The sequence below is a fragment of the Corylus avellana genome, chromosome 4 (assembly GCF_965113065.1).
Source record: "Corylus avellana chromosome 4, dhCorAvel1.hap1.2, whole genome shotgun sequence".
Classification (NCBI taxonomy): domain Eukaryota; kingdom Viridiplantae; phylum Streptophyta; class Magnoliopsida; order Fagales; family Betulaceae; genus Corylus; species Corylus avellana.
Window position 1 is genome coordinate 17,804,097 of NC_142493.1, and position 144,179 is coordinate 17,948,275.

General features: G+C 35.6%; 7 protein-coding genes and 4 pseudogenes across 8 annotated transcripts; 4 read left to right on the plus strand and 7 right to left on the minus strand.

Moving 5' to 3' along the window:
* Positions 1-952: 952 nt before the first annotated feature.
* Positions 953-12,315, minus strand: LOC132177692 (Sec14p-like phosphatidylinositol transfer family protein). 2 transcript variants are annotated; one of them, XM_059590120.2, is made up of 7 exons: positions 12,018-12,315; positions 11,678-11,933; positions 8,221-8,257; positions 5,055-5,172; positions 4,017-4,127; positions 3,129-3,282; positions 953-2,332 (listed from the first exon to the last, which is right to left on the minus strand). In XM_059590120.2, the coding sequence occupies exons 1-6, from the start codon at positions 12,087-12,089 to the stop codon at positions 3,145-3,147; spliced, it is 732 nt and encodes a 243-aa protein (XP_059446103.1). In that variant the 5' UTR covers positions 12,090-12,315; the 3' UTR covers positions 953-2,332; positions 3,129-3,144. The 2 variants fall into 2 exon arrangements, with proteins under 2 accessions (XP_059446103.1, XP_059446104.1); XM_059590121.2 differs by lacking the exon at positions 953-2,332 and having other exon boundaries at positions 2,951-3,282.
* Positions 12,316-18,110: 5,795 nt separating this feature from the next.
* Positions 18,111-24,536, plus strand: LOC148586391 (protein FAR1-RELATED SEQUENCE 4-like; annotated as a pseudogene).
* Positions 24,537-27,685: 3,149 nt separating this feature from the next.
* LOC132177487 (two-component response regulator ORR21) lies at positions 27,686-33,994 on the minus strand. Its single transcript, XM_059589831.2, has 6 exons — positions 33,517-33,994; positions 31,989-32,141; positions 31,474-31,872; positions 31,217-31,293; positions 28,962-30,137; positions 27,686-28,328 (listed from the first exon to the last, which is right to left on the minus strand). Exons 1-5 carry the CDS (start codon positions 33,737-33,739, stop codon positions 28,962-28,964), a joined length of 2,028 nt encoding a protein of 675 aa, XP_059445814.2. The 5' UTR covers positions 33,740-33,994; the 3' UTR covers positions 27,686-28,328.
* Positions 33,995-41,431: 7,437 nt separating this feature from the next.
* On the plus strand, positions 41,432-45,798 carry LOC132179224 (uncharacterized). Its single transcript, XM_059591893.2, has 2 exons — positions 41,432-41,893; positions 45,439-45,798. The coding sequence occupies exons 1-2, from the start codon at positions 41,477-41,479 to the stop codon at positions 45,616-45,618; spliced, it is 597 nt and encodes a 198-aa protein (XP_059447876.2). The 5' UTR covers positions 41,432-41,476; the 3' UTR covers positions 45,619-45,798.
* Positions 45,799-52,410: 6,612 nt separating this feature from the next.
* LOC132178152 (uncharacterized) lies at positions 52,411-56,151 on the minus strand. Its single transcript, XM_088515607.1, has 3 exons — positions 55,922-56,151; positions 53,071-53,467; positions 52,411-52,833 (listed from the first exon to the last, which is right to left on the minus strand). Exons 1-3 carry the CDS (start codon positions 56,149-56,151, stop codon positions 52,411-52,413), a joined length of 1,050 nt encoding a protein of 349 aa, XP_088371733.1.
* Positions 56,152-75,295: 19,144 nt separating this feature from the next.
* On the minus strand, positions 75,296-86,243 carry LOC148586392 (uncharacterized; annotated as a pseudogene).
* Positions 86,244-93,295: 7,052 nt separating this feature from the next.
* Positions 93,296-96,899, plus strand: FKF1 (flavin-binding, kelch repeat, f box 1). Its single transcript, XM_059590930.2, has 2 exons — positions 93,296-93,652; positions 94,825-96,899. Exons 1-2 carry the CDS (start codon positions 93,348-93,350, stop codon positions 96,428-96,430), a joined length of 1,911 nt encoding a protein of 636 aa, XP_059446913.2. The 5' UTR covers positions 93,296-93,347; the 3' UTR covers positions 96,431-96,899.
* An 8,086-nt stretch (positions 96,900-104,985) lies between these two features.
* Positions 104,986-105,926, plus strand: LOC148586393 (uncharacterized; annotated as a pseudogene).
* Positions 105,927-107,073: 1,147 nt separating this feature from the next.
* Positions 107,074-110,298, minus strand: LOC148586394 (uncharacterized; annotated as a pseudogene).
* Positions 110,299-114,695: 4,397 nt separating this feature from the next.
* DL1C (DYNAMIN-like 1C) lies at positions 114,696-130,912 on the minus strand. The gene is made up of 16 exons (XM_059589759.2): positions 130,458-130,912; positions 130,258-130,321; positions 129,664-129,771; positions 126,420-126,521; positions 124,258-124,308; positions 124,068-124,129; positions 121,530-121,620; positions 121,355-121,419; positions 120,929-121,123; positions 120,668-120,787; positions 120,518-120,588; positions 118,608-118,833; positions 117,262-117,312; positions 115,539-115,767; positions 115,300-115,439; positions 114,696-115,050 (listed from the first exon to the last, which is right to left on the minus strand). The coding sequence occupies exons 1-16, from the start codon at positions 130,587-130,589 to the stop codon at positions 114,925-114,927; spliced, it is 1,833 nt and encodes a 610-aa protein (XP_059445742.2). The 5' UTR covers positions 130,590-130,912; the 3' UTR covers positions 114,696-114,924.
* A 970-nt stretch (positions 130,913-131,882) lies between these two features.
* Positions 131,883-138,706, minus strand: LOC132177502 (microtubule-associated protein 70-2). Its single transcript, XM_059589854.2, has 11 exons — positions 138,060-138,706; positions 137,878-137,963; positions 136,439-136,504; positions 136,180-136,350; positions 135,830-136,000; positions 135,572-135,727; positions 135,309-135,455; positions 135,112-135,183; positions 134,484-135,017; positions 134,215-134,402; positions 131,883-132,037 (listed from the first exon to the last, which is right to left on the minus strand). Exons 1-11 carry the CDS (start codon positions 138,304-138,306, stop codon positions 131,998-132,000), a joined length of 1,878 nt encoding a protein of 625 aa, XP_059445837.1. The 5' UTR covers positions 138,307-138,706; the 3' UTR covers positions 131,883-131,997.
* Between the last annotated feature and the right edge of the window lie 5,473 nt (positions 138,707-144,179).

Here is a 144,179-nt window from a genome sequence, read left to right on the forward strand (position 1 = left end):
AGCTCGGACTGAGGTGATCTTGGTGTCATTGGAAAGTTAACTCAAAAATCTACAAAGTCATGTTTCACAAGAGTGGGCTAATTATGAATGGAATTGCGCTCGAGCACACGTTTAGTGTGATCGAGCACACTCGCGCCCTGCGCAGCAACATACATGTTGCACGAGTGTGATCGAGCGCACTCGGCCGACCTGGTAGCGTTAAAACCCTAAAATTAGCTTATAAATATCATTTTTTTTCATTGTAAACGTACAAAGACGCGCCGGGGGCGCTGTTCTTGGTCGTTTTTTGTGTTTTCTGGGTTTTTGTAGCTTGGAACTTGAATTCTTTTATAAGTTTTAAATTTTAATGAAGTAATTTAGTTTCCTTATGATTTCTTTTGTCGTGATAGGCTAAATCTTCAACTAAGGTTGAAGATGAAGTCTCACCATTGATTAGTTTTATGTTTTCATGTTTTGTTCGTACAAATCCATCGTTTAATATAATGCATGTTCGCTTCAATTCAATTGTGTGACAAAATTGTGATTGATTGTTGTTTATAAATCGTGAAAACGTTAGATATTCGTTGTGTTTCATCCAACGGATACATCGAATGATTTTATTGAGACTTATATCCATTGTGATTTACGGATACAGTGGATGATTTGATCTCAATTGGATATTCGTTGTGATTTATAATAGAGATTGATGGATTCATCGAATGATTCAATTGGTTTATAAAAAAACAATAGAACATATAGGGTTTAATTGTTTATCGGATGCATGAATGAAAACATGAGAATGTATGTTTTGATTTGGTGAGGTGAATTCTAAAACCTTAGTCGTTTATCTTTTGATTATTTTTATTTTATTTAGTTTATGTTTGTTTATTTTCAAAATCAAAATCATTTGGAACTAGGTTAAGATATAATTGATTTAGATAAAAATTAAATTTCACAAACACAATTCCTTATGAATCGACCTTGCACTCGCACACACACTATATTGCACACAACTCGTGCGCTTGCGAGTACAATCAAATTTGTACATCAGTTTCCGTAACGGGTTGCTCATTACCCTTCTCTACCATCACTGACATATCAAGTGCCCTGTATGCATCTGTTATATTTTCTTCCGTTGACATATTGCCTTGATACGTACTCTCCACTGAACTCACTCTTCCCATATCTGTTTCCATATCCTCGGCAAAAATCACGCCAGGAAATTTTCCATGCAGACTAGGATTCATAACTCTCTTTTTTCCTCCCATAACGTCCACTTCCAAATCTCTCCAAATAGGGAACTCTGAAATTTTCGAGCTTTCCCCCTTCGACCCCGATCTCGTGCTTGACAGATCGTTGGTAGTATCTTTGTCTCCCGTCTCCGGTCACTGTTGGGTGTCTGTCCTATTAGCCACATTGTGAGTGTGTCTATTGGGCTTAGTCAGCGCAGTTTCTACATCGACATGTTCGTACAATGGTGTGGGTCATCCCTGTCCACCTATGCATCGTCGATTTGGTAAGGGAACTCGTAGCCATGGTCCAAACTGGGGTTCAGACCCCTAGGTACCAAGTCCCTGTCGTTTCACGCACCCCATGACCCCATGACATATCACTCCACATAGGAAACAAAACCTTAGAAGCCGTTCATATTGGAGCGACACCCAAGCAGATTCTCCCTGATGTTTCAGCATTCTACCCCTTGGAATCAACCGTGACAAGTCCAGTTTGATCTTGACTCGAAGAAACTCTCCCCATCCAACTCCCTCCTCATCAGTATCAACCTCCTCCACCAAACCCACATAAGCTTCTATTTGGAAGCCCACTTTTTGGCACATGCAAGCCAAAGGTAGGTTGAACATTCGAATCCAAAAAGACACCTTCTCAAACTCAATTTTTGATGGTGGTGTTATTCCATCAAACAACTCCACCGAGAACAAATTACCCTCAAAGAGCGAGGGTCGTCCCTCCATTACTCTTGACTTGTCCCAAAAATATTCAAAATCGATCAGAAATATGTTTGCCCCCAATACGTTGAACAAGATTGTCCCCGACAACTTTCAAATTCGTAACAAGGTGGATTTTATGATCTCCTTACTGACATATCTATCTGCTATTAGTTTACCCACAAAGCAGGATTGTCTCCTGGTCACCATTTCTTCAAGATCATGCTTCTGGATCTCTACCTCCGCACCCTCTTCTTCCGACAAAGAGAATTTCCTCCACAGTTTTGTAATGTCTTCTGCCATGCATCGTCACAAGAGTTTACACCTGGTTCCACCGCCAAAACACCCGAAGCCTTCACCGCACACTTCAAAGTTGAAGAACCTTTTCTTCTCCTCTAGGGCTTTGAGACCTAGAGAGCAAACAGAGATGTTTAGTAGGATTTTGTTAAGTGATAAGTCTTTCTACATCTAATAATAAGTAATAAGAAAAAGGTTTAAACCGAAAGTTTACAAATAGAAGTGTTCTGCCTGACATACTAAATTATATAAAAGTATTTGATTCTTTTCTAAATACATGTATCGTTTATAAAATTTTATTGACAATACATACCGTAAGCTTTTGGAGAAATAATTTTTTTTCAAAATTAAATTTGATCAAGTTCTATGGGTGGTTACATTTTTTTTAGAAAATTAAACAAAAGCTAGAGCGTGGACTTCATTACCTCCGGTCCTACGCACTTGTAGAAACCATTTAGTATCTTTCTGACCACGTGAACTTTCTGACGATGTGACACTTGTTCCATTTAAAATATTAACTAAACTCAACACCAAATGGCTAGAAATTCATGTCATAGTCAATAGAATCTCACAATATGCATAAAGGGTATGAGGGGATTAAATGTAATTCCTCTTTTCTTTTCTTTTTTTAAAAAAAAAAGATTCAAAATAGAAAATATTTACAGGGTCTAGCCAAACATATTTTATGCAGCAAATCAACCCTTCTGATAGAAAGAAAGAATCACAACATCAGGCTAAAATCATTTTCCTTGAATAGAATATAAACAAAAGTTTATTAGGAAAATGTAATAGATGTGATCATATATATAATTGCCAAAGCGGCTTATATAACCAAGAGAGAATAGGTTGATAATAGTATCACATAAAATGATATCTCTTGGAATTGGGATTGCAATGGCAGCAACCTACATCCATATCTGTGGAATCAACCCTCCAATGGGGCAAGTACAACATCCTGAAGTGCTACAAGCTTTGCTTGCCCTCCATATTCTTCTGGCAAGACTTCCTCGCCAACTTTCTTTATGAAATCTTGTCTTTCGTCCTCATCGGTCACAATCACAATCTGCATCATCATCCCAAACTCAACCAATCTGTAAATCTGAAAACTAACTAAACCTAATTTTCTTGCTTTCAGAAACCAAAAAACTCAGATCATATACCAACTTCAGTATGATGTGATGTAAGTACCTAAATTGAATTGGAAAATTATTTATAAAAGGAGTTTAGCAACTTCTGTCAAATGTCTTTTCAAAAATATATGCATGGATCTGTCACCAGCCTTGTAGTGAAGCCTCATTGTGCAGTATTGGAGGGGTATATGCTCTATCTTCAAAGGCGAAAACATCTATCCTGATTTTGACAAAATTGGCTAAATGCTTTGCGAAGAGTTAATATAGTTTGGTTCTGTATAGGATCCAAAACAGTATGTACATATTAGAAACAGAAATATAAATAGAACTAGGTAAAAAAATATCCCATGCAGTTTAGAAAAATTTGGAATGTGCAACAGATTCCAGCAATTTAAACAAAACTTTCACATAACAGGATTGAGTAAAAAAAATCAGATAATCTTTTCTGTATCCATAACTTTATGTGAGAAAATGTATGTACAAAAGAAAAATCAACCCTTATATACATAGAGTTGGAATATCGGTGTCTTTTTTCCGCATTGCAAAGTCACTGACTTGCAATTTTTAAAAAGGCATACCATCTGAAAGTACCCATTTTGAACCTTATATATGGTTGAGTTAATCTGACCTAAAGAGGTTTCTTATATTTATATCGTATATCAGATACCTTTTCCAGAGTAGCCTTCTCAAGGAATCTAGAAACCATTCTCCAAACACTCACAAAGAATCGTGGCATGTGTAGAATGAAGCACTTTGCTAAACGTTCAGGGTAGTAAGCCTACACAAAGGAAGTGAGGAAGAACGAGATTATCAACAAAATAATGCATTGAAGTTGAATCAAGCGACATCTAAGAGCTTGTTTGAAATTGCGTTTAAAAAATGGAGTTTTTAAGCAAAAAAGAACTTTTGGGCAAAAGTTTCATTTTTAAGTTTTTGTCAAAATTGTTTTTTTGGCTATTTTTAGGCTTTTTGGACCCTTAAAAGCTCTTTTTTTTTTTTTTTACCAAACGAATACTTTTTTCTTCAAACGAACTTTTTGAATGTTAAAAGTACTTTTAGACTTTTCAAACGCAATCTCAAACAAGCTCTAAATAAGGTTTTAACTCTGTCATGTAATTCCCTTAACATATCAGAGGCATTTAAGGCATGCTTTTCCATTATGCATGGACACCTTTACCAGATGGTATAAAAAAAATTAAAATTTTAAAATTAAAAAAATTAAAAAAATTAAAATTAAAATTTAAAAAAAAAAATGGTAATTCCCTTAACGGACCCAAGACTTTTAAAAGCTGCAAGAATTTGTCTATTCCAGCGTGTCTTACAACCTAAATCGTACATGACCAAGCCCAAGGTGGCTGTTAAAACTTTTGGCCTAGATATAGTCTACTTCTTGGAGGGAGTAGATGGGATATGGGAAAAGTTATAAATAATTTTTTTTTAAAAAATATATATATTGCGAAAAGGACAAATCTGGTGAAAAGAAACAGGATATGACAGCATGCTGGTGCAGAAAAGAGAAAACAGTGAACAACTACACTTTTCAAAGCAAGGAGAAGGTAAATGATAAAGAAACAGCCAAGAACTAAAACAACGAAAGCCAGAAGAGCCCCCCACCCCCTTTCCTTTCTGTTTTTTGCACTTTCTTTGTTCTCTGCCTCTTATCTGTTACCACATAGAAAACTCATAAAAAGAAAACTACAATCACCTGTAAAAATTGAAACCCAGTAATTAATCCTCTTGCATCAATGTTCCTATAAGTAATATGTTGTAGGTCAAGAATGCCAATCAACTTTTCATTTCCAATTTCTCTTCCTTTGAAAGAACTGAAACAGAAAAAAAAAAAAATACCACATGAAATGCTATTCTCTATCTCTGGAAATAGAAAGAGAATATTAAAAAGTGCACTATGTGAAAAATTACGCCCATTTAAACACAATAAAGCTCAATGAATTACTTACCTCTTTGGAAGCAACAATAAAATTAAAAAATAATAAAAATTAAAAAAAAAAAAAAAAAAAAAAAAAAAAACCCAGTTTTAGACAAACCAACGCTAGTCTCAAATTCTATAGGATTTTAGGAGCTTCTCTGAATGGAATTTCAGTATTTTAATTAGCTGATGGAAGAGGGGGGGAGATTAAAGTTACATTCAGAACAAGAAAGATATACCTATTGTATCTGAAAAATAGGACACAGCACCAAACTTACATTAAAAAATTAACCACAAGCTCCCTTAAACCTTTACTAGTTATTTTACATTCCAAGAAAAAGATTTTGAACATAATAGTTTTTATTTTTTATTTTTTATAAGCAATATCGTATAAATCAAAAAAAGCACAATGCGCCTCTAAGTACACAAATAGTATACAAAGTAAAACCTGCAAAACCCCACAAAAAGAAGATCCTCTACCAACCCTAAAAACCAAAGAGTCCTAAAGAATCCGATACCCCAAAACCCTCAAAAACCCTAAGCTCAATAGGCAAACCTACATCACCCTGCCAATGACCATATTCGAGAGGCCTCTAGCCTCAAAATTAATTGAGCATTCCAAATTTTTGAGCTCCCTCTTCCTCTTAGCCTTTGGAGCAGAAACGTCATTTTTGGGCTCCCGCAATGGGAGCGAACTTCACCGCATCAAGCGCCACCTTAGAATAGCCCTCCACCCCCTCCACCAACGTTTCCGCCACAAACTCGGTCAACAGCTCCTTGTTCTTATGCAACTGCTTAGCTATCTTATCCTTCACTCTCCGCAAATACCCCATTTGAGACTTGGAGACAGAAGAATAAATGGATGCAGCCCTCTCCATCATACAAGGATAAGGATGGCGAAGTCTCATAATTAACAATAAGTAAATGTCATTTTATAATTAACATCAAAATTGATTATATAAATTTCAAATCTCCTCCCCACCCTCTCCCCGGCATGGACTCTCTCTCTCTCTCAAGCACAGAAGTTGATTTTAGGTCTTTCAAAATTTTGCGTTTAGTTACATTCAGGTCGGTGGTGTTTCTATCCTTGGATTTTGACATCATCCAACTACTTTTTTTTCTGGGATAATTTCTAACAAGGAATGGAATGTAAGAAACATTTAAGTATCCCATCCAACAATTTCTTCTAAAGAAAACACTCAAGTTGCCAGGAAAGAAATACTAATATGAACTTGGCAGTCCTTGGACATGCCAATACTGCATATTTGGATAACAAGAATGTTAGGTCAAAGCCCAACTTTAAGAATTATAATTATATCCTCATTCTAGATATACAAACTCATATTTTTCCTACTAAAAAAGGGCCCAATATGTGTAATGAACACAGAATTTTTTTTCTGAAATTGGATGGTGATGAATTGTAATTGACAAATTTGTAGTGATGAATGATGAAATTGGACCTTTTATATATATATATATATATATATATATATATATATATATATGACGAGGAACCCCTTCAAGGTAGGGCCCCTAGAACCCATCCCGGTCAGGTAAACTCCGGATACACGATCCCCCCCCCCCCCCCCCCCCCCCGCACAGGTAAAAAACGTGTATCAAGTAATTGAGAAGAATCAATTAGCTAACCTCATGGCATTACACCAAACGATCAACCATTTTAGCTAACCCTTGCGGGCTAAATAGTTGATGGGTTGTTTCAAGGACAACCTAATCTCCAAGAAAGAAAACTCAATTGCTTCTAATGAGTCTGGACAAAGCTTACAATTCCACATTTGGCCCTTTTATACTAAAAAGTTAACAACCATTCCAACAAACTAACATAGGCATCAGCCCATTATTACATCTTACAAACGCCCACGCCAATTGCAACACACCCATCCACAACATAAAATGTGTAAGTCTTTGGAATTGGATGAATGCCAAATAACCCATAGTCTTCTTATGATCATTCCACCTCACCCTCAACCTTAAAAGCACCATCTTATTCACAAGTCTTCCAAAGCCTTCTAGAACACTCTTACGCATACTCCTTCGCCACTTAACCCTTTGACACCCTTGTTTTGAGCTTGCTTGCAATTCCACCATACGTCTGTCACACCACCACCCTGTACAACAGCTACAACTTGTACTTGACCTCTAACACAGCACTACTCCTGGATCTTAGGCAGAATCCACAGGATTTTGTGCAAGGCCATGACAATATTTCCCACCATGGTCCAATGTGTTGTACTTTCCAATGAGTGAACTAAAATTTCCTTGTCCTGCCCTTTCTGGAGTTGTTCTGGCATATTCAACATGTCTTGCACAGTTACAACACCAGTTAAGCGGGCATGTGCAACTTAGCAAAACATGGATCTTTCCCTCTCTTATATACGCATATACATCATGTTTTAAGTAACATTTACACCAAGCATGGACTCTTATCTCTTTTTTAGCTACAATCACTTTCAATTTAATCTCTATGTTGATACCCCAAGCGATACTTCAATCGGATGAAGATCACACCTCATGAAAGCGAATGTCACTAATTCGAATCTCTTTTTTCCCTCTCCTTGGGGCCAATTACATATCAAAAACAAAAATTAATCTCTATAATGAAAATAAAATCTATGAAAAATTTATAAAAAGTTTTGGCCTTAGAATCATGATTAGGCTCATAAGAACTATCCCTGTTATCGCCAATCAACTCTAGCTCAAATAGCACCTCCTAACCCCATAAGAATGTTGTGTGGTGAAGTTAAGTGTTCGAGACCCACAAGGTGCATGTGGAATTTACCAATAAAAAAAAATACAAAGAAAGAAAGTGAAAAGAAAAGAAAAAATTATTGCTACATGTTATCCTGCCTCAATGACCCAACTTTCAAAATTTACCCTTTCACCTGATTTCTAAACACGTATCAATATTAGAGAAATGAATGGGTACCTTGCAATCGTTTTGTCTAGCAGATGAACAACAAATTCTGCACAATGAAACAAAACAAAGTGAATCAGGGATTTATTAGCAAACTGTTGTAAGAAAACAGAAGAGGGGAAATCCAGTTGTTTTATTGATTTTCGTAGCCATCTGCTTATTAGTACAATGAAATGTATTTTAAAGTTATCCCATCAATATTCGAACTATGATTGGTTTATCAAGGCTGTACTCTAGAGATTCTACCCATCAGTCCCCAACATCGAGTCGATAATAATCCTAAATTATATGTTATTTAGAGATGGGGTTTTGGGGAGCTGAAAAGTCTTCAAAATAATTTAATGCCAAAGCAAAGAAATTGTTTGCCATGTTCACGAAGTCGTTATATGTGGCTTGATTTTGGAATTTGATCAACCATTGAGAAACTGGCCACCTCTATATCTATCCATATATATGTACAAGACCAAGGTTATCCTAATTCATGATTTCTAGTCTCTAGAGCTGATTTAAGGATAAATTTTTTTTTTTTTTTTTTGCCAGGGGGGGGTGTTCATCTTTGTAATCGCCATAGATACGAAGCAACTTCAAAAACTAATCCAAGTGAGAGACATGATACATCTGACCTCACATCATGTGCAGGAGTAATTTGACCGACATCAGGGAAATTATATAAAATGAATACTGGTTGAAAGGAATTTGCCAACTATGATCACTTCCTTGAACAATAATAAGTGGTTGATCCATGGCATAGAAGCAACATTGGCAGGAACAAAACAGAGAAGAACTTATCATATTGGAATTGCTTACCCTCATTCACTATGAAAATCAAGATTCTTTTTCCTATTTATATTACTATATTAATGGCGTAATCACTAATAAACCACATGCATTTTCATCTTTAGTTGATTTTACTGCCTTTTAAGATTTAATATTTTGTAATGTTTTCCCTTTTAGATGATTTACTTACTCTTTAGGTTTTAGTTTCTATCCTTAGGTGCTTTAGGTTGATGTTATAAGAAGACTGATGGATGTATTGCAAATCAGCTTTTGAGAATGAATTTTGAATATTAGTGAAATTTTCGGTTTCCTTTGCTTTTTTCTAAGCTATTTGTTAGCTTGTTAAGTGATGCAGGAGGAATTTGAGAAAATTGTTATTTTAATTATGCATGTGTGTTTTAGTTTTCCTTTTTCAATAAAGATTGAGTTTTTCCTTTCCTATTAGGATTTATTTTCCTTTTCCTATTAGGATTTGTTTTCCTTTTCCAATTAGGTTTGCTTTTCCTTTTCCTTGTTAATTTAGGAGATGGCTAGCCTATATAAAAGCATTTAGTCTTTGTTATTTTTTAATTCAGTTTATACTACCAATTAAATTTAAGTCTTTCAGAGTTATTTCTCTGTTTGCTTATTTAGGGCACTTAGAGACTTTCTCTTCCCTATTTGTTATTTTCTCTCTTCCTGAGTTCCCTTTCTATCTTCAATTCTTAGTTTTTGCTGCTATCATACACTGTCAAAACAATCTTAGTTCTACCCGGCGTCATTAAGTTTATAGAATTGAACTCGTCGAACTTATTTCTTTTTCCATTCACTTCCGCTATGTCAAGTGCTACTAGAGTAGGTTTTATCTTGATCGATGACCAATCAGCGCAATGATAACAATATCTCTTATAACATCGCTTGTAAGGGAGAGGCACTTTCGAGAGCCAAATTCTTGGTGTACTGTACGTGCTAGCAAGCATAGCGCGAACCACAAGTGTTGCACAAACTCCAGGACACTATTGTTAGACTGACATAGAAACCCATTTCAGTCTCGCAGTGTTCACTAGTTTTTGATCAACAATGAAATTCGCGCTTGACCCGTCCATAATTGTAATCCTAAACATCTATATCAGCAACCAACCTACAAAGAGAAATTCAATCACAACAAGGATGATGTAGAGGCTAAACTACCAAAAGAAAAACAACCTCTGCAGCCACAAACTTTTGATCCGTCAACCGAGCCAATTGAAGATCACTCGCCACCTCCTCAACCCCAATTGCAACTTGTCAATTCAGTCAATGCGACAGAGGAGAATCTAGACCCTTTCAAAAAAGTGTGGTCGATACAGGGATAGTTGAACATCACCCTCCACTTCCTCAACAACAAGTGCAGCTTGTCCATGTAATGGTCGAAAATGGCTACTTACGGTTCAAGTATCAAACCCTGAGGAGACACCATATCCAAACGAAAACTAGAGGACGAGTTTTTTTTTGAATGGGGATGTCTGATGTTAGATAGATTCAAGGTTGTGAACAAGTTTTTTCCGAGTGGGTGTGCCTAATGTAAGACAGATTTCAGGTTGAGGTAAAATGGCCCAATCGGACCAGTTCGTCGGTACTTTCAAAAATAAGGACCGAATGGCCTGATCACATGACGTTTGAATGAGTGCAAACGGGGGCTTTCAAGAGGCCAAGTTGACTCAACCAGCTGCATCTTGTTCAAAAGGGGGTTGCGACCAGTCGACGCTAGAATCTTGGTAGAAACCAAGCAATCAACCAAAAATAAATGTGCAAAATTCCTGATACACAATATCATTTGATTTCCTGTAGATTTGGGTGGCAATGCACATATGGGACCTTTTGATCACAATTGATCACAATCCCAACCAATTTTCTTTCTTATTTAGCATTAATCTTAGCATCAATAATCTCCATAAAGATTAGGACTTGTCAGTTTTATTTAGTCTTTCCATCTTTAGTTGATTTTGTTTAGAATTGATAAACAAGGCCACTCTGTTCACATAAATAGTAATTCAAACAAAAAAAAAAAAACAAAGACAATTTAATAATTCAAAAGAGAAAGCAACACATGCATACTACAAGAAGTCGCATATGCCTATCCAATGGGCAACACCATCAGGCCCACCACGCCTTCAAATAATTGATCCAATCTTCTGATTAATCTTTCATATCAAACCCCTAACCATCTGATAGGAACTTTTCCTTGTCAGTGGCGACTGCCACATTTTTATATTGATGGATTCAGTGTTCCTAACCTTTTCAAAACGAAGCAATGTTTGAGAAGAGACTTAAATGACTGACTGCAACAACATAATTCCCTTTTGGGGACATATACCTAAAGCCCATGAGAGCATAACTACCCCAGTCAGAAATTATCTAATAATGAGAGGCCAACACACCTCAATAAAAAAAACGTTCATATGGCGCCAATGCCATGAGTCTAGAACGCCAAACCAAGTGATAAAGTCCAACCTGTCCAACTCACATCAAGCTTTTATGCTGGAACTTTTCTCTAATGGCACATAATGTCCCACAGATGGGACAACTTAAGACCAAAAGGCATCAAGGCACCGACTAAAGAAGAATCAAGGCAATCAAAATTGACAAAAGATATTAAATATAACTCTGTCAAAATAAAATAAAAACCAACTCAATTATAACAATAATAAAAAAGTAAGCTTTAGCTAATTACTTTTGAATTGGACAGGATCCTTAGAAGGGAAATGCTTGCTTGCTTTGACAACCATCACCGGGTATCCATCCTTTGTTAAACCCTGAAGATAAATCTTTCTGGGTTCCAGTTCATCTGGAATTTCGGATTCGGATATGAACCCATTGGGCACCATTGCAGCCCTCCACTTCAGCCACTGGACAAACATCTTTGCTGCTTTGTCTGGGTCCATCGACCTTGCAATCAAGAACCTCATGAGCGTCGGGTCGCCATGCCCCTGCAAAGACAAACCCATGAAATAAAAACTTAACCCAATCAAATACACTGGTGCGTTGTTTGAAAAAGGTACAGATCGGTTTACCTCCGTGGAAGACCCGAGCTTCTCAACTGATATCCTCATCTGGGTCAGTGCAATTTCTTGGTTTTTCTCCATGTGAAGTTCTCAGAAGATTGTTAGCCTTGTTTTCAGATTAAAAAAAGATGGGCTTGAACAGGGAATGAAAAGAAAAACAAAATAAGCTACTTTGACTCAATTTCAAAAGATTAATAGAAAGCGAGAGGTGTGGATTTGAAGGGGGTGGAGCATACGGAAGAGACGTGAGAGTTCCGTTGACAGAACGCAACATTTGGTAAAAGGAGTGAAACACGAGGACTTTAAAAAAAGAGGGAACAACGTACAAAAAAATAAAAAAGAGAGGGAACGAAGTCACGAACTCCGAAAATTCCAGCAATTTCCAGCCATAGAAATTTTACAAAGTGAACACCAAAAATACAATAGATATTTAACTCCGTATTTTAAATTTAAATTAATTTTATAGACTTTTTTTCATATATTTTAACTCAACATAGTTCCCACCATTCACTATCAAACCCTCCATCCACCTTTGAGCTCCCGACATCAAAGTTTTTCAAACCAACCAAGACAATGGTGTTATTTGTTAAATAACATCACATTTTTCCACACTATTCATCTGATTTTTCAAAAAAATTAATATTAAAATATTCTTACTTTATATATTATATCATTTATTTTTTACTATTATTTAAATAAAAAAATTACTACAAAACAAAATTTTTTTCATTTTTCAATACAACATTTTCACTATTCTATACTAATTATTACACTCATTTTTTTCCTCACTAATCATGAATAATGCATTGTAAAGGGCTTGTTGTTTACCAAACAAGGCCAATGACTCCAATCAAAGGCAGAACTAGCGTTTTTGAGTTCAAGAAGGCAAAATTTAAAAAATTAGGAGTAAATTGAGTTTGAGGAGGAAAAATTTAAAAATTTTGGGATAGAATTCTTATTTTGGGAACTACATGGCCCCTTGGGGGGCCCTCCAAGGGGCATGTAGTTCCGCCCTGGACTCCAATGGTTTTGTTGATAAGTATTTTATTTATGAGGTATTTTGTCAAGAGAAGTAAAATTATTTGATGTGAAATGTTATATTATTTTTTAGATTTGGTCAATATTTTTTTCCTATTTGGCTCATCTTATCTTAGAAATCAACCATTAGATTTATAAAATTATATGGAGCTCAAGTAAGTCAATGTTGGATCCCATAAATCTAATAATTGATTTATTAAATTTGTAAAAGAATATAAATCAAATATAAAAAAACTTATTAACCCTTAACATTTATCATTATTTTTTTTAATGTTGCTTATATTTGAGGATGCAAAACACCCAATTTTATACCACAGTTCACTGAAGTTATTCTCATTGTAATTTACTTTGTTTTTTAAATCACATTTTTCATTTCTCCTTCTTTCCAAAACTAGCTAGATGGTTAAAAAAGTAATAAAAAATAAAATTTAAAATTTCTAGTTCGATGGCATTAATGGATTAATACCTGCTTTTGTCACGACACAATCAACGGGTTCAAATTTTGACTTTTTATTATATTTATAATAAAATACTAAAAACATTAAAAAAATAATAATAATAATTAGAGAAGTGAAGAAGTCACCCATCCACCTCATAAGTCATAAGGGAGACGACCACCACATATAATTTTGATCTCGAATCTCTTTAGATAAAAATAGATTTGAGACTATTCACTAAGAAATCTTAGGGCTAAAAATAAGACAAATGTCCTATTAATAAAAATATTATTTAGGATAAAAATAATAATGAAACAAAATAAAATAATAGTGTGGCTGACCACCCCCCCCCCCATCTTGGCCATAGGGGTGGTGGCCGGCCACCCCCAATCCCCCAAGGGCAAATCGGCCCAACCCTTTATATATATATATATATATATCATTTTGCCCTTAGGGTGAGCCACCCTAAGGCCTAGCAGGGATGTCCAAGCTACTCTTAAGCTTTTGGGGGTGGTTCGGCCACTCCCTTTTGCAAGTTGGTGGTGGCCAAACCACCCCCATAGGTCATGAAAGTGGTTTGGCCACCCCTAGTTAAAATGGGGGTGTTCGGCCACCCTATATGACCAAAATGGGATGGCCAACCATCTCTTATTTTTTTTATTAATTTATTATTTATTAAATTTTAAATAATATTTTATTAATAAGGCACATGTATCATTTATGACTCTAAGATTTTTTCGTAGAAATCTTAGCCATAAACTGAATACTCTCTAATTATTTTGAACTAGATAGGATCTAATTCCATCACAAGGGTAGCCGAGATTGCTTTAGTAACCACCTATGATAGAACATGGTTTATGCCACTTCATTATTTTAAAATGAAATGAGTAAAATTTGTGAAAAAATTAAGAAGTTAAAATGTAATTTTAAAAATTAAAGGAATTAAATTTAAAAAGCTAAAAAATTAAGGGAGTTACACGAATTGTTTTTCAATATTTAAAATAGGAGTGACATGGACAGTAGACCATATAATTCCACAACCTATTTGTCTCACTCCTCATGAGAGAAAATAGGACAAGGGAATCTCCTCACAGCCAGGGATTGCTGTGCAGTGTAGTCTACAACTTGCACGTTGACCATGTATAGAAACATGGACGAGTGTCAAAAAGGTAATTCTCTGAACAATAATATATTGCCACTTAATAAATAAATAAAAGCACCTTTCATAAATTCTCTTTGCTTTTTTTAAATTTAAATAAAATTTCTCAAATCCTTCACTGATTTTTTTATATATATTCTTTAAAATATCATCTAGTTTTTTTAATTTTTTCCTAAATTTGGATTGATGATATAGGTATCTCATATTTTTTCTATTCACAAATTCTCTTTCTCTGTTTGGAAAGAGAAAGAGAAAGAGAATAGAAAACAAAATTAAAATAGATGTTTGGAAAGGTGAATTAAATTGAATAAAATTAACATTTCATGTTTGGGTGATAATTCTTTTTGGTGGGTTTTCTTTGCAGAAATCTATAAAAGCTAATGATTAGATTTTCACAAATGATTGAAAATGTTTTTTTTTTTCTTAGAAAAAAAAAAGAAGAAGCCATCTCCATGTTTGAAAACCACAATCTACGCCCCACTTTTCACGTTTAAAGCACGTGAGACCTAACTAGTTGTATTCAAAGGATCTGGATCCCTCTAATTCGGAAAATATTGGAGATTTTCTAATTGTTAATTGTGGTCTTTTATTTTAAATTTAATGGTCTATAAAATTATTTAAATCTCGATAAAACAAAAGTCAAAGTCAGCATTTAATGCCTCAGTTATACAAAAATAGCTTGCATTTTATGGAACAGAATCCTCTCCAGTTTATTTTGTATTGGAGAATATCCAATTTATAGTTAGAATTTTTTCTTAGAAATCCTAAAGCTACAAATGAGACACATATCCATTAACAAAAAATACTAATAAAATATTATTTTTATATTAAAAAAATATATAAAATAAAATAATAAAAAAAAATGAGGAGTGGTTGGCCTGGACCACCCCAGTTGGGGGCTGGGGTGGCCAAAGCCACCCCCCCATGGCCCTTGGGGGATGGCCGGGCCACCCCCAAGTGCCAAATCTAAAAGATAATAATAATAATAATAATAATAATAATTTGTTTGGCCCTTGGGGGTGGCCGGACCACCCCAAGGGCCTAGGACTGCTTCGGCCACCCGGTCCCGTCGCCCCCATTGGCCAAATCTTGAAAAAAAAAATAATAATAAAATAAAATAAAATTTGTTTGACCCTTGGGGATGGCTGGACCAACCCCATTGGGATTGGGAGTGGCTTCGGCCACCCCAGACTGGCCGGTCTAGGGTGGTCGAAGCCACCCTAGCCCCCAACTGGGGTGGTTCGGCCACCCCCAATGGGGTGGCCAACCATCCCTTATTATTTTATTATTTTATTTTATATATTTTTTTAAGATAAAATAATATTTTTTTATTATTTTTTGTTAGTAGACAGGTGTCTCATTTGTGGTTCTATGATTTTTAAGAAAAAATTATAGCCATAAATTGGATATTCTCCAGTCCGAAATGGATTGGAGAGGATCCTACTTCGCATTTTCTAGACCATGGAATTTAAAAAGAATTGCCATGATTAACAATTGGAGAATCTCCAATTTTTCCCCAATTTAAAGGGATCTCAATTCGTATTCACAAAACATGCTTGTGTATCATTTGCATCACATCCCATAAACCTAACCATGCAACATTTTGACAACATTTCATCAAAACAATTTGTAAAGTATGACTTAACACAATTGAAATCGTTGAAAATATACATAAAACGTCTATCATCATAAAATATTTGGGTCGACCTAAAACATTTATATTATGCTTTAAAAACAATTAAAATTCTATTCTTTTGCTTAGTAAGAAATATACTTACAATTATCTTGAAAATGACTCTCAACTCAAGCTTGACACTAATATACCGCATCGCATGTCACAATTAAACACAACTCATAACTCAACTTTAGCTCGATCTAGACAAGCCATGATGCTTAATTTTACTTAGGCACTCAACTCTCATAACAAACCATGATGTTCAAGGGTCCAATATACTACCCATAAACTAATAAAGCTAACCCATAGAGGGACTTTAGGGTTAATACTTAAAAATCTCAATTAATGATACTTAGAGACATTTAGGGTTCAAGTCTTACCTTGAACTAAGTGGTGAGATTGAAGTCTCGGCACTCATGAACTCTCTCCAATAGGCAAAAGCCCTAAAGAAATTGTCAAGATTAAGCACTACATTTTAAAAATGTAGCTTAACTAACATAAAACTAGGGTTTACAGAACCAATCGGTGAAAATGAAGTTCTAACATTAAGAATCCTTAGACAGTCATGCAATGGATACGTGCAGATTTGATTTGTTACCACTTGTCTTATTTGAATTTGATTTGTATTAGAATATAATAAGCCTAAAGGATTTTCCTTGTATATTAATGTATATTTCCAATTCAGTTATTCACGTATATATGATTATAAATAGAATGCCGTTGCTGTGTTCTGGTCAAGTAACCAAAACCATTTCACTATTATTGTGTTTATGGTACGTATTAGAGCTTTCATATGCAAACGCCTACTCTCTATCATTGTTTTTTTCAATGGCTTCCTCTTCAAACACCTCCTCTAAAACCTCATTCACTCAACTCCCTGCTCTCAAACTTGATGAGCATAATTATTTTCTATGGCTATCACAAGTTGTTCCTACATTGAAAAGCCATGAGTTAATGGACATAGTGGATGGTTCTGACCCATGCCCACCTCAAGTTATACCTGATGCATAATGCAAGGATCGATGTTCCTAATCCTAACTATGCCATTTGGGTCAAGAAGGATCAATTCCTTCTCAATTGGATAAATGTAAATCCTGTTGAATCTGGTTTAGCCATTGTTTAAGTCCTCATCATCAGCTGTGGGTCTCCCAAGGCAGGGACGAAGCCAACTTTGACATGGGTAGAGGCTAAGGGCCAAAAATTTTAGTGGGTATGGGTCAATAGGCAAATAATAATAATAATAATAATAATAATAATAATAATAAAATAAATTCCAAATTTTTTTTCCCTTAATTTTCTTTTTTTTCCTTAGGTTGGGGGGCATGGCTTACACCGGCCACCCCCAGTTCCGTCCCTGGCCAATGCTCCCAATGGCAACAAGTTAATCAGCCCAATACTTGGCATTACCTCAAATACTCATAGCAGAATTTGATTCCCTGGAAGTTGCGTTTCAAATGAGAAACATGTGACCGAGATTGAGATTGAGAGGCAAACCTACTTGCCAAAGATTTCCACACCAGCCAAGAGGTGTGAAGACCATAAACAAATGATTATAAGGGGGAGAATGATATATATATATATATATATATATATATAGATTCGGTCTAAGTATATATGTATATATATGTAGGTAGATAAAGATTCTTGGTCACACGTAAAAGATGTAGAAATGTCCTCACATTACCGTCTTCTGCTGCAAAATGACAACATCAACAAGCGAGCGTATGTATTTTTTTTTTTTTTTCATAAAGTACTCTTCTTTCTGTTGGTTCCTATCATACTCTCCTAACAAGATGGCCTTTCTCAAAATTTCCCAGGAATTGGCCTCCCTTATGCCCTCTTTGCCTCTTAGACTTAAGGTCCGTTTGAAATTGCAGTTTTAATAAATGAAATTTTAAATTTTGTATTTTTGAAATCGCTGCTTTTTAAAATCATAAAGACGTTTGGTAAAATATGTTAAAAAATATTCTTTTTATTAAATATTTATTATGCAAAATCATGATTTTGGATTAAATTCATGTCTTTTCAAATAAGCAACCCCTAGATTCAGTGCTTTTTAAATCGTAATGTCAAACGCCTTACGTTTTGTTATATATTTTAAAAACACAAATTATTCTTACAAAATCGTAATCTCAAACGTATCCTTAAGAAAGAAAAACCATTGGTTTGCTCGAATTATCTGACAGAAATCGAACCTTCTCATTATGAAATTTGCAAACAAGCTCATTGCTCATTAGATTAGGATTATTCTCAATCCATCCTCTACCATTGACATTGGCATAAATCAAAAAAAGGATCAACATTTCTATTAGACTTTTATTGTTGTCACTAATGGACCTAATTTGGCTCCATCGCATTCGTGCGGTCCATGAGCAACGCTCTTGAATGCTCTCAAGCTCTAGACTTGTCTCTCTCTCCTCTTGCACTTCATGTTGCTTGCTCTCCCGCTCTCCCGAGGTCTCTCAATTATAAAGTAGGCTATAGTTCAAGTTTGGATTAGCATATGTTCAGTAATTTTTTCAATGGTCCAAATTTAATTCTAAATTTATAAGAAGAAAAGAGTGAAGTTAAATTTGGACTGTTGAAAAAATTACAACACATATATTGTATTTTTCTTTTTTACAGCACCCAAGCCAATTCTAACGGTGTACAGGTGGTGCATCATTTAAAAAATTTTAAATGACGTGAAACTTAAGCAACATATACATCATTAAGTGTTGGGTAATCAAATTTGGGCCAAGAAAATGGTTAATCTTCATTTCAAGTAAAATGGAGAGTTGTATCTTTAGTTGGACAACCCCAAATATCCTCCTTTGTAATATCATTGAGTTTGCAATACCCTCATGGCCTTATTTCAAGACCCAGAATGACAAAAATACTGTGCATAAAATAAAAAATTTCGAAAAACAATAATTAGAAAACAAAATTATAAAAAAAAATGTGAGAAAATTCAGATAAAAAAGCAAAAGGAAAAATTTGAAAAAAAAAAAAGAAGAAAGGAATTATATATATATATATATATATATATATATATATGAAAAAGAAAATCTCTAAATTAGAAAAAGTGAAAGGAACATTACAAATATTGAAATATTGAAAAAGACAATACAAATAAGGTAATTACATAGAAGAAATATAATTTCCCTAAAAATTAAAAAAATTAAAAAAAAAAAAAACAAAACAAAAAAGAGAGAGACATCCCAAAATATTTTTCCCCGGTGAAAAACAAATTCCAACTCTAACGTGAGCTTCTTTCTCCACCCCCCAAAACACTTGAGCCTTTTTTCTCACCTAAATAATTTTAAGGGTAATTACCTTTTACTATCATGAACTACCATGCTTTGTCAATATGCTCCCATAAACTACCACGCTCACCACCCGGCCACATCAAACTATCATTTACTTACCAAAATCCTCCTTCCGACAGTCAACCTTGTTTTAAAAAAAAAAAAAAAAAACTTATAAATTAATTTAAAAAAATATTAATAATAATAGAGGGGTGGCTGCTGGTTGGGGGAGGCCGTGGCCAACTTGCCACCCCCAAAGGTGGCTAGGGGTGACTCGCCACCACCCCCAACCAGATTTGAGGGTGGCACGCGAGCCATCCTAGAGGTGACTGGTGGTGGCCGCGTGTCACCCCCATGGGTCGAGGGTGGCTATGAGCAGCCACTAGCTATTTCTGGGGTGGTTCGCTGATCGCCCTCTCCCCCAAGAGTGGTGGTTGTTGTCCCTCTATTTTTTTTAAAAAAAAAAAAAAAAATAATAATAATAATTAATTTATAAGTTTTTTTTTTTACTTTTATATATTTATATTTTTAATATGTTTATTTATTTTTTATTAAGAGTAACACGTATCATCATTCTATTGATGATGATGCAGCACGCTAATTGATTCGTTAAGTGTTTTGATGGAATTTGACTGCATGGACTAAATTGTTATTTTGGCCTACCCAATGACTTTTGAATTATTTTTTTGGGAAAAGTCCACATAACCCCCTCAAACTACTACTCAATTGACAATGTCTCTTCTATACTTTCAATTGGTACAATATCTCCCCAAATTAACAAAAAATTGTCAATGCTCCCCACAAGGCTAGCAAAAAGACAAAAATACCCTTATAAATTCAAAAAAAAAAATAATAATAATAATTTTTTTTAATAAGAAAACGAAAATTTTTAATTTTTTTTTAAATAAACGATAATTGTTTTTAAAAAACTAAAATTTATATTTTTTAAACGAAATTTTTTTAAAACGGAAATTTTTATTTGAAAAATGATTTTTTTTTCTATATATATATATATAAAACAAAAATTAAAAAAAAAAAGAAAATTTTTAATTTTTTTTTATTATAAAAAGGAATTACTTTAAAAAAAAATAAAAAAATTATTTGGTGACCCCTTGGATTTTATGCATTTTTTTTTTTTTTTTTAGTTTTAGGTTTTTTCTAGAATTTTAATATTTTGTTTTTTATTTTATTAAGGGTAGTTTCATGATTGGGGGAATATCTACAATTTTTGGTAGTTTTTTTTTTTTTTTTTTTTTTGGGGGGGGGGGGGGGGGGGTAGGGACATTATCACAATTAAAAGTTTGAAGAGACATTGTTAATTGAATGATAGTTTGAGGGAGACATTCTCAATTGAATAATAATTTGAGAGTAATGCTACGGAGCAACACTCCATCCACATTTTCCTTGATTAACCCAACCTGGGTTAACTACATTTTAAAAAAAAAAAATAAAAAAAATAAATAATAAACCCACGCGTAAATGAAATTTCATTTTCCCTCCCTCTCTGCACATCTCCCACCCCTCCCACCCTCTCCCACCTCTCCCCTCTCCCGCCCACTACCGCCGCCACCCACCATAAAGGATGAGTCCCAACACGAAGTAGCAGCGCCACTACCCACCATGACCTTTTCCCTTGTAAGAAACTCTTCTAGAACTTAAAAATACTTTTTTATTTTCTTATACAATAAAATTTTTGTGCGTTTGGATAGAAGAAATTGCAAAAAATGTGGTGGAAAACCTTTGGAATTGGAACTTTTGAACTTATGTACATACCCAAATCTGACACCCATACCTTAGTGCAGAAACAACAATAATTTTCTAACTTAAGCACCAACAATAATTTTCTGAAAAATCTCTGTACCATTAGAAATCGTTAAGAATTTGCACCATCACCAATAATCTCTACAAGGGCTGAAGTGCCCTTTCTTTTCAGAGTAACAAATACACTGCCTCCTTTAGCAGCCCTAACCAAAAGCATGGATTTTTAACAAAATATATAAAAAAAAAAAAAAAAAAAAAAAAAAAAAGGGCGCAGAGCTCTGTTCTAGCGAGGTCAAATCCAGGCCATTAAAATGAGATTTTTTTAACATAGATCAAAACATTTGGTTTGTCTGGTTCTTCAGCAGTAATGAAAATTTCAAATATATGCACAAATCCAATACTGTTCCAAGCATTAGGGAAACACCACCTAATTTTGTAGTTGTTATATTAACTTTGGGTTAATGTTTCTAAGTTGATTTTTATTTTATTATTTTTTTTTTATTGTAATAATTCATAGATTGACGCAGAAAATGAATGCGAATAGGAAAATTTACGTACACATATTCCCGCTGGTGATGATCTGCCCCCTCAAATTGTCATTGAAAATGGTTTGTTCGGCTCTTCTTCTCTTATTTGTACATTTTTTTGCATCATTTATTGTTTGTTTATTTTTTATTTTTTATTTTTTGTGTTGTAGATGAAAATGAAACTATAAGTAATGAGGACGATAATAATGGCAAGGGTAAGGGCAAGTTTGAGTGGAAGCTCATAAATGAAGACGAAAATGTTGATTAACCTCAGCAAGGTATGGCATTTAGCTCTATGGAAGATCTTCGCTCATATTATAGGCGGTTTGGTCGGAAAAGAGGTTTTGGAGTGGTAATCAAAAAAGTCACTAGAGACAAAATCACTAGGGAAAGCACACGTGTCACCCTTGCCTGTGGGCGTCAAGGCAAGCCATAACCCAAGACAAGCCAGCCAAATCCCACAGTAAAAATGGATTGTAAGGCAAAGTTGAATGCAAAGTTTGAAGGATAGTGGTCTGTGACTAGTATAGTTATTGACCACAATCATGATTTAAGCCCAAAAATGGGAAGATATTTTAAATGCAATAGGAATTTGAATTCTAATGTGAGAAGAAAAATTATAATAAATGATATGTCTAGTATTAAACTGAGTCAGAGTTATAATGCTCTTGCTGTTGAAGCTGGGGGGTATGAGAATCTTCATTTTGTAGAAAAAGACTGCAGAAACTTTATTAACAAGGAAATGCGCATTCGGCTTAGCCAAGGAGGTGGTAAAGCACTTATAAACTATTTGAATAGGATGCAAGCAACCGATAGTGGTTTCTACTTTAGAGTTGATTTTGATGATGATTCTAGATTGAAAAATGTGTTTTGGGTTGACGCAAAAAGTAGGGCATCATATGAAAGTTTTGGGGATGTCGTGACATTTGACACGACATACTTAACTAACAAATATGGTATGCCATTTGCTCCATTTGTGGGAGTGAACCACCATGGTCAGTAAATCCTTTTTGGGGCAGCATTAAGATCTAGTGAGGATATAGAAAATTTTGTATGGTTGTTTGAGAATTGGTTGAATTGCATGAATGGCCAAGCGCTCATTGCAATTATAACAGATCAAGGTCAAGCTATGAAAAATGCAATTGCAAGAGTTTTCCCAAGAACCCGACACCGATATTGTCTATGACACATTTTGAAAAAAATTCCAAACAAACTTAAATCATATTCAAATTATGTTGCCATTAAGAGTGCCATACATAAATGTGTTTATGAGTCTTAAACATGTGGTGACTTTGAGGTAGGATGGCAAAGTCTACTAGATAGTTATGACCTTAATGATCATGATTGGTTGCGCCAATTATATAATGACCGGACTTTTTGGGTACCGGCATATCTAAAAGGTGTGTTTTGGGCTGGTATGAGGACTACATAGCGGAGTGAAAGTATGAATGCCTTTTTTGATGGCTATTATCCGTCTACCACTTTGAAGCAATTTGTTGATTAATATGATCTTGCTTTACGGAAGGTTGAGAATGAGACTCATGCAGATTTTTAAGTCTTTTACTACTAAGGTTCGATGTATAACCTTCTATCTTTTTGAGGAACAATTTAAAAACTTTACACCAATACCAAATTCAAAGAAGTTCAGGTTGAGATAGTGCACAAAATTTATTGTACTGTTTCCCTTTTGACTAAAGAGGGTTCAATTTGCACTTACCAAGTGATTGAATAGGTAAAAGTTCAAAATGCAGTAGTTAAAGATGCTTATGTGAAATTAGTAACATATGTTGTCTACTTCAATGTAGATGAAGATGAATTTGAAGTAAAATGCACATGTGACTCATTTGAATCAAAAGGCATTGTGTGCAGACATGTCTTTTCTGTATTGTGTGCACTTAACATTGTATCTTTGCCACCCAAATATTATCTTGATCGTTAGAGGAAGGATGTGAAGCAAAGAAATACTTTAATTAAAAGTAGTTTTGATGCATTGAGTGCCAACCCCGGAGTAGAAAGATATGACAACTTGTGTAGACGTATGCTTACATTAGCAGAGGTCGCTGTAAGAAACGTGGATCACTACACAAAAGTCAATAAGCATATTAATATGTTAACGAAGGAATTAAGTGGTTCAAGTCCACCTTCTTTTGCACTTCCAGTCGTATCTTTAACATGTAATGAATCCATTGATGATGTTGAGTTGGCGGTAGATGGTGATGAAGTTCATAGTCCCAATGTAGCTAAAAAAAGAGGAAGGTTACCGCATAAAAGGAAGATGTCTGCGGTGGAAAAATTGACAGTGAATAACTCACGAAGAAAAAGCAATGAGCCGTGTAACAGTAATCCCAGTCAAATGAAACGAAAAAAGAAGGTTACTTACTTTCCTTCTCATATTGCTTGATTATTATTATTATTATTAAAAAAATTTGTGCATTTCTTAACATTTTTCCCGTTTTTTACTTAAAGACTTCCCATGGAGATGATGTTCCACACAGTGATGTTTTTGAAACTCAAGAGAGTGCAACTACTCAGGTATTAAATGAAAATAAATAAATATTTTATGAGATTTGGTTTATATTGTTCTCTGAAATCTTGAAATTGAACTTTGTAGGATATGTGGCCACTTGCTCTATTGGAACGGTGATTGGAATGGAAGGCCTGCAAGTTAGAATACATCTTTTTTTTTTTTTTTTTTTTTTTTTTTTTTTTTTTTATGTTTTGGCACTTTTTTGTTGTTGTATAGACTAGTGAATGTGGATTTAATTTCATTGTAAATGATACTCGGCATTTACAATATTGTAGATATTTGTAGAAGATGCCTCACTTTTTGTGTAAAGGTGAACTATGATTGGATTTGTTTAAATGTTTGGGGAATTACGTGGCAAGGAGAAGTTATATAAATGTGATATCCAATAAGTTAAGAAGCAAAATTCTGCATTTTTTCTCTACTGGCTGAGGAGTGCTTGTAATTGGATGCCCTGAGTGTGCTGGTTGATTATGATTATTAAGTACAAATTTTGTGCAGACTTCATTTCTTCTTTGATTATGTTCATATTAGCTTATTTGACACTTGATAATATTTCAAAAGATGTTGAGGATTAGACCGGTAAGTTTGGGTTAACTCATGTGCCTGGTTTTTTTGAGATTTTATGTAGATTTCATATTAATGTAATCCATTAGTTTACCAACTAGTCGGAGGAATCTAATGAAATTGTATACAAAATGTATTGTCTATCTGGGGTTTATGAGGTTGCTAACTTGCTGTAGCATTTCCAATTTCCTCCATTTATTCTCACCTTTTTACATCCAATTACAATTGCTGTATCATTAATTCCAATTTCTTCCATTGCACATATTTTGGCCACCTCACAATGCTAATGCATATATGCTGAAGTTATATGCAAAATTTTGCTTCTCAATCAATCAAGGCAACATACATGAACTTTAATTAAAGTACATTTACTCTCCAAATTGTTGATCAATGTGATTGTAAGTTAATTTACAACACGATGAATAAGTTCATCTTAACATCAGCTTACTACCACTATATTGATTGTAATCACTAACATAAAATAGTATAATAATGATAAAAATAAAAAAAATAAAAATAAAATAAAAAAAAAATAAAAAACTAAAGCTGCTTGATACATCTTCTCCCTAAATTGGTACAACTTTACTTTAGTTTGATACAACTCTTAACTTCAACTGAAATTGGACAGATTGATTCTCCATTTCACTACGCATTCTATCTCCTGTGTCATGTAGACGTTTCATTTCAGCACGCATTCTTTTTTCGTAAGTGTCCATTCCACCGAAGTTTTTTTTTCTATCCAGAAGGTCCTTACATAAGCAAGAATTCCACAATAACATAGCAAACATCCATTTGACGCATTGCTATTTGTAGATATTATTTTTCTGTTTGTACCTACACAAAAGATACAAGCTAAGGTGAAAATGATGTAGAACAAGATACTTTCGTCCAAAAACTACATCCAATATTTGAAGAACAGTTATCATCCAAAGAATTACCAAAAGGTATGCTCTACCCTGCAGTTTTTCAGCCAAATAATTACCAATAGTTATCAGCCAAAGAATTACCAAAAGTATGCTCTACCCATTAGTGGAATATTGGGTAGATGTATCTACCTTGAAATATATATGGATCAGCAAACGTTAAGTCTCAAACCTACAGACAAAATGCAAGTTCATAAAATTTCCTTGTATGACAGAAACTGAAAGAAAACTGAATTGTATAACAAACTATCTCCATTTGAAGAAAGCCATTTTCTGAAACAGACCTAAAAGAAAAATAATCCTATAGAAACAAAGGTGTATATAGATGTACCAAAGGAATTTGTGAACCGATCATTGAAAAAGCCAGATCAACGCGATCAAAATGAACCAAGCAAGCCAATTCCAACACCCATCCTTCCAAACTCAAAACAGGGGTCACAATCACTATCCCTTTTTTTTCAATAACATTTACCTCATCGTACATATATTTTAATTCACTCAACCATCACCCTAAACCTCCATAGACCCAAAGAAATTCTTTGTGAAAGTAAAACCCCCATCAAACATACCCAATTTTTTTTTTTTTTTTGGGCATTTTCATAGTTTATTTATTTATTCTGAGTTCGATCTTTTAAACATCATAATGTACAGAAGGAAAATTTGTTATCAGAAATAAAGAAAAACTACAAATTGAAGCCCTAAAATTCTTACCCATTTTCCAAATCAAACACAACAACCACCAATTGAAGCCCTAAACAAATAAATCAACCACCAATTATGATATTTGCCTCATTTAGGCAATTAAATCAGAAATAAAGGAATAATCTTCATACGTGTATACATACCTTCTTCAACTGGGTGGGAATTGCCAGCGGTGTGACGTGGGTGGCATTCAGTTGATGTGGTGGATGGAAGTGGCCGGTGGTGATGTCGTTTAGTGGGCGTCGCCGAGAGAGAGGAGCGTCAGAAATTTTAGGGACTCGTCCAATCTAGTGCCGTGCCGTGGTGTGTGGGCGTCTCCGGTGAAGTGCTCGTGGAGGGACTCGTCCCTCGTGGTGGGCGGTGGCGGTGGTGGGAGGCGGCGCGTCTGATTTGTACCCGCGAATGTTGGTGGTCGGCGGTGATGGATGGTGGTGGTGGTGGTGGTCGGTAGGAGAGGGTGGGAGGGGCAGGAGAATTTGGGGGAGGGGGGAAAATGAAAAAAACCTGATGGGTTCAAACCTAAAGCACGCGTGGGATTTGTTTTTTTAAAGGTTGGGTTAACCGAGGCAAATGCGGATGGAGTGCTGCTCCGTAGCAATACTCATAATTTTAGGAGGGTATGTAAATTTTTTTCTAATTTTTATTTATTTATTTATTTTATATTATAGGGAGAGGTTTGTAATTTAGAACACCAACCACATAGACCAATCTAGAATTTATCCTTTTTTTTGTTTAAATTTTTTAATTGTGTTTTAGGTTTTTTTTTGGTTTTTTTTTAGTATTGAAATTTTTTTTCTGTCATTTAATAAAATCTAACGCCTAAAAAGAAAATATTCCATCAAATTTAACAAGATTTCCTAACATTGACGAGTTTTGGTAAGTAAATAGTAGTTTGATGTGTTCAAATAGTGAGCGTGGTAGTGCATGAATCATGTTGATGTAGCATGATAGTTTATAAGGGTAAAAAGTAATTACCCCATAATTTTATCTCAAATCACCATCTTTTCAGTTACTCATAACACTTGCGTTAACGAAAGCAATTATTGGAACAACACAATTCAGAACAACTTGATCAAGTAGTAGCAACAATGCAAGCTTTGAGCCCTCAATTTGAGGTTTCCAACCAAACCCAGGTTATATTAGTTTAAGTTTGGTTGGTCAGCTTACATGCAGTAGCTCAGAATAGAAATAAATAATATATTTACAACCAGCTTAGCAGATCCAACGAGTAATAAATAAATGAGAAATTTCTCAATAACGTTAAAAAAAGAAAAAAAAAAAAGAAAAAAGAAAAAAGCCCTAATTAACTACACAATTATGCAGGCAAGATGCCACCATGCTGGAAACCAATTCAAGCTGTTGTCTGACACAACTTATTATTCCTACCCTAATTAAAAAGCTAATCCTACTCTCCTACACACGTGAACCTGTTCACAACAAGAATTCCTTCTAAAAGAAGCTTCCACAGTGCACCGAGTTTGGTACAGCCACTGCCAATCCGATCTACCCTAAAAATATTAAGAATTACCTACACTTCCCAAAATTTTTCTCTAAAATTTACTTTCCAAATAATGTCACAATCTATTATTTTTTAAAAATGTGTGACCATATTCGGTGAGCAAATTTTGAAAAGAAAAAATTGAGAAGTGTTGCATTCCTCTGACAACAATCCCTTCTCAGCATTTGACAATAAGTTGCAATCTCACCACACAGTGCAAGCCTGTTGAAACAAAAATTGGAATTAGACCTCCAGGAAAATAAAATAGAATGAGACATTCGAGCAATGTAATTAATAATCATTCGTGTTAATAAAGATCAGATCTACAAGCTGAATTGCATTTTCTATCATATGCAATAACCAAAATATAAAATAGTGTGAGCAAGTAAAAAGCACAACTTATCCAAAAGCCATATTATGGTCCTCCACAGATGAAACTAAAAGAAAATCACCTATAAGCATGACTACCAAAGAAAGGCTATAAAATAAAAGGATGCCTTATAGTAGAGAGATTGTTAAGAGCATGTTTGAGATTGCATTAAAAAATAGAGATTGTCTCTAGAAACAGCCAAAAAGAGTTTATTTAAAAAAAAAAAAAAAAAAAAAAAACCTCATTTTCAAGCTTCTCCCAAAACACAGTTTTGAGCTTTTTTAGAGCAAAAAAGTAAAAAAAAGGTTTTCCAAGTTTTTACAAAACGAAATAATTTTTTTTGGGCACATCCACTAAAAGCACTTTTTAAGTTTCATAACGCAATTCCAAATAAGCTCTAAATGCACAAAACCGAGTGAAATTTAGCACGCACATGCATATATGGCATAAAGAAATATACACAATAACCATGTAAACCAAGTTACCTATTCTGTAAAAACACTCGTGACATCATTCGACGAAAATTGTTGTAATATAGAGATGCCCGGTCTTGCATTATCCATAAAATCAACACTTGGCTCTTGCTTAACTCTGTTGTTCTCCGCATATAGTTTTCCATGGCTCAAGTTATTCATTTGTGATTCAAAATCATCTACTGCAAATCGACTTGGAATGCAAGTACCTTTACCAACAAATCCGAGATTCCGAAGAGGTCCTTGATCAAGCACTTCTCCTCTTTTCGCAACATAAGAAGCCTGAATATCATGCATACTAGGAACAATTCCTGGCAACTGTCTGGCAGCACTAAATGTAATGGTGGCTTGACCTTGCAGACCCATGTTAGTAACATTTACAGGGCAAGACGACACAGAAGGAGAAATAGAACCTGGGGCTGAGTAGCCATTAAGAACTCCTGTACTTTTCATAACCCCATTAGAGAATTGTCCTATATTCAATGGGGAATTATTTGATTGAGGCGAGAGAAGACTGTAATCAATAACAGAACTCCTGTTAAAGCTACAATTCTGACCGACTGAAGCAGGACTGTTTCCTGCCTGAAAATTGGCAGATGGCTGAGAGGGAGCTACAAGGCAAGATGGCTGCACATTGATTGAACGGCTAGGCTCAGAAAGCAAAGACTGCTGCTGCGATTCTTGCTGCTGTTGTCGCTGCTGCTGCTGTAATATATCCATCAACATGTTGCTATTCTGAGCACTCATCCCCCCAAGATTGTTATTAGGTGCAACTGGACCAAGGTTATTGGATGGCCACGCTCCTAACCCAGACGAAACATCTTCCACAGGAGGAATGATTGATTGCTGATAGTGTTTCGAAACATTTGATTGGCAATTTACTAAGGGCTGACCAAATGCCACACCATGTTCAACAGGGATACGCTTGGGTCCCTGTAAAGATGCTTGTAGAAGAGCAGGCTGCTCCATTGCTGCCACTAGGTTACCTGCTGGTCGACCTAAAAGCTCCGCATGCAGGGCTGCCAGTGTTTGTGGTGCGATTTGACCAGAAGCAGCCAATGCTGGGATGTCAAATCGTCCAAGTGAACCCAGTTTCACATTTGGGTCCACAGACCCACAAATGGTATTAGAAACTCCACTCTGCTGTTGAGCTACTCCACTTAACCTCTTCAAATATAGCCTAAATTTCTGCAAATTGAAATAGGATTACGAATCTTAAAATATAAGAAGTGGGATTATTCATTTGAGAAGTAATATAAAAAGATCACGTGCAAATCATATTCAGGTTAAAACAGAATTTAGTATCTCCAATATAAATATACAATGTTTCCCCATCATGTAAAATCAAGGTTCATCGCTATTGACATAAAGAAAAAGGCAGTAAAGCTACGCACTAGACAGTTCATATGACTTACTCCAATCTGATTTCAAATTCATCAAGATAGCTAAAAATCAACATAAATCCACAAGTGGCTCATCATTATTTAAAGGCTTACACTGCAAAGGGAGTTTGAAATAGTGGAAGCAATAAACCCTGAATCCACAGGGTTTGGAACCCATCACAGAATAAAGAAACTCTTGACAATTTTTTTTTTAAATGGTAAGTTACACACACCTGATGGGGACTTGAACCTACAACCTTCACCCTCCACTTTGCTACAAAGGGAGGAAGTCCCATTTGAGATAAAGCTCATTGATAACAAATTGTATTGATAGAAAAACCGAAGCATTCACCATTTACAAAATACCATCATAATGGACGATCCAAAATCCTGATGCTACCAAAAAGAAAATTTACAAAAATTACGAAATAAAGTAGAATTACATAACACTTCCCAAGCTATTTTAAATAGCCTAAAAAGGGACAACAGCAAAGGAATAAGCTGAAATAAACTGAATATCAAACCTAAAGGGATACCTCACTAAAAAAAGGGCCTGGAAACTGATGAAAAAAGTAGATTAAAAGCAGGCTCCACAGGCTGTTTTTTTAGGCTTTTGCTTGTCAATCAGCTCCACAAAGTCCATGGCAACCAGTTCTACATCGGAGTAGGGCACAAAGCGTAATACTGTCGTATTTTAAAAGCAGACATAGTTTGTTCTGACACGCATTTGACTTCTATTCATAGAGAGTATACACATACTCCCTTCTACTTTTAATTTATGCTTTAGAGTTCCCTACTTCCTATTCCTCTAGTGATAAATTCCAAGTGCGTATAAAAATTATCACATGCAAGCATAGAAGATTGATAAGTAGGGATGAAATAAACCTGCAAATGGCTAGCAACATTTTCTCTAGTTAAACCAGGTACATTCATCAATTCCAAAATTCGCTTTGGCACAGCCTCTGAAATGGAAGGCACAAACTTCTAATCAGAGATGATCAAAAGAAGTAATAACCATTCACAAAATGAAATATACCAGCAGACTCTACTGTACTGTCCCCCTATCCCCAGCCCACAATATACAACATTAAAAGAATTCTTAAAAAAAAATCTAAAAAGAAAAAAGTAGATGCAGATCATACTATCAAGCCCCAGTTGGTTCACAGCACTGACAAATTGCTGATGGAGCTCCACAGACCAGACTACACGTGGTTTCTTGGATGCAGAAGGATCATCACTTTCCAATCCAAGTTCATCTTCATCTTTAGCATTGCCCCTTTTTTTCTGAGCTTTCAGCATTCCTTCAGATCCATCATTACCAGAGGAAACATATTCAGTATCATCATTCCCCCGCTTATGCCGGTCATTCTCTTCCAAGCTGCCTGAGTGTTCATGTTCTTTATTTTCATTCCATTTTTTCCTAACAACATGCTGCCATATATTTTTGAGCTCTTCCTCACGAATAGGCTTAATCAAATAATCACAAGCCCCATGTCTAATTCCTCTCATCACAGCACTTGTTCTCCCATCAGCAGACATCACTGTAGAATATATTGACATGTTAATGTATGTAAGCAAAATTTTCAAACATTTTTGTGGGAAGAAAATATGATACTCACTATTTTTTTTTGATAAGGAAAAAAAATATGATACTCACTAATAACAGGAAGATCCATTTCTAGCCCAACAAGCTCCAGAAGTTTAAAACCATCCATATCAGGCATATGTACATCACTCAGTACCACATCAAAACACCCCTTCTTCTCCCGTAGGAGATTCAAAGCAACAGTAGCCTCAGAGCAAGTGGTAACTGTAACCAATGAAAAGAAAGTGTTAAAAACTAAACAAAATTCCAACACATAACATCCCTGATTGAGATTGATTTATATCATATCTAGATCCTTACTACTTGCTTCGTCATGTATGCAATTTCATAATAATATTCTCACAAGCCTGCCCTATTCAAAAATTGTGGAACATATTACACAAATATTTTCTCGACCATTCTGAACATGTGTAAATAAAGCACCAAAAAGTCTCATATCACAATCCCAGAAACTCTAAAAGACAAAACTTCTGTTTTTGAAGCAGTCAAGATTCATAAATTATTAGCTTCCAGATAGCATAATAAAGTCAAATGAGCTACACTACTGGGTAAACAAGAGAAAGTGAGTATATACTGTCTGCAGATGTCATGGACAGGACTGCTTATATTATTAACTTTACTATAATTCACGAAACTGCTGCATAAGAAGTTTCTTCCAAAGACATGTAACTTGCCAGTACAAAGAATTAAAGTTATTTTAGAAAAAGTAGGGGAGAAGATTGAAGGGAGAGGGGGAAGAGATGAGACAACCCCCCAAGAAGGGGTTAGGAGAGAGAATGATGGAGTAAGGGAAGAGAAGAGAGGCTGGAAAACAATGCAAGCAGCTCTATAAAAATTTTCTTTTAACATCAAATTTAGCACCCCCTACCTTCTTTTCTAGCCCTTACCACCTAAAAAGACCCATAAACAACCCTAGAAAACGTAAAATAAGTCCTAAAAAATTCATGGAAGTTTTTATAAGAATTTCCACTACAAACTAGCAAAAAATTACAAATATAAATCAATAAAATTTAAAGATCTCCTAAAATCAAACATATATGAAAATATAAGCAAATAAAATTCAAATACATAGTATATTCAAGATAAAACCGCATCTCAAACATAATATTCACAAACACATTTGCAAAAATATTAAGATTAAATATGTCACAGGACCTGAACAATCCTAGAGCGATGATTACTATTACATCCTAATCTTCTAATTGAGAAAATAAGCTTGCCTATATATCCTATCTCACTCTGAAACAAGCACAAACCAAAAGCAAAGGAATTCACCACACACACCCAAGCAGGCACCAAAATCACATATAAAGCAACCAAAATTGAATCTTTATGCACTAAAACGACGAACCGCATACTGCGTGGCACAAACGAAGTGAATCAAAGATTCAAAGTAAAAACTCCCAACAAAAGAAATTAATTACAACTACACCCAAGTTCCAAGCAGCGGCACGATAAAATTTCTGACCAACCAAACTTGTGAAATTGACCGAATTGACAAGTTTTTACAAGAAAACAGCAAGCAAAGCCTAATTAACCGGTGGTGAAGTGAAAACAAAGAGATTGGACGGCCACGGACCGTAATAGCGGCAGCGGTTGAGCATCTGCTCAAGAATCTTCAGGCAAGTAAAGTCGTCGTCGACCACGAGAACCCTAAGGCCCGCCGGGAACTGATCGTGAACCCCAACTTCAGCAGTAGAAGCAGAAGCACCCCCGCCCTTGCACGAGGACGTCGAGGAGGCAAAGCCGCTCGCCCCGCTTGTGGTCACGTTCGAATGCGACACTCTCTGCATAGCCGCCATCGCAACTCAAGAATCTAAAGCCCAACTGAGCCCACTACTCCGCGCCTCTAAAAGTGCGGGAATTGACCATTTTTATCGCGTTTTGGAGCCAGATCTGTTATAGTAAGCCCTATCATCCGAGAGAAAACGTGGGAGAAAACGAAACAAATTAACAGATCCGGGCGAGAAAGGAGTGGGAGTTACAGGGGTTTGATTTTGTTGGGATTTTTGTGTCTGAGAAAAAGCGGAATTGAACAAAAAGAGACACAGACAGACAGAAAGGTGAGAGAGAAAGGTTATTATATATAATAATATTTTGTTAAAGCTCATTAATTATGTCCTTGTTTTCTTTTTTTTTTTCTTTTTTTTTTATTGTTAATCTGAGGAAACTTACTAGGGTAAAAAGGTCATTATATACGTCAGTATTGCCGTTGTCATTGTTTGTAATTTGCCAGTTTTTGTATTTCTTTTTCCTTTTATTGCTGGTATTTATTTATAGGGTAATTGAGAGAGAGAAAAGGAGAAACAGAAAAGCTGGAAATAATTGGGGTTGGAGTTAATGAGAGGAATGACGAATGAGAGGGGTGGACTGGTGGTAGTGGTCCCTCGCTGCGCATGCAAAGTTTCCTGTCATTGCTTTTAACCAGCCTCGCCTCGCCGCTCCTCAATCAGATTAGAGCATTTTCTAGTGAACTTTTATTGAAGAGAAAAATTTATTTTTTCAATATACTTTAAAAAAGGAATTAAATAGCAAATCTTTTATATATTTTTCTACCTTAGTTAACTATTACTTTTTTAGAAAAAAAAATCACATATTGCTTCAAACTATTACCTAACTGACAATATTCTTTTCAAAGTTTTAATTGCGATAATATTTCTCCTAAACTACTAATACATTAACAATATATTTCATCGAGGTCAGAAAAAAGATAAAAATAACTCTAAATTTTTTTTAATAAAACAAAAATGCTCCAATAAATTTGAACAAATTTAATTAATTCTTTGTAAGAAAAAAAAAACAATTTTTTTTTTCTTAAAAAAAAAAATTTACATCCCCTTTCTTTTTAAAATAAAAAAAAAATTAGTAAAGCTATTTTCGTCATTGAGAGGAGTTTTTGGTAGTTTGGGGCATTGTCACAATGGAATATTTGAATAGGAATGTTACCAAAAGTGGTAGTTTGAGGTGAGTAATGAGTATATGATTTTTCTCCTATTTTTTATTAGTTTTAGAATGGGTTGTAGGAAGATCTAGAGTTAGAAGAAAGAAGTGTGTTGCATTCAAGTGGAGGAGTGAGAGGAAATAACATTTAAAAAAAAAAAAGTAGGGAGTGGATTTTGGCTCTTCAAATGTGGGGACGTTTGTTTTTTTCGACAAAACTAAAAATATGGAGGGAAGTAGGGGGTTTATTGGAGCATGTGTTTTATTTTTATTTTTATTTTTTTTTGTAAATTAGCCCAAATTTGACTTAAAGTGATATTTAGTATGAGTGTGTATCGATTTGGTCGGTGTCGGTAGAAGTATTTTTGCCTATCAATTCATGAAACTCGATTAATTAACCAACTTCATAGTGATAAGGAATTGTTTCAATTTTTTCGGTTAATCGGTAATAGTGGGTCGGTTATAAGTTTTTAAACTAAGATTTATTAATTTCTTTGTAACTACAAAATCAGTAAAGCATATGCTTTATAAATGAAAATAAAAAATAAATTCATGAAATATGAACCAAAAGGACAATCACAAACCAGATGGACGAACACTACAAGGAAACTTACCAGATAAAATTCAAAATTTACTTAAAAAATAATTAAGTTGGTTAATTGTCAGTTAACTGACAAAATAAAAATTCTACATCCTACCGAACTGAATCGATGTCGAAATAATATTTATATTTCACCTACTGACCATCAGAAGTTAGTTGTCGATCGGTGATTGTTCGGTAGCGATTGGTAGACGGTAAACGGTTAATCTGTTCGCCCCTAATATTTAAGGAGCTCATTGTGAATGCTCTTAGCCTCCATTGTCTCTCTCTTGTTTTCTTTTTTATTTGAAGAAAGTCCACATACCCTCAAACGATTGGTTTACCATCTAATTGATAATGTATCCGGCCTACTAACTTTCAATTGAGATAATATTATTTTTCAAATTATAAAACATTATCAATATCATTCCCAATGATGAAAATAACTTTAATAAAATTAAAATTAAAAATTAAAACAATTTGAAAAATAATATTAAAAATTAATCCAAAAACTAATAGGCACTTCGACATTCGCCCAATGATCTAAGAGTAGAATAAGAAATAACTATATAGCATTACTCAGAAAATTAATGAGAGAAAGGTGGTGTTTGATAACTTACATATCATATATATAAAAGAATAACTACAATCCGGTCTTGGTATAAAGTGTGTATTTTACAGTGTCTAATAAAAAGAGATACCTCAGCTTTTCTAACAAATAATAAAGAGAACGTCGACACATAAACAAAGCACTCATTCAAGAGAAACCATCTCTTTCTCCATGAATGTGCCGAACACCGCTTCCCGTATTTCCTTAAGGCCACCGTCCCGGGCCACCAATCAGTTTGTTTGTTTCGTCTAATTGTTCATTTTATATGTTTCGTCTGATTGTGTCATGAGCAATTTATTCTTCATTTGTTCTTTTACAATCATCTGTTTCGTCACTTTGGGCTTTCTAATATCAATTGATACAATATTTCAATAGGTTTACAATGCAACCTTGATCTTATGGTTTCTAGCTCGACCAGGTTCAACCAATTTTTATTTTATTTTTTCTAATTAAATGCAGGAAATGGTTACAAGAGATCGATGTTCAACCAACTAACATAGATAATAAAGGGCAAAGAGAAGAAGAAGAAGAAAAAAAAATCTACCACACAAGTGACCATGCCTAACTTTTTTAAAGTCATAAATTAATAATAACATGTATCACATTTTTATTAGATATGATGTGACAAAGTAACGGATTCTGTTAAGTTAACGAAAATTAATTTTAAGAAGTAAACTGTTATTTTGGCCTGCTCTGAGGATCTATAAATTATTTTTTATACTATAGAGAATGATTTGTAATTTAGGTTAACTACAGGAACCTATAAATTATTTTTTATACCACAGTGAGTAATTTGTAATTTAAGCTAACCATATGAACCAATTTTAGATTTATCCCATGATTTTATGTTGATTGTAAATAATAAAACCCCACATAAATCTTGTCGTTAAAAATTCTTCAACATGAATCTTAGGTAGTATTTTGGCATTGAAAAACATTGTAAAACAACTTATTCATGCATAAAACAATTGCAACAAATATAAACAGTGTATGGAAAAGGCCAGCATTTTGTGAGCTTCTTACATTATGGGTTTATTTGGATTTACAGTTTCAAAAAGTGAGGTTTAAAAAATAGCAATTTCAAAATTTATAATTTGAAAATGTGATTTTTATAAACGCACTTATATGTTTGAAAAAATAGTGATTTAGCCTTTTAAAATCGCAGTTTAATTTTTAAAATCGTTTTTTTTTTTTTTTTTTTTTTTTTTTTTTTTTTTTTAAAAAATGCATCCATTGTCTGCCTACGATTTGAAAACATAAAATTATTCACATTTTCAAACCATCATTTTTTAAAAATACACTTCGAAATGAGACTCTTTTTAAGATTTTATTTGAAAATGTGCTTTGGGCTTGTAGAATTGTGGAGCCAAACGGACTCTTAAAGTTCTTTAGCATTTAGATAGGAGTAATATTACAAGTCTCTTTTGTGTCTCTCTTGAGTTCCTCCTAGGATAATGTGCTTATTAAATGCACAATTGGGCTTATGATTGATCATTATTGGATTTTGATCAAATTGTGATTTTAATAGCCATATCATTCTTGATAATTATTGGATTTTGATCAAATTGTGATTTTAATAGCCATATCATTCTTGGAGGGACTCAAGAGATATACAAGAGTGACTTTTAAAATTACTCTTTAGATAGGTCTCAACTCTCAAGTGCAACTTATGTCGAGTTTTGTTAGTTTTAGCTAAAAGTCACTAAGAGTCCGGCTTGTGGTGATTTTATAACTATATGGTATATATTTATGCTATTAAAATTTCAAAATTTAATTTAGAATCAATATTAAACTATAAGGTTTATTATATAGTAGTTTTTTTTTTAATTCTCTGATTTGATATTTTATTATTAGGCAACAAGTTTATGAAGATATTATTTTTGGTCCTTGGGAATTGACCTTGTACTAAAATGGACCCCATGGTTTCAAAAGTACCCTTAAGGACCTTAACATTTTCAAATTGTCCAAACTGGCCTCTACTGTAGCACTCCTCTTCAAAAACATGAAATTGAAAATGTAAAATTTAGTAAGATAATGATAAATGTGGGAGAACGTGAGTGTCACAAATTGATAATTAGCATGGGTACTTAAGCAAGTGGCTACTAGAGCAAAGAAAGTGTTTTAAGTTTAAAAATAATGCATACTATGAAATCTTGTTCAAACCAAATTTGGTCTCGTATGAATGACATAAAATTTAGAGCACATGCAAGATGGGTGGCATGTTAAATAAAGACTCATTTGACTAAGTCACATCATTTAAAAAAATAGCCATGTCAGCACCACGAATGATGGAGTATGGAGGAGATTGCAGCCATGGCATTGGAGGGCGAGCAAAAGGCCTTGATGCCCTCCAAAGCCGCCAATCTAATGGTTGAGATTGAGCACGTTGGGGTTGGGGTTTAAGTGATGACTGTACATGAAGAAGTCTTGGACTGGGCGGAGCTCGTCGGATAACATGAGGCTCAAAGCCTTGGACTCCATCACCATGAAGGCGGCCCTAGGCCTCGATAAAACATGTTCATTCCTCCGTGCTCGCGGAACTTGTGGCATGCCGCCAAGTCCTTCCATGGCGTTGATGAAGTTCTTGCCATCCAAGGCATTGGAGCTAGCTCCTTTGTACGAGAAGACAAAGCTTTGGGTTCTCTCCCTCTCTTTCTATTCACTAAGGGAGAATCTTTGACTTCTGCTATGTTTATATAATTTTTTTCGGATTTTTTTTTCTTTCTATTTTTTGGTGAATGGTATGATTGAAAAATCTTGGTCAAATGAAAACATTTTCATTTGACCAAAAAAACCTTATTTAAGCGGCGTAAAATGGTTTCCCTATTTTATTTTTGTAAACTATTTTCCGAGTTTGAATTGCTCCTTCTGGACTCACAGTACCCAATTTTCTTCTCGTACGCACTCTCTATTTCTCATTGCCGGAGTCACTACTAAAGTATTTGTCAGAGCCATCGTCGGATCTGTCATTGGAGTAGTCTCCGAAACCGTTACTAGAGGTGTTGTTGGGGTCACAGCCATAGTTGCCGTTGCCTTCGCAAATTTCTATATGAGCCAAAAGTTGAAAAATATTTTCAACGAAAAATAATTTCATTTTTAAATGATTTGGAAAAAGGTTAAAAATAACTTTCTTTTTTTTTTAAAAAAAAAAATCTAAATAATTCTTTCTGATTTTAAAAATTTTATTTCCCAACCCAATTTCAAACAAACTGTTAATTAAACACCACCATTTTTTTCTATGGATAAGTGCATTAGTCCTTTTTGTTTTTTTTTGAAGTGGTGGGGGATGGTTTCATGGCATGAAATAGACAGGACTACAGGAGCATGGGATGGCTTTGGATCTAGACGCAGTCCATATTTGAGCTGGGACCCAATGAATTCAATTCTTTCAATTTTTTTTTTTTTTAAATGAATGATACATTTTCTAATCATAATTTTTTTGGTTACTACACATGAGATTACTAATTCAGCCTCCTAATGTTGTCTTGAACGACGTTTATAACACTACAAAAATGTTACATTAATCTTTAAGTATCGTTTAAATTATAAGCTTTTCAATACTTTCTCTTTACAAGCTAATTTTTAAGAGTGAGCTCAATTTTAAATTTGTATGACATTATCAAAATATAAGAAAGATTTAGAGCATTCCTAATAGTTACTAGGATTGCTACCGTCTATCTTGGATTCAACAGTAGCAATTCACATAATTTATTATTAATCATAAATGGTTAGTTTTTCTTCATTCACACCTCTCTATGCAAAATAAATAAATATAAATGTAAATTTTTTTTTTAATATTATAAGAAAATATAAATGAAAACTATTGTGAATAATTTTGTTCTTTAAATGTGAATAATTTCTTATACATTAGGAATGCTCCCTAGTAAGTTTATATAACCCTTTCCCCTCATTAGTTAAGAAAAAAAAAAACAGAAAAAAGACAAAAAAGAAAAAGAGAAAGGGTAGATGCATGTCTTCTTGATTGTCACGCCGATTACAGCTAAGATCCATAAAAGAAGCTCTTATGTCTACATCAAATATTTGGTTCATGAAACCTTACTGGAGGAGGAGTTCATTTACAACTACAAGATTGTTAGCTGGGTGCGGTTATCGAGGTCTATGTTGGGTGCTTTTCATTTTAAATTTTTGCGAGCTTCCATTTGGTTTTGCTCTATTCCTCACCATCAATTCATATGTCCAAAACAATAATTGCAAACAGTCTCGGCTTCAGCTTGACTGACTTGCTAAGATATCTGAGAGTTATAAATACTAAATATAATGAACTATAACCTCCCTTCACCTACATTCGAGCCTTTAATATCGAAGTCTTGAAAATCAATAAAGACAATAGTTCAGTCGGTTGTATTAATGGATATTTTGTTAAGAGAGAGAAAATTATTTAATATAAAAGATTACATTATTTTTTGGTATTTTAAACTAAGGTGTTTACTTCATAGGTGCAAAACACACTCCGTTTATATCAAGACTTAGTTGAAGTTATTCTCTATATCTAATTATTTGTTTGTTACAATATTAATACAAATTTTGAGTGGGATTTGTCTTAAAAAATTGGCTTATAAGTGAGAGAGTGCTTAAAAGCACTTATATATGTATGATTAAGAGTGTACTCAAGTCATGTGTGATATTTAGATGGTAACATTCCACCCTGCTCCGCATCCAACATTCACCGCAGCCCACACTATTTGCACTGGTTCGTTGGTAGCATGCAATTTTTTATTTGGCTACTCCATTCACCCATTAGTCGACCTCTCCTTGACTCGGCAACAAATAATTTAAGAAATCTTAAGCCTCCAATTAATTATTGACAATTTTATTTAACAACTCAATCGAGCTATATAACATTACAAAGTAATGTAATAAAAACAAATGATATAAATTTTGAGTAGAACGCAACCTACCCATATGAGAAAATTGATATTGTAACAAATATCCCAAATCAAATAGATCTTTTACTCGAATAATGCTATAAGTTTTTTTAGAGTCATTCCAAATATAATGTGACTTTTAAAATTACTAATAGATTAAAGTTTAATACATCACATTTCAAATTTAATGATAATTTTAAAAAGTATATCATATTTAGATGGAAGACTTATAACATTATTCCGTATACTCATTTTGTTTTCGTTATGTTATCTTTCCCATCACTTTTTACTGTCTCTTTGGTTTTGGCGTACGTAAGGAGACATTCATCCCAGTCTCATTCTTAAATTGAGATTGCAGAATGATAAGAACCACGCATGCAATTACCGACATGCCACAATTTTACTGAGAGGTAATCACTGATACGGCAGACATGTAAGCTGTTGTTTGCGACAGTCAAAAAGTGAGAGAAAAATAATCTACCACTACTGACCACATAGATTTTGATTCTCTTCTGTTACATAAATGCACACGTGTGACTGTGAGAGACACCTTATCTTCAAAAAGGCAACTGAGACGGCCTCTGCAGGAGCACTTATGATGCGTCCAGAGTCAATGTCGTTGGAGAAGCTAGGAGCCGAGTGGGCAGTGATATCCTCACCCCCCCAGCTGCTGCCGTTTTCTCTCAAGGCAAACACCTTTTCCGGCGGAGTTTGCTTACGGAATGTTAAGGGTGTGCAGAGATTGAGGAGGCGAGGAGGAGTTTTGTGCGGCGCGAGGAGGAGAGCAGTGAGATATGGTGGTGAAGAGGACGGTGAGGAAGAATATGGGCACAACGAGGAAATTGCGATGCTGGAATTCTATAGCCAGTCTGCCAAGGGAGAAGCGCTTATTGTGCATGCCGTGGTGGACGACGAGGAAGTACAAGTGCTTATCTTCAAGGTGAGTTTTCTTTTTGCTGTAAATAAATGGAGGGCTCAGATTGTTTTCGCTATTCTTTTATTATCATCTTTCGTTTCTTTTGGTTGTTGCATTTTTACTTATTATTTTCTTTTAGCATGGATTCTTATTAGATTAGAAGCATTTTTTATTTATTTATTTTGTCTTTTGACTAATGCTAATTTAAGATGGGAAAATGTGTTATTTTGTGCACCTTTCTACAATATTGAACTTTTCGTGTTGAATTATTATTTGCCAAAAGAGAAAAGTAGGACTATATATATATATATATATATATATTGACTTTAACAGAAGTGCCAACAAATACAAGCCACACAAAAACTAAAAAGGAAAAGACCAAAGCATCCTAGGCTGAGCAACTTTGAGAATCGCCTCAGTCAAGTTATTTCCTTCCTTAAAACCAAAGTATCTGTTCTTTTTGCCCATTAAGCCTATTCATGATTAGAACCATTTACCTCGTACCAAAATAACAATAGGTTAGTAACTGTAAAAGGGAAAGAGATCAACAAAAGGGCTTGTTCAAACCGGCTAACATGAGATAGCCTGGTGAGAATTGAAGTTAAGAAAAGAGAATAATGGAAGAGAATACTCGAAGGGTGTAGAAGCAGTTGAGGTTAATAGTTATTGGCTAAAATCGCTAACCACGACCGCCTAAGGTAGTTATTGGACTTTAATAACCGCAATTGCTTAGCTTAGACGGTTAGCCGTACTTATTTTATAATTGACAGTTAGTGGTTATTAAAACCAATAATTGCGGGTTGATAACCACTTTTTATGTACGAGCTTTTGGTAGTATTTTAAGCCTTTTAATGAATAATTTTGAGTCTTTTTTTAAATAAAGTCATACCATCTTTCATTTGTTATAGCTTTTTTTTTTTTTTTTTTTTTTTTTTTTTTAAATTTTTTTATAAACTTTGGCGAAGTCATCAACTAGCTAGGAAGATGTGAAGTGTTATAAGGGACAAGTATTAGAAGGTAAAGAAAGCTTGAAAGAAAAATGCTCTAGGAAATTAAATAGCAATATGCAGTAAGTGTGAGGGGTGATTTGCTTTAAACACCAACATTTCAAATCTAAATACAAATCCAAAACATTACAAATTTAAAATCAATCCAAAAAACACCAAAACATTATTAAATATATAATATAAATATTGCAAAAATTGTGGACAACATATTCAACCACTTTTACTATGAAGTAGATGGTACTTACACATTTTGTGGAGGAGCTTATCGACATATGTTTCTAAGTATTTCATTCAAATACTTGATAAAATACATTTTCTTCAAACACACGTATTTTAATCACTTTATAAAATAAAGCACAATTCAATATCATGTACTTACCAAATGCATTGGCTTGGAATTTCACAACATAAGGCTTCACAATCATGTCAAATAATATAAACAATTTATCTCTATGAGATATTTTCAACTATTTATTGATTAATATTAAAATGCACTATTATTCCCCACTCATTTTAATATTAATAAATAGGAATTTTCTATACAAAAATATACAATGGTGCAAAATAAAAATAAAAATGATGCACATTACAAAATTAAAATTTTCCATATAAATTCATTTAGAATAAATAGGAGAATATCTAAATTGTTTTTTTATTGATAAGATTACAATAAAATAATTTACTTTATCAAATTTATGAAACCAATTCACAAAAGGTTTTTTCAATCCATATAAAATTTCTCATGTATATATAACAAACAATTTGATATTTCATCAATCATTATTATCCAAAAAATTAGAAATTTACACAACTTTTTCATGGCCCTTATAAATGGTAATCATTATCAATGGTTCATAATGACACAAACACCAATTTACATTAGTTCTTAACATGTCCTCAAGAGGTAGCTCAATCGGGTAGGACTACGCCTAATGAAGCGAATGTCACTAATTCGAATTTCCCTCCCCCCTCTTCTGCGGACACGTCAAAAAAAAAAAAAAAAAAAAGAAGTGAAAGCCAAAACACATCTTGGACTAATTTATAACAATCAATAAATTATACATTAATTTCTCATGCATATGCACATAGGAGTTAGTTTTAGCAATAATTGAGTACTTTTATGACGCCATTTATTCCAATATTGCATGCCAACATAAAAGCAAATGATGTGATTAATCAAATCATATGTGCACTTAATAACATCACATATACAAATGAATATCATAAATGTACCAAAATGAAAGGAAAATAACATCATGATATTTATGATGTACAGTGAACCATCAATATTCAAGCACATGATAATAAAATTGATATGGTCTTAAATTAAGGTTCATCATTACCGCGTGAAACTCTTCACCAAGTTCTTTTGCCATTTGTCACTGCCTTGTGCAGCTCTTAAAAAGGTCCGGCTTATTTATGGTTCCTTTGGGATCATGAATAAAATCATTGCTCACTGTCTGATTCTGTATCTATTTTTGTACTGCATGTTTCGTTTGGGCTTTGTTGTTGGGGTGCCTACCCCCTTATTGTTGTTTAATTTCTTATAACCCGCTTCTCTTATTTGAATAAAAAAAAAAAAAAAAGGTGAAGGAATATTCTCCTTTATTTTTTTCTTAGCTGACCACATATGGAAACTAGTATCATGGATTATCTCATTATTGAAAAGATCACATATATTGCAATATTTCACATTTATAAAATTTTCCACCATGGTAAAAGCATAAACTCATTTAGACAGTATCAGTCTCTCTTCTCTTGATAGAAGTAAATTTATTTAAGCAAGAAAAACTGTTAGAAAAAAAAAATGACATACATATGGGTTAGGCAGATTTTATAAAATCATTTAATATTATGAAAAAATACTATTTAGTAGATTGTTTTATGACAACCATACAACTGGGATGACATGATAGTAAAAATTAGCATTTTGATCAACAATGAATTGTTAAAAAAAAAAAACCAATGATTAATTTTTACTGTTACGTCATTTCAATTGTATGATAGTCATATAACAGTTTATTAAATAACATTTCTCAATATTATATCCACTAAGCTAGAGAGAAAATTCCCTGCAAACATATTTAGGCAATCACACTGACACACTCAAATTATTCCCACTTATAAATATGTTACAAGCTTTTTGCGAAACACCTTAAAATTGTTGGTTATGCTATTTATAAAATAGTAAGAGAATTCAATTCCTAATATTCCAGTGGGGTGTAAATAACTTGGGACAACTATTTGATTAACTTGGTTATCAATTTATCATAATAAATTTTATAACAAATAAACTTATGAAAATAATTGATTTTTATTTATAATACACCAACAAAATTCATAGCTGACAAATGTGACGTTTGGGCTTAAATGTCGCATTATAGCGACATTTTTACTGTTCAAATATCTTTAATTTTAAATCCAGTCACTATGTTTAATAGCATTTGCTGTCGCTATACAAATGGGAGGTCTTTTTCATCATCGAAAGATGAACTAAAATTACAGTTGACATGATTTACTTATAGTTTGCTCAAAACTATGTTTGTGATATGCATGTTTCAGGGATTTTCTTCAAGCTTGAGCTACAGAACTTCACCGGATCCATCAAGAAGCATTCTTCCTGCTAGGGCAGTGATTAAGTCCATAGACAGAATTAAAGGACCTTTCGACCCTTCTAATACCGAGTACATTCAGAAAGGTCTAACGTGGGAAGCATTTAAGACCAGCGTCCTAGCCAATTAAGAAATGCTAGCCAAGTTTTGTTGTTGGTTTATGTTGTGAGTTTCACATGTACTCGCAAGCGCACAAGTCGTTTGCAATATAGTGTGTGTAAGTGTGAGGTCGAATCCACATGAAATTGTGTTCGTGCAAATAAACTTCTATCTAAACTAATCCTATTTTAACCTAGTTCCGAAATTTTGAGATTTTTTTGTAAATTGAAAACATAAACTGAAACAAAATGAAATAATTAAAAAATAAAATATTAAGGTTTTTGGAATCAGCCATCACAACTCATAGCAACAATCTTCATGTTCATCGACATTTTCCAAAGTGTCGAATGGCGCATTTTATATATGTTCTATTTTTGCAAAACAAATGTATCAAAACATCCAAAGTATCCGTTCTTTGTACAAATCACAAAGGATATATGATTTAGTTTAAATCATCCAATGTATCCGTGCTTTGCACAAATCACAAGGGATATCCAAATTAAACTAAAAGATCCGATGTATCCGTTGAACGAAAGACAATGGATATCCAATATTTAAGTAAATAAACCAAGCAATCAATTAAAAGTGAACCCCCCCCTTTCTTCTAACAAAACATTTTCTTTTTATATCCCTAATCCTAGGGTAAAAACCATAAAATCAGCATTTAAGTGAGATTCTGCTAGGTCATTGCGCTCGATCGCACATTAGGTGCGCTCGAGCGTACTCGAGCATGAGTTTTCTCCTGCAACGCATGTGTGCTCGCGCGCTGGTGCATATCTTGGGCGTGTGTGTGCTCGATCGCATGGCCAGTGCGCTTGAGCGCACTAACACTTGTAGAACCCTCTGTTGCACAATTGTGTTCGCGCGATGCTGCTCCTTGGTGGTTTTCTTCCAAACTTCGCATTGTACATCTTTAAATCCCCAGTTTTTCTTCAGCAACCTACAAAACACAAAACTACCACAGAACATCAAATTATAATAAAACTAAAGGCTTAACAAGTGCAAATTAAGGAGCCAAAATATTGCATATTTGGGACTCATCAAATACCCCCAAACTTACATTTTGCTAGTCCCTTAATAAAACAAAATGAAAAACAAAATCAAAGCATGAAACATAGGTCTGTTGTCGTGGGAGAGACGGTTGCATTTAGCATATGCAATAAGCCTTTTAAACCCCTAGGCATCCCTAGAGGACGAATGAAGTCTTGTGAGGGTTTAACATCAATGATACCCACAAACATTTTCAGTACTATGTAATTGACAAACATGGATTTCCACACAAACACATGGTTCATACATCATGAGCATGTTTAACAAAGTGAATACCACAATCACATCATTAGGACATCCAAAAATCATACAACTCATAGATGGAAAATTGAGACAACACATGGTCCAATAAGTGTAGCGTGAGACTAACATTACAATCACGAGGATTCAATTTTTCTCAAAGTTTTGTGTACCACAAAATTCATAGGAATTCACTCAGATGAAAACAATAAAGGCTTAAAGTCAAGATGTGCATTTTTTGTGTAGGCTATGTAATGTTCGGCTCTTTTAAGCTTTCTAATTAACTTATGTAACGAGTGTTGGGCCAGTGACTCCCAAACCAGATGGTTTTAAGGCATTAGATGTAAAAACATCTCTAAGGGCTTAATTACTCAAGTCAAAAAGGCTACGAAGCCAAACCAGCCAAACAATCAACCAAATTGAATTTCTCATCTTTTTACGCGAACACTCAATGCTTAGTGAGGCAAGAGGTTCGGTTACTCAATGAGAAACTCAAACTGATATATATATATATATATATATATATATATATATATATATATATATATATATATATATATATATATTTATTTATTTATTTATCTATCTATTTTCAAGCCAAGGTTTCATCCACAATTCATCTTGCAAATCTCAAGAAACACCCTAATCAATTCAAATCTCATACATCACAGTTTCTATGCTAATGTGCTTGTGATGATCAACTCAAACATGTATAATCTCTCTAATCCAAAAATGAGTCGAAAAAAACTCAGATTCCTAATGATGACGATGTGTTCAAGATGTTAAACAAATCAATGACATGCAAACCACAGTTACAGTGTAACTCATGCTTAACAACAACATAGCATTTTTTTTTTTTTTTTTTTTTTAACAAAACAAGTAGACAAATTAAAACAAACAAAAAGACACAAACAAACAAGCAGACATTGTGTTTTTCCTTACCCCCAAACTTAAATGACACATTGTCCCCAATGTGGCAAGAGATACAATACCATGAGGTGAAGAAGATGGAGGTCAAGGCGTCCTCCAAACTTGAACACCAACACACCTGTCAAAAACTTACAGCAATTTTGTCTCACAGAACAAGCATCGTCAGATCAATTGTTGTTAAAAGAAAAAACAAAATGATGAGAAATAAAATAAAGGAAAGAAAAAAAATTTACCGTACTTTCCCCGATCATTCGAATGGCCAACCAATCCCTTCCACCCTCTCTTCTTCAAGAGAATGTAGTCTTCCTCAAGTTTCAGTACTTCACTTGTACCTTTAAGTCTCCATTTTTTCACTTGAAATGTTTTGGGGATAGATTTACAAAATTTTGGCCTCACATGACGTTCAAAAATGTTTTCCCAGCCATGCGCTATGTCTATCTCCCAAAAAGGATCAATGATCTCCTCTCTTATAACTATTAACTTCTCATCCGCAGGGAAATCACGTGCAATTAGAAATATAGAGTCTATCGGAATTTTCCACTGTGAAACATTTATACTCGCAGTAGTATTGAGCAAGGAACTGACCTTGTCAATGTAATGCTCGGTAGCAAACTTATCAAACTCGAATTGAGTCATACAAGCCTTTAGAGGATCAGAAGGTTCTTTGAGGCACTGAGGAAATGATATCTTAAGCTCATCGTGTGTCTCAAGAGGGGGAATGATGAAAGAAGGAGCTTTAGTACTCACTTCCTTGTCATTGGACACATTTGGATTATCTGGGGGCTCAATTTGCTCTGTGTGTTCAACCTATTCCTCTTTTCCTTCATCCTCATAGCTATTAACAATGAGAGGCTTAGCTACTGATGAAGATGGTTTACAGAATGATATCCCAGTGGTTTCTCCATTCTTAGTTCACATCTTAGGTGTGGCGTCCAATAAGGCATTAGCTTGCTCAAGTAACTTGTCAAGGTCTAGGTCACATCCAAATTGAGCAATGCACTTTCCCAACGGGTCCTCTAGACTTGGCTCATCAACAATTTCCTCTCTCCCAATTGTGGTGGTGGCTTGGACATGCTCATGATAAGGATTGCTGGTGTCATCCTCATCAATCATGTATTGCCCTCTCGCCATCTCTGGACTTTGAAGCGGACTTCCTCGATTCTGTTGAGCTCAGTAACCAGATGATCAATCTGACCTTCCAACCTTGCAATTGATTGAGTGTTGTCCATGGCGGCATCCTTGAGTTCTTGAACGGATTGGTTATTGACCATGGTTGAGTTCTTAAGCTCTTGTATGCACTAGTTGGCTGTTTGCTTGAATGCATTGAGTGCATCTTCCAATGATGAATCTTGTGGAGGATAATTGGCAGATGAAGGATGGAAAGCTTGGTTATCGAACTGCGGATATTCAGGATGGTGCAGTTCATGAGATTGAGGAGCATAATTTCCAGTAGCATGAGCTTGCCACGAGAAATCAGAATGGTTACTTCAGTCCAAGGTGTAAAAATTTAAGTTTGATTCTAACCTTGGGCTGGAGAAATTGGTGTTCAACAGATCATATGAAAGTTTGAAAAAGTGTCCCCAGGATGGACAATTACCAAAACTATGATAAGATGAACATGGTCCATGTGTGTGGAAATTCTGAGGGTAGTTGGTAGGAGTTGGTGTCCTACCACTATGAGAAGCATAAAAATGACCAAACAGAAAATTCATGCTTCACCCTCACTCTTTAAACAAAGACACTTCCACATGAAGCATTAACCAATATATATATATATATTTTTTTATGAAAAAAAATACCAAAAATTTAAAACTCAAAAAACGGTTCAAACATAAGTTTGGAAGAATTTTAGGTGCTGGACCATTTTGGTGCAGTATGTGGAGGTGCGCTCAAGCGCTGGCGCTGATCCGTTAGTGGTCTTGCCTACTGCGTGCGCGCGTTCGAGCTTGCGTAGGAGTTGGTTGAGTGCAGGTGCGCTGCATGCTAGGATGGTGTTGTCTGCTGCGCGAGTGCGCTCGAGCGTATGTATGCTGTGCGCTTGAGCGCAAATGGGAATGGTTGAGCGTAGGTGCGGCTTCTCCTTGCTGCCTTGTGCTCGAGTGCGCTTGATCGTGCTTAGGTGCGATCGAGCATTGATGCGAAGCTGATCCGTCCGAGACTGCAAAACAACAAAATAAAACAAACAAAAACAAATAAAAATAAAATAAAATTGCAAAAAGAAAAATAAAACAAAAGTGCTAATTATAACTAGTAGAAAAATGAAATCAATTTAAACAAAAAATTATTTTCACAAATACAAACAATTCCCCGGCAACGGCGCTAAAAACTTGTTATGAGTTTTAAATGTACTCGCAAGTGCACGAGTCGTTTGCAATATAGTATGTGCAAGTGAGAGGTCAAATCCACAGGGAATTGTGTTCGTGTAAATAAACTTCTATCTAAACTAATCCTATTTTAACCTAGTTCCGAAATTTTGGGATTTTTTTGTAAATTGAAAACATAAACAAAATGAAATAATTAAAAGATAAAATACTAAGGATTTTGGAATCAGCAATCACAACATCAAAAGTATCCATTCTTTGTACAAATCATAAAGGATATCCGATTTAGTTTAAATCATCCAATGTATCTGTACTTTGCACAAATCACAAGGATATTGGCGTTGTCCCGAGGGACCTGTAATACAACACCGATGCCCCGGATATTGTACGCTACCGTATATACCATTAGTGGCACAACCGAATCCGACCTCGGTTGGCCTACATCACTAATGATGTCCGTCTTATAGTGACCATCCATTAGGGAATGACTTTGCCTTGGTTACGAAACCATTGGATCCAAAGCCCATACACACACACACACACACATTTGATCATAAAGTTAACTTGTATAGTAAGCCCATGGCTGTTATCCCACACGTACCGGTGTACCATGTCATACGATACAATTAGTCTTATCAGTTTTTTACATGCATAGTTTTACAAGCCTCATTGTTATCTTATTAATCAACACACGTTTTTACGAAAGAGAGTTTACAGTAGTTCTAAAATGTATTTCATGAGAGTTGCAAAATATGCATGTTTGATATATATAAAATAGACGTGCAATGTGGGAAAAGTAACAACAAGCATCCATGTAAGTTTGTACTCACTTGGGTTGTAAGGCTCCTCCATAAAATTCTCTTGAGGCTCCATAACCTCAAATATTGAGAAAAGACCTATCATTAGTTCTAAATCCAACTAAAACGAACCTAGAACATGAAAACAGAGGTTATCGGACGACTGGCCAGAGTGTCATTCCTTGGAATGCTTCTGACCGTACGTCCGGGTCCGTGGCTGAACGTCCTCCCAGAAGGCTCGTACGTTCGATCCCGTGGCCGTACGTCCGCCCAGAAGGTTCAGGTAGAACCTTATTTGGTTCAACCGTCCTCCTATCCTCCCAAACTGGTTCTAAAGCTACCAAAAGGATTCCTAGGACCTCCTATCTCAAAACAAGGTCTCCATGCAAAAGGAAATATGCTTAACAAGAATTAAACGCTAACCCATGCTTAAACCAAGATTAAGGGCAACAACATAACTAGAAGCTACAAACCACCAACCAAGCTAACTATGAAAAGCACTTAAACAACATAACAACTAAGGAACAAGCTAAGCTTAGAAAATTACCTCCTTAACGCCAAAAACCTCCAAGAATCACCTCTCATTCTCCAAGAACTCACAAAACTCATAAGAACACACTCACAAGAGGATTTTCGCAGAGCCTGGGGCGTAAATTGGCGTGTGAAACATTGAGGGTAGAGGGTATTTATAGTAAAGGGCGCTACCAACTACTCTGAAAAGTAGCAGACGTCCGGGTACTATTGGGGCATACGTTCAGATACTATTTACACAGTATTCCAAAGGCTGTAGTGTACGTCCAAGTATTACCCAAGGGGTATTCCAAAAGTAGCGTATGTCCATGTGGTCTCCAGCGTACGTTCGTGTACTATTGGCAGAGTACGACGTACTATTGTCAGCGTACGTCTGGTGGTCCCCATGCGTACGTCCTCTACTATAGACAAGAGTGTACGTCCGGCAACCCTAGCGTACATCCGGTCCGAAAGTCCAAATCCCAAAATGCCCCTCTAGCTATTCCTAGTGATCCAAAACCCAAATTAAACTTCTAACTAAGCTACCTAACTTAGTTAATTATTTGGGTCACTACAATTTTCCAAACTCTCTTCCATTGCAAAGTACCTGCAGTAATATTGGAACACCTTCCATGAACCCCCTTCTGAATTTCTTTTGCCATATGGTATGCGCTCTTCACCGTAAATTCTCCATTTCTTGTGCCCACCTAAACTCTTTTATTGATTTGCCTTTGTGGACAAATTACCATACTACATATTACTGCCACCTTCTACATTGAGAAAATACTTTGAATCAATGGTATATTCCACCATTGTGTAGAGCCATCGATAAAAGCACACACATTTTCCTCCCTATCCAAAATTCAGGGAGGGGATTGAATAGAGTACGTTGATGGAGAAGGAATCCACATGTCACCCTAAATTTTGCTAGATTGTCCGTTCGCAACCCTCCACACCAAACCCTCCTCTAAGAGCTTATTTGCATTCCAAATACTCCTCCATGCATATGAAGACCTCTTCCCCACATTTGAGTTGAGAAAGGTTCCCTCTCTTATAGTATTTTTCCTCAAACACTTTAGCCACTAGAGAATTCTGATTTTGTAGGATCCTCCACCCTTGTTTTGCAAGTAATGCCATATTGAAGTATTCTAAGTCTCTGTAACCCATTCCACCCTTTTCCTTAGCCTTCTCCATCCGCTCCCAACTCATCCAAGCTGTGCGCTTTTCTTTCTCCATATTTTCCCACCAAAACCTTGACATCATTGAGTTAATCTCTTTACACAAAGTCTTAGGAAGCTGAAACACACTCATTGTGTAGGTTGGTATAGCTTCTACAACAGCTTTTAACAACACTTCTTTCCCGACCTGTGACAAAAATATCTCCTTCCATCCATTTATCTGATCCCAAATCCTTCTCTTAATACCGAAAAAGCACCCACTCTAGATCTACCAACTAAAGCTGGAAGCCCCAGATAATTCTCATATCTCCTTGTGGTACTCACCCTAGCAACTGAAAGAATATGGTCTTTAGCTTCCCTCTTTGTATTTCAGCTAAAAAAAAATTGACGTCTTCGCCCTATTCAGTTTCTGCCCATAAGCTTTCTCATACATCTCCAGTATGTGTTGAATTCTCACCCATTTAATAGTATTTGCTTTGCAAAAAAGCAAACTAGCATCTATGAAAAATAAGTAATTCAACCTTGTCCCCCCACGAGTAATTGGAAGGCCAGTAATCCAGTTTTCTCTATCTTCCATTTGCAAAATACAGTTCAACCCTTCAGCATATAAAATGAAGAAATATGGAGATAGAGGATCTCCCTGCCTAATTCCCCTTGACGGTGAAATATTACCATACGACTTCCCATGAACCAACACCAAATATTTAACCATACGAACACAAGTCATAGTAAGCTTTACCCATCGTGCAGCAAATCCCAACTTACACATTATGGCTTCCAAGAAGTCCCACTTGACTCTATCATACGCCTTACTCATATCGAGCTTAAGCGCCATAAATCCTTCTTGACCCTGACTGAGGACACATATGTTATGAGCATAATTACTTTTCATGCAACTGGGTAAATGCTTTAATAATTGAATAATAAGATGTATCGTATGACATGGTACACCGATATGTGCGGTACAATGGCCATGGGCTTACTATATAGACTTGATTCTATGGTCAAATGTATGTGTTTATATGAGTCTTGGATCCAATGGTTGTTTGTAACCAACGCAACCATGTTTGATTGGCAGGTCACTGCAAGACGTACATCATTATTAGCGCGGACCATCCGAGTTCAGACTCGGTCGGGCTGCTAGTGTTATGGAGGATAGCGTACAATATCCGTTTCACCAATATTATATTATAAGTCTCTTGGGACAACGCCAACCTTGCTGAGAAGGGGTAATATCTCGGGTAGACCATGTATGATAATTATGACCTATCATGACATTAGTGTTTTGCATTAAAACTTATAGGCGATTGTCCTTGGGATTACACTTACACTTCTCAAAAACAAAAATTATACATTTATGGGGTAATAATAGAGGAAACACCTAATTTGCTTATGAAAATACATGTTGACTTTGCTTATAATTCGATTGTGAGATTTACTTACTAAGTCTTAGGCTTATTCAGCATTTGCGGCTTGTCATGTTATCTATTTTAAGAGAACTTTTAAAAAGGAGAAGCCAGATGTCTATTTTGCAATACCAGGTTTGATTGGAATGATAGTTTTTGGTTAGAAGCTCCAAGTCTATGATTGATGGTAATACATGCATACCTTGTGATTTTTAGATATCTCAGATATGTCATTTTCAACTTCCGTTTACATTTACTCTGAGTATGTTAAATAGACGATCCCTTCAGTTAGTTACAAGTTAACTAAACTAAAGGAATTGCCAGTAACCCTACAAAAATGGTCAAGACCAGTTTTAAAGGTGTTACAATTAGAAATATCAGTTTCTTGGTCACCAATGTTAGCTGCCGAAGATGTACTTATGACAGCATTGGAAGTATCCAACTTGAGCTCAACATGAATATTGTAGGTGTTGGGAATACGTATGCAAATTAAAATTTGCACAGCGGAAAGAATCATATTCTAATGCCCAAGAAAACTGTATGAAGAACGGTTGCTATTTCAACAAATAGCAAGAACAAAGATAACTTACTTCTTCTTCAAGAACACAATTGATCTCAAGAATATTTATACCTTTAGATCTTCTCACCAATTATTGATTGTAACAAGAGTACTCTAGGGACCATCTTTTTATCCTCCTAAAGCTGATGTGGCTTTCAAAATCACCATTAGATCAAAATTTAAATATGATTCATCTAAAATTTAATGGTGATTTTAAAAGCCACATCAGCTTTAGGAGGATAAAAAGAAGATAAAAAGATGGTCCATAGTATTACTCTTATAACAAAGAGAGTGTGGGCTCTTGCTTGGCTCTTCAAATTTTAAAGTTTTGTTCTTCGTGAGTCAACACAATGAACTAATAATTTTCAAAGTGTTTATGAAAACTATATATAAAGAGAACTTGATGGGATGATTTGAGAGCCTCATGCTCTTCTCTATTTATAGGCTTAGTAGGGGGGAGAATTTTCAAATCTTAGCAATCTGGGACAAAGAGTAGAAAACATTTTAGTAGGACTTGCATGGACGGCTAGGGTTTCACCCAGCCTCTTTGCTTCGCCGCATGGGCAAGGGACAAAATATCCTTGGAACATGCGGCTCCCTACCTTGGCAGCTAAATCCCAGGCCCCTTCTCTCCTGTCCAACGCATAGGGTCAGGGAATTTTTCCCTGGCCTTATGCGCCCCTTGCTCTGATTAGGCCTTTGGTTTTATCCCAAGCCCAATTTCATATATACTCTCTAGCCCATGTTTTAAATAAATAAAATACTTAGCCCAATAAATAGGAAAGCCTTAATATGGTAATTATATTAGCTTGGTGAGACACCTAAAGGAAAAAATAATTATTGGCTTAAATATTTTAGTAATCATGCCTCCCTCACATTCGTTATGTGATAGTATTTTAATCACAATTAATTCCACTAAATAATTGTGACTACACTCCAATAAATATTTTGATGAGATGATTAAGAATTGCCCACGATTCGTGTCTTTTGGTCCAATCCGAATGACCATAGAGCCCAGTTAACCTCCAACTTATGTCTTGGCTAGGGAGCTTCACAATGGAATTAATATGCCGACGAGTATAATTCTAAATTTCTATCTCACCCACATCCTTCCAAAGGAAAGCTAAACCTCCACTACGCCCCACCGGATCCAACAAAAATAGTCCTTCAAACCCTAACTTCACCCTAATCCCTTCCAGCTTATTTTTACGACTCTTTGTTTTCATAGGAAACAAACAGTTGTGTCTCTTCTCCATCACTAGTTGGCAAAGGTCTCGAACTGATTGAGGGTTCTCAAGCCCCCAGCAGTTCCAACTTATTAGAAGCATTGTTGTTGGCGGTACTGTGACCCAGCCACCACCAACTCTGCCTCCGGTGCCATCCCTTCTGAGACTCCCATCCTACTCTTTTTGTTAGGAGAAGACCTCCCATCACTCTCCTCCCCAATCTGATTTTTCCCCTTATCTTGTAGGTGGTCCATAGGAATAGGAACTTCATTCCTCCATGCCTGGGCTCTTGCTCTTCTCTTCCAAGATCGTACATTGGAACCACACTTCTTCCCTACAGACCGCATGATCTCGAATATTAAGAGATAGAAAGAAATATATGAATTATTATTTTACACCCTTTTTGAATAAGTTGATTAAAAAAAAAAAAAAAAGGGTATTGAGGATACTAGCATGTGGAAAGATTTAGTTATGCCGCTAGGAATTACACAAGAAATTATAGTAGGACTTGTAAGAGATAGACAAAATTTATATGAAGGCATGGAAGTCGCCTTTTATATGTATAAAGTACAGTCGAATGCCATTGAGGTTATGTAAATATTAGATTTACTGGCTAAAATTTTGAGATAGAATTCTGCTACAACTAAGGATTTGATTGCTAGGAGATAATGTTTAGCTCAAAGATCAATATGGAAGGATATATGAGAATTTAAGGCATAAAGATAGTATGAAAGGTCCTCATTAAATTGGAAGTTAGAATAATGAGTTTCATATTAAGGAGGGGAGTTCTACGACAACGTCGTTTCTAATAAACTAGTTCCATATGGATTATGAAGCAATTTGACAGTTTGATGAACACATTAGAGTTAAACGATCAATGTAGCAGATTGTTTTCTTGGGATTGAGAGATAGAAAATAGAGTGTCTGATATAGAAACAAATAGATATTGAAAGATGTTAACGCCACTAGATTTAATAAGCCTATACATTCTACATATGCATATGAGCATTGTAATTGAGGTGTGTAAGACTGGTCCTAGTGTTAGCATATGTGTATGTCAGAACCATGGGTGAGGAAAACAATGCGTAGAATAACTATCCCAAATGAAATGACTTGATGACCTTGTGGTAGTCAATTTAACAAGAGAAATTAGAAAGTATTATTGATAATAGGTAGATGTCATAAGGTGAAATAAAGTAGTAAGACTATCATTTAAACCTCGGATGAGGGTGATACTATGACACTTAGGGTACTTTGGAGATGAATCTCTTAAAGAGTGACGATGGAAAAAGATTTTATCAAGTGTCTTGGTAGATGATGGATACACAAAAGAGGGTATAATAGCATATAAGCATAAGCATATCAATTGAGACAAGTTTAAAGGATTATAGCTAGCATTGATATATAATACAAGGTACTTTATGATGATAGAGCTTGAGGAATTTTAGTTGACAAATGCATGTCAAATAAAAGCTGATAAATTGGAGACCTTAGAATAGGTTGTGATACAATAGGGTGATCTCAGATAGGATGGCACGATGACAAAAGTCAGAAGAAAAAATTATATGATATTGTGATATGCAGTATACCAGTTAAGGGACTGATTTGACACGAGACTAGTAGTTTGAGTGTTCTCAAGTTATAAGTATGTATAGATAAATGTTATAGTTTGACATGGTATGGTAGCATATATGTTACATTTAAATTTCGAGGATGAAATTCCAACAAGGAGGGGAGAATGTAACAACCAAGGAATTTATTAGGATAACTAATGATAAGTGCTAGAATATTCATATTTTCAGTCCTTAACTTGCATGTTTTAATCCTTTAGTTTTGGTTAATTAGGCCATTTTACTTCATTTTTGTATTTTCTTTGTTTTATAGGCTTTTGGAAGAAAATAAAGCGTTTCTAGAAAAATTCAAAGCTTAAAGGGCAAATTGGGAAGATCTAGAAGATATGGTTAAGCTTAACCAATCATCGTTAAAGTTTAATCAAATAAAGGAAAGGATTAATTCGGAATTTCTCAATTTGAAGTCAAATCGGATTGGATGCAAAATTGGATTCTGAATACCTCTCGATATTTTGGCCATAACTTTCAGCTCAGATATCCGATTGAGGTGATTCAAGGAGCATTGGAAATATAACTCAAACTTATACAATTAATTGTGAAATAGCATTTTCCCAATTCGGAGCGCCGCAAGATAGGACCGCAATTCTGGGCGAATCCTATTCCGATTTGGGCTTAGGTTTTCTTTAACCTAATTGGGCTTGGACTTAAATCTCCGAAATTCCTAGGATTACTAGGGCTTCTAGGACTCTCCTAAGCCCTATAAATAGACCTCTAAGCCTCACAATTGAGGGGGATCAGACGAAGACGCGCCGGGGGCGCCGTTCTTGGTCGCTTTCCGTGTTTTATGGGTTTTTGTAGCTTCGAACTAGAATTCTTTTGTAAGTTTTTAATTTTAATGAAGTAATTTAGTTTCTTTATGATTTCTTTTGTCATGAGAGGCTAATTCTTCAGCTAAAGTTGAAGATGAAGCCTCACCATTGATTAGTTTTATATTTTTATGTTTCGTTCGTACAAATCCGTCGTTTAATGTAATGTATGTTCGTTTCAGTTCAATTGTGTGACAAAATTGTGATTGATTGTTGTTTATAAATCGTGAAAATGTTGGATATTCGTTGTGTTTCATCCAACGGATACATCGAATGATTTGATTGAGACTTATATCCATTGTGATTTACGGATACAATGGATGATTTGATCTCAATTGGATATTCGTTGTGATTTGTAATAGAGATGGATTCATCGAATGATTCAATTGGTTTATAAAAAAACAATAGAACATATATATAGGGTTTAATTGTTCGTCGGATGCATGAATGAAAACATAAGAATGTATGCTTTGATTTGGTGAGGTGAATTCTAAAACCTTAGTTGTTTATCTTTTGATTATTTTTATTTTATTTAGTTTATGTTAGTTTATTTTCAAAATCAAAATCATTCGAAACTAGGTTAAGATATGATTGATTTAGATAGAAATTAAATTTCACAAACACAATTCCCTGTGGATCGACCTCACACTTGCACACACACTATATTGCACACGACTCGTTCGCTTGCGAGTACAATTAAATTTGTACATCAAATTTTGGCGCCGTTGCCGGGGATTTGTTTGTTTGTGAAAATTGATTTTTGTTTAGAGACTGATTAGAAGGATAAGTTCACTAGTGGACGAAAATGTCATGAATGTGGGGGTCGGGGTCATATTCGAATTGAATGTGCTAATCTGAAAAAGTCCAAAGGTAAAGCTTTCAATGTCACTCAGAGTGATGAGTCGGATGATGAAAAATCCGAAGAAGAAGTTGAAGGAGGAGTGAATTATTTAGCTTTTACTACTTCTTATGATAATTATTATAAGACTGTTAACTCACCTCATATGATAAACGAATCTGAAATTGAATCTGATGATGAGGTGGATTTACAAACTGCTTATAATAACTTGTTTGTGGAATGTGATAAATTGAACAAGCTGAATAGGAGAAATCTGAAAAATCTGAAAGAAGCTGAACTTGAGAAAGAAAGATTAATGAAATCTATGGATGAATGTTTAGCTATTCGAAACACTTTGACTTCTGAAAACCTCATACTGATTGCTAAAGTGAAATCTCTAGAAAAGGACTTGAATGATTCGAATGATCATTTAAGGAAATTTTCTAGTGATAAATTGAATCAAATGTTAGGAAATCAGAAACATTCACATGATAGGACTGGATTGGGTTTTAATAAACATGTTAATTCATCTTCTTCAAATGTTGCAACCACTTCTAAGATCATGTTTGTGAAACCTAAAATGAAAGATGTGGCAATTGAGAATTCTTGCTTACCTCAAGAAAGTTCAGAAGATGTGGCAAAGAAAAATAAGTTGAAATTCAAAGTTCCGGTAAGGACTAACTTCATCCCTACTTGTTTTCACTGTGGTGTCAAAGGTCATAGTTGACCAAACTATTTTCAAATTAGGGCTAAACAACCATGGTCTCAGAAGAATATCCCTAGACTAGATGAACCTGGAATTGGGAATCAACTAAAAGTTTTAACTGCTCAAGTGAAACTTATTAGTGAGAAGTTAGCTGTTTTGTCAAATTCTGTTGATATAAAAGATATGTCTAATTTGATTGACAAGAATGTGCAAATTCGTCCTCAAAAGGAATAGGCCTGGGTTAAAAAGAAAGATCATCTATGCCTTGTTGCTCATACTACCTTAAGTGTGCTTAACTCTTGTTTGTGGTTTCTGGATAGTGGTTGTTCAAAACATATGACAGGTGATAAGTCTCTATTCAAAGAGCTTAAAGAAGGCAAAGGAGGTGGAAGCATCACTTATGGAGATGGCAGCAAATCGAAGGTGATCGGTCAAGGAATTGTGGAAATTTCTAGTGCTCCTACTCCACAAGAAGTGCTGTATGTTGAAGGACTCCGGGCAAATTTATTGAGCATCAGTCAATTTTGTGATTATGATCTAGTGGTCCAGTTTTCTAAGAAAGAATGTAGCATATTTGATTCTCAAGGAAAATGGTTGATGGGAGGAGAGCGCACGGTTGACAACTGCTATTGTCTCTCCTCAACTTCTCAAATAAAATGCAATAATGCAACCCTGGACGATGGAGAATTGTGTCATCAACGGTTGGGGCATCTAAATTTTCATGATCTGGTCAGAATTTCAATGACAGAAGCCATAGCTGATTTACCCAAGATTCATCAGGCTGATAAAGGAAAGTGTGGCCCATGTCAACTGGGGAAACAAACTAGAACTCCTCACAAAAAGATCTCAGGTATTGTTACCTCTCGAAACTTAGAGCTTCTTCACATGGATCTCATGGGCCCTACACGGACAGCCAGTTTGGGAGGCAAGAAATACATTATGGTGATCGTAGATGACTTCTCTCGATACACATGGGTAATTTTGTTAAGAGAAAAATCTGAAGCCTTTGAACATGCTCAGATCTTGTTTCATAAGATACAAAATGAACAAGACTGTTTCATCAAGCGAATCCGGAGCGATCATGGCAGAGAATTCGAGAACTCAAGTTTTGAAGATTATTGTGCTCAGCAAGGTATCAAACAAGAATTCTCATCCCCCATAACTCCTCAACAAAATGGAGTAGTTGAACGAAAAAATCGAGTCATACAAGAAATGGCTAGAGTTATGATACATGCGAAGGATTTGGCACAACATTTTTGGGGAGAATCAGTCCATACGGCATGTCATATTGTTAATCGAGTTTTTCTCAGACCAACAACTACCAAGACACCATATGAGCTATGGCGAGGCAAGAAACGCACTGTCAAATATTTTCGGGTGTTCAGAAGTACATGTTACATTCTTCATGATAGGGAGAACTTGGGGAAGTTTGATGCAAAGAGTGACGAAGGAATTTTTCTTGGATATTCAAATACAAGTCGAGCTAGTCGTGTGTATAACAAAAGGACCAAGTCAGTAATGGAATCAGTAAATGTTGTCATCGATGATGAAACTACCAAGGAGCATTTTGCAGAAGAAGAACCTCAGGTTGAGGGGGAGCAAGTTGATATGTCTGATAAAACTCATGAACATCCTAGTCCGAATGTTTCAGCAGTCCGTACATCAATACTTTCAGATACAGAAGGCATGACTCCTTCACCAGTTCCACACTTGGTCTCTCATGCACCATCCTCTAGAGTCTAACTTAATCATCCTAGCGAAAATTTGCTGGGAAATGTTAATGAAGGGTTACGACTGCGAAACAGGGTGGTAAATCAAGTCACTTATTCTTGTTATCTCTCTGAGATTGAGCCAAAGAAGGTTAATGTGGCATTAGAAGATGAGAGTTGGGTTGCGGCTATGCATGATGAACTCAATCAGTTTGTTCGGAATGATGTTTGGAATTTGGTTCCAAAACCAAAAGATCAGAATATCATTGGCACTAAATGGATCTTCAAGAATAAATCTGACGAGCATGGTATAGTGGTAAGAAACAAAGCTCGATTGGTTGCTCAAGGATACACTCAAGTTGAAGGAGTGGATTTTGATGAGTTGTTCGCACCGGTAGCTAGATTGGAATATATCAGAATTTTGTTGAGCATCTCATGTCATCTCCAGATCAAATTGTATCAGATGGACGTCAAGACTGCTTTTCTCAATGGCATTCTTCAAGAAGAAGTATATGTAGCTCAGCCACAAGGGTTTCAAGATCCAATTTATCCAGATCATGTTTACAAGCTGAAAAAAGGCACTTTATGGATTGAAACAAGCTCCGAGAGCTTGGTATGAATGTCTGACAACATATCTTCTTGAACATGGGTTCATCCGAGGACAGGCTGACCGTACATTGTTCATTCGTAGGAAAGGCAGTGAACTACTCATTGTCCAAATTTATGTAGATGACATTATCTTTGGCTCTACGGTCGACTCACAGGCTTATCAATTTTCTATAGAAATGAAGCAAGAGTTCGAAATGAGTATGATTGGTGAATTGACCTATTTTCTAGGTTTTCAAGTTCAACAATCCAACAAAGGTATCTTTGTGTCTCAACCAAAGTATGCAAAAGATCTTGTGAAGAAATTCGGGTTGGATGGAAAAAGTCATGCTCGCACACCCATGAGTACGAGTATTAAGCTGTGTGCAGATGTGGCTGGGAAATCCGTTGACCAAACCTTATACAGAAGCATGATAGGCTGTCTACTTTACCTTACAGCTAGTCGACCAGATATATCTTTCAGTGTAGGTGTATGTGCTCGATTCCAAGCTAATCCAAAGGAATCTCATCTAACAGCAGTTAAACGAATCCTCAGGTATGTCAATGGCACTATCAATTTTGGGATTTATTTTTCTACTAACACAAATCTTGAACTTGCAGGATATTCTGATGCTAACTGGGCTGGTAATGCTGATGATCGAAAAAGTACATCAGGCGAATGTTTTTATGTGGGAACAAATTTGGTCGCCTGGATGAGTAAGAAACAAAACTCCATCTCTCTTTCTACTGCTGAGGCCGAATATATAGCTGCTGGGAGCTGCTGCACACAGCTCATCTAGATGAAGCAACTTCTTGCGGACTATGGATTTGCTAAAGGAAAAATGATTGTCCACTGTGACAATACTAGTGCCATCAACATCTCAAAGAATCCGGTTCAACATTCACGCACGAAACACATGGACATTCATCATCATTTCATCCGTGACTTGGTAGAGACCCAAGTGGTATCTCTTGAATTTATGCTTACTGAACACCAATTAGCTGACCTGTTTACAAAACCCCTAGATGGATCTAGGTTTGAGTATCTCAGGAATGCAATTGGTGTATGCGATCTCTCATGATTGTATACATAGAACATGCTTAGAAATTGAACATATTGATATTTGTCTATAGCAGTTCTAGGGCATTTTTGTTTGTTTTGGTTTGCTTTGTCTTTATTTTCTTTGATTCTTTTATTTTTGGGATTGTTTTTATTTGTTGGATAGTCAGTTTCTCATGTCTTGTGCTCAAATGAATATTTTACATATAAGTGGGGTCAATATTTCTCCAATTTACATCTCAAGCTCCATATGTTTATGATATACCTTGTTCTTCTGAAAACTGTTAAAGGACTAAAAAGTCAGTTTTTCTCATGTTCGAAGTTGTGCACTATTTGCCATCATTAGGTTTAGATTTTTTTTGTGTGTTTTGGGAATTTGGATCAAACATTTTTTTTGGAAGATAGGTAGTGTCAGTTCTATCCACTTGACCAACTCGTTAGTTGAACCTAGCTTCTAAAAATTCCAACATTTTCTTCCATAAAAAAAAAAAAAAAGGAGGGCATAAAATAAGCTCAGATGACTTAGTTTTGCTTCTATATGTCCCTAAAGAAAGAATCAGTGATCAAATCATTGCGGAAATAGATGATTACTAAAGGACATGGTAAAAGCGAATGATTAGTCTCTGGGGGAGTGTATCGGATGAGTGAATCTAGGTCCTAACATTATAAGGTTTTACTGTGGCTTGAATGAGACTGTTTGGCTTTCATTTACAAAATGTCTGCCTAGATTTACCTTTCACTAATGAAATCTTATTTAATGGGAGTTTTCACACACTACACCCTCACATGAGATTTCTGATTATTGCCTACTTGACTGAATTCCCAGAACAAGGTTGTGTCTTGCATATAGTACATTTATGGTGTAAGTGTAATTTGTTGATCACTCCGGATTGTTAAGATATTCATAAGGACACACATGGTTTATTGGATATCTAAACAAGTTCTGTTTGTTTTTCCTTTTCTTTTTTCTTTTTTTGATGAATTTATTTTTTTTGGCTTTTATTTTTTTGGGATGCGGACCGGACACGGTACTTACCTATCCGGACACGGCCATTGCATTGTTTTCAAAACCCTTATTTTTTTCTCCATTTCATATTTCTCTCTCTCTCGGCCGAATCACTTCTTCCTAAAAATTTTTTTCCTTGTTTCATTTTTTTCTCTCTTTTTATCTCTGATTTCTTTGCTTTACAGTCCCATATTCACATTCCATCATCGCTGTTGGGGATAAAATCCACTATGGGCCCCACTATCTCTCAACAACCCTTAATTATCTCATAAGGTCCTATGTCATCTCAACTACCTCACATTATCTCCCCACTATTTCAAATGATTCTTCAATCATCTGAAGGGAGAAGATCAAGGAAGCAGTTTCAGAGATAAAACCCTATAAAAGAGAACTCAAGACATAGGTAAAAGGGATCGGTCATTATTTCTTAATACATTGCTAGCTCAGGCTATATTTTGACCCCATATACGACTGGCAACTTAAGCATCGGAGGGTCTACGGGGCCTTCCCTGTAGACCCCTTTGACGCCCTTATTATTTTGTAGGAGCCCGAAGGTCACTGGTTAGAGACACCTCGAAGAACGTGAAGATCACACCAAACGAAAACTGTTAACAGTTTGGCGCCGTCTGTGGGAACTATGACGTTCTTACAAAATCAAAATCCATTATGATGGTGATCATGCGTTCAGGCGATACATCAACCAACCGGAACTAGATCTGCACAGATCTATACTCATGGATCCCATATCCAATCCATGGCGATCTGCGTGTACATATACCAAATCGTGTTTGCTGTCGCCAGATTTACATTTATCTGACGGGTCTGCACAGATCTACAATCATAAATCTTAGATCCACTATGTTCCGATCTCCATACACCAAATCGGTGTTTTCTTTCGTCGGATTCGCAAAAATAATTCTCCTACGTACGGATCTTATGCACGAGGTAGGCAAAAGGCGACAAATTTGCACTCACCGACGCTGAATCAGATCCACCGCCTCAGTCAACTACACTAGATAAGTTGTTCTTTTTTCTACTCATATTTGTCATAAACGTATAAGTATATACTAATCTGACATAGAGTTATTTAAATAATGTTGTGTCTTGGTTTTGATGAAGGTGACTTTTCTTTAAAAGAAGCAAATATTATGTTGCTTCCTCATATGCTGTTACGTAGGCACTTTTAAAGGGAATCTGAAAAACATGTGAGCCTATGCTTATCTAGGACCACGTGCTACCTAGCTTTTCTACTTTCTTTGTTAAAGGCAAGCGTGGTATAAAGTTTCTAATATTCAACATTTAGTGATTTAAATGGATGCTAAATTTTATGAGTATCGTTAAACGCATAAGTTGCTTCAACAATCCCTCGAAACACAAGATTTATAAACAAAAAGAATGTGATTTCTCTGTTTATTTCCTCTTCACTTTTAATTTTACATGAAAGAGGTGGAAGAAGTATGAAGGGAGGAAAGGAAGCAATCATTCCTTAAGAGACCCTCAAAGGCAATTTCATAATTATTTGTGGACTAAGCCAAGTCAAAGAAAGAGTGGCGTGGCTGTGGGCAAAACAAATCCATGCAAGGAGACGATTGTCACTATAGCTGTCAAAAAGCAGAGAAAATATCTCTATCATGTCCTTAAAAAAAAATAAAGGTGCTTTCATTGAGAGGCAAGAAGGCACGGGCTCCTAGGCGGAATTGGTGTACTTCGGAAAGATAAGTCCATTTCCTTAAATATGGATTATTTTACTAATATTTTCATGAATTGATAAAAAGGATAAACAATTGTGGCAAAACTTACTGTGATGCCTTTTTGTAAATTTTTTTTTAAAAAACATGATGGCTGTCAGACTTATGTGCCCTTTTAATCACAAGCTCAAATATTACTATTATGCCATTATTGTCATCTCCAAGCTTAGGGAAAAGGTTTCTGAAAAAACCATGCAGTTCCTCGCCGACGACACTAACCCTCGCATCAAGGTCGCCAGAACTCGCCCTTCAGGCTCGCCGCCGTTCATGGACTCCAGCTCAAAGTCGTCGGACCCCTCCTCAGAAACGGAAGTGAAGAGGATGAGCAAGCCCTCCGGCGCCAGCAGACATGCCGACGAACTCCCTCCAAATTCTCGTCCTCGCCTCATCGGTGAACCAGCATCCCGGTGAACTCCCTCTAGATTCCCGGCCTAGCCTCGTCGGTGAGCCATCACCCAGCAAGCTCCTTCTAGAGGCCTCGCTAGCTCTGAACTTGCCTCGTCGCTGCTAGTGACCGAGCCGTACTTGGACTAGGGGTCACTGAGCCCTCCTCGGACGCACAGGCTCTTTCCGGCAGACTTGCCGCTTCGACGATCGCCAGCCCACGAGCCCAGGCCTCTGCCCTCTCCGCAACAAACCATGTTGTCTACCATGCCAGTCGCCAGGTTTGCAGAGAGCCGAGACCTGAGGCTGAAGAGAGCCGAGACCTGAGGCTGAAGAAACCCGAGGCCTAAGTCAGCAGAAAGCTGAGACCTAAGTCTGCAGAGAGCCGAGACTTGAGACTGAAAAGAGTTGAGACCTGAGGCTGAAGAGACCCGAGGCCTAAGTCTGCAGAGAGCCGAGACCTGAGGCTGAAGAAACCCGAGGCCTAAGTCAGCAAAAAGCCGAGACCTAAGTCTGTAGAGAGCCGAGACTTGAGGCTGAAGAGAGCTGAGACCTGAGGCTGAAGAGACCCGAGGCCTAAGTCTGCAGAGAGCCGAGACCTGAGGCTGAAGAGACCCGAGGCCTAAGTTAGCAGAAAGCCGAGACCTAATTCTGCAGAGAGGCGAGACTTGAGGCTGAAAAATCCCGAGACCTGAGGCTGAAGAGACCCGAGGCCTAAGTCTGCAGAGAGCCGAGACCTGAGGCTGAAGAGACCCGAGGCCTAAGTCAGCAGAAAGCTGAGACCTAAGTCTGTAGAGAGTCGAGACTTGAGGCTGAAGAGAGCCGTGACTTGAGGCTGAAGAGACCCGAGGCCTAAGTCTGCAGATAGCTGAGACCTGAGGCTGAAGAGACTCGAGGCCTAAGTCAGTAGAAAGCCGAGACCTAAGTCTGCAGAGAGCCGAGACTTGAGGCTGAAGGGACCCGAGACCCGAGTCTGTAGAAAACCAAGACCCGAGTCTGTTGAGAGCTGAGACCCGAGGCCCAAACTGCAAAAAGGCGAGACCTACGCCTACTGAAAGCCGGGACCCGAGTCCACCGAGTTACCAGGTGTGCCGAGCCACAAAGCTTCTAAGCTTTGTCGAGACTGCAAAGCCTGCCTCGGACGGTCTGAAGATGATGACATTCTTATGTCGCAAAGAGAAAATGGATGTGGCTATTGATGAAGCTGTCTCATGGGTGATGTCCATGGTTCAGTCTCCAGAGGCTCGTTAGCAATACCATCATCTGCTTGAAAGATACTGCCAAGCTAAATTAATGAGAGTAAGTTAGAATCAGCATTACTGCATGACGTGATGCACCTAACCAACTCCCCTCAAGCTTGTCGATCCACGCGAATGGCCGCTGACTCACCTTGAGATGAGTGGTGAAACGGTCCTAAATTAAGTTTACGGGCTCAAGCAAATGGGCTTGCAATGTTATTTCGAGGGGTTGCGATCTCCCGCTGCGAGTCCTAAAACTGAGGCAGCGAGCAAGATCAGACATTTCACAGTGGCCAACCCCTCAGTCTACGCCGATCGCCACTTCAGGTTCGCTGGACGCCAAGTCTTGCCAAGTCTGACCTTTGGCAAAACAACCTCGGGTCGCCAACCCAAACTCAGGTTCACCAACACCTCTTCTCGGATTTATAATTATCAATTATATTTTGCTTGGATGCATGCACTGGTTCTCATTTTGTGCAGAAAAAATCCGGGAATAAAATTCCGAGACAAACTCCAAGAAATTTTCCAAAGAAAAATTCCAAGAGTCCAGAAAGTCAAATTCCCGAGGATGGATCATCTTGCAAAATTCCAAGGAAAAATCTTAAGGACAACTCTTAAGGGAAAAATTCCGAGGAAGAATCCCGAGAGTCACAACTCAGGGAAAAATTCCGAGGAAAAATCTTGAGACAACTCTTAAGGGAAAAATTTCGAGGATCTCAAGAGAACTCTTAAGGGAAAAATTCCGAGGAAGAAAACCGAAAGTCACAACTCCGAGGGAACAATTCCGAGTAAAAAATCCCAAGAGCCAACTACTTTGAGAGCACCAAGTCCTTAGCATCAAGGAACCAAAATAAAAATAATTTTCCAGATTTACTAATGCTCAATTCGTTATTTTATTGCTTGGATTCATGCACTTGCTTGGTGTCTTTCTCCTTTTGTGCAGAAAAAACTCAGACCAAAACTCCGACACAAACTCAGAAATTTTTCGAAGAAAAATTCCGAGAGTCCGAGGATGAATTTTCGAGAAGAAATTTCCAAGTCAAAAATCCGAGAAGCAAAAAATCCCAAGGAGCAAATTTCTCGAGGAGAAATATTTTGAGGATCATTCCACCTCTCGAGGCCCGAACATCACTCTACCTCCCGAGGAAGCCTCGGCCCGCCAGATAAGTCTCTGTGAGCTTATTTTATTGAGTGCATAGGTTACACGTGTAAATTTTTTTTTATTTTTTTTATTTTTTTTAAAAAAAAAGCATATCTCTTTATGCATAATTTGCCTTTTTGCAAGCTTTGTTTAAAAGCAAAAGCTCATTGACCTCATCAGATTGATGACTACAGGATTCATAAAAAGAAAATACCTTTTGCATTTAAAACCAAAAACAATGTCTTTTTACATCAATGGCCATAAATAAGTATAGTTATATTTATAATTGTTAAATGCTTTTGTAATTTACTAGAATCAAAGCACAATTTACAATTCTAAATACATATGCTCGTGGCTCTTGATGAAAAGACAATAATACAAGAATGTCTCTGTTGAAGATGTGTTTTAATGTATTAAAATAAATGCATGCCTGATTAGAATAATACTGAATTTTGGTCTAGATGAAAGCCAATGGCAATTCAAAAATCATTGGGTGTCTAATATGTCCTTTTGTGAGAGGCATTCTCCTCTCGTGAGAACAACTTTGTCATATTTTAGCTTTAATAGCATTCTACACCCATAGTTCTAATTTCCTAGGATTATGGTTGGTTGGGCTTGATAATAGTCAATTGTGTTTCATACACCATAAGAAGGCATACTGTGACTCGATTTTAGTGCAACATGCTCTATATTCTTCTTTCAATTTTGTGCAGTGAATAACAGAGAGGAAAAGGTGCACAATGTGGCTTAGAGTAATATAGCACTTCATGCCATCTCAAGATGACACAAACTTGAAATCTGAGCAGTATAAAGCAAATCCGATGCCTCTACTCAAGCCCAATAGAGTATGGCACCCAACCTTCTGAAACAAACTCAACCGAGTAACTAACTCATTTCAAAGAAGCAGATATACTCTCAAGCTTCCATGAACAAGCCCTCCTTAGAGCCACCGGTGCCGACCCCTCTTTGGCACCAACGGCTATCCACACTCGGTGACTTCTTGGATCACCGAGAAGTAAAGAAACACATTTAATAGATACCAATAAACAACATCTGAGATAAGTGGTTGCTTTCCCTTGCATCCTCTCTTATTTGCAAGATATGATTCATTAACACTAGCTATTAAAAGTGTTTCATGATAATTGTGGAATCTTTATACTAACCTTCGTCTCAGTAGATGATGAACTTTTATATTCCATCACTAATTTATAATGCAGTCTAAAAGGACTCGTATGGTTAGTGTTTGTCGTTTTGTGTAGACCCCAAAACAAAACAATGGCTTAATGGTTAAACCCTTCTTGCACAAACCCATGTGGGTTGAAAGCAAAGAATGGCAAGAAGAAGTTGTCCATTTCGGCAGACATACTATCAGCTCAGCCCCAAGCTAACAATCACTCTTCCAAGGCTTGTTATAAAAGCTTGCGTGAAGGCATGCCAAAAGTGGCTGGGCACAAAGATGAGCAAATGTCAGCCAGGAAGTATCGGCTAGAGCAACCCCTATCCACTGAACTTATTACTCAATTTAAGTGTCTCGTCACTGATGCCACTCCTGCCACATAGAATGGGGGGTACGTATTCTATTTTTATACTATATGCATCTTATAACGAAATACATGCAGGAAAAGTGCAATGTATGAGGAGTTTGTTCCCGAGCTGCCATTAAATGGCTGCCGACAAGACGCTCTACCTACTAAAGCCTTGAGCCCCAAGCACACCAAGGAGTTCCATCCCAAGATGAGAAAAAACTGGGCTTCCTAATTGCTCTAAATATTGAGCTCATGAAAAGGTTAAATAGCTAACCTGTCAAGAACTAAATCCTTCAAAGAAGGTGTGTTCGAAAAAGGTTAAATAGCCTCAGAGAAAAATAACGTGTCAAGAACGTAAATCCTTTAAAGAAGGTGTGTTCGAAAAAAGGTTAAACATTTCCTGAGGCCTAGCACTTAGCCAAAAGCACTCTACCAAGCAATCACAGGTAATTCATAAATTACTGTCAAGATTGCTAAGAGTGATGCATAAATAATATCATTGCAAGCAAATGAAAGGACTAGCAGTTTGATCAACCCAAAAAGTCCTATTATTCCAAGTATATAATTACAAAACAGAAGGGCCAGTTTTGGGAACTCCACCAGCTGGCCTAGTCAACCATGGGAATCGGGTGGTAACTGTTGGGGATAAAATCCACTATGGAATCGGGTGGTAACTGTTGGGGATAAAATCCACTATGGGTCCCATTATCTCTCAACAACCCTTAATTATCTCATAAGGTCCTATGTCATCTCAACTACCTCACATTATCTCCCCACTGTTTCAAATGATTCTTCAATCGTCTGAAGGGAGAAGATCAAGGAAGTAGTTACAGAGATAAAACCCTATAAAAGAGAACTCAAGACATAGGTAAAAGGGATCGGTCATTATTTCTTAATACATTGCTAGCTCCGGCTATATTTTGACCCCATATAGGACTGCTAACTTAAGCATCGGAGGGTCTACAGGGCCATTCCCGTAGACCCCTTTGACTCTCTTATTATTTTGTAGGAGCCCGAAGGTCACTGGTTAGAGACGCCTCGAAGAACGTGAAGATCACACCAAACGGAAACTGTTAGATCCAAAAAATGCTTCAACAATCACAGGTATGGTTTCTTTCCTTCTCCTTTTCAATTTTGTTCAAATAAAATTCTCAACTGTGAATGTTTGGGTTTAATATTGCCATTCCGAATTACTTGATTCTTTGATTCCCATTGTGCCTTCTTTCTAGTTCTTATCATTGTTGCAAAATAAATACACTATCATTTAGGAATGGGATTTTCATCTTGACATATGTTTTTCATGCCTATATTTTTTTTCTGCACACCATGTGTTTGCTCAAATGTCTCAAAGACTCTGGCTTGCTTTATTCCAATGTGTTTGATCTTTAGATGTTAGTTGAGAACTGTCTAGGAAAGGTATGTTCAATATTCATGCAAATTTTTTAAATGGGATCATCAATATCTCAATACCTATTACATGTTTGATAAAATGTCTAAATGAAATTGTTTTCATTTATATTTCTTTATCTTCTTGTAATAAGTTTTTTTTTGGTATATTCAACATTTAAAATTTGTTTCTGTTGCATCTATCTCATTTGTGGGATCACATATTTCATATCAAAATTTTGTTTACAATGATGTTTCTCAAGAATAATATGTGCTTGTATTTTTTTTGGGGTGTGAATGCAGAAAATGGTGTATCCAATTTCGGAATCCACACCAAGAAGAAAGCGCACTCGAGAAGAAAAATCAATCCTACAAGACAAAATTCTGACATGAAACATTGTGATTGAGCGTGGAGTGGAGCAAAATGATCTTACAGTTGAACCGTTTCGGTTCATCCATGATATCTTCCATGCTAATCAATGGACCTCGGTGTTCGTTCCTGTTAATGCATACACTCGATTAGTTCGGGAATTCTACTACAACATCGAAGACATTGACTTGGTTGGTCCTTCGTCATTCAAGACCAAGGTCTCCGGGAAAACTCTCAATGTCACTCCTGAGTTGATAAATGAAGTTACTAGGATTCCTTTGACAAATGAGAAGCCGCTTCCATTTTTGGAGACTGAGCCATAACCAACTAAAGCGGAAGTCATAGCGGTTCTTAATCCGAGTCGGGAGCTTGTATGGGACGAAGACAAGAACAAAATTTTGATTGGTTATGTACGGGCTCCAGAGAGGTTGCTAACACGAATTGTGCTGCAGAATATTTGGCCAATCTCTCGAAAGAGTCACGTGACAATCGAACGCGCAATGATGATTTATGGCATAATTATCCGTGTAGAGTTCTTTTTATGCACTCATATGGTGTTGACTATGATTGAGCTCCATGAAGATCACTTGATTGCATTACCTTATGGCGGCCTCATCACAAAGATCTTGCACGCCACTTTGCCCAAAATTGCAGCAAATGAACATGTGGAATCTCCTGAAGGTTATTTTGGCAAAGCAACAGTGATGAAGTCAAATGCTCAACTTAGGCTTCATGCTCCAGCTGACCATGCTCCACCGATCGTTCAAGATTCTCTAGCTGCGTCCTCCTCGGGATCATCAGATATTTCAAGTCAATTAACTAAAATAATTGACTTACTTCAAACTCAAGGCCAAAGCATTGAAGCCATCAACACTCGCCTGACGAATTTGGAGAAAGATGTGAAGTCTATCAAGGAAAGCTTTTGGCAAGAATAATTTTTCCCTCCTTTTTTGGTTTGTTTTTCTTTCTGGCAAGAATAATTTATTTTGTGTTCTCTGGTTTTACTTACTTAAGATTTCATGGGTTGTTGGTTTGTTTGTTTAAAACTCTAGAATTTCATTTTTGTGTATTTCCTTTTGTCCTTCCGAGACAAAAAGGGGGAGTTTATTTCATATGTCATTTTCATGTACAAATTATTTTTTGTCCCCGAATGGCCAAAAGGGGGAGTTTGTTGGGTTATGTTTTGGCTCATTCGGTTTGCTTGTAAAGTTGGTGAAAATGAAGCATCTTAACATGTCCAGAAAACTAATTCTAGAAGGGCCGGTCAGGACCACCAAAAGCTAAGTCCGGACCCAATTTCCAGAACACTCCATTTGAAGGACATGCCCGGACCGTCGGAAGCTGGGTCCGGACGCCATTTCCAGTAACTACATTCTGAGGGGGAGGTCCGGACCGCCAGAAGTTGAGTCTGGACCCCATTTCCAGAAACCTCATATTGAAGGGGAGGTCCGGACTGGAAGCTAGGTTTGGACCAAATTTCCAGCAAGCCCTTTTTTATATGGGCTATCCAGACACACGAGTTAGAGGTCCGGACACCACTAGGTTACGCATATGTAACCCTAGCCATGTCCAAACCCCTAATTAGCCCTGTCCGGACATGGCTGCTGATGTATTGTTTATTCTCTATTTAAACCTTTTATTTTGCTTAAGAAAGGTACGTATTTTGGAGAGCAAAATTAGAGAGCTTAGAAAGAGAGATATTGTTCTAGTTTTATTTGTGAAAAGAAAATATGTGAAGCCAATCGGAGTTCCGGTGAAAGGAAATCTTTTAGAAGAATTGGGCCAAATGTTCTGGAAATGGCTACTGAGGTAGAAGTCAAGTGGGTCACTTGTCGTGTGCAAGGAAGAGTCAAAGGTTTTGTAATTATTCTTGTATTCCTTATTCTTCTTATAGTGGATTGATTTCCTGGGTTTGGCTGCCCCGGAGAGGTTTTACATTTAGAGAGTTCTCTAAATGGTTTCCTCTTCATAACCAAATATCTGTGTTCTTGATTGCTTATTTCATATCTGTATTTGGCTGATCTTTTAACTGCTAGGTTAGATCTTTTTCTGAATAATCTTTGTGAAACACCTAGACATTTGGATAGGTGTTGTTTGGAGTCGTTTTAGAATTTTCAAGCAGCATTATCTTCATATAATATTGTCGGGGTATCTTTGATTGTGGATAAACCACACTTTTCTCGAATGTGTTGAATTACTGATCTTAGCCATATGCATTCCTGACTTGCTTCATGAATTGCAATAATCTCTAAGTGATTTGAAGAAATAGCAACAAGTATTTGCTTGACAGATCTTCATGAAATAGCTGTACTTTCTCATGTAAATAGATATCCTGTTTGAGATCTACCTTTATGCGGATCATAAAGAAAACCCGCATATGCATATCCAACTAATTGTGAATTTAAACCTCTTGAATAAAATAATCCCATGTCAGTTGTTCCATAAAGATAACGTATAACATGTTTGACCCCATTCCAATGCCTTCGAGTTGGTGCACAACTGTATCTTGCTAGTAAATTAACTGAAAATGTTATATCAGGTTGTGTGCAATTTGCAAGGTACACCAGAGCACCAATTGCACTACGATATTGTACTTCAGGACCAAGAATTTCTTCGTCATCTTCTCGAGGGCGAAAATGGTCTTTTTTTTTTTACATCAAGTGATCGAACAATCATTTGAGTGCTCAAAGGATAGGCTTTCTCCATGTAAAAGTGCTTCAGGACTTTTTCTGTGTATGTTGATTGATGAACAAAAATTCCATTTGGAAAATGTTCAATCTGTAAGCCAAGACAAAATTTTGTATTTCTGAGATCTTTCTTCTCAAACTCATTTTTTAAATAAGTGGCAGTTCTTATGAGCTTTTCTGGAGTCCTAACAAGATTTAAATCATCTACATAAACTGCAATAATAGCAAATCCAGATTCTGATTTCTTAATGAAAACACAGGGACAAATTGGATTATTCTCAAATTCTTCTTTCAATAGATATTCACTAAGATGATTATACCACATGCGTCCGGATTGCTTTAACCCATATAAAGATCTTTGTAGCTTGATAGAATAAATGCTTCGGGATTTCGAATTATATGCTTCAGGCATTTTGTATCCTTCAGGGATTTTCATGTATATATCATTATCAAGTGATCTATATAAATATCATGTAACCACATCCATTAAACGCATATCCAAACTTTCTGTAACTAACAAGCTAATCAAAAATCTAAATGTAATTGCATCCACTACATGGGAATATGTTTCTTCATAATCAATACCAGGTTTCTACAAGAAACCTTGTGCAATAAGTCTTGCTTTGTAGCTCACAATTTTATTTTTCTCATTACGTTTTCGTACAAATACCTACTTGTATCCAACAAGCAATACACCTTCAGGTGTTTGGACTACAAGTCCAAATACTTCACGTTTTGCTAGTGAGTTCAATTTTGCCTGAATTGCTTCCTTCCACATTGGCCAATCATTTCTATGTGATTCAGTATCATCATTACTTCTGGTAATGTCAAATGCAACTTTAAATGAAAATATGTTGTTGACAACAATTTTATTTATATCCAATATTTCTCATGCACTTGCATAATTTATTAAGATCTCATTATTTTTAGGTACCTTTTCCTCTTTAGGGGGTAACTCTTCAGGAGATTCCTCTTCGAGGGATTCTTTTCCAGAAGAATTTTGTACAAAAAGTTTGGATGGATCAATTTTCGTTGCCTGTTTTGTGGGTAAGGCCTTTTCAAGAGCACCGATTTCATTTCCTTGAGCTTTTGTCTTCCCGAGAATCTTATCCTTTGCACTAATAGGTCTTCCACACTTTAGGCGTGCCTTAGACTCATTTGCTGTTGTATTAATTGATTGTTCTATAGGACTTCTATCTTTGCTGGAGTATTAGCAACTAAAATGTTAGACTTAACTATTTTCTTGTTTTCAGTAAATACATCCGGCAATTTATTTCCTATACTCTACAATTGAATGATCCTTTGAACTTCTAGTTCACATTGATTTGTACGAGGATCAAAATGAGATAACATCGAATTATTCCAAGTGATTTCTTGTTGTGCTTCTGGCAGCGACTTTTCTTTCCCTAGTGATGGGAATTTGTTTTCATCAAAATGACAATCTTCAAAACGTGCTTTAAAAATATCACCAGTTAAAGGCTTTAGGTATCTAATGATAGAAGAAGAATTAAAACCAACACAAATTCCAAGTCTACATTAAGGTCCCATCTTAGTGTGTTGAGGTGGCACAATTAGAACATATACAGCATAATCAAAAATACGAAAATGAAAAATATTTGGTGCTTGACCAAATGCAAGTTGCAAAGGAGAATATTTTTGGTGAGTTGTTGGTCTGATCTGAACTAATGATGCAGCATGTAATACTGCATGTCCCCAAACAGAAACAAGTAATTTTGTTTTCATAAGCAAAGGTTGAGCAATTAACTGAATTCGTTTAATAAACGATTTAGCTAAACCATTTTAAGTATGAGTATGAGTATGAGTATGAGCAACATGATGTTAAACATTAATTCCAATTGACATGCAATAGTCATAAAATGCTTGAGATGTGTTGTGCAAATTTATTTAACTCGCAAGTGCACAAATCGATTGTAATTTAATGAATTGCAAGTGTGAGGTCGATCCCATAGAGAATTGTATTCTTGAAAGAGCAATTTAAATCTAAACTAATTAAATCCTAACCTAGTTCCAAAAAGGTTTTGAGTTTTGATTTTTTGAAATTAATAGACAAACATAAACTAATTAAAATAAACTAAGAGATAAAAGACTAAGGTTTGGAAATTCACACTCATCGAATCATAACAACATACTTCCATAGTTATCCATATTAATCTGAAGTTCTCACAATTAAAATCTTAGATATGTTTTACTATGCTTCAAACAATTAATCAAAACCATCTCATGTATCCATTTATTGCACAAATCACAAGAGGAATCCAATATCAATTAAATCATCAGATGTATCCATAAATCACAAAAGATATCCAATCTTAATTGAAACACCAAATTAATCCATCGAACAAATCACAATGGATATCCAATTATTTAGGCAAATAAAATCAAGCAATCAATCATGTGAAATTATCTTAAATCATCAAGTATATCCTTGAATCACAAAAGATATCCAAGAATCACTCCACACATTGAAAAGAAGTAAAACAATTGAAATATTAAACCCAATAAAATCAGATAAATAAAGACTTATATGAAAGTATTGATGTTCTTCATCGGTGAGGCTTCATCCCCAACCTTAGTTGGGAATTTAGCTCCAAATAAAAATAAAACATAAATCTAAAGAAAACCTAAACTAAAAAGAGAAAAACTTTAGAATTTTGCTTTCTGGAATTCTATCTTTTCTTGAATGCAAAGAGGTCTATTTATAGGCTTAGAGAAGTCCTAGAAGCCCAAATAAACTTAGATTTTGTCTCCAGTCAAAATAGAAGTCTGAAATCGAAATAGGATTCGTCCACATTTGTGTTCTTTTATTGCGGGGTGATTTTGGCATAGTAATCGTCCGAATTAAGAAAAGCCTGTTTCACAATGAATTGTAGTATTTTGAATTAGCTTTCCAATGTCGCATGAATCACTTCAATTTGATATTTGAGCAGAAAGTTATGGTCAAAATAATGAGACATGTGCAGAATCTGAATTTGAATCCAATCCGAAATCTTATCCAATCTGATCTTTAGTCCAATTTAACCTTTTTCTTGGATTTGGTTAAACTTAACCACATCATCTAGGTCTTCTCAAAGTATGCTTTCTTCCAAACTTTGCATTTTTCCCTTTAAAGCTGTAGTTTTTCTTTAATGACCTACAAAATATGAAAAACACAAAACATTAAATAACGACACAACTAAAGGATTAACTAATGTAAATAAAGGGGTCCAAATATGGAATATTTGGCACTTATCAAACACCCCCAAACTTACATTTTGCTAGTCCCTTAGCAAAACAAAATGAAACAAAAAAATAAAAATAAGAAACATAAATCCTCTTTCATGGGAGAGACGATTGTATTTAGCATACGCAACAAGCCTTTTAAACCCTTAGGCATCCCTAGTGAACGAGTGAAGTCTCATGAGAGCTTAACAGGAATGACACCCACAAACATTGTGCACTATGTTGTTAACAAGAAAGAATTTTTACATAAACCATGGTTCTTATTCATGAGCAAGCGTAAAAAGACAAACATCATCATCACAGTCAAAAGGTAATCCAGAATTAAATCACTCATAAATGGACAATTTAGACCTCATATTTTTTGAAAAGTGTAAAGTGTAATTAGCATACAATTATGAAGCTTTCAGCTTAAACTCAAGATAAGTTCCATAAAATTTGTAAGAATCCCTAACAAATGAAACAACTAAGGCAAGATATGCTTTTTTTATTTTATTTTTATTTTTTTACAGGCTATGCAATATCTAACTCCCTTAAGCTTTCTAATTGACCCATGTAATAAGTATTAGGCCAGTGACTCTCAAGCCATGTGGCTTTAGGGCACTAGATGTAAAACATCCCTAAGGGCTTATTAACTTAAGTCAAAAAGGCTATGATGTCAGATTAGCTATATCATAAATCAACACTGAACTTCACACCTTTTGACGCTAACACTCAATGCTTAATGAGGCAAGAGGTCCGGTTATTCAGCAGAAAATTCAACATGATCTTTCTTTTCTTTTTCCTTCTCTTTATTATTTATATCTTGCAAGCCAATGGTTATTCATCAATAGGTCATCCGACAAATCTCAAAGAGAACAAGCTTAAGCTCAAACATCATACCTTATAGAAAACATGCTAATGTGCTCATAAAAAATTTATCTCAAAACAAGTGAAATCTCTTTTACCCAAAAATAAGTCAAAGGACTCAGACTTCAAAGGACATAATGATGTGTTCAATCCTTTAAGTAAGCTAATGAAATGTAAATCACAGTGACAGTTTAACTCAAACTTGACAACAACATAGCACATTTTTTTTTCAATTTTTTTTTTTCAAAAAAAAATTAAAATGCAAAAAGACAAATAAAAATAAACAAATAAGAACAAAAATAAACAGACAAAGTTTTTTTTCATACCCACAAACTTGAATTACACATTACCCTCAATGTATAGTATTGAAATACATTATCGGAAGTAAAGAAATCTGAGTGTGAACAAGGTCAGGGCGTCCGCCAAACTTAAACACCAAAACACCTGTCAACAAAATCTAACAGGAATATTTTTTTCACAGAAACAAAACATCAAAAGATTAATTGCTGTTAGAAACAAAAACAAATAAAAAGAAATACAATATAATGAAAACCGAAAGAAATAATTTGTGGAGTGAAGTGCAGAAAATAAACTGGAGGAGAAAACTTTACAGCGCTTCCTCCTATCATGCGAATGTCTAACCAATCCCTTCCACCCCTTCTTCTTCAAAACTTCATACCCATCTAGAAGAATATTTCTCCATCTTATGTAGAATTGCTTGCTTCGAAGGATCTTCTTAGGAATGTAATTCCTAGATTTGTGTGCTTGTGTGCACAAGTCCTTGAGTATCTTGACATAAGATGGCTGTTTGAGACATTCAGACGATGAAGCTTTGGGCTCTTAATATGTCTCCAGAGGGACAGTGATGCAAGCAGGAGCTTCAGTACTCACTTCCATGCCACTGGGTAGATCAGGATCTGTTGGTGGCTCACTGTTCTCATGGTGCTCAACTTGCTCAGGGTGCTCAACTTGCTCCTCCTTCTTTTCCTCCTTTTTGTTATCCACAATTTCCTCACTCTCTAGTGTGATGGTGACTTGGGCATGCTCATGATAAGAATTTTCAGAATCATCCTCATCAATCATGTAGTGCCTTTCAGCAATCAGCTGACTTTGAAGCTCTTCTTCCTCTATTTTGTTGAAGTCAGGAACTAGATGACCGATCTGTCCTTCTATCTTGGTCACGGCCTGCTTAAGTTCTTGTATGTCTCTGTTGTTAGCCATGTTAGAATTCCTCATCTCCTATACGGCTTGATTGGTGAAACCTTTTAGCTATTGTATATCTTGGGAATTGCTCAAGGTAGTATTCTTTATATCTTGTATATCTTAGGAATTGCTCATGGTAGTATTCTTCATATCTTGTATATCTTTGGAATTGCTCATGGTAGTATTCTTCATATCTTGTATGTTCTTATCCATGGATTGCATGAATGCTTTCATCATGTCTTTCAGTGATGACTGTGGTGCAGGCTGTGGCACTTGAGTAGTAGATTGATAAACAGGAGGTTGAGCTTGATGATCGAACTGCGGATATTCTGAATGGTGCAATTCATCAAATTGGTGAGCATAATTTCCTGTAGCCTGAGCTGATCCTGAGAAATCAGATTGGTTGCTCAAGTCCGGGTTATAACAATTGAAATTTGAATCAAACCCCGGGCTGGAGAAACTGGTACTCATTTGTTCATATGAAAAGTTAGATCTAGCTGCTCTGATTTGATCTAATTTGTCCCATAAGTCGTTGAGCTCAGCTCGCAGATCTGAAAATTTTTTTTCCTCATGATAAGGATTGAAACAATATGAACATGGTTTATGTGGGTAAAAATTTTGAGGATAGTTGGTAGGAGCTGGTGTCCTATAACTAGGAGAGACATTAAAATCATTAAAATTAAAATTCATGCTTCCCCCTCACTTTTCAGCATCCATATATCCTACATAAAATATTAACCATTTTTTTTAAAAAAAAAATTTAAAAAAATAAACTAAAAAAAAGACTAACACAAATAAAAAATAAATAAATAAAAACTAAAACTAAAAAACTCACAAAAAAGACCAAAAATAAATTTTGGCTTAAATCTACGGAACTGTTGTAGTTCCTGCCTTTGCTGTGAGTGTGCTCGATCGCGCTGATGTGCGCTCAATCGCACTTGAGTGAAGATGCGGCAGTTAACGAGCGCAGATGCATTTGAGCTTGTTGTCTTGGTCCCGAGTGTGCTCGATCGTAGCAGGGCTGCGATCAATCGCACTAGCAGGGGTGTGCGGAAGGTGCTGCTGCAAAACTGTAAAACAAGCCAAACAAAACAAAAAACAACAAGAAAAAACTCTTCTTTTTTTTTTATTAGTAACACGAGTAAAACAAAACAAATTGCAGAAAAATAAAATCCTAATTATAACTAGTAGAAGCATAAAACTAATTTAGAAATAAATTGGTTTAAAAAATTGAACAAGTCCCCGGCAACGGTGCCAAAAACTTGTTGTGCAAATTTATTTAACTCGCAAGTGTACAAATCGATTGTAGTTTAATGGATTGCAAGTGTGAGGTCGATCCCACAGAGAATTGTATTCTTGAAAGAGCAATTTAAATCTAATTAAATCCTAATCTAGTTCCAAAAAGGTTTTGAATTTTGATTTTTTGAAATTAACAGAAAAATATAAACTAATTAAAATAAACTAAGAGATAAAAGACTAAGGTTTGGGAATTCACACTCATCGAATCATAACAACATACTTCCATGTTTATCCATATTAATCTGCAGTTCTCACAATTAAAATCTTAAATATGTTTTACTATGCTTCAAACAATTAATCAAAACCATCTCATGTATCCATTCATTGCACAAATCACAAGAGGAATCTAATATCAATTAAATCATCAAATGTATCCGTAAATCACAAAAGATATCCAATCTTAATTGAAACCCCAAATGTATCCGTAGAACAAATCACAAGGGATATCCAATTATTTAGGCAAAAAAAATCAAGCAATCAATTATGTGAAATTATCTTAAATTATCAAGTGTATCCTTGAATCACAAAAGATATCCAGGAATCACTCCTCACATTGAAAAGAAGTAAAACAATTGAAATATTAAACCTAATAAAATCAGATAAATAAAGACTTACATGAAAGTATTGATGTTCTTCATTGGTGAGGCTTCATCCCCAATCTTAGTTGGGAATTTAGCTCCGCATAAAAATAAAACCTAAATCTAAAGAAAACCTAAACTAAAGAGAGAAAAATTGTAGAATTTTTCTCTCTGAAATTCTATCTTTTCTTGAATGCAAAGAAGTCTATTTGTAGGCTTAGAGAAGTCCTAGAAGCCCAAATAAACTTAGATAATTCGGAGGTTTGTCTCCCAGTCAAAATAGAAGTCTGAAATCGGAATAGGATTCATCCACATTTGTGTCCTTTTATTGCGGAGCGATTTTGGCATAGTAACCGTCCCATATGGGAAAATCCTATTTCATAATGAATTGTAGTATTCTGAATTATCTTTCCAATGCCTCTTGAATCACTTCAATTTGACATTTGAGCAGAAAGTTATGATCGAAATACTATACATGTATAGAATCTGAATTTGAATCCAATCCGAAATCTTATCCAATCTGATCTTAAATCTAATTTAACATTTTTCTTAGATTTGGTGAAACTTAACTACATCATCTAGGTCTTCTCAAAGTATGCTTTCTTCCAAACTTTGCATTTTTTCCATTTAAAGCTGTAGTTTTTCTTCAACGACCTACAAAATATTAAAAACACAAAACATTAAATAACTGCACAACTAAATAATTAACTAATGTAAATAAATGGGTCGAAATATGGAATATTTGGCACTTATCAAGATGTAAATTCACCCGCATTATCCATCCGAATAGATTGAATTAGATAATCAGGAAATTGTGCTCTTAATCTAATTATTTGAGCAAGAAGTCTAGCAAATGCACTATTACGAGTAGAAAGTAAGCAAACATGTAACCACCTAGTTGATGAATCTATTAAAACCATAAAATATCTAAATGGCCCACATAGAGGATGAATCCGCCCATATATATCCCCCTGAATTCTTTTTAAAAAAGATGGAGAATAAATAATTATCTTAGAAGGGGATGGTTTGATAACAAGTTTACTTTGAGAACATGCATCACAAGGACAATCACTTGGTAAAAGAATCTTCTGGTTCTTGAAGGGATACCCATGAAAGTTCTCAATTATTCGACCCATCATAATTGTTCCCGGATGTCCAAGACGACCATGCCAAAGCATAAACATCTTTGGATTAGAGCACTTCTGGTGCATCACAACATGTGATTTAATTGTTCTTATTGTTGTATAATACAAGCCGGAAGAGAAAACAGACAGTTTTTCCAATATGACCTTCTGGCGCGATATTGTTGAAGTAATATGAAGATATTCATTACTGCCTACATTAGTGGTTTCAACATGTAACTATTTAGACGAATATCCTTAAAATTGATTAAATTTCTTCTAGATTTAGAATAATACAAAGCATCGTCCATACAAAATTTTCTTCCTTTTGGCAATATGATATTCGCTCTTCTAGAGCCTTCGATTAGGTTTGATGAACCTGAAATTGTATTGACACTTGATGTGGTATTTTTGTGACCAAAAATATCAATTATAAAATTACCACTCGCAATAGGACGAATCTTGTAGGACAGAGCTATATTGAGGGTGTCGAACCTCAAGGACTGCAAGGGTTTTGTTATTAAATTCGAAAGATTAAAATTAACTTAATTAAAAAGAGAATTGATTTGATTTTCTTTAAAACTAAAGTGCATGAAAATAAAATAGATTTTAAAATAAGAGAGAGTGTAGGGTATTGACTTCACTTCTATCCGCACAAAAATGGCTAGTCATAATTAATCCTAGAAATTCATTCTATGCATATTATAAATAAACAAGAAACTACCTTATTAAAGAATAAGCATAATCTATCTTCGGTTGGCATGGATCGTCCACCTAACCACTAAGATGCGGTACGACCCGTCTTCCCTATGTATAAATTATCAAATTATTTAATAGGATACATACAATCAATGAATAAGTGTAACTCATCTTTGGTTGGCATGGACTATTTACCTAAATTACACTAAACTAGGGTGTAGTACAATTTGTCTTCCCTAGGCATGGCATATCAAATCCTATTGATCATATATCAATTAAACTCATTATATAACCATCATCCTCATAATCATAGAAAACAAGAATGATTTGAGATCAACAAAAGTAAAATAGTTTTTAAGACAAGAGAAGAATTTCACAAATATTGAATTTGGAATTTAAGAATAATTGCATTTAATAATTAAGAACAGAATCAAAAGGTAGCAATTCTCATAGTTATACAATCAACATGCATAAATTGAAAATCTAGAAATTAAATACAATCAAACCATTGTGCTTAAATAGGGTTACATCAACACCCAACAAGAGGTTTAGCCGCTCATGATCTTCTAAGCTCCAAAGACAAATTTTTGATTTCTATCTCTAGGAAGCGGTGTGTCTCTTTTCTCAATGCTTAGAGGCCTATTTATAGGGATTAGGAGAACCCTAGAAGCCCTAGGAATCCCAGAAAAATCGTAATTCAGTCTCCTAGTCGGATTGGGAGACCTAGAAAAACTTTCCACTCCAGAGAGCTTACTTGCTCGGTGAGAATGACCTTCTTCGAAATGTGCTTCCGATTCTTCCTCTTTTGAGTGCACAAGTCCTTGAGAAATTTTGCATAGCTTGGAATTTGCCCGATGGCATCAAGGAGTGGGATGTTGATTTGAACCTGCTTGAAGGTTTCCATCATGTCTTGTACATTCTCTCCTTGTTTCCCGAAGTGGGAGGGTGCCTTAAGCCGCTCTGGGAATGGGACCTTAGGCTCATATGGTACCTCAGGAGTGGGGGCAGATGATGAAGATGCCTTGATGCTTACTTGTTTACCCTTGTCCTGATGCAAATTTTGTGGGGCCTCAATTTGCTCATCCTCCTTTCCTTCCACATGATTGTCAACCAGTCTTCCGCTTCGCAATGTGGTGATGGCTTGAACTTGCTCCAGATCAGATGTGCTTCCTTCTACCATGTATAGTCCCCTAGGGTTGGTCACTGGCTGACTTGGAAGCCTTCCTTCGTCCCTCCTGTTGAGGGCATTGGCAAATTGTCCGACTTGAGCTTCTAGCTTGGCAATGGATTGGGAGTGTGAGTTCACTGTCTCCTGTTGAGATTTGACGGACTGACTTATCTCGCTCACAATTTTCAACAAGTGATCTTGAGTTTTCAATATTTGATCTTGGAAGTCGGAATCCGATCGAGGAGATGGTGCGGCCTGGTATTGCTGCTATGGAGGCCGGTAAGTGGAATGAGGTTGGTAGGGTTGCCTGTTAGATTGAGCTTGATTGTGTGGCCCTGAGGCTAAGTTGCCTGAATTTGGATTCTTCCATGAGAAGTTGGGATGATTTCTCCAACCCGAGTTGTAGGTATTGGAATACAGATCATTACCCGGTCTGGAGAAAGCTGCATTAACCTGCTCATTAGCAACACCAGTATAATTTCCAACAGTAGGGCAGTCATTTACATGATGCATAGGACTAGAACAAAATGAGCATGGTTCATGTGGTGTGTGCATGTGAGCAGTATTAGGAGAAAAACCAGCAGTCATCATTTGATCTAGCTTTTTGGCAATAGCCTCAACTACTTGGGTGGCTATATCAGAATTTCCTACCTCAAAAAGACCATCGGCCTTTGGTGCTTTAGGTGCAGGTGCCCTACGTCTAGTGGAAGCATGATGAATAGAATTACTGTTTAAATTTTCAAACAAGGCCCATGCTTCATCCTCACTCTTCAACATAAATGTCCCCCCACAAGATGCATCTACCATTTGTCTATGAGGCTCGGTCAAGCCATCATAAAAACTTTGCACTAGCTGCCATTTTAGGATAGCGTGGTGTGGGCATGATCTAAGAAGGTCTCTCAGTCTCTCCCAGGTCTCACGGAATTGCTCGCCCTCATATTAGGAAATACTAGTGATAGCTCTCCTAATGTCATTGGTTTTTCCTATGGGGAAGTATTTCTTCAAAAATTCTTGTTGCAATTCAGCCCAAGAAGTAATGGAGTTTGGTGCCATGGAATTAAACTAATGTTTGGCTCTTTCCTTTAGGGAGAAAGGGAAGAGATGCATCCTTAGAGCATCCTCAGTGAATCTAGTCAATTTAATGGTTAAACAGATTGCTAAGAACTCATTGAGGAAGTCATAAGGGTTTTCATTGCTAAGCCCTAGGAAAGATGGTAAACTTCGTATGGTGCTAGGCTTAATCTCATAGTGGTTTGCCGTAATGTCCGGTAGCCTGAGACATGTGGGGGAAGTGTATGTGGCAGGGAGATAATGATCTCTTAAAGCCACATGGTCACCCATGGTCTCAGTGGTGTGTGCTCTTAGCAATTTAGAGTTCCTTTCGGCTCTAAGTTGTCTAAGAGTGTGTTCAATGTCGAGGTCGCAAGTAATTAATGGCAAAGACAAAGAACGGCGACCTAACATAAACTAAAAAGAAAATAAAAACAGAAACAAAAATAAAGTAAAATAAAATAAAATAAAGACAAACTAAGACAAAAAATAAAATAAAATAAATTAAAGCTCACAAATAGCCCTTAGATGCGCTGGAATTTGGATGTAGACTGCTGCTGGTGCGCTTGAGTGTACTGTCACAAATGGGTGCGAGCGCAGTTTGCTGAATTCTTGCTAGAGTGCGTACTTGAGCTCGATCGCACGCGATCTGCGCTCGATCACAGTCACAGGGATGGGCAGCTACGGACCTGAGTGAAAACTCAACAAAACCAAAATAAAACACAAAAAAAAAAAAAAAAAAGAATTAAATTAGAACCGTAAAATAAAGAAAAACAGAAAATTAAAAATTAAGCTAAAATCAATCCTTAAAATTTGATAATGAAACCGTTAAGCAGTCCCGGGCAACGGCGCCAAAAATTGATGTGGTATTTTTGTGACAAAAAATATCAATTATAAAATTACCACTCGCAATAGGACGAATCCCGTAGGATAGGGCTATATTGAGGGTGTCGAACCTCAAGGACTGCATGAGTTTTGCTATCAAATTCGAAAGATTAAAATTAACTTAATTAAAAAGAGAATTGATTTGATTTTCTTTAAAACTAAAGTCCATGAAAATAAAAGAGATTTAAAATAAGAGAGAGGGTGTAGGATATTGACTTCACCTCTATCCGCATAACAATGGCTAATCATAATTAATCCCAGAAATTCATTCTATGCATGTTATAAATAAACAAGAAACTACCTTATTAAAGAATAAGCATAATTTATCTTCGGTTGACACGGATCGTCCACCTAACCACTAAGATGCGGTACGGCCCGTCTTCCCTAAGTATAAATTATCAAATTATTTAATAGGATACATACAATCAATGAATAAGTGTAACCCATCTTCGGTTGGCACAAACTGTCTACCTAAATTACATTAAACTAGGGTGTTATACAATCCGTCTTCTTTATGCATGGCCTATCAAATCCTACTGATCATATGTCAATTAAACCCATTGTATAACCATCATCCTCATAATCACAGAAAACAATAATGATTTGAGATCAACAAAAGTAAAATACTTTCTAAGACAAAAGAAGAATTTCACAAATATTGAATTTGGAATTTAAGAACAATTGCATTTAATAATTAAGAACAAAATCAAAAGGTAGCAATTCTCATAGTTATACAATCAACATATATAAATTGAAAATCTAGAAATTAAATACAATTAAACCATTGTGCTTGGATAGGGTTACATCAACACCCCATGAAGGGGTTTAGCCGCTCATGATCTTCTAAGCTTTAAAGACAAATTTCTGATTTCTAACTCTAGAAAACGGAGTGTCTCTTTTCTCAATGCTTAGAGGCCTATTTATAGGGATTAGGAGAACCTTAGAAGCCCTAGGAATTCCAGAAAAATCGTAATTCAGTCTCCTAGTCGGATTGGGAGACCTAGAAAAACTTTCCTTATCAATTTCAGACTCCTTTTCGTCTATGCCACCCGTGTGTGCTCAAGCACACTATAACTGCGCTCGAGCGTATTGTAGCTACAGTAACGTGCTACAGTACTTTGCTATAGTAACCCCGCTACAGTAACTTTGCTACAATACTTTAAATGCATTTTGAGCCCAAAATCAATGATTTTCTTATATCTTTATTAAACACCTGAAAACACAAAAACAAAACAAAATGAAACAAATAATAATGCTAAGAAATTAACATATGCAAATTAGGGGGCTTGAATGTACAATATTCGGCGCTTATCAACACTAGCTTTGTTTAATATCAAGTATTGAAAATATTTCTTATCTCTAAGAATTGTGTGCATTGTATAACTGTCTGCTAGATACAAATCTTCACCAATCATCTTGGAATTAATCATTCCATTAATATGACCCATGCCTTCATATATAAACAAAATATATATTAAATTGCATTAATCAAAAAGAAAATAACAAAATACAATCAAATTTGACAATGTAAACATATTGTGATTAAGACATAATGAAAACATATTAATTGTTGTAGACATATTTATCACCATTCAAAAGATTAGTTTTTGTGCTAGAGTCTACAAAGAAATCATAAACATCAAGATGAATGTTACCCTCTCCATTTAGAGTATCAAGAAAAATTGGAGAATCTTCATAATTACTGTGATTAGCAAAATTCATTTCAATACCCTTTTCTTTTATGGAGGCTTGATATAGGTTTACCAGATGCTTAGGCATACGACATGTACGCGGCCAATGTCCTTTCATACCACACCTGTAACATTTATCTTCATAGTTCTTTGTAGGTTTATTTTGTAAAGCTTTGTTTTCATTAGGGGTGAAATTTAAAACCGCCTAACCGCAACCGCTAACCGCTAACCGTTATAACCGTTATAACCGTTAACCGCCTAACCGCCTAACCGCTTTGAAAGCGGTTAGTAAAAACCGCTAACCGCCTAGGCGGTTGCGGTTAGCGGTTAGTAGGTTTTGGAAATCCACTAACCGCTACCCGCTAACCGTTTTTTTTTAAATATAATATATATTTATATATTATATATATATAATAACAATAAGTTGTGAGTTTATGAACTTTTTTTGGTTGATTGAAATGAGCCTCAAGCTTCAAGTTTAACCATATATGTTGGTTTTTTTTGTTGCTTGTGAGTTTATGAATTTGTTTGTATTTTATTTTATTTCTATGTGTGAGTTTATGAACTTGCTTGTGAGTTTATGTATAAGACTACAAGTGAAGTGATGATTTTGTTGTAATTTTATTTGTATATTATATGATGTGTAGATTTGTAGAAGGTGGCTAACAAGATTTTGGTATATAGCAATTTTTAATGCTAAAATTGCCATGGAAAGGGAAAAAAAAATGAGAAAAAAAATGTTTAAAGTGAGCCAAAAACCGGCCCAAACCCGGTCCAAACCCGGCCCAAAATCGGTCCAAAGAAAAAAGCCCAAAAAAAGCGGTTAGAAAAAAAGCGGTTATTCCAAAGCGGTTAACCGCTAACCGGGCGGTTAACCGCCTAGGCGGTTAACCGCTACCCGGTTAGCGGAGGCGGTTAGTAAAATTTACTAACCGCCTAGGCGGTTGCGGTTAGCGGTTTTAGCCACTAACCGCTAACCGCAACCGCTATTTCACCCCTAGTTTTCATTTTGTTTCGCCTTAAAGTGGTTCCACTTCTGGTGGTATGGAGGATTTCTTTTGTAAGAATTTTGAATACATTCCCCTTGACCTTTATAATTTTTTCTACGATGTCCACGTCCACGACCATGGTTTCCTTTATTACCATGAAATGAGGTTCCATTTGCTTCAGGAAATGGTGTAGAACCCATTGGATGAGATTGATGATTTTTCGTTAATAGATCGTTGTTTTGCTCAGCCACTAGAAGACAAGATATTAGTTTAGAATATCTTGTGAAATTACGCTCTCGATATTGTTGCTGCAGGAGCACATTCAAGGCATGAAATGTGGTATATATTTTTTCTAACATATCCACGTCAGTGACTTTTTCTCCACACAATTTTAATTGTGAGCTGAATTTAAAGAGTTTAGAGTTATAGTTACTGACACTCTTGAAATCTTGCAACCTCAGGTGCATCCAATCATAACGAGCTTTTGGGAGGATAACTGTCTTCTGGTGCTCGTATCTCTCCTTTAAATTATTCCACAAGGTCAAGGGATCATTTACTGTAAGCTACTCAGTTTTTAATTCTTTAAGCAAATAATGGCAAAGAAAAATCATTGCTCTAACGCGATCCTGTTAGGATGTTTGATTATCTTTCTTAATAGTATTTCCAAGATTCATAGCTTCAAGATGAATCTCAGCATCAAGGATTCAAGATAAGTAATTATTACCAGAAACGTCAAGAGTGACAAACTCAAGTTTTGTAAGATTTGACATTATCTATACAAATATATATCAAGAATTAAATAAATTAACATTATTTAAAAATAAGTGATATTATACGCAAGCCAAAAATTTTCAAATATAAACTATAAGACATTATATTCATAGCATTAGTATAATAACATTTTAGTTCATATAAATCTCACATTGATCATAATATGCATTTGTTATAATATGATTCAAAAAACAAATGAATTGAGAATATCTCACGAATAGCTTTTGATGTTGAAGATCAAAAGAAAACAACAATTGGCTAGAGTTTCATGCTAATAACGTGTTGTAAAACACAAAAAAAAATAAAAAAAAATAAAAAAAAAATTGACAAGACAAGATAAAGAGATTGCAGTATGTGAAACTAGTTCTTCAAGAATTATGTATGATTCTTCTCTATTTTGTGTACTTTACATACTACTCAATACTCATTTTATAGATATAGAATCATAATGGGAGGTTAAAGAATATGAAAAGGTAGTACATGAATCAAAATGGTACATTAATATATTACATGAATGTTTTAGGAATTCTAAAAGATGATCTGAATGTGTAGAATTCCAAAAGAAGCAACTAAATTGTTATCCACCAAATACATGAATGCATTCATAACAGATAGAGAAATAAGGGATAATTTTTTTTTTCTTTTTACTTTTTTTTAAAAAATATATATATATATATCTACCTAAGACTAGGAGAACACCTAACTTTTTTTTTTTTTTTTTTTTTTTTTTTGGGGGGGTCTAAGTGAAGTGGCATTATTCCATACTATCTGTTAAGATATAAAATTTGGAATTTATTACGAAAAAATCGATTATTACTAAGACATTCTAGAAATATCTAAAGACGTTGTTCGCTTGGTGACAGCATGTCATGCTAATATACCAGGAAAAAGATTCCCACCACATCCCAAAAGCTACAAAATATCTTCTTAAACCCGCCTATGACGTGGAAGGATGGAAGCTATATGGTGGCAAGTTAGGTCTAGATATTTTCCCACAAAATATCGCTTGGACACGTGGTTCCCACGGCACCGACTTCGACTTCCATTGCCATTTTTAGCCCTCCATTGTTTCTTAAACTGCTATATTGCCATTCCTCCTGTCGCTACCTCGTAGAGTAGAGTTCTCTGTCCAACAGATTAATTTTTATCTTTATTTTTATTTTTTTCAAATTAAATAATTCAAAATTTATCACCTATAAATTTATTAAAAAATAGCTAATAATATTTTGAATTATATAATTTGAAAATAATAGTTAAATTAAAAAAACTCTACAACATAAAGTTCACTAAAATTCCATTTTTTTAAAAAATAATATATAATATAAAGTGCCGAACAACTTTTACAAGTAATCTAGGACGTCTAGAAGGTACAAGCCCTTTCATAAAATAGATTTTATTTTATTTTTTCCTAAAAAAAAAAGTGTTCCTTAATGTATTTTATATTATGTTTTTTTTTTTTTTTAGTTTTAAAAAAATGTCTTGACTTAAGATAGAATGACAAAGTTTTCGTCTAAACTGGGTTGGAAGAATTTCCTTCAACCTAATCTATAAAAGTGACATGTGTCTCATGAACATGTGAGATGTATATATTTTTTTAATAGCAGGAACAAAGTTTGAATAAATTTGATTAAAAACTTATGTGCATCTCACATGTTATTAAAAAAAGGGACACATGTCACTTTTATAGATTAGGTGAAAGAAAATTTCTCTAACACAGTTTGGAGGAAAACTTTGTCCAAGATAGAATTAAAAACCGTTTTTATGTTTTGTGTTTTAATTGTTTGTTTGTTAGTTTTTTTTCTTTCAAAAAAAAAAAAAAAAAAAAAACAAAACAAAAAAAAAAAACAAAAATTTCAATAAAAAAAAAAAAATCACTTTTGCCCCCAAACGAGACGAGAGGTGATAATAAAAACATTTGAAATTATAATAAATACAATAAATACAAGGACATGAATCCTCTTAATTTAATTTGAAATAGAGTTTAAAGCTAGTATATCCAACCATATATATATATATATATATATATGTGATAATACATAATTTAAATTGAAAAATATTAGGTGCTCTTCTAGTGTTTTTTTGGTGTTTTCCTAATTATGATGTGACTTTTAAAATTATCGTTGAATTTCAGATTATCATTAATCTTTTGGTGTTTTTAAAAGGTACATCATAATTAAAAAGACATATAAAAAACCCTAAAAAAATAAATAGCATTTCTCATTTAAATTTTTTAAAAAGCATAATGCAATAATAAACGTATTTACAATAATGCTAAAAAAAAAAAAAAATCACAATGAAAAGCAACGGCAGGTACATAGACCAACAATTTTCATGGAAATGTATGTTACGTCACGGACTTGGACAATTCATGAGTCTCCATAACTTTATTTATTTTTTATTTTTTAAATTTTGACGGCTGACATAGATTGAGACCAATTATTATTCTTAGATACCGTTTAAAATTACGTTTGAGAAATAAATTTTTCAAGTTAAAATATTTTTTTGGGCAAAAATGTTATTTTAAGCTTTTGTCAAAAATGCATTTAAACTATTTTTAGACTTTTAAAAGCACTTTTAGTCTCCAAGAGGTAGCTCAATTGGCTGAGACCACGTCTAATGAAGCGGAGGTCACTTGTTCGAATCCCCCTCCTCCCTCTTGTGCGAACATGTAAAAAAAAAAAAAAACACTTTTAAATTTTTTACCAAGTAAATTCTTTTTTCAAACAAACTTTTTACCGAAAATTAGTTACCCTTATTCTGAAAATCAGTTACAGTGAATTTTCTTTTACCTATTCGTCACATGGTGACCGATGGGATCATGTTATAATTGTTTTGGAAGTACAAAAAATGTTATGAATCTGTCCCCTTATTTATGAAAAAAAACTGCATTTATAAATAAAAATTTAATTGATTTAGTGTTTCTTTAATTAACTTTTAAGAGTTTATGAAACAAATATAAATATAAATTATCCATTGCCCCACTCGCCCACCGTCTCCCAATAAACTTGAGGATAAAAACTGATTTTATAGCCGGTGGTGCTGTCGTAATTAAAGTACTTAATTGGGGTATTTTTAATGGAGGCTGTCAACATATATATATATATGTCCTGCAAACAACGCTGTCACAGCCATTTTGAGACACAACACAAGGGCGAGAGAGAGAGAAAGAGAGCAAATTCAGAATGGCCATGGCAAAGGAGCGACGAGAAGAGAAGGAGGTTCGGAACTCAGGGAAGAGACTGAAATGCGCCAGGGAAGAAGAGCTTGTGGCCTTCGAAAAAGAAGAAGAAGAAAACGAAGAAAAAGAGCTGGAGGAGGAGGAGGAGGAAAGCGGGCTTCCTCTGAAGCCAGGGCTCTTCTATCCCATGACACCCACGTCTTTCGTTGTCTCCGATGCTCTGGATCCCGATTTTCCAATCATTTACGTCAACAAAGTCTTCGAGCTCTTCACCGGCTACCGGGCCGACGAGGTCCTCGGCCGGAACTGGTAATGACTGTTTCCTCGATCTATGTAGCGTTTCTTATTCTTGTTCCAGCGATTCTTTAATGTGAATTAGCTGTAACATCTGGGTTGTACGCATGCATATTTATGTCGGATAAAGCTGTTGTCATGGTTTCCGGTTTCAAATGTATTCGCTACAATTTGTTCGTGTTGATTGTACTTGGGAATGTGGATCACTGGGATTTCTCGAATGTCAAAGATGAATGAGCATACCTGGTTAACAATGTTGCTAAGGGAAGGAACAATTAGTGAAGTTGATATGAAAAAATGAATAATAATTGTTTCCTGGCTTTATTAGCTTAAATTGCCACAAGTTTGTCACTTGTGATGCTTTGAAAGAGGTTCAAAATGAGAAATTGCTCTAGTGCAAGACAAATGAATCATCCCTGGCAGCTGTCATTTGGGGAAAATTATGTTTGGTTGGGTTCCGGTTTTGGAGTGGAAAAGGCTGACCAGGTCAAGGTTCAATTATGGGGTCATAAAATGGGTGCGTTTTGGAGCTCAAACTGATGAGAAAAAGGAAGAAAATCATATTTGTTTTGTGGTTCTGAACTTTAATTCAGGAAAACAAATCTGGTTCTATGGGTTTGGAGGTTAATAAAACCATAGCATATTATTAGCCTCCATCATAGAGATCTAGGGTTCTAAGCGTGATAAATCAAGGTATGATAGTAAATTTAGGAAGTAAAAAGAAGAAAATAGATCTGAGTGTCACTAGGCGTTGAAACAGCATCACACTTAAAAAAAAATATATTGCATTACATGGACCTTCTTAAATTTTCCTTTGAAGCAATTAAAGTTTGTCGATAATATCCTCAGTTTTCAAAAGGAAGACTATTATCTTCTGCAGGAATTCATATCCAAGATTTTGTGTGGAACTTTGTATTTCTGATGTGTCAGCTAATGATTCTATGGATTATTCTGATGTTCTCTGTCTCTAGTGAAGGTTTTTTTTTTTTTTAAAAAAAAAATTAATTAATTAATTTTTTTTTATTACTGTTATTATTCATTTTTCATTCACGTCTCTATAAAGTCGTAAGGTATTCAAATTTATGTTTCTGATTTTATCAGCATTCTGACCATGTGGTCGTCTGCTCTGATAATTGTAAGTTGCAAAGACTCTCTATTAACGTATTAGAGTTTTTTTTTGGCTGCAGTCGATTTTTGCAATATCGGGATCCTCATGCTCAACGGCGGCACCCTTTGGTAGATCCTGTTGTTGTTTCTGAGATTGTAAGATGTCTCGAGGAAGGTGTTGCATTCCAAGGTGAGCTCCTCAATTTCAGGAAGGATGGCACTCCTATGGTAAACAGGCTAAGACTTGCACCTATACATGATGACGATGGAACTATCACACATGTAATTGGTATTCAAGTCTTTTCTGAAGCGAAAATAGATCTGAACCATGTATCATATCCAGTTTTCAAAGAGACTTGCAATCAGCAGTTTGATCAGTCAGGTAAATATTCTGTAACGAGCAGAGAATCACCATTCTGCCAGGATCAAGAATTATGTGGAATTCTTCAGCTCTCAGATGAAGTCTTGGCTCACAACATTTTATCTCGCTTGACACCAAGGGATGTGGCATCCATTGGATCTGTTTGTAGAAGGATTCGTCAATTGACGAAGAATGAACATGTGAGGAAGATGGTATGTCAAAATGCATGGGGAAGAGAAGTCACAGGTACATTGGAACTGATGACTAAGAAGTTAGGGTGGGGGCGTCTAGCCAGGGAACTGACTACTCTTGAGGCTGTTTGCTGGAGAAAATTGACAGTTGGGGGTGCAGTGGAGCCTTCGCGATGCAATTTCAGTGCTTGTGCAGCAGGTAATCGACTTGTATTGTTTGGAGGGGAAGGAATTGATATGCAGCCAATGGATGACACGTTTGTTCTCAATCTTGATGCTGCAAGTCCAGAATGGCGTAGGATGAGTGTGAAATCATCCCCACCAGGGCGCTGGGGCCACACTCTCTCATGCGTAAATGATTCTTGGCTAGTGGTTTTTGGAGGGTGTGGGCGGCAAGGATTGCTCAATGATGTTTTTGTTCTTGACTTGGATGCCAAACAGCCAACATGGAGAGAAGTCTCTGGTGGAACTCCGCCGCTCCCTAGATCTTGGCATAGCTCTTGCATAATAGAAGGTTCTAAATTGGTTGTCTCAGGTGGTTGTACAGATGCAGGGGTCCTACTTAGTGACACATTCTTGTTGGATCTCACTACAGACAAACCAATGTGGAGAGAGATTCCAACGTCATGGGCTCCTCCCTCAAGGTTGGGGCATTCACTTTCAGTTTATGGAAAGACCAAAATTCTTATGTTTGGTGGGCTTGCCAAGAGTGGCAACTTACGGTTGCGATCAGGTGAGGCATACAGTATTGATTTAGAAGATGAAGAGCCTCAGTGGAGGCAACTTGAGTGTAGTGCATTCACTGGCATAGGCAGCCAGAGTGCTGTGGTTCCTCCTCCTAGACTTGATCATGTTGCTGTCAGCATGCCTTGCGGGAGGATTATCATTTTTGGTGGTTCAATTGCTGGGCTTCATTCTCCTTCACAGCTCTTCCTTTTGGATCCTTCTGAAGAGAAACCATCATGGAGGATACTCAATGTTCCTGGACAACCACCTAAATTTGCTTGGGGTCATAGCACTTGTGTGGTTGGAGGGACTAGGGTTCTAGTGTTGGGTGGGCATACCGGGGAGGAATGGATTCTTAATGAATTGCATGAGTTGTGTTTAGCAAGCAGACAGGACTCAGACTTGTAGTAGTGTAATTATCAGTTGCCCAAATTACCAAAGGTCTTGAGATTTGCACCAATTCCTCCGGATGAATATTTTGCTTCATATTCTGTGCTATCAGTTGAGGTACTTCCTCCTACATTTTCACTCATGTACTTGGATGCCATGCTTTTATTGTTGAGGGTAGCCCTTGCATTGTTGCGCGCCACAACGAACCTAACAGTCGGTGAAAAATGCTAGCACAATGGCTTTCTTTGATAGTGGGTCGTTTCTTCGGGCGGAAGCTTTCTTTGATAGTGGCTCGTTTCTTTGAGCTCCGCCAGACGTAGTCTTCGACGTGTTTTATTCTTTCTTTTTTGTATTGTTCATTACAAATGCCATTTTTCTTGCTTGTTTTGACTGTTGTAAAATGCGAACATAAAATACTAATGTATATATTTGATGGCTGTATTCCCAAACAGTGGCGATATCGAGTCCAAGTGACTGTTGTCTTCAAGATCTGATGTTAGGCAGGGAAGGGTTTTTAGCAACTTATACCATCCAAACTCGTATATTATGCATCGTCCATGATGGTTTCTAGCATACAGATGACTAGTGTTGCAAATATGACACCAAATTAGCTGTTAGAAGGCACATATTGGGAGACATGTTTATGTTCGCAGTATTCATATACGATGTAGTTTCAGTTTTAGATGCTAAGATATTCATCCCATTCCGTAGTCGCTGCCATCCCACATTTGTGAGTTCCATATGAAAATTATAATTTTTTGAGTAACAAATGCATCAAGTATTGGAATCTCAATCTCAAGGCTCTATATCCAAGCTTGGTTGGAAAATTATTTCAAATCAGAACTCCCTTTGATTCACCTTTTAAAATCCAAATACCTCCACAGTTCCTTCCCCCACCCTGCGGCACCCCCCCGGCACAACCAACCACCATGGGCTTCTTGGCTCTAGAAAAATATCCTAAAAATATATGAAAAAAAAAAAAAAAATCATTTTCTGCCAAGGCAATGATGGGATTCTATCTTGGTATGGGACTCTTCCTGGATACCAAATATTTGTAATGGCTGTTTTGGTACAATAGAAATGGAAAGATTTTATCATTTTTGTTGTAATTTGTATTGAAAATGAAAGTATTTTTAATTATATTTGAGGGCAACAACTCCTTGAGAAATAAAATTGGCTAAATTTTTTTAATTATCATGGGGCAAGATTTAAGCATAGAGTTGAACAAAAATATTAATGAATATAATTAACGGAATAAATAATTCAATAAAATTAAATTATTGTTTAAAACATATAATGTAACTTGCAATTTATTTGTCATGCCTAGTCTAGCGTAAATTTATTTTCAACAAGTTTTTATATTTTGAAATTGTTGTATGACTTTTTTTTCATAATTTTTAGTAGGGAAAAATTAACTTACCCCCCTGAAGTTTCAGGAGTTTTTCAATTTGAACACCAAAGTTTAAAAATTGGCAATGAACCACACTAATATTTCAAAAATTTTCAATTTAAATCTTCCGTTACTAATTTCCGTCAAATTGGACGAAAATATATAAAATTACGTAATTACCCTTGGGCTTTTTCTTTTCAATTTTCGTCTAATTTAACGGAAATTAGTAACGGAAGGTTTAAATTGAAATTTTTTGAAATATTAGGGGGTTACATTGCCAATTTTTAAACTTTGGGAGTCAAATTAAAAAACTCCTGAAACTTCAGGGAATGAGAGGTAAAGTGGATTTTCCCATTTTTAATAATATTTATTGCTAAAAATGCTCTTTCAATATTAACTATCCCAACTAGTAGAATTAATGACAATGTTACGAATGTACAATGGATTCACAATATCATTTTTCATCTCTACCGTGATCATCTCCTCAACAAGTTGTCTAAAATCTCTTTGAGTGCTACAAATTTGCACTAGAACGCATATCAATGATGTAAGTTTCAAGCTAGTTATCAAAAAAAATAAGTTGAATTGCTGAAATATCATTCAAATAAAATTTAGTAAGATGAATTAATTTCTCCTTGTTAAAAGCACCAAATGAGTCATTTGGACTCAAGCACACAATATAAAGTAATAATTTGGAATTCATCTCATCAAAACAACTAATAAATTCTTGGATTTGCATGTTTATAACAATATAATAAAAGCTCTAACATGTCAATGACATGAATTTTTATGCTTTGAGCTTTTTGTTATGACCACTGTTGGAATAGATCATCTATAGTGGGGACAACCATATTGTTTTTTCTACAAAAACAAGAACTTCTTCAAATAGAAATTTCTACCCATCTTCTCTCATAGCTTGTAAATGCTACTTTGAAAGTTCAATTATAACGCCCTCCTCCTATCTTCCAAACTCACTCATGCAGGGTTGCTTTAGGGCTCTGAGGGTGGAATGAGGTCTAAGAGGGTGAGGGAGTGGGGTATTTATAAGGCTGGAAAAGCTAATGGCACTGTTGTGATAGTTCAGCAAGTCATCGAATATTTGATGGTTCATCGAATGTTCGGTGTACTGTTTCACAATGGTTCTAAGGTTGTAGGTCGAACGTTTGGTCCTTGCCCAGTAGTTCTCAATTTGGTCAATGAACGTTTAGTGGTCCCCCTTCGAACTTTCGGTATACTATTACCCAACGGTTCTAGGGTTGCAGATCGAACATTCGATGGTTCCCCTATTGAATGTTCGGCCAAAACCAAAAATCCAAAAATCTTACTTCCAACGAACCCTAATGAACCGAGAAAACTTGCTATCCCTCCAACTAGGCCAAACACAGTCTAGTAATTACTCGGAGCACTACATCAACCAACTTCATTGCATTCAGAATTTTTTAATCTTTTTTGTTGTAATGCTTGAAATAACTCATATGTGTAATCCTCAAAGCACTTTTCATCAAGTACAATTGAAAGCAAATTCAAAATTCTAAAGCGAATGGATGAGTATATTTGTTTTTGCTCTTTGTTCAGAATATAAACAATCTTCCACAATATCTTCAAGCGCATCAATGACAAAAGAAAACATGTGTATAAAATTAGCAACTACATCATAATGAGAATTCCAACGTATATCCCCAAGTCCCTTTATATTCATTTCTTGATTTAAGCCACAACAAGTAGAAATTTTATTATGTAGTAGTGCTTCCACAACTTCAGTAGTTCAGTGTTACGGAGTTTACCTGATGCTCCAACAACACTAAAAGCACCATTAACCAAGCTAAACAAAGTTGCAATTTGGATGTGATTTTTAACAACAACTATGTTAGTTGAAATTGCTGTGCAAATCAATGAATATAATAAGCAAGTAGATTATCGTTTACAATAAGTGTTTTAAGTTCACTCAACTCACCTTTCATATTACTAGCTACATCCTATCCTTACCCTAACAATCTGCTAATACTTTATCCATACTTACTAAGCACTGACTTAATTTCCATCTTCAATACTACAACTGCAATATTGGTAATATGTGTAATGCCTAAAAGCGTTCAATCACATGGCCATATTTATTTACATAACACAAAGTGGTTGTCAAATGTTCATTAACAGATATATCATAGGATTCCTTAAGTATGATAGCAAACAATGACTCTCCAAGATTTTTAACAATAGCATTTGTCGTAATGACTAGAGAAAAGCGTTAGCCACATTTGTGTTATCACCACAAAAAAACTAGTCAATTTGGAGCTTTTCTATAATTCCTTATAAAGCCTAGTTTCACTTAGTAAGTAGGCAATGTAGGACTTAATACTCATGACTATCTTTATAAACCACCCACTTTATGTCGGCTACTCCTTATCTTCCCCACATGGGAACATGGTGTTAAATCCCTCTCTTAAACTCCTGATATGCCGGCCATGGACACGTCATGCAGTGCTCTAATACCAAATGACCTATCATTACTTAGTGACTCTGGCACCATTTGTAACAACCAGGGACAAGTACTAGCCATATCTGCACTATCACCAAAAAATGACTATTCAATTTAGAGCTTCCCTAAAATTCCTTATAAAGCCTAATTTTACCTAGTAACTCGACAATGTGAAACTTAGCACTCTTGATTATCTTTATAAATCACCCACTCTATGTGGGCTACTCCTCATCTTTCTAATATGAGACCGGGGTGTTTCAAATCTCTCTCTTAAACTCCTAACGTCTTCATCAGGAACACGTCATACAGTGCTCCAGCACTATATGGCATGCCGTTACTAGGTGGCTCTAAGACTAAGTGCTGCCAAGAGTTAGAATTTGAGGTTGGCAACTAGATATTTTTGGAAGTTTCACCAATGAAGGGTGTGGTGTGGTTTGGCAAGAAGGGAAAACTAAGCCCACGATTCGCTAGGCCATTTGAAGTGACTGAGAGGGTGAGCCCCATGGCATATAGACTTTCTTTGCCACAAGAATTAGCGGGAGTACATGATGTGATCCACGTATCTACCCTATGAAAGTACATGCACGACCCTTTACATGTGGTTAGCTAGAGGCCCCTGCAAATCCAAGGAAACCTAACCTACGAAGAGATACGAGTTCAAATTTTGGATCAAAATGAGCAAGAATTGCATACAAAGAGGATTCCACTGATGATGATTCTATGGCAAAATCACGAGATTGAAGAGGCCTTGTGGGAACTAGAGCAAGACATGAGAAACAGACATCCCACCTGTTTGAGGATTGAGGTGATATTCATTTCCTTTAGATTATGGTTGGCCAAGTTTTTCTTAAATTTCGAGGATAATTTTTATAAGAATAGGGGAATGTAATGCTTAGCATTAAAAAAGTGAGAAATGAAAGATAAAAAAATAATATCAAGAAAACTAGAATAATATTTAGTGATTGGATTAATTAATTTAATTAGGTTTAATGGAATTGCTAGCTATTTTATTCTCGTTGAAAAATGTTTGCGAATTGCATATCTTTGAAAAATGCATCTATGCACCTCTTTGAATATCTTTAAAAAACCACATGCATGAAAAATCTCTGCATCTCTGGTTATATTTGATAACAAATTTTCTATCCATCTGTTTATTTATTTTTTATTTTTTTTACATAATTAGAAACCCAAGTTCCAATCTTTTAAATCCGCTATTCTCACCTAAATCTTTCTTAGAAACTACACTACCTAAAACCAAAGAAAACTCAATATTCCACAAAACCAAAGCACGAAACCTTGAGCAACTTAACATTAAAAACATGGATTTCTTAGAAAGAAAGAAAATAGATTCATGGAAGATTCACTACAAAAAATTGTTATTTTATTGATGTGTCTACAGTAACATTTTTTTAACACGCCACCAATTTAAAAAACTCATTAAATTTTTTCGAGAGGGAGATCAAATTAAACCAAAATAATAATAATAAAAAAATAAAAAACAATTGTGATGTGTCAAATGTTGGCACGTCACTAAAGGGCTAACATGCCACTTTGACACGTCACCAAGTGGTAACATGTTAGTATGACACTTCAGCACTTGGTGACTGCCAAAGTGGCACGTCAATGATGTGTCACTTTGGCATGTCACCAAAGTGGTGACGTGCAAAAGTGAAACGTCACTAAAGTGGTGACATGTCACACTTTGGAATGTCACTATTAGCTGCATGGGGAACTAGCATATATCTTCTATTGTCTACGGGCCTAGGCGTACGAATCACATCTTTTTTCTTCCTCTTTTCTTCTCTCTTCCTCTTCTTTCGATCTTCTTCTTCTCTTCTTCTCTCCCTCTCCCAGCACGCAATCACCTCTTTGGCGCCGTTCTCTCTCCCTCTCTGGCAGTCTCTCTCCCTCTCGGGCAGTCTAGCAAAAAGAGAAATGGAGAGAGAAGGGAAGGGGTCTGAATATTTGGAGATTTTAAGGTATAAATGCTTGAATTTTAGTTATTCTATTAGTTTCTTTTATAGAAGATTTTTTTTTTTTCGTTGTTAAATTTGTGAACCCACTTTTAGATTTGTTTTTCCTCATTATTTGGGGGTTTGAAGTATTTTAGGAATTTCTACCGGATGTTAAGAGATCGAAGTTGTGTAGTGAACTCATGAGATTTTGGGAATTTTCCTTTTATATTTAGATATGGTTGTTCAACATTTGTAGGGATTTATGGGTTTTGAGTTGTACTGAATTTTTGATGATAAAACATGAAGTAATTGGTTTAGTTGTGGAGAAAAAAGAATGGGGTAGAGGGGGGTAGAGGGGCTGTAGCATTCAGCCAAAAGGAGAAGATGAGCAAATCAAAGGAAAAAGTAGATAGTCATATGAGGGAAAGAGAAAGGAAGAACAAGACAAAATTAATTGAAAAATAAATTCCAGAAAAAAAAAAAATTTTAAAAAAAATTATTATTTTTTAAATAATTTTTTAAACTTTAGTGACTTGTCAAAAATGGCACATCACCATTTTTGGAGACGTGCCAAAATTGACACGTCTCCAATTGGTGACGTGTCAGTTTTTCACTCGTCACTAAAGTTCCAGTAGTGACACCTCGATTTTTGACCTGCCACACACGTTGCTACTGATACGTCACTAAACATTAGTGACTTTTTGAGTCTTAAAACGTCATCAATGGGCAGTCATTAAAAATTAAGTTATTTGTAATGATTTCAAAGAAAGAAGAAAGCTTGCAGCGAAAGAGACAAAGAGAGATTTTGTTTGACCCAACACTATTATTTTTCAACGCATATTATCTTTTCTCCTGTATCACGTCACTTAAGATCTAACTATGATAGTGTCTTTGTTGAAAAATAGAAAAGTGAAATCTGACGAGGCATATGGCACATCAGGAGTTAGTAAAAATTAAGTTTTTTGTAGTGATTTCAAAGAAAGAAGAAAGCTTGCAATGAAAGAGACGAAGAGAGATTTCGTTTAACCCAAAACTATTATTTTTCAACGCATATTATCTTTTCTCCTTTATCACATCACTTAAGATCTAACTATGATAGTGTCATGTTGAAAAATAAAAAAGTGAAATCTGACGAGGCATATGGCACATCAGGGAGTATATGGTTAGGTGTCCTGGGGGGGAGGGGAGAGTGTGTAGCAACATGTAATTAATCTAATTTATGTGTTTGTTCTTGAATCTAAATATATTTATCTTGATGCGAAAAGGTCTTAGGGATTGTGTTTTATTCTGCTGCGTAAAAAGCAAAAGTTTTGAAATTTGCGCAAACGATCCCAACAAGCATCCTAGTTGTGTTAGGATTAGAAATGCTAAAAGCTTCTTTTTTTTTTTTTTTTTTTGTAGGATTGTGTATCCTTATAGATTATGAGTTATATTTCTTAATTCCTTTTTTAATTATGAATACTTGTTTCTTTAGGATGGATTCGCAAACTCTCCAACACGGTTACTATCCTAATTTCATAATTTGTGAATACTTGTTTGGTAGGATTGTGTATCCTTATAAGATTATGAGTCATATTTTTTAATTCTTTTTTTAATTATGAATACTTGTTTCTTTAGGACAGATTCGCAAACTCACCAACACGGTTACTACCCCAATTTTATAGCATCCACTATTGAGATTGGTGAATACTAATGTAACACCACACCCCAATGACACACAGTATTGTCCGCGTTTGGCTCTCCCAAACCAAACTTCCCAGGAGAACACCCATCTCGGTACTACTCTCGCAGAAACACGCTTAACTGCGAATTTTTTATGGGTTCATGATCATTACTGCTTTAAAATGCGTTGTTGTTATAAATGGTGTAAGTATACATATAAGCATATCTCCATCTCCATACCCATGCGATGTGGGACGCCACAATCACCCCCTTATGACCCAACGTCCCTGCTGGCGACCCTCATGGGATTAGCCCATTCTTGGCGTCCCAACGAGTGCTCGCTAGCGACCTTCATAGGCTTGTGTACGCTCCCCCCATCTCAGGCTACACAATGGCTTTGATACCATTACTAACACCACACCTCAATGACACACAATATTGTCCGCTTTTGGCTCCCCCAAACCAGACTTTCCAGGAGGTTACTCATCCTGGTATTACTCTCACAAAAGCACGCTTAACTACAGAGTTTTGATGGGTTCATGATCATCACAACTTTAAAAGACATTGTTGTCATGAAGGGTGTAAGTATACATATAAGCATATCTCTATCTCCATGCCCAAGCGATGTGGGACACCACAATCACCCCCCCTTAGGACCCAGCGTCCCCACTGGTGACCCTCATGGGATTAGCCCATTCTTAGCATCCCAACGAGTGCCTGTTAGCGACCTTCATGGGCTTGTGCATGCTCCCCCCATCTTAGGCTGGGCAATGGCTCTGATACCATTACTAACACCCTACCCCAATGACTCATAATATTGTCCGCTTTTGGCTTTCCAAAACCAGACTTTTCAGAAGGTCACCCATCCTGGTACTATTTTTGCAGAAGCACACTTAACTACGGAAGTTCTGATGGGTTCATGACTATCACGGCTTTAAAACGCATTGATGTCATGAAGGGTGTAAGTATACATATAAGCACATCTACATATCCATACCCAGGCGATGTAGGACGCCACAACTAAGAGACTCCAACCTAGGTTAATATTGAACATGCTATTAAAATATCACAGCGGGGTAGCAACGTCACCATGGTTGATGACAATATGCTTGTGGAGGGGTCGATTTATGTTAGCATGGATGTTGTGCAAGGAAATCAACAAAAACACAAGGTTTATTGGAAAAGAATTTGTGACTATTTTCACAAGCACCAGACCTCTGGATCTGACCGTAGTCAAACTTCTCAGATGCATCGATGGTCAACGATTCAACTTGTGGTAAATAAGTTTTGTGCCTTTTTAGAACAAGTTGAAGATAGACAACTAAGTGGTTTGACTGAGCAAGACAAGGTATGGTATGGTTTTCCATCATTTTGTTTGGATGATGTTCTATTTATTCCAAAAGATTCTAATTATGTTGTACTTGCTAATATTTCAGATTGGCTAGGCAAAACTGTTGTATTTTAAAATGCAAAAAACAAAATTTCACTTTGACCATCCTTGGCTTATCATGAGGATTCACCCAAAATTGCTGGCTTGTTTGAACAGTTTAAATACAAATAAAAAACCAATTGTGGTAAATCTTGGGGAAGACGAGGCCTCCCATAGAACTTTTGAAGACTTGGAGCAACCAATAAATAGGAAAGCCAAAAAGGAAAAATGAAAGTGCAAAGAGTGATACTAAATGACATGAATGAAGACAAGAAGAATAAAGTAAAAATTTTTGAGGAAGCATGCGAGCAAGATAAAGAGATGTTTCTTCTTAAGCAAGAGGAAGTGCACCTTAGAGAGGGGGAATTGTGCCTTAGAGAAAAAGTGCTTCGGTTGAAAGAAGAGAGAAAGGTAAAAGAATTTATGTTGATAGATTAAGCTAATTGGATGAATATGGACAACAATATGTTCGTCAATACAGAAAGGCAATCATTGAAGGCCTAAAACACTATCTTGTAGATGCACTCTTAGTAATTCACATTTGTCCACTTTACTTCTTTTGCATGTTAGATGTGCTCATTAGTAATTCCTATGTTCTATGATAGAGATAGGATTGTACAAATTTAGCTTCTATTCAACTATTTATTTTCCATAATCACTTTGATTGATTAGTTATTGATTAAAGCAAGCACTCTGATGACAATCACTTAGTCACGCATGAGTTCAACCTTTTCAACATCTCGAGGAATACTTCTTCTAGCAAGGCTTTTTTTTTACATGTGTTTGATGTATTTTCTTAAATGTATTTTGTGGAGAGTCTATTTTGTGGACTAAATAGTTAGGTTATGAACATGGTCCAATATTGTAACGTAGTTTGAACAATTAACATGCAAGTCTATTTTGTGGTAATGTAGTTTAAACAAAATTAGAATGTAGTTATTTTGGTCATAGGATTTGCTCATTGAGAGTTTATATGATAATGCTTTGTTTGCCAAGGCTTTCAATTTAATGTCAGCGGGCTTGTTTAGGGAATGCAGTAAATATGATACAAAGATCTTTGTTATGTCGCTGATAATAAGGTCTATTATTTATTTATTTTTATTTTTTTTAAATTTGGTTTATGAAACATTAAGTTGTCTTTGTTGGGCACTTCATGCTATCATGTGAATAAGATGATGTCTACAATCTTTTTTTTTTTGGTAATCCCAAGTTTAATAGTTGTTTGTGCGAATTTTGCTTAATACATTGTTGATCCAAGTTATTTTTTGGGATATGATATAGTGAACATGAATTGTTGAGCAGGATTACTATCATAATGGCTTAAAATTCTATTGTTTTGTCATGTTAATAAAGAGAAATTGAAATTTAGTAACAAATTAAGGATTCATGTTGCGTCTTCTTTTTTGTATTATTAAAATAAATGAGTCTGGATGTGAAATGTAACGTTAATCTAATACTAAATGTGAACTTGGAAGTCATTTTTTTTTCTCTTGAGTCTTGAAATGAACGTTGATGTACAGGAAGCAAGTATATAGCTCTAAAGATTTTTATCAACAAGTATGAATTAAAAAGAAAATGAACAAGTGACATTAATCAATAAGCAAGTGAACGTTGACAACACATGCCACACATGCTTACACCCAATAATTAAAAAGAAAAAGAAAAGAAGATTTAGTAGGATTGAATAAATTTCATCGATTGTTCTTATGTCTCACTATGCAATTGCCATAAGTGCTCGAAGAGGTCCAACTAGAGTTGAGTTTTCCTATCTCTAATATAATAATGGCATTCAATGAACTCATTAAAGTCATTTGTATCCTCGAGTGTCACTGGTTCAAGTGGTTCATTGACTTGTTCATATTCAAGGTCTTCTGCTCCATTATTAGCCCCCTCATCTTCAACAATCATGTTATGTAGAATTACGCATGCCATCATAATGTCTTTGAGTGTTTCAAGATGGAAAAATCGTTCAGTTCCACGGACAATTGTAAATCATGCTTGAAGTACTCTTAAGGCACGCTTCACATCCTTCATTCCTGACTCTTTGGCTTTAGCAAATTATTCTCTCATTCCTTTGTGGAAATGAAATCGTTGTCACAAATGTTTCCCACTGCGGATATATGCCATCAACAAGGTAGTATCCTATATTATAGTCATGACTATTCACAGCATAAGTGACAGGAGGAGTACACCCTTGAGCGAGGTTAGAAAATATAAATGATCTTTCTAGCATGTTTATATCATTATAAAACCCGGTTAACCCCAAAAAAAGCATGACATATTGATAGAGATCCACATTAACGTAGCAATAGAAGAAGTCTAAAGTCCTACTTCTATTTGGGTGCACTAGTGGAAGTCAAGTCCTATTTGAAGTCTAAGTCTTATTATTTATCTTCTTTAGCCTTTAGCCTATACGTAGTGTAGTTATAGTTTAATTCCTATTACGTAGTCTTCCTATTATAGTCTAAGTCTGATTCTTTCTTTCATGTCTTAATAGTATAAATAAGGTTCCAATATAACCGATGTAAACATTAAGAAAATATTTAAGCAAAAGCTTCTTTGTTGATTATCTTCAGGCCTAATCGAAGTATTTTGCTCTCTCCTACCCGAAATGAGCTATTATTTCTAGCATATTTATATTCATTGTTGTGGGTTTCCATCAATGTGGTATCAAAGCTATGTCTACCAACAAAGATCGTATTGAGAAACTAGAAGCCGAAGTTCTTAAGCTGAAAGAAGCAATGCAAAAGGTGCCTACAGAGTCAAAGATGGAGGAGTCGTTCCATGAGCTTAGGGGATTAATTTTCCAAACTTACTCCTCGACACAGAAGGACAACAATGATTAGAGGTCAACATCTCATTCGCCAAAGGAGAAATTCGTTAACTCGAGTGGGCCCAAGGTGACGGGTGTAGAGAACCATCTGAATATGCCACGCGCAACCAAGTTGAATTTTCATCAATGTGCGGGGGATGATCCCACGATTTGGTTGGATCGGGTAGTGCAGTAAGTACCAACAAATACTTAATGATCAAAAGGTGACATTGACTGCCTTTCACTTAGAAGAGGAAGCCAACTAATGGTGGCAATGGATGAAGAAGGTGTATAGGGAGGAGAACCTTACAATCACTGGGGAAGTATTTAAGAAGGAGCTAATAGTCCGTTTCAAGCCTATTGAAGTAGAGGATTATGACGAAGCACTGCCAAGAATTCAACAACATGGGACGATGAGGGAATATCAATGTGCGTTCAAATGAGTTGCAAACCATGTAAGTGGATGGCCTCAAAAGGCACTTGTGGGAACCTTTCTTGGAAGAGTGAAGGAAGAGAATAGTGCATGAGTGCCGATGTTCAAACTGCGCACTCTTTGTGATGCAATGGAATTAGCATGTATAAGAGATGAGACGGTCAACAAATAAAAAAGAAATTAATCAACCGAAAATCCACGACAATCCAATTTTTCCAAGCAAGAGGAAACACCGCACAACTCTACTATGCCTACTAATTAACGGGTAACACCATCACGTCTAGCCAAGAGACTTTCTTGGGATGAGGCAAAAAAGGGTCTTTGTTTTAATTGTAATAAAAAATTTACTCTGGGCCATAGATGTCAAGTCCCTTAGGCATTTTTTTTTTATTGAAGCATACATTACCAGAATCAGGATTTGAAGACCATGATGCCAATAAGGAGAAGTTAGGCGACAATGAGAAACCATTAATCTCTCTATAGGATCAACCTTGCGGACATGGTTATTTTTAAGGGGAGAGGAATGATAGATATCAACATCAACGTAGCAATAGAAGAAGTCCAAAGTCCTACTTCTATTTGGGTGAACTAGTGGAAGTCATGTCCTATTTTAAGTCTAAGCCTTATTATTTAAGAAGCCGTTAGCCTAGCCATAGTGTAGTTATAGTTTAATTCATATTACGTAGACTTCATATTATAGTCTAAGTCTAATTCTTTCTTTCATGTCTCAATAGAATAAATATGGATCCAATGTAACTGATGAAAGTCGTTCGGTTCACGGAATGCGTATTCCACTAGGAAAGAAAATAGTTATTATTGGAAATCGAGGAGAGTGGAATGAAATAGCTATTCTTATTCTTTAGTTTGGTAACAATACATGCAAAAACTGGAATTGAATCAAAATTACTAAAATCCTCATATTATTTACTTTTTCTTTTTTCAACTCTTTTTTTTTTTTTTTGAAAAAAAAAAAAAAAAAACCAAAAAAATAAGTGGGTGGTCGGCCACCCACAGCAGCAGTCGGGGGTGGCCGCAGCCACCCCGATAAGCAACAAGGGTGGCCGCGACCACCCCAAAATGCAACGGGGGTGGTGTGACCACACCCATTTTATTATTTGTTTTTTTGTTTTTTGAAGTTTAAAATAAAATAAAAAATAACATGGGTATTTTTAGAAAATGTATTATATTCCTTAAGAAATGGCTATTCCTCTCATTTTTTTAGAAGAATAACTATTCCTCTATGTAAGGGATTAGTTATTCCCATGGGAATACATATTCCTAGAAATAGGCCATTACCAAACAAAAGGGGCTTGAGAAAATATTTAAGCAAAAACTTGTTTGTGGTTTATCTTCAACCCTAATCGAAGTATTGTGGTCTCTCTTACCCTAAATGAGGTATTATTTCTAGCATATTTCTATTCATTATTGTGGGTTTCCATCACATATCCAAAGATCGTATGAAGTCACTACTTCCAAAATAATATTTGGTTCGCAGATATAACCACAATACATACCTTGCCACGGAGCCGAACAGTTCTTCCATTTCCAGTGCATACAGTCAATGCTCCCCAACATGCTTGGAAATCCACGATTTTCACTTCCGCTAGCAATTTAGCTATGCCTTTATTGTTGGGTTAGTTAAAGCGAATAATTGTAACACCATATGCAAGCATCCTCACCGTGGCCATGATCTTCTAAAGGGAAGAAAAAACGAGCCTTTGGAAACCATCTCTTCGTTGGACAGAATAAGTATCGTTAGCTTCAATTGCATATTGAATATGGTGAAAAAGAGGACGACTCATTTGAAATCTCCTATGAAAATATTTGTGAGGATGTATTAGTGGTTCATCAAAATAGTCGATAAAAATGGGACATAAAAATTTGATTAGGGGTGAAGAGTAGTGGAACATAAAAATTGATTTCAACCACGGAATCACCCACGATAAAGGAGTTAGAAAACCCACTGTTCTCCCCTGTTCTATAATGTACGAACAGAGGACCATAATTTTTAGTCAATTTCACCTTCTTATAATTGATTATCTGGTTCTTATGGATGGTCCTCCTCTTTGCTTTTACTTTAAGAATTCATGACATTTACCAATTTGTTCATATTGACATTTTCAGCCATAAAATTTGCATTAGTGGATGCTCATCCATGTTACCCTCGCTATGTTTTGTAGCGAGGGTAATCTTTATAAATCAATGGGGCTCTATGTGCATAGTACAACTCTTCATCTTTGTTTTGATTTTTCAAAAACAAACGTTGTTTGTATTGTTTCGCGTGTTGTGTGCGCCATGACATCGTTTCTCTAATATTAAATCCTATCCGTTAAAATTTTTAACAGCAGATTTCCTCTTATTTTAATCACAGTATGCAAGTCGGATCCGTTTCAACCAACTAACAATCAATTAAAAAAATATATATTTAGCTAAAGTAAAGAAATATTTGGAGAGCTTGATGTTTGGTGCTTATAAAAAGTAGCTAGTTAAACTAACAAAAGTAGATTTTTTAGCTGAACTTTAAAGAGCTGATTTTAGCTAAATTTTAGAGAACTCATTGAGGATGCTCTTAGTTAGAATCTAAAAGGGTTGGTGGATTTCAATTAATGGGGAATGGTGAAAAAAAGGAAAAGTATGGTTGAGGGTGAGGGTATAGGTTGGATGTGTGAAACACACCCCTCCCCATCCCTCTTTAGTTGCAGCCCCCTTACCCATTCTTTCAAACCAAGAGAGAGAGAGAGAGAGAGATGTAACAACCTGACTTAAAATACAAGTTATAAGTAAAAATTATCTGGAATTCCCATGCAACAATATTGCTTACTAAAATTCTCGCAGCAGAAATAATCATGTAATAAAATTTTCTTTTCTTTTTGACTCCACAAACTCAAGTACAAAACATACCAGAGCTTCTATTACAGAAATACAAGTCATTACATCAAATAAACATATTGCTAATACATTACCATCAAAATACATGTATTATGCCACACGCAATATCTATACATATCTAAAATAACCATTGAGTTGGCTTAAGTCAGTTCTTCCAAAGCTTGAGGCCATCTACCAATATTCTCGATGATAATAATAATCTAAGCAAGCAGATTGGTCGACATTAATAACTTCCTCAACGATGATTCTAAAATTACTAAAATTTTTGTAGCATCCATAAAATTAATTAATTAGAGGTACTACCCGTAATGACAAATATCATAATAAAATGCGTTACTTTTCCTCCTACAAAACATCTTTGTTTTATAGTTTAGCAAGGTTATTGTAGGAGAGTAGATTAGGGTCGTTCGCAAGGCTTGGGATGCTGAGCGAAGGCTTGTAGAAGCAGATTTATGCATATCATTAGTGTATAGTTGTACTTGAGATGGTATTGTATACTTATGATTGTATTGTTCTTGGAGGCTCTAGTTTGAATTGATTATAATAATTGACACGGAAGTACTTAGCCTTTCAGCTTAGATTAACAATTCAGTAAGTAGATCGTTAACGGAACCTAGCGCATGTAGTGAGCTTGGCTTAATTGAAAGGAAATGGTAAGATTGGGCATGTTAGAAATAGTAATAATAGTATGATATTTGAATACATCATGCCAGTGATTGTTATTTGCATTATTACACCATTAGAGAAAAATAGTACACTTGTAAAGGGGTTTGAGTCATAATCTCATAAACAACATATTGTAGCTTTAATGCATAAAATAATGTTGATGAAGTGTGCAACATAATATTTGTAAACCATTCACAGTCCATAACCGTTCTCACAAGGCCTACCACTTAACCCTCTTATGGTGAGATTTGCACGTCCTATAAGACCTCTGGTACAATACTGGTTCTTTAGTGAGGTACATAGCAAGTCATCCTTAATGATTCAAACCCGGGGTGATCCACACCACTAGTAATGCCACAAGTTGTGATCCGCATCCGTTGATGGTCGCAGTTGTCACTCTGGCCAATGGATATGGCATCCTAAATCTACTAAATCTAGGCCATAAGGTCAAGCCTATATAATAGTGTGTATGTACCCCAGATTATGCACCTTTTTTTTTTTTTTTTTTTTAAATTTTTTTCTATGGTGATACGACACACAACAATTTATAAATAACCAATTGGAAAACATAATTTAGTTCGTGGTAAGCAATAAATAACAATGCAGTAGAAAATCAATGTCATAAAATGTTAGGTCTCAACGTAATTTTATGAAAGTCGTGAGTATTAAAATGAAATAGTTCATTGTAAGCAATAAATAACAAAGCAGTAGTATATCAATGTTATAACATGTTAGGCTCACAATATAATTTTATGAAAGGCATGAGTATCAAAATGAACAATTTATAAATAAATTATCCATGTTTAAGGACAAGACTTTTTACCCTTCCATGGGCAAGTACTTACCTTGAATGCTCAAATCCAACCACGGACTTACCAAAATGTCAAATTTGTTATCTTTGCAAGTCATACTCTAATATTAGTCAAAACACTATTCAAAAATCCTAATCATACACTTAAAAACCTAATGATCAAGCACATTCTACCCAGAACAATTTATTATTCCTCGGGGACTATTCAATCGTTATGCCCCAAAATGTGTTTTTCTTCCCCATTTTATGATACCAGAACCTAATTTATCTCTTACCCAAGACTCCTTCCTAGAGATTACAACACTCCTAAAGGGTATCATACAATATGCATAAACATGTAAACAACCAAAGTTACACATACAACTTAAAAACTCCAAAGGTCCTAGCGTTCTTCTCATAGTCGCATCTCCCTTGTTAAACCACCAAGGAAATGCTATGAGGTGTCAAAAGGGAGTCTCGTTTGGCAAATCAGTTTTTGTTCTCATTTTTAAGAAGTGTTTTCGAACACAATAACAGAAAACCTTTCACTGTTGTTTTTTCGTTAAAAAAGTGTTTGGCAAATAGTTTTCGAAAACATTAAATAGTGATTAAGTCGTTTGGACAATTGTTTTCAAAATAGTTTTCCACCTATTGGGTGATTTCCAAACTGAATTAAACAACATCCATGACAAGCCACTAGCTAGGGGAATATAAACAAATATAGGCACAATGTGAACATGACATTAAACTCACAGCAGTAAATCAACATAGTTGAGGACAAACATCAAAGTCTAAATAAGCATTCACAATAAAATCACAATCATACCGCAGTAGTCTTAATGTTACCATACAATGGTACAAAAAAAGAAACCATTACATTTACTGTGTCCTAGAGATACACTTTCAGGCTTCTCCTAGAAGCTTAGAATAATGTCCATTTTTTAAACCTTCCATATCCTCCATACTCCACCCTCTATTCCACATCTCTTTCAATGCCTCAACCGTTTTCGTTTCATCATTCCATCCAACTCTCGAATGACTTAACAGGCTTCTTAAATACAGTCACATTTGATGTTATTATACCTCTACCAAATCAGAGCAGAATCCTCTCCAATTAGTTATATTGGAGGGGTATTTTTATCTTTTCACTTTTTAAGTGTACAAAAATACCCCTTCAATATAACTAACCGGATATTATCTGGTTCAAATGAATCGAAACCCACTATTGCTTAGTCCCACGTTAGTTGGGCACAATATCTCTCTCTTTTTTCTTTTTTTTTAATGTGAATTTTGAGCAGAGCACCCATTTGTCGAGAATGGCTATCATGTAAATTAGTCATATAATGCAAACCATAAATAAAATTATATAATGAGTAAGATGGCATACTAATTAAGAAGAATGAGAACCAACCAAGCCAAGTACATGCTCAAAATCCGCGGCAGTAAAAACCTTGCTGCAAATTGCAATCAGTCTAATAATAGTGGATAGGTCGTCGAGCTAGAACGAAGGTCTAGATAATCAATTGGATTATTAGGCTAAAGCTCTTTTGTAATAAACAGGCTAGTTCAAATGGTTACAATTGGATATAATTTTTCTGTAGTTCTTTTTAGTATAAAAGGACTTTGTACTCGGATATCCAGAAAAATATTATCTGATTTGTTAAAAGAAATTAGTTTGTAATCAAAGGTCTGGTTATCCTCTAAATAACCAGTTTAGTCAATTCCGAATCTCCATTTCCATTCTCAAATCCAATTTCATCAATTCATTCAATCACCAAAACCATCTCATTCATTCACAAATCCGAAATTATAAAAACATTACTGATTTACTACAAATCTATTACACAAATCAAGCACTCGCAACCAATATAGGCTATTATTATTTTCTGAGAACAAAAAGAATATGGAATTAGTTTGTTGACAGAGTGGTCTACCTTCTGGTGGTTGAAAAAAAAAAAAAAAAAAAAAAAACGGTCTGCCAGATTTGATTCTTATGCAATTGGCCCTCCATTATTTCCATGCTACAGAGTCAATCTCATCTCTGGCTGACTTGTACAGTTCAAGCCTCTTAGCTATGGTTGTTCTTCTTTCCATAAGCGCTGGGTCCTCATCCAACATCGCACCAAGCCGCTCCTTCTGCACATACACCACACAACAATATTGTTAATCACTTTTGATAACTTCATCCATGCCTATTTTCACTTCCTTTGGAACTCTAGGGAAAGGAAACCTGACCATGCAATCCTTCATACTGTTCATGTACAACTTTCCCATTTAGTTATTTATTATTCATCTAGGTATCCTCACAAAAAATCATTCAATGAAGTTTAAGGAGAGAGATGGAGGATTCAAGTATAAAGTAAACAATGGATTTGAAAACTTTACCTCCCTCCTCCCAACTTGAGTGTAGAAGTGGTTGAGCAGTGATCTCTTGGCCTCTCGAACTTGGCAGTACACCACAGCCTTGGGAATAGAATTCTTCAGTGTCTCACAAACCATATTAATGTAAGCGTTGACGTTTGAACCTATATTCAAATTATAGAGAATCTGTCAGCACTTACAGCTTGCATCCTTTGAAGCCAATTGCTTTAATGAGGAACTTTACATAGAGATAAATAGCATACCAATCCTCCTGAAATGATTATCAGAGTAACGGTCTGCATTTGGGCCTGATGGGTTTGAATTTTTCTCTGGTTCAAGATGAAGCTTACGGAAAAATTCCACTGTCAGGTAGCTAGATTCCATATCCACCAGCCGCAGAATTGTTTTCCGACTTTCATCACGGAATCTTTCCAATGCTTCTGTTGCAGCAGCTGCTATGTCAGATGAAAGCGTTGGGAATCGTTTTAATTCCTGCACTTGCCATATCGTAGAATTGCATCAAGTATAATAAATTCTGTCCAAATGTTAAGCATTCCAATCTTTTGAGGCTAGTTAAAGACAAAGACATGCATATACCTTAAAATGGTATTAAAAGGACAAAAACCATTCCAGTTCTTTTTCAAAGGCCAGGATTACACTCGTTAAAAAGAAACAGAAATCAGGAAGGGGTTCATGAATACCCATTCAAGAACATATTGATTGTGTGTATTCTCTTTCATCTTCAAAGACACGAGTCCTTGTTTATTCTTTACTCTGCATTTTGCCTCAGGTGGGACTCATGATGCCAAAGAAAGAGACCATGTATAAACAAATAGCTCTAAGAACCCCCCCAAATCTCCCCCCGATTACAAAATCATGTATCCCATTGTATTCAATGACATCATGTCTTGTGAAGTAAGTGGATATTGTTATTAAAAACATTGAGACACTGGACAAGTCACTACTAAAAAGGTAAATTCCCAATGAATATTTGAAATAATAATTTGCGTGACAGCTGCAAGCAGTACATATTGTAACAAATGCTGAGTTGAAGAAAAAGTTCCTAAGAATATTACAACTCCAGACCACAAAAATCACCGTTTATTACATTGAACGGGAGCAGGATCATATCATAACTAAGACTATAAAGTGCTTTTGTTATTTGCTTCTCACTTTTATCCATCGGCTGAACTTCTACAATAGAAACAAAAACTAGTGGAGCCATATTCTAAATGGCTATCACTTTCCTGGAATGACAAACAAGAGTCTATTCTCATCATATCCATCCGAAGCTCAAGATAGTAACATCTATGTTTCAAGGACGCTTCAATATGTATGAAGTGTCTTGGTCAAACATGAATTTATGTCAGGGCAAGGTGTCATTGGAGACATTACTATCAAAGATATCAACAATGGTATAGAATACAAAAATTTTGTTATGCTACATTTTATCTTGTATATCTTCTTAATTGGCTCCTATGTTGCATTAATAATTCTAAACCTGTGAAATAGCTGCATTTGCTAAAACATCCCTTGGATATTATCTTACTCTATTCCTGTGATTTTTTTTGGAACTGAGTAAATTGACCATCTTAGATATTCTCTGAAATCAAACACTTTATTTTGCTCTGAAGATTAGAACTCTATTTACTACCATGAGACTCTTTTTTTTACTACCATGTCATGTTCCTCAGTCTCAAATTTTGGTAGGTAGACTGACTTGACATCAAGAGATGGGTGCAATTATAGAAGTTGCTTTCACAAAAAGTAAATTCACACTATTTGACTTTTCATGATGGGAAAAGAAGTAGAAATATTTATAATGAAATCAACCATAGTCTTTGACAGAAATATGACAACGGTTTGATACAGAAACAAAAGCAGAAAAGATGTAGCTGGAAAACCAAATCATAGAGAAATTAAAATAAACACAGTTAAATAAATCTTACTGGACCTAGCAAAAATTACTAACTAAAAATATCTTACCTCCGTTTCAGCTATCGACTTCCTCACTAGTTCTTTCAAGACAAAGTGCACCTGAGGAAGAGAATCAAAAAAAAAAAAAAATCAATTATGGGATTTTATGTAAACTAAGAATTTTGCCTCAGTGAAGAGCATTACTTCGAACAAAACAAAAAATGACTGGTAGGAAATACAACTCTTGCTTACGAAACTGTGGTGTACCAATACCATTTCACTCAAATCCACCACCTCAATGATCTCTTTACCATCCCAATAATGGATCATAGTCTCTCAAAAAAGTAACTAAAAATCCCAAATAATGAGTGATGAATTAATTTTCTAGTTCTCAAAGTTCTAGGATTTCAAGAAAAGAATCCAAGTCCCAATTCAATATTGTTGTTCTTTTTCCCTTCCAGGTTTCTAATTGTATTATCCACACATCATTCACTAAATAAAATATTCCAACAAGCACCTGAATCCTTTCACGTATGAAAAAATGTTGAGAAAGGTCCTAATATTAGCTTTCTCCCCAACCAAGGCTCTAAGAGTAGCGAAGCCCCTGCTTAACATATATCTTGAAATTGATGTAATCCAAATTTGGAAAAGAAAAATTTAACAGATTGAGAGTAGGTTGAGTGCATATTTGAAAAATAATTTTTTTCATACACACTCGCTCCATGTAGAGTTCCTTATGCATGAAGGAACAAATAAATTTAAAACTCTTATTCTCCACATGATTCATTTGACCATTTCCTCTTCGTAAGAAACAAGCACCAACGACAAAGCTAAATGATAAAAATAAATTTTAAAAAAGAAAAGAAAAAGAAAATAAGCATGCAAAGATTCTATAAATTATAGAAAGGGATTCATAAACCGAGGTTAGAAGTCTGTCATTCAAGCATAAAGCATGTGTAGAACGTTTCCTCCTCCCCTTCCTCCTCTCTCTCTCTCTCTCTCTCTCTCTCTCTCTCTCTTCAATTACAACCATTTGTTCATTAGCACACCCATCACATTTGCTATTTTGCTATTCACACATTAAAAGAAAATTCAAACAACAAGGGCTAGAAAAAAAATAATAACATACATTAAATGCATATCATAATATGGTCAATACTACCTATTATAAAACTAGGAAAACTATACCTTATGCAAAACGTAAGTGCAAAAAACATAAAATCATCAGTTAGAACATGGCAATCCATATTCAAAAATTAAAAGAACATTCAGAGAATCTAACTTATCATATTTTACATGTCTAAACAGTAAACAGCAGGGCAGGCAAAAAAAAAAAAAAAAACAACTTTAGCAGAATTAGAAGGGAAAAAAACCTAAAATCCTCAGTTAGAATATGACAAAATAAAGAAAATTACAGCATCCACGGAGGCTTCAGCTGGGCCTTTGAAGTAGCTAATGGATCCGTCAATGAGTCTTCTGTATCCTTGTTCCGGAGCAATCAAATGGGGCTGATAACCATCAGCCTCAGAAACAATTTTCTGGACATTTTTCAAAGAAAGATGACGGTCAAAGGGGAGCTTCTTTAGAGCAGCTGGTAGTTGATGGTCAAAAACTCCATAAATCCGATCTCCACCAGGCCTCCTGAAGTAGCAAGTAATTACTTAACTATAAATATTCACCCCAAAAGGAGACCCAAAAAAGGAAAAAAATCAAATTTTAACTTGATTATAAATATCTACCCAAAAAAAAAAATTAATTCAACTAAACAGAACTTTCTGGGCAGAAATCAAAATTGCACTATGATAAGTTGTGTATCTAATTGAACTCAATAGACATCCAGTCTGTCACAATGTTCAAACCAGGTGATACTACAAGATGAGACTTTTCTTATGAACTATATTATTGAACAAACTAATTTCTATTAAAAACATAATTTCTGTTTCTTTGACAAATGTTCTTCATGAAAGGACTGCCAGAATTGGATAAACAGTTTTCTGTCATTGATATTGGTCAACACATCCGTTCCCACCTGTCTAAAATTGAGTTGGACAGATATAAAAGACATGGCCTTTATTAAAATTATAAAAAGTGAAATAGAAAATGCAATGGACTACTATCTTATGCCTCCTCTCTTGTACTAAACCTACTACTACTCTATATCAGTTCTCCACCATATATATAAATATGAATACAAGCTATATGACAGGCATATGTGTTTGTATATGTGCATCCAATTTAGCAAAATTACAAGTTCAGTAATAGCTGTGTTCCGATGTTAAGGTTTAGAGATTTGTCATGCATAAAACCTTTTTTCCATTCGGAATGTGGACCTTTGTATCCTATTCCACAGATTACAAATAAATGGTAAGCTAAAGAAAAAACATAACCAAAGAATCAAGCCTAAGCTTGTTGACTAGTAAAAGTAGTAAGCATAAACATAAGGGATGGCTGACAAAAGCGGAATGATTGTGACTGAAAAGTAGAAAAATTTGAGAAGGGTTCAATCCCCTAGCTGTTTTTTTTTTTTTTTCCTTTTTATTTTTCTTCCTATTTTCTACATACTATTGGATGTATCTATATCCTCTTGGTCAGAAGTTAACTTCTCAATTCTTGAATGCTCCTCCTTCTAAAAGGCAGCTGAAGTTAACCATGCATATTGGGTAAAGAAAGGCAGTATTCCCTTCATATACACATAACAGGTGGTCACTTCAGTTGAGATTTCTTATACTGGCCTGGGTGCCATTATGGAGAGGCTTAATAACATCCTAAGATTAGTTTAGTTCCTACAATTAGGAGACAAATGGTCTTTGTGTGATTTGAACAATTAATTGTTTCTCTTGCAATTACAAGCATTACAATGTACTCTGAGGGGCTTTGATTTTTCCCCTCAAACAAGAGCAAAGTATAACAAGAACTGGTTCTTTATGAAACACAATTCTAGCACTAAAGTAAAGGCTGACTGCAAAGGATTTAAACCTACATCAGGACCCGCAAAGAGCAAAGAGCTTTAAAAGTGAGAAGTTATCCAATCCAATAAACTATTCTTGCTAAATAGTGGGGACATATAGGTGTTTCTGCCTTAAAATGTTGAACACATTTAATATTAATGTAACCTTTTTCAAAGAACATCATTTTTCTCCACTACTAGGAAATTCGGTTCAGAAACTAAAACAATGAATCAAGTACAACTTTTTCAATAAGTATCAAGTTCGTAATCTTGTAGTCTTGAGGAATTAAATCAAGCAACAATTTCAACCAGAACCTAAAAAAGAAAAATTAATTTGAAATTCATAATAAATTATGAAAATAATAATCATGTAATTACCCTCCATCCAGGTGTTCTTTAAATATACGGTCAAATGCACGGCACAATTCTAAAATAGTGTACAGCTGGGCCTGTTAACAGATTATGAGTCAGGACAATAAAAAATTCTGATTTCTATATAAGAAAACTGATATAAGGTCCAATTTTTACCCCTGAGTCTACTGCAATAGGCCTTCCAATACGATCCAACTCTGCGTTAAGCTCATCAATGGTTTTATTTATTAAAGCAATGATACTTGGTATCCGCTGCCTGATAACAGTCTCTAGATGCTGACAAGATAAAAAGATGAAGAAAGAAGAGGGAAAAAATGAAGGTTATTCAATATTAGAGAGGTAAGATAATTCAATAAATTTGTAACGTAAGCCATATATTGAAGAAAATAACTTGAACACAACATGGATGAATAAGACCTTAGATAAAAGTTTGGCAAGATACTCTGAACCCATTTTGCTTGACAAGTGTCCATACTCAGGGCTTGTTTCAAAATATTCACGCTCCTTTCTACGAGCAGCGATCATGTCAACATTTTTGTTGATATCAGCTTGTGAACGGTTCACAATTCCGACCCAGGGATGTTGCAGCCTATATGCCCTTCCTTCAAGAACCTTAAACATGTGTATAGAGCAACTATCATATTTTAATGTTGTGCATACAACCAGACTTAATGTGATCCTCAAGAGACTAAAATTCAGTAGTGCTCCATAAATGGGAAAAAAAAAATCAAACAGAAGGTTAGAGGCAGAAAATAACCATGGATGAATGTTAAGTTATTGCACTCATAAATTTAATATGTGCAGTAAGATTAATTTAAGCAGTGAGTATTACTGAATTCATACATCTAAAGCATTTGTTCCTTTATCCATCAGATCAAGTTTTGTAAGTACACCAAATGTTCTTTCACCTGAAAATACAAAATGTAGCAGAAAATAAACCTTTTGCTCACAAAACAAACAAGCTGATGCTAAATGCAAAGAACTCTAGCCTTAAATTTATGTAACCTACATTATGTACCTGTGGGATCGACTTCTCTTGCAAGTTTTATAGCATCCGAAGTGGCAATATCTTGATTAGCAGGAGAAATGGCCAATATAATGCAGTTCGGCTACAAAATTAGAAAGTCTGTTAGATGAACTAAGCATATGTAGAAACTTGAACACAAAGAAATAATTATTGTGCCAACAATTTCCTAGATTCTAAACCCTTACAATTCTAGAAATATGCTAGGTAGTAAATATATCGCTAATGCAAGCTTGTAACGAAGAGTAATAGCCACAAACAAGAAATACACCACTGACTAAGAAAATAAAATTTTGATTGGTAGGTAACTAAGAAAATAAAATTGAAGCATAAATTCCTCTTTTTTCTGGTATGTAGTAAGAACTGAACCCCCCCCCCCCCCCCCCCCCCCCCATCCTTTCCTTTCAGATGCCAAGCCAGCTCCAGCATGCCACAATAATTTTGACAGAAAGGCAAATTAAAAGATTTAAGGAGTTAACTTAAGGTCATCACTGCAAACTCAAAACCATACATCATCTTTCTCAAACTGCATATTTATACACATCATTCAGAAAAATCCCATCTCACTATATATATGTTAATAAATGAATAGACATAATTGAAGGCTTTCAACCAAACACTCATATACTGAAGAGGAATAAAAGCTGGACACTCTCTTAGAAGGGTGTAAGGCTTTTCTACTTTGAAACAGAGAGAGATAGGTCAGAGCAATGGGTGGAGTGAGACTGTTGGGCCCACAAGGATCTACTTGGAGATTGGTTTTGAAAATTGCTGACTGTTAAGCAGAGCTTGGTGGTGGCTTCAGGAGCTACCCTTAAATAAGTAGTATGAAGAATAGGACCTCCATCAAGATTATAAACAAGTAGAGATACCCTGCAATCTCTTCCAAACCCTTCATTCAATAGATCTCTACTGAAACAATAAATCTACCAAGCATCTTATTTTCAGAATTGCAAGAGCATGAAGAATGGGGTCCTGTTGGGGCCCCCATAAATTGATAAAGAAACCCAAGGACTTCCTTTCACCCATTTGTAAAGAAGCTAACAACCTTAAATCATAATATGGCATCAAAATCTTACAAAAAGCTATTTCTTTTCTACCTTTTGACTTGCAGAGTCATTTCTCACAGCATTCTAACATAATGTGATCTCTCCCAAGACATCAACATTATGGTTACATCTCTCTTTTAGATCCCCTTTTCAGTCACCAATAAGTTCAAAATTTGTCTAAATAAGGCATGTACTAGGATCTTTGCTAAATGAAAGTACGAACTGATAGTCAGGATCAATTTGTGGGCTAACACATTTATGGGTCATGAAATAATCCATATACTTAAACTGATAAAATAATTTACCAAGGAGAAAGACAATTCACAAAGTAAATTTGTAAAGCTGACATATAGTTGTTATATGGGGAAACGATGGTTCAAATAAGTTAAAAGTGATTATAGATATTATTAAAAATTTGATGACCTATTAAAGGGGTGGGTGTTAGAGTGAAATTATGGAAGGTTGTTGAGTTTGTCAATAAAAGTTTAGCATAAGAGTGCTCAAGAGTTTTTTTTTTTAAATGGACTTGTTTCACATTGCAGCTGTGTCCTCTAAAAACTAATCTTAGTTGCGATTTTGAGAAGGTGGTGAATAACATATCTAAATGAAGAATAAGAATATACTGAACTTTTGTCCCATTCCGTGGGATTTTAGGCAATAGAGATTAAACATATCAAGATAAGTGGAATCTGTTGCTTCTCACCTCCTAAGGAATTACTACTTATGTCGACATCCAAGTGAGATAAACTGAATCATTTCATTAGTTGGAATTCATAATTCTAACCAAATTATAATTATGCAAGGTAGAAGTTGGTCAGTCTGCTTCATCGACAAGTGAATCGTTATCAGTGGATACTAATTCTCTTGGAGTTGTAGGGATAAATTGGTGGTACTTATTGTAGGAGGTGGGTTATGGCATTCATCTGAAGTAACAAGTTTGTGTAAAGGGTGGCTCCTTTTGCTTTCTTTGGTGCATTTTAAGGAGTCAAGTAAATATAATTTGTTTTATGATATGACCTATCTCAAGACAACATTTGATTTCTTTATATCTTAACTCTTTCAAGGAGATGATTGAGCATGGAGCTGAATCTTCTTTTCTTGATTTACTAAGTTGGTCTTGATTGAAATCTTGTTTATCCTGTTGAGGCTTGTGGTCTTAGGGAGTATCACCCCATAGATCCCAAGTTTGAGACTTGCTAGGTGCAAACTCCCCATTGGGGCCACACTCCCTAGCGTAAAAGTCAGCGATTTACCCTAATCTGTGTAAGGAAACTTCCGAGGATGCGATGGACGGGTCCAAGGTTTACTCTACAGGAGTGGATCCGAAGGACCCTGCCTTGTCAAGGTTCCCCATCATAAAAAATAAAAAATAAAAAAAGAAATCCTGTTTATCCCTTTTATTTTGTAGATGCCCCATCCCAAAGCATTGCCTTGTTTCTTTAGAAAATTTATGTTTTTCATAAAGAATATAAAGCATCCTCACCTTCTCAACAAAAGAACGAACCATGTTTTCGATATCTTCAACAATAGTCTCTGACTGTCCCTCTGCAAAAGACAATTGTTTCATTGCATATCCAAATGTGTAGGGGTTCCTTGCTTTAGAGAAAACCAAAAAGTAAAATAGAAACTACCTACAGTAACCTTAGAAAACCAAAAAGTAAAGTAGAAATTACCTACAGCAACCTTTGTCAAGCCCGGAAGATCTATGAGGGTTAAGTTTACAACTGCCAGACAAAACAATGCACTTAATCATCACAAAATCAAACCAATACAGAGATTTACAAGAAACTAACAGAAGAGTATATCTTAAAAACAGAAGATAATGTGTAATAAAGATAACGTCTATGATGTTAACACTTTAAGCTTCTGATAAGGATGGGCTTCACTGTTCATACTATATGAAGGACTAGGAATTCCAATAAGAATCTACATAAGATGCCTAGCTTTAAAATTTGGCCTCTGGTTCATCACACTCCCAGTTGCAGATTGGGATAAACAAAACTTATAATCAATATGCATTGTACAACTAATAGAAATATTCAACTTATGTCTTCCATTCCCCTAAAGATGCAACTCCAAAAAAATGAAGAATTTTGCACTGGATAAAGTTTGCTAAGCCAATGAATCTTAAGGGGATAATTCGTATAGGATACTCTGTCAATATCAAATCTAGAATGCAAGGCAGTTTAATTCCATCTCCATTAGTCAACTATATCTGTGAACTTATCTAACATACAAATAACTCTCTTCCAATCCTAGTGTTACTAAAATGTATAGTAAACAACCAGTAAAGAATGGAATCCTTTAATTGAAAAAAGTATTTTTAAGTGTGGGCACGAGTTGCAGTCATTTTTCTTCTCTCTCTATTGCAGGCTCAATAGGCCAATGGGATACATAGTGGGAGGTAGCCCTCTCCCTTCCCTTGAACCCCCAACCCTGGTGAAGACAGAATTTGATCCCAGATCTCTGGTCCAATGCAAGAGACTTGACTATTTAAAGCATAATTTCATTTCAATATCTTTGTCTTTTTACTTTCCTAGGACAATCACAGAAATAGATAATGATGACAATTTGATGATGAACTCATTCTTTATTATACAATATCCAATTTTTATACAAGCCACAATCTGGCCCTTAGATCAAAATCATACCTGTAGCCTCTCTGCTTTTACTTATTATCCTCTATTTAATACTTACTAAAGAAAAATTCTCATCTCATTTTGACAAGACGCAAGATAAATATGGTCCATGACTTTTAAAATTTATACAGCTTCTGTCACCCGAAATCTTCATAAATGTGCATGCTACAGCTAGGATTTTCCATATAACTTCAAGCACTTAGCAGTGGGCGCACAATAGGTATTTTTTCTGCAGTTGCATAGCGGAACTATTTTCTTACTATAAACCTCCACAATCCGGCATCTGTCCTTGTCAACATGCCTTGTAATTCTTCATGTCTACTTCACCATTTACCTAATATTAAGATTTTTTATAAATTATGGTTCAACATTACATAAGTATCTTGTGTTAACTCAGATTCATTGTCGATTTCATACTCAAAGTCATGATCCTTAACTCTTATTCTTAAAGATTGTGATCACACAGTGTTCAATATTACAAATGCTGACCAAAGTAAAGCCATAAAAAGTTTAATACTGAATCGATAATGCAGATGCTAAAGAACTTAAAGATGGTCACCATAGATGTTAAATGCAATCTAATCGAAAATAATACTTCTCTTAGTTGTGATCTCAATAAAGTTTTGAGTGAATTTCCCTAGGACAGAATAATTTTCAATTCCAAAAGAGAAGCACACAAGTTCAAAACTCAACAGTTATTAGAATGTAACTCCTTCAATAATAAAGAAAGTTTCTGCAACAAATAAAATCAGACAACCAGTGCCTTGTAAGAGTATTAATATCACATAGAAACATACTTAAGAAATGTAACTTTGTTCAATTTTTTTATTAACAAACAAGGGTAATAGGCAGTTTACAAGTTTGAAGATGGACGTCAAGGACAACAAAAACCTACTCAGAAAAAACAGTAACACAAACCATTAAAGGTGAGGGTCCACATCTCTCATCATAATGATCAAACTACTCAGTTGATACACCATGTTTTGTCTTTTCCTATGCAGTTAACTCTCCAGTAGAAAACTCTTAACAGACAATATTTCTTTTTCTTTAAAACAAAAATGCAAATCAGGGGGATGCAAACACAAACAAGAACAAGTTACTGTGGTCAGTGAATGAATGAAAGCTTATATAAAGGACAACATAATTCATTTTCATAACTTGTTAACATTTTGTTAAAAAAATAAATAAATACAAACCATTTGGGGAATATATGCTCAGATGAATTGGAATGTTAGAGATTTGTTTTGACTTCCCAGTAATACGATCTGTTTCATCTTGGATCTCCTTACGCACAGCAGCTGGATAAGCAAAAAGACACATTATTTGGAGGAAAGTTGTATACAAGTGTAGTTTATCTTCTAACCCATGATAGCATGACAAAGCAAATGATTAATGAATAAACCTCATAAATGTCAAACTTCTTATTGTGAAAAAAATTAAAAATTAAAAATTAAAGAAATATTGCCAAGTACATAACTGACAGCCAAATAATGTGGATGAGATAGTACTTAACAGAAAAAGTACAATATTTATACTAATTTTACATAAGCTCGTCTTTCCTTTCTTGCATTTGGTGCACTTAAAAAAGTAACTATTTCACTTACTAAGCAAGAGACACAATTATCCCATCCAAACAAAATACAGTAATAGATGAAATAAAATCATAAATCAACTAAAATGTCAACCAACTCAAAGTTGTTGAGCCAACGTCATCAATTTATTTCTCCAGAGCATCTGCTTTGACCAAGGCTTTTTGTAGCTCCTAATGGTGTATGATTATTAGGTATTTGAGTCCATTGGATGACTAACAATAGCATGAATGGATACACAAAACATGGTAGAAAGCGCTGTGATTGTTAGCACCTCTACATTCATCCCCTTTGTAGTAAATGATAGAAAAATGAGTTTTCTTGCACGAGAGACATGTGATTTCTGCCTCCATATCCTCATGTGAGCATCTGGGTCAATCAGTTTTGCTAATATCTTTTTTTTTTTTTTTTTGATAAGTGGGTCAATCAGTTTTGCTAATATCTACAACTACTATATGACTTAAGGACTTGAAGGGTCACATTAACATATCCCATTCCACTACTATTCTATCGAAATTCAACACCAATATTAGCCCTTAAATGCAATAGTTAGCAAATCCGAAAGTTAATGAGACAAAAAAGTTTTTTTTAAAATATAAGTGATTGTGTTCTGTAAAATCATTAATATATTCAACAATCTGAACTCTAAAAGGAAACTTTGACTGCATAATAAGTTAATAACAAAAATAACCTATATGCCTCCAATGCGCTCATCCAAGACTTTTATGTGGCATTTGGTTGGAGGTAATCTTTTAGGATTTCTGGGAATCCTTGCTTAATTGCATTTAAGTAAAGGGAATCCTGATGACCATGGGTATCTCGATTCCCTCCCAACCTCTTATTGTTGTTGGGAATTTGGATTCCCTTCTAGAGAGGTGGGAAGCCACATTCACCTCACCCTAGGAAAGTTTTTTTTTTTCCCCTTTAAACTGACAAAAATGCCCATACTTACTTTTTAATAGCATACTCCCTAAGCTTTCTCAATCCCCAAACCTTTAAAAAAAAAAAAAAACAAAACAAAACAAAACAAAAAACAAAACAAAAAAAAATAATAAAAACTAAAAAATAAAATAAAAAATAAAAAATAAAAAACTCTTAAATTTGTAGTTCACCTAAAAAAATCTCTCCTTTACCACTATTTTCTCTCTAGAGTTGCTCTGGTAAAGGTTTGTTCTTGCTGATCAGTGGTTAACTATTTTCTCCCTCATATCCTATTATTAGAATGCATGTTTATAACATACATATAGAGCACCAAGTTTATTGTGTCTAGATTGTTCTCATAATCCAACAAGATAAAATTATGCAGAGCTTTCGTGTGTGTAACCTGTGTAATGCTTCAGTTTAGCACATACAATTTTACCAAACACAGATCACCGAACACCAAAACAATGTCAACTTAAATTTAATCATTCAGATACGAAGAACTAAATGAGAAGAATAGAATTAAGTAGGATATGCTTGATTGTTATCAATATTGGTAGAATTTTTTTTTCAGTCCTCAAGAATTTTTAATTTGTCAAAAGTTCATTGTCTGTGATTTTTTTTTTTTTGATAAGTAGTTCATTGTCTGTGTTATTAAAAACAGGACTGCTTTGAATTTAGTGCTTCAATTAGTTGCCCGGCTTTTCCAATAGCAATCAAGGAAGATTTAACCCAGGGTAAGTGGACAAACTTACCCCTGCTTTTAGTAAGATGACTTTGGATTTCAATAGGTCTGTTGGATGGAGGAATGGTACTTACTAAGGAACAGATGGATGGGTAAATTCCAGGACTAATTGTGAAAGATATGGTTAAGATAAACTATCACGCTACTATTTTTAGATTTCTGATTAACTTAAAATTAAATTTTTGATACTACTATTTGTTTTTTTTTTTTAGTGGATATTATTATGGTTATACAAGAAAATTTGACTATGTGAGAATTTTGTTATAGTTATTTTTATTTTAATGCTACTTTTTTTGTTTGATTGTGACCCTTTGTAAAATCTATATTCCCATTTAGTTTCATTAATCTTCGAGAGAAATGGTCACCATAACATCCCTAGTGATCATATCTTTTGGTACCGCCCCCATACTCCTTTCCTTACCCTTCCAGCTTAACCTTGTCAAACACTAGAGAAATGTACCATCAATCTACTTCTGAACATCATTTAAGTGAAGATACTAATGTTGCGTTTGGTTTGGGGAATCTAACATTCCCCCGGCATCCACATTCTCAGGAATGTGATGCTTGGGAATCTGAATTTCTAGGAATGTGACTAAATCCACGTTTGGAAATGATTAGGAATCTGATAGGATTCTCTGGAATATGAGATTCCCATATTTGGTTTATTCCTAGACATCTTGTAGGAATTATTTATGCTTCCCAAAAAATTCCTTTTGTTTCTCTCTTCAAGTGCATAAACATTGTTTGATACAAAAATGTTTAAAAATTAAACCAAAAACGATAGATATAAACCATTTTTTTTCTTTCATTTCCCAAATTTGTGGAATAAAATAGTTTCCCACTTTTATATATCTCATTCTTGCAGCCAAACCAAGTAGTTGGAACTAAACATATATCAATTTAAGATTTCTGCGGCAGCTGTAGTAACAGCATTATAGATTTTCCATATAGGTTTACATTTCAAATCAGCATATCAAGAGAAGCCTCAAAACACCCAACATCACCTTCAACCCCTATCTTCCTCATCTCAAGATAAATTCTTTAAAGCTACTGTTTAACCATGGTACATAATCGTTTCAAGTATGCCAAAAACAGGAACACAGATATAGAAAGATAAAAGAAACAGTTTTTCATTACATTAGCCCATAATGGCAAAAAGTACAATCCAAGAGACAGTCAACGTACCAAAATCGGCAAACCTTTTCTTTGGTGCATGGAGAAACTCTGCATATTCAGACTGCCCCCTTTCCGTCTTATGAAGTTGCAAAACTAATGGCCTCCGTGTAACAATACCTTATAATCAAAGAACGATAAATAACACCAAAACATTATAAGTTAGTCAAAGAGAAGATTACCATACTATATATTCTTCTATTCCATATGCCTTAACACTGAAAATGACTAATATCTCAACGGCATACTCAAAAAATGAATAAAGTGACGACAGTGACCAACAAGACTTGAAATAGAAAGGATCTCGACGCCAGAGGCATGAATATAAGCACAGCATTAATTGTTCAAAAGCTCCACTTGGCCACTTGAAAAATATATCAAAAATATCAAAAATGTAAATGAAGCTTATCATCAAAAAGAAAAAAAAGTACCAAAATAAAACAGAGTAAATATCAAAAGCACCACTCCACTGAGCTCAAATTCCTTGGTGACCAAGGTACCACGAATAACTAGATCCAACGTCACAAATCAAAGAGAATAATACAAACAATGGAATAACCAAAATGAATAAGAAGAAAGATCAGCACCACAGCAATGAAGAATTACCGGATCCACGAGGCAGGAAGTCCCTTCCAACCACGCTTTCCAACACCGACGATTTCCCGGAACTCTGATATCCACCAACAACAAAAAAAAAAAAAAAAAAAAAAAAAAAAAAAACAAGCATTTTGAAACCAAAAGAAAAATGGGTGACCCTGCAGCAAACGCGAAACGAAGAAAAGGACGTGAAGAGGTGAAAATTAAACCTGGCCTCCCACGACGGCGACCGAAGGAAGAGCTTCCCAAAGCGACATTCCCTCGCCGCCGTAATCGCCTAAGACGGTGCAGGCTCGCTGGATGCGGTTGACGAGGCCAATCAAGCTCTCCATGGTTGCCATTTCGGGATTGAATGCGATCCAAGATCTAAGCAGCGTAGTAAAAATGCACGATGGGATTTGGGTTGAGGGAAGAGAATGCTTTGGATCCCAGAATAGAATGCGAGATCGAGAATGAGGGCTTAAATCTAATCACAGAATCAGAAATGAGTTTGGTGCAGAATGTCAATCTGAGAGAGAGAGAGAGAGCGTAAACGGAAAAAACGGTTACAGGACTGCCAGTTGCATGTTCACGTTAGAATATGTAATTTTCCAATTTTTGGAGCTAAAATGTGATAAATTTTGTTTTTGGCATTTTCCTTCTCTCGCCTTGCCACGAGGATGGAGGATGTAGCCATTTGGACAAGAGAGCCGGGGCTCGAGCTGTGGTCTTCTAACATGGATTAAGAAGAGAAATAAAAACAAAACAGAAGCCACATCACGACAACCGACGCGGAAAATGTTTTCAGGACACTGCAATGTTCTCCTCTTTGGCATTATAACTTGGACACGCACGCACGTCAAGCAGCCACTGTTTTGCTTATAAGCATTGATATATCACATTCCCATTTTTATTGCTAAACATCATTACCAGGGTGCGTCGACTAGGACAAACAAAACGAAATCAAAGTTGATCAAGAATTTGGAGATTGATGTCGGCTAGTTCGCACATTTCAGTTTACTTTTTATTCTTACAGTTATCAGGCTTAGAAAATATAAAATCGCCTATCCAATTCTCGCATATGTAAGATAAAACCATAAAGCACAGAACATATAAATACAAGAAAAGCGCGGCTCCCTCGGCTCCTTTTCAGCCTTTTGTGGTTAATGGAGTCTGAAGGAAACAAGAAAAGGCCAGTTTCCACCACATTAACATGATTGCAATAAAACAAGAAAAGCCAAATTAGGAAGAGATGCACGTCGAGTAATGATTCTACAATAGATTTATGACCAACGAGAACTATAGATGAATAACACAACCATAGAACATCTGATCTTGATCTGATTACAAAAATATTAACAAACCTGAACCAACAACAATCACACTAGACACAGAATACAAATATAAACTGCAAAATGAGAATGGAAGAGGAACAAGTAAAAGCCAATAAGCTACCTATACAACCACACCACTGGCCCACTCAAAGAAAACCTGACAATATGTTAGCCCAAAGTCAATTATCTTCCTTTTTGCTTTTTACTGAGCCCTAAGCAGAGGAATTACAGTCTACGTCAGAAGCATACCGATTTCTTCCTCAGATTCTGTTCTATTTTTGGATTTTCTTCTCTCCGCCAATTTCAATGTAGAGACGTCGGCATGCCAGTTACATATAGTCAAATCACGAACGAAATAAGGGGAAAATTTAAAAAAATAAAAATAAAAATGAACAACGCCTATGCAGATTTACTGCCGCTGCATCAAGATTTCTAGTCATTGGGTGCTGCGTGTCAACCCACCTCGAGCCACACTTCTGCAAAATCCAAGGACTAATCAACTTTAATAAGCATGCAAAAAATAATTATCACCAACTATAATTTATGGTCAATGTTTTACAATTATTGGGGGAAAATAAGAAAAGGTCAATGTTGTTCTTAACAAAGGTTTGAACTATGCATTCCAAACAGACAGTTTGTAAATTTTGAATTAAGTGATGCCACCTCCACCAAGCCGTAACCTGGAAACTTTTCTCACTGTCTTTAGATAAAGAATAGATTATATATATATATATATATATATGAAAAAAAAAAAATTGTTGAAAATAATAATCACTATGTACCCTCTATATATTATTAATTATATGCTTCATAATAAAATTGTCAAGCTAGTGTGCCATGCTAATATTTTACTGATACATTTTTAACAGAACTCGAAAATGAACCTAACAAAATCCTTCTTTAAGAACCGAATCTTTTGGTTTTTCACATGTAAGTCTCATTTATAAACTTACAATCCAATGAATTCTTATACAATATAAATCAAAGTATATTTTGATGCCCAATATTAATTATGGCAAAGACATTAGCAATTACAATGCGTTTGATTATCATAATATCAAACCCGGGTTTAATTATAGAATGCTAACTGTAGAGGATCTAGTGCAGGTCTCTATGTGCATGTGTGCATATCTGGCCATGTGCCTATTGTGCCCCCTACATGCGAGGAAAGTGTAACAACAAGCAATATGGGCTGGCTATATAAAAGATTATTTTTTCCTGAATTTAAGGGGTAAACAGAAGACATTGAGGATATGTTAACCATAAATTACATCATGTAGATTACAATATTGATGAGATTACACATCATGAAGAGGGCTTTCTTTGTTTGAAATAAATTTTCAATCCCTTAAAATATGGCCCAATTTTGGTTTTTTGCTCCTAAAATTTAAAATGTAGCTATCTCATCCTTCCATCTATCAGCCATGCATGCCACATTATAATTGTGCCATATTAGCTTTATGCCAGTTGCGTGACCATTTTCAATTTATGAGTAATCGAAGGAAGAACGAAATTACTACCCTTTAATGTTTAGTGGGGAAATTGAAACTTTTTATATTTCCAACGACAAGAATCGAACATAGGCTAAATTTCAATGATCAAAAGTGTTTCAGCCGTTTCCTTTTTATTCGATAGGACCAATTGGTGTCCAATGGAATTGAGAACATACATCAAAAGCTTCAAACCTAAACCAGCCCCACATCATCACCTCCCTTTCTGTGACTTAGAAGCAAGGGAAGCATATGCATACTTGATGGAGAGTAGCCACAACTTTTTTGAAGAGCCATAATTTTTTTTTTTTTTTTTACTTTTCAAAAATATGGCTCTTCAAAAAATTAAATGATAGAAAGAGAGACCACTGAACAATGGCCGCAAAAGAACCGGTGATCCAGACAATTCAATGACAAAATGTGGAATCCCTATGGCCAACCCTAAGAACTCTTTAATTAAGGCCAATTAGAAAGACCTGAATACATTTCATTTTCTACCCTTTTCTACGCCAAATGCAACTGTGTGAGGTCACTCAATTTTATCTATTCCATTATTTACATTACTACTGTTGTATAATTTACACACTAAGCTTATCTCTAGATTCATTTAACAGAATTAATACACACAGTTACATAATGAAAAGTAGATTTAAAATACCAAAAAACTAGAGGAGCAATAAACATGAACGTGCCTCAGCGCCTTATTAAGAATTTAGAGGGGGGAAAAAAGCCTATAATTTAGACTAACATCTAGCTGAATACATTGAGTTAATATTTGGCATTATATATATTTGGTATGACAAATCAGCATGTTGTTGAAAGGGCTTATAAAAAACCATAGTAAACTACAAGACCTTTCAGTTCAAATATAGCCCATATAGCTATTAAGGAAAAATTCAGGTTTATATTAGAAATTAATTAAAATAACTTCAACCTGAGAATAGAAACAAAGAAAGAAAGATGAAATTTGAATCTTCAGAGTAAAAGGAAAACCCAAACATCAATATGCATAACTGGAGGGGAAAAATCATGCAAGTCATATATTGACTGCTAATCTGAGAATCAACGAACAATAAGTTCATGTGAAGGGTGATGCATTGACTAATGATGCAACTAATTTAGTGCAAGTCATAACCTTGAGGTGAAGAGATATTAAGAAGTACCTTGAAGGAAGCAGCTGAGCACTGTTGACTGGACCCTTTACATTACCAAACCTCTTGGCCCTATTCTCATGTTCTTTCTCTACACGCATGGCAGCCACCTCCTTTTCCATGGCAGCTACTTCTCTCCTCATCTTCTTAGCTTCAACTTCCATTGCCTTGGTCAATGTCTCTACCTTCTTTGCTAACATCTGAAAAGCACCAATCGAAACCAAAATATTAACAAGAGGTGTAGTTATAGAATCATAAAACAGTAAGGACAAAAAATCAACCTCAATAGCATCATCCTTGTCTTTCAGGCTTTGATCTTTCTCATGGCCGGCTTTCCTCAAAGCTACCACCTCTTTTTGCAGTAAATCATACAGAACCCCTGGGACGCTATCTTCTGTATCCACCACCTGGAACTCATTTGGCTTATCATCCGAACCACCTTTCCAGTTATTATTTGCCTCACCATCCTTTGTTCCCTCACAAGATTGGTTGAATGTATAACTGGGGCTTGTTCCATTCAAGAGAATCTTACCCCTATCCAAGGACCTTGTGCCACCATCAAATGATTTTGAAGTGCCTTTAGCATGCTTCAATACTGCACTAGAGGACAAAGAAGGTCGAAATTGAGATGTTGGTGTTCTCTTGGAAAAAAAACCATTGGAGGTTAATTTCGAGATGTTATCTGCTCCACCCAATGACTGACGACGAGAAGGCCCATTGCTTATACTTCGCCCCTCTGGCGTACTGCGAGGGTTACTATTAGAAGGTCCCCTCACACTCTCCTCCAGCACTTTTAATCGTAATAGGTATTTTTCCTGAAAATAGATAAAGAAAAAATTTATACTTTCACCAACAGAAGAAACATATGGCACAGTTACTTTATGACAACCTACAAAACTAGATGATTACTTTCAACTGGGATTCAGTCTTTGCAGCTCGCTCAGCTATAGCAAACTTGTCCCGAAGTTGCTGCATTTCTCCCTGTAAACAACATAGTTTGGCAATAATTCAAATATGGAAACTACACAAAGTCTAACAAGAAGGGTTTTCTTCAAAGAAAGAAACTCAATCAGATCTCAGTATCAAAGCACAAAATCAACATTTACCTGCAAGAATCTCCGTTCTTCAAGCCATTGCTTTACAGGCATCACTTTGTCATTAGCATCCTTCCACTCATTTGCAACCACTACGGCCACTCTGTTTGCAGTTACCTTTGCACGGGCCAGCTCCCGGTCAAGAGTTTTCCGTTCCTCCTGAGGAACAAAAATCAAACCTTGCCACTTCAGGATTGCTTCCCACTAGAGGACAATTGTGGGTAAAAGATAAGCAACTTCCAAGATTGAGCATTCAATTATGTTAGAGACATTACATTCATCTCCTGAACTTTCCGCTGATAATCCCTCACAGCATTTGCAGCTGCACCACCAGCAAGAACAGCCTCTTCCAACTCCCGTACAGTTTGGGTAAGCTTTTCAACCTCTGCAACCTTTTGTCTATGCATTTTGTCCAAAATTTTGTTTTCTTCCTAAAAGACACAATCAGTAGACATAAATCCATTCCATTTGAAAAAATACACATCCCAAGATCTACACTCGAGTAAAAGAATATCATGCAAGTTTTTGTTTACCTGGCATATTTCTATCTGTTTCATTAACTCCTGGTTTTTATTTTGGAGATCATCCACCATAGAGGCCTTTGCCAAGGCAACCTGGACTGTCCTCTCAGCTTCAAGTAAAGCAGCTTCTTTTGATTTTGTAAGACGATCTAATGCTTTGTTATCATCTTGAAGCTTTGCAATCTGCAAGGAATTAAGGTGAGTAATCAATGGCAGAATAAAAATAATCACTATAATGCTTTTTGTCCTTTTATGATGACAGCAAGGGGGAAAAAAGAAAGGGAGAAAAAGATTATAGTTCAAATCTTTTACTGGCAACAGGATGTCAGAACACAAATTTTGTTCAGAAACACAAGACATACCTCCTGCTTAGCAAGCTTGAGCTCAGCCTCCAGAGGCGCAAGAATGGCTTCAATTGGTGGCATATCATCATCCTTCTGGGCAGCATGAACCCTTCGAAGAGTGGCTTCAGCAGCAAACTGAGCTGCCATGGAAGCCTTCTTCTCATCGTTAATCTTCTTTATTTCAAGATTCTGCAAAACATTTTTTGCAGGTTAAATAGAGAATTGTGACAACAAGAAACAAATTTAGAACAGAAATTGAAAAGTCTTTGAGCAATACTTTGCTTTCTAGAAGAGACTCTGTCAACTTCAGCTTCTCCTCAACCTTTGATAGTTCTTCAGTGAGCTATGGTATGATCGAAAAAAATGGAGAAACAAAATCAGTATCCATTTCAACAAAATAATATAACTTCAAAACATTAGGTTAGAAAGAAAAAAAAAATTGAAGAAAATAATCCGTGAACAAATATATCATGTTTGTCATAAAATTTTGAAAAAAAAAAAACGATAAACTCTATAGTTGGACTGCTCTGACAGTGGCCAATGCAATGCAAGCCCAAAATATTTACTCTCCAAAACATCAACAAGCAATGTAGATGTCAAACAGAAACAAAGGACCCACAAGCTAATTGCAAAAATGATAGAAGGTACTAGATTAAAGCTACTGACATTTTCTTAGATACTTAAATCACCAATTAAAACAGTTTATATGAGTATACATCGCAGAAATAAAATCCAGTATAAGTTTGAGCCTCACAATTAGCAACCGAAGTCCTTGTCAAAAGATGAGTGGGCATGTTAAGGAGACAACAAAGCTTCAATCCAAGGGAAATAACTCATAATAGGATATGTGAAAGGAGAATATTCTTGCTGGAATTACAGATTCCTCTAAAATAAACAGAAGTCCATCTTCAACAAGAAGTTACATGTGATAAACAACAAAGCAAGAATGCCAAAACTCCAATGGTAATCTGCAAACTTCTACATCGACTGATATCCTAATCTTGTGACTGCATTAGCAGTGATATCCCATAACATTAACAGATAAGATACCAAACCATCAAATTGATAAATATTGACCCCACAATCAACAGAAACAATAAAAGTGATGTAAATGCATAAACTTCAACAATTAAATGCAAATTAATATTTGGAATTTAAAAGCCAAGTTAGGTTAGGAGGGAGCCTAAACCACAACCAACAGAAATGAACTCAGATCAGCAACAAGACCAGCAAGCTCTTCTCACATGCATCAAACTAAAAGGTTGTATACCAACTAAGAGTCAAGACTATCATAAAGCATGCGAAAAATTCAGGGAAAGTTAAGTGAGATATTATGCTGTTAGATTAGACAGTTAGCACAATTCATCAAAAAAAAAAAAGGATTCGACAGTTAGCATTGACATAGTACGATAAGCTAAGCATAATGAGATAGATAAAGCCCGTATGCGTAGAGCTAAGGAACGAATCCATTTCCACCAATTTAGAAAAACAAGTAATGCGAAAAATACAAGTCCACCAACTAATCAAACAAAAGTTCGCCATCCTCTATGGACTTCAAATCCCTATTATTTGTGTTTATTAAGAAACCGTAAAAATTGAAGATACATTAACATGATGTTTAAATACGCACACATCTAATCTATCAATGAAAACTATACATAAAAAAGAAAAGCTCCAAAATAACATGTATTGGAAAATAAGAAAACTAGAAATGACCTCTTCAACGGCCTTTTCTCTAAGCCGTTCAGAAAACCTCAAGGCCTTGATCTCCGCCTGGGCCTCTCCCAACTCTCGCTCCTTATCTGCACAAACACAAACACAAAAACCAAGAAAAGAGAATCAACAAGCAGCCCATCCAAATCAGCTGGAAGCAAACCGGATCGAGCCGCATTCCGCACCTCGGACATCGTTCTCGAGCCGATTGAGCTCGACCTTGACCGGATCCGACCCGTGCAGCAGGTTTATGAACTCGTCGGCGTCCATGCTGGGCCTCACCGACGCCCTCCTCCGCGACGAGCTCTTCCCCTCCTTGAACGATCCCGACACTGTCAGTGGCGCTGGCGGCGTCGGAGTAGCCGTCGGCTCGGCACCGCCATTGCTCGTCTCCGGCGCCACCGCTCCCCTTTCTTCGGACAACTCCGCCATAGCTGATCTGACCGATTCTACTACCTACGAATCTCACATCCAAATGCACCTCGCCCTCAGGATCCAGAAGCTAGGGTTTCAAATCAGATTATATATATGATATTGATACAGATATACAGGTATACAGATATCTATATATATATATATATAGAGAGAGAGAGAGAGAGAGAGAGAGAGAGAGAGAGAGAAAGAGAGATAGAGAGAGAGAAAGTGTGAGCTTGAAAATGGTGGTATAGTGTGAGTGAGAGAGAAAGAGAGAGAAGGAAGTGCCTTTTGCGTGTTTCTCTCTCTAGAGGGATTGTGATTTAAATCTGGTTGTATCTCTGCTTAGTGTTTCTCTCTCTAGGAGAGTGTCAGTAGTGTGAGGGGAGAGAGAGAGTGATTAATTTTATTTCAAATAAAAAAATGTGGGATTGGCAGAGACGCTTTGCTGTTAAGCAGACAGTAGTAGTGCTTCAGTGCATTATAGGGAGTTTACCGGCCCTAATACTCTACCGGTATTGGTCTTTCAAAAATAAAAATACTGGCAGCCAAGCTTTGCTGTTACGCACACGGTACCTCTTCAGCCCCTAATACACGGCACTTACAGTCACTTATAAAATAAAATCAAAATAAATAAAATACCACTTACAGTTCATTTGGTATGGTGATCTCGTAGGAAAAATTTAGGACTTTAAACTAAATAGTATAAAAACTATATATATTATTTAAGAATGTATTTTTAATAAGGGAATTTTTTTTTAAATAGCAGGCAATGATATACATTTTTAAAAACGCATTATTTTATAAGCTGAACTGTGATTTTTATTAAATATTTAATTACATTTTTAAAAATTATGTTTTTAAATCACACAATTTAACATCACTATTTTTAAATTTTACATTTTAAAATCGCAAACTCTAATCAATTAGAGTATCTTCATTTATTTTTATGAGAATATGAAAAGCATTCCTGCCTTTTCACGTCTATTAAAAGAATTCTTGTATTTTCCAATTTTATCAAGAAAAAATATCTAATAACTATGTTGTGCCTCGATTAATGTTAAGTTATCTAATCAAATAAATGGACATATTTTTTTATTGAGTAATGCTATATATTATATTTTTATTTCACAATTATCACACAATATTAATATGATATTTTTAACTAACCTTTGAATTTTTTAACAAGAACAAATCTAAAGATTAATTGATATTATTAAAATATGTAATTGGAGATTGTAGTGGGTTGTTTATGATCTATCTATGCACCCCATGATCTCATATGTTCATCATGTGTCCGCATAAGCTACATAACATAGCACCCAGCATGAACACCTTCCACCACCATCACCACAAACTCCTTAAGGTTACCACATGTCGTATCATAAAGTTCTTGCATTGTGAAAAAACTTAATTCACTCCAATCTACACCTAGAAGAGAGTTGAATAGATGTTTAAATATGATATGTAGAATTTAAACTCATTAATCTCACAATCAATCACCAAATATCTTAAAGTGCAGTAAATCATAAAAACGCAAATATTTGGTTACGAAAAAGAAATATTTTAGAAAACTTTTTAAAAGTAAAACATCTTCGGAGCAACCAAACCAATGAAATCACTTCTAAATAGTAAAAACAAAAACTTACACGAAGTCAAAACTTACAAAACCTTTGTACCTGACAAACTCGTGTACTAGACAAGTGACCCGCTTGTTTGCTACTACAGTAGCTCTTCCAAAACATCTGGGCCGTTTTGTTATATGTGATTTCCATCACCAGAACTTCGATTGGCTTCATACGGCTTTCATGATTTGTGGATGAAGATATAACCTATAACTCTAAGAGAGACAAAATGCTCATGCTCTAGATCTCAATAGCTCTCTTAGCATAGTAGAATTCACTCTCAGAATTCGTGCGTCAATAATTAACAATGGTTCAATATAAAAAGATTCATGACTCACTAGTCAACTAAAACACAAAGTTTGTTAAACATAACTATCAACTAACATGGTCATCCGAATGAGATCCATACTCCTTCAAACGAAACTAGGTTAAACATGCTTTTACTAGGTGCGGCGTGTCTGGATGCCGTGCCGATAGGAATATAGACGAGAGATACTATAAGTCCATGTCAAGTCCTCGATCGAACATACTACAGACGAAACTGCATACGAGGCACACTATGAGTCTTCCTAAACTATCTCGCCCGGACGAGATTCAGACGCGGCTGCAGACGAAGCTCACTATGAATCTTCCAGACCAGCTCGTTCGGACGAGATGCAGATGTAGCAGCAAACAACGCTCACTTTGAATCTTCCAAACCAGCTCGTCCGAACAGGATGCATGATGAGTGCCAAATATTGCATATTTGAGCCCCTTAATTTGCATCTATTAATCCTTCAACTGTATTATAATCTAACGTTTTGTTTTAGTTTTGTGATTTTAGTGTTTTGCAGGTTGCTAAGGGAAAATTGCGGATTTAAGGGAGAAATGGAAAGTTTGGAAGAAAGCCACCTAGGCAGAGGGATCGAGCACACAATCCTATGCTCGAGCGCACCCGGGCCCCTGGACAAGCCACCAGTGCTCAAGCGCTGGCGCCGCAGGAGGAAATCGCATGCACGAGTGAGCTCGAGCGCACTTATCATGCGAACAAGTGCACTTATCTGGCGAAATTCCAGCTCAACGCCGATTTTAGGGTAAAAACCCCTATAAAAAGAGAAAGAAAGAAGAGAAAAAGAGCTAAAGACCAAGAACGAAAAGTGGCACACCAGCAGTCTCTTTAGCTTAATTGTTCCCATGTGTTTAGTATTTTTGTTTGTAGGATTTATTCTTCATAATTATGTGTAGCTAATTTCTCAACTAAGGTTGAGGATGAAACCTCACCGAAGAAGAGCAACCATATTTTCATGTAAGTTGATATTATCCGAATATATAAGGTTTGATGTTTTACTTGTTCTACTTCAATTCAATTAGTGAGATGATTCTTGGATATGAGTTCAATCATGTATTTCTCATGATTTGAGATAGTTTCTATTAATTGATTTGGTTGGGTTTTCATTTATCAAAATATTGGATAATTATTGTGTTTTGTTCTACGAATACATTTGATGATTTAGTTTAAATTTGGTATCCTTTATGATTTGTTGTGCTAACGGATACATTTAATGATTTTGGGTATCCTTTGTGATTTGTCTCCAAGAATGTAACGACCTCGTTGGGCAAGTCAATTAACTAGTAATTGATTTCATGGTTCGTCTCCTAGCCCTATCCCTAACGGAACAAGACTCAAGGATTTCAACATTTCATAGATGAGAGACCTCAGCGGAAGACTTTCTAAACTATATGAATAAAGAGCATTACATACACAACCACACTTTCATGCACCAGAGTAAATAAAATACCTCAGATTATAAAGATAATCATCAAATGTACTGGTCTTTAGATCATCATCAAATAAGGTTACAACTCATAATATAATTGTCTTAACAAAAGATCAACATATCAAATCCTAAGTTTAAGCAAAGCTAAAGAGATAACAATCTCGATCATGAAACCAAACTGGATCCAAGTCCTCAAAAATTACTCAAATCAAATCCTGCGCGATCACCCACGTCTGCTCCGAAAGCATCTTCCTCTAAGCTAGCTAAACCACGCAATTATTCGTAATGGAGGGGGAAAAACATAAAATAAAGGGGTAAGTCTAAAGACTTAGTGAATGTTAATGCATATAATGTCCATGCCAGTTTTTATAATGAATTATGGTTTTTATAAAGTATGCAACAGTTCTATCATGATAATTTTCCATAGATGTGATATCGATATATGATATAAGATAACACTCATAGTTCAATAGTATGGTCTACCCAAGATATTACCCCTTCTCAATAGGGTTGGCGTTGTCCCGAGGGACATGTAATACAATGTTAGTGCCCCAACCATTGTACACTATCGTGCATAACACTAATGGCATGACTGAGTCCGACTTCGGGTGGCCCACACCGTTAATGATGTCCGTCCTGTAGTGACCGCCCATTAAGTCTACGCTGGCCACAAAATAACTATTGGATCCAAGGCCCATATAACAACACACACATTTGACCAAAAAGTTAACATGTATAGTAAGCACATGGCCATTATACCGTACGTACCGGTGTATCATGTCATACGATGCAATTTATCTTGTCTATATTTTACATGCATGCTTTTTACAAGTCTCACTTTGTTAACATATTCAGCACAACGTTTTTCTCAAAAATGCTACAGTTCACGTGCAACAAGTATAAATCGTGAGAGTTGCAAATATGCATGTTTTGGTACACAAAATAGACATGCAGTTATGGAAAATAACAACGAGCATTATGTGAGTTAAAACACACCTGGGTCGATTAAATCCTTCGAGTACTCCTTCAACAAGTTCGGATACTCCAAATTTGTGGAAAACCTTCTATTAGTCTTAGGTCTGGCTAAAACAACCCTAGAGCATGAAAACAGGAGCTATCAGACGGCCGACCAAAATAGCGTTCCCTGTAATGCTTTTGACCGTACATCCGGGCTCGATGTTGTATGTCCGCCCAGAATGTTTCAGGTAGAACCTTATTTTGTCCATTCGTCCTCCTATCCTCCCACATCGATTTCTAACGCTACCACAAGGTCTCCTAAGACTACCTATCTCAAAACAATATTTCCATGCAATAGAAACACATAATGGAATGCTAAACCTAACTCTAAACAACATCAAAGGTATAATATGTCTAAGTTTCAAACCAACGTCTCAGCTACTCTAGAAAGCATTAAAAAAGTACAAAAATTAGAAAGAAAAGTTAGGCACAGAGGGTTACCTCCTAGAAGTAACCTTCAAGAAAACAACTCTCCTTCTCCACAAAACACACAATCTCACAAGAACACACTCACAAGAGGTTTCTGGGAGCCTGGGGGAGAGTTTGAACGAGAAAGGGGCGAGGGTAGGGTTAGTATTTATAGAGGAGCAAAGCTGGAGACGCTCACCAATTCTTTTGAAAAGTAGCGGACATTTGGTACTATTGGGGCGTACGTCCGATACTATTTACCCAACGGTCCAAAGGCAGTATTGTACGTCCAAGTATTATCCAGAGATTTTTTTAAAAGTAGCGTACGTCCGGTGGTCACCCATCTTACATCCTTGTACTATTTGCAGGCATACGTATGATGGTCCCCCCCATGTACGACCTCTACTAACGATAGGAGCGTATGTTCGACAACCCTAGCGTACGTCCGGTCAGAAAGTCCAAAATACCAAAGTGCCCTTCTAGCTGTTCTTAGTGACCCAAAACCCAAATTAACCCTCTAACCAAGCTACCTAGGCTTAGTTAATTATTTGAGTCACTATAAAGAAGTTCCTCTTTCTCCTCAAGAACTGATAAATGCTAAAATATTCATATTTTTAGCCCTTAACTTGCATGTTTTAATCCTTTGGTTTTAGTTAATTAGGGCATTTTGATTCATTTTCGTGTTTTTCATACTTTTGCAAGAAAATGAAGTAAATCTAGATGATTTGGGCTCAAAGAGAGAAGATGGAGAAAATTGGAGCTCCCTGACACTGCGATCAGTCACAGGGTACCTGCGATCGAGCGCAATACCCGAGAGGATCAAATACAAACCAGGCCAAGAGCGATCGAGCGCATGACAGAAGAAGGATTGATCGCAGACCTGCGATCGAGCGCACACGGGTTGCGATCGATCGCACCCGTGCGCAGGAGACACATCAAGTGGCGGCCAGAATGTCTCTCTTTCCATATTAGGGTTTTCCAACTCCCAATTGTAATAGGTTTTGAAACACTACGAAATTCCTAGGTTTACTACTTTGTCAAGGACTTCTAAAACCTATAAATAGACCCTTAAGCCTCTAGAATA

Excerpts from the sequence above, each read along its gene's own strand:
- DL1C (XM_059589759.2), bottom strand. The coding sequence starts at position 130,589 with ATGGCAACCATGGAGAGCTTGATTGGCCTCGTCAACCGCATCCAGCGA. Across the intron at positions 120,788-120,928 it reads TTGCCAAACTTTTATCTAAG|CATCTAGAGACTGTTATCAG; the intron begins GTCTTATTCATC and ends TTATCTTGTCAG. Across the intron at positions 118,834-120,517 it reads AAAGAACACCTGGATGGAGG|GAGGCCTGGTGGAGATCGGA; the intron begins GTAATTACATGA and ends TTGCTACTTCAG.
- LOC132177502 (XM_059589854.2), bottom strand. The coding sequence starts at position 138,306 with ATGGCGGAGTTGTCCGAAGAAAGGGGAGCGGTGGCGCCGGAGACGAGC. Across the intron at positions 135,728-135,829 it reads AACAGATAGAAATATGCCAG|GAAGAAAACAAAATTTTGGA; the intron begins GTAAACAAAAAC and ends TGTGTCTTTTAG. Across the intron at positions 135,184-135,308 it reads AAGAACGGAGATTCTTGCAG|GGAGAAATGCAGCAACTTCG; the intron begins GTAAATGTTGAT and ends TGTTGTTTACAG.
- LOC132177692 (XM_059590120.2), bottom strand. The coding sequence starts at position 12,089 with ATGGAGAAAAACCAAGAAATTGCACTGACCCAGATGAGGATATCAGTT. Across the intron at positions 8,258-11,677 it reads GGATCCTGTCCAATTCAAAA|AATTTGTTGTTCATCTGCTA; the intron begins GTAATTAGCTAA and ends TTCATTGTGCAG. Across the intron at positions 4,128-5,054 it reads CTGGGTTTCAATTTTTACAG|GCTTACTACCCTGAACGTTT; the intron begins GTGATTGTAGTT and ends TCCTTTGTGTAG.
- LOC132179224 (XM_059591893.2), top strand. The coding sequence starts at position 41,477 with ATGCACACGTGTGACTGTGAGAGACACCTTATCTTCAAAAAGGCAACT. Across the intron at positions 41,894-45,438 it reads TACAAGTGCTTATCTTCAAG|GGATTTTCTTCAAGCTTGAG; the intron begins GTGAGTTTTCTT and ends TGCATGTTTCAG.
- LOC132178152 (XM_088515607.1), bottom strand. The coding sequence starts at position 56,151 with ATGCGGTCTGTAGGGAAGAAGTGTGGTTCCAATGTACGATCTTGGAAG. Across the intron at positions 53,468-55,921 it reads TTGGTGGTGGCTGGGTCACA|TCAGGGTCAAGAAGGATTTA; the intron begins GTACCGCCAACA and ends ATGTGTCCTCAG. Across the intron at positions 52,834-53,070 it reads AAGCAAATACTATTAAATGG|ATAAATGGATGGAAGGAGAT; the intron begins GTGAGAATTCAA and ends ATTTGGGATCAG.
- LOC132177487 (XM_059589831.2), bottom strand. The coding sequence starts at position 33,739 with ATGGCGGCTATGCAGAGAGTGTCGCATTCGAACGTGACCACAAGCGGG. Across the intron at positions 31,873-31,988 it reads AATGGATCTTCCTGTTATTA|TGATGTCTGCTGATGGGAGA; the intron begins GTGAGTATCATA and ends TATATTCTACAG. Across the intron at positions 31,294-31,473 it reads GAACCAACTGGGGCTTGATA|AGGCTGTGCCAAAGCGAATT; the intron begins GTATGATCTGCA and ends CTTCCATTTCAG.
- FKF1 (XM_059590930.2), top strand. The coding sequence starts at position 93,348 with ATGGCCATGGCAAAGGAGCGACGAGAAGAGAAGGAGGTTCGGAACTCA. Across the intron at positions 93,653-94,824 it reads GAGGTCCTCGGCCGGAACTG|TCGATTTTTGCAATATCGGG; the intron begins GTAATGACTGTT and ends TTTTGGCTGCAG.